General features: G+C 39.2%; 6 protein-coding genes across 9 annotated transcripts in view; 4 read left to right on the forward strand and 2 right to left on the reverse strand.

The window, feature by feature from the left end:
• LOC306772661 (AT-rich interactive domain-containing protein 1B-like) overlaps window positions 1–9594 on the forward strand; it is a gene marked incomplete at both ends in the record, with an annotated part of 174903 nt that extends 165309 nt beyond the window's left edge. Inside the window, 8 exons of the mRNA XM_079262259.1 lie at window positions 2799–2940; window positions 4508–4677; window positions 5475–5607; window positions 5718–5837; window positions 5961–6036; window positions 6409–7147; window positions 7469–7599; window positions 7783–9594. Coding sequence (XP_079118385.1) covers window positions 2799–2940; window positions 4508–4677; window positions 5475–5607; window positions 5718–5837; window positions 5961–6036; window positions 6409–7147; window positions 7469–7599; window positions 7783–9594 — 3323 coding nt within the window. The remainder of the gene's footprint in view (window positions 1–2798; window positions 2941–4507; window positions 4678–5474; window positions 5608–5717; window positions 5838–5960; window positions 6037–6408; window positions 7148–7468; window positions 7600–7782) is intronic.
• A 5798-nt stretch (window positions 9595–15392) lies between these two features.
• On the forward strand, window positions 15393–69219 carry LOC306772482 (palmitoyltransferase ZDHHC14-like). 3 transcript variants are annotated; one of them, XM_079261970.1, is made up of 10 exons: window positions 15393–15659; window positions 16240–16529; window positions 37947–38107; window positions 53661–53813; window positions 58314–58451; window positions 59704–59752; window positions 61122–61224; window positions 62124–62233; window positions 64146–64251; window positions 68494–69219. In XM_079261970.1, exons 2-10 carry the CDS (start codon window positions 16294–16296, stop codon window positions 68959–68961), a joined length of 1524 nt encoding a protein of 507 aa, XP_079118096.1. In that variant the 5' UTR covers window positions 15393–15659; window positions 16240–16293; the 3' UTR covers window positions 68962–69219. The 3 variants fall into 3 exon arrangements, with proteins under 3 accessions (XP_079118096.1, XP_079118098.1, XP_079118097.1); XM_079261972.1 differs by having other exon boundaries at window positions 68539–69219; XM_079261971.1 differs by lacking the exon at window positions 15393–15659 and having other exon boundaries at window positions 16226–16529.
• Window positions 69220–70012: 793 nt separating this feature from the next.
• On the reverse strand, window positions 70013–90508 carry lgals8b (galectin 8b). The gene is made up of 8 exons (XM_079262293.1): window positions 90343–90508; window positions 90019–90107; window positions 73177–73387; window positions 72733–72852; window positions 72615–72641; window positions 72216–72304; window positions 71078–71243; window positions 70013–70980 (listed from the first exon to the last, which is right to left on the reverse strand). The coding sequence occupies exons 1-8, from the start codon at window positions 90379–90381 to the stop codon at window positions 70831–70833; spliced, it is 891 nt and encodes a 296-aa protein (XP_079118419.1). The 5' UTR covers window positions 90382–90508; the 3' UTR covers window positions 70013–70830.
• A 769-nt stretch (window positions 90509–91277) lies between these two features.
• Window positions 91278–100601, forward strand: LOC306772309 (interferon alpha-inducible protein 27-like protein 1). Its single transcript, XM_079261732.1, has 4 exons — window positions 91278–91370; window positions 99272–99301; window positions 99943–100122; window positions 100319–100601. Exons 1-4 carry the CDS (start codon window positions 91361–91363, stop codon window positions 100420–100422), a joined length of 324 nt encoding a protein of 107 aa, XP_079117858.1. The 5' UTR covers window positions 91278–91360; the 3' UTR covers window positions 100423–100601.
• An 8900-nt stretch (window positions 100602–109501) lies between these two features.
• Window positions 109502–110341, forward strand: LOC306772383 (interferon alpha-inducible protein 27, mitochondrial-like). Its single transcript, XM_079261831.1, has 4 exons — window positions 109502–109638; window positions 109745–109774; window positions 109897–110058; window positions 110236–110341. The coding sequence occupies exons 1-4, from the start codon at window positions 109629–109631 to the stop codon at window positions 110316–110318; spliced, it is 285 nt and encodes a 94-aa protein (XP_079117957.1). The 5' UTR covers window positions 109502–109628; the 3' UTR covers window positions 110319–110341.
• A 4202-nt stretch (window positions 110342–114543) lies between these two features.
• Window positions 114544–131380, reverse strand: LOC306772323 (cytosolic 5'-nucleotidase 1A-like). Of its 2 annotated transcripts, none has more exons than XM_079261750.1 (7): window positions 131225–131380; window positions 123001–123250; window positions 121744–121911; window positions 121465–121594; window positions 118739–118861; window positions 118461–118645; window positions 114544–117284 (listed from the first exon to the last, which is right to left on the reverse strand). In XM_079261750.1, exons 2-7 carry the CDS (start codon window positions 123133–123135, stop codon window positions 116913–116915), a joined length of 1113 nt encoding a protein of 370 aa, XP_079117876.1. In that variant the 5' UTR covers window positions 123136–123250; window positions 131225–131380; the 3' UTR covers window positions 114544–116912. The 2 variants fall into 2 exon arrangements, with proteins under 2 accessions (XP_079117876.1, XP_079117875.1); XM_079261749.1 differs by lacking the exon at window positions 131225–131380 and adding an exon at window positions 123396–124618.
• Window positions 131381–136108: the final 4728 nt, after the last annotated feature.

Raw genomic sequence — 136108 nt, forward strand, 5'->3', positions numbered from 1 at the left:
TTTTTGTAGCTTCATACAGTTTGTGGTCTTTGGCCAATGCGCTGTGGTTTTAATTTTGGTCAACTTTAGACGTAGGTCACACACCGTTCAGGTGTCAGTAGTCGTGCTTAGCTTTCACTTTGAATAGGATGACCGCTTGCATTGCCAAATTATATTCTGTGTCTTGTTTAACTTTGCTGGTGTAGTTTCTAGTGGTTAAGCTATTCCAAGCTGCTTGAATTGCCCGAATGACCGTGTGTCTGATTTTGCTACTGATTGTTGCAACAACAGCGATTGCAAAGTTGAAGTTTTCTTACAAGCCATATTGTATTCTCTCTTGCTCCCTTATGTTGCTATGGACAGACAGACAGACAAACCAACACATAACTTCCATTGTTACCTAACTATGCAACGACAGTCCCAAACAAAGGACACGAGAGAGCGCTCCTTATAGCTTGCAACATGGCATGACGCACATTCGCATTCTCTATCCCAAGCATCAGGACCACCCACTGTCAAGTGTTAAATGTCACGTCTGTCTGAATCCTGCATGACTCGTGCTACTGAATATCCCCAAGTCACATGACATTAAAACCTCACAAGAGGCCTCAAGGCAGATGCACTCAGACAGGTCAGGTGCTGAGGTGGCTCTCCTTTGGTTGCATGGATCAGCAGCGCAGCTTCACTCTGATTGGCTGAAAACTTCTCTGATAGTTGACAGAATTGTAAATCCACTATCTCCAACATGCAACATCTATGCAATATTAATAACAACATACATAATTATTTTTTAAGAACACTTTTGGAAGGTTTTACTTAGTTGCTGTACCCACACATCCCAACTCTGAAACCTTTGGAGAAAATGTAGTTATGAAAAGAAAAAGTTCACAAGCGTGATAAAAAGATCTGCTCCGTTTGCTTTGTGTACCTCTCTGTTGATCTCCACAAGCTGCCCTCCTGACACCCTGCCAGCCTATATATAGACTGACAGCCCAGTGATGTCGCTGAGGGAGCCTGTCCAGCGGGGCTGGTTGGGGGGGTGGGGTGAGGAGAGGGGAGTGTGTTTGTGCGGTGCTGGTGGTGGGGAGTGCAGAGTGATTAATGAGGACTGGAATGTAGAACGTAAACAAACTCGACCTCGCCATCACCTTTCATTCACAAAACCAGCCTAGCTGACTGGCTTTTTTTTTCTTTTTTTTTTTTCTCCCTCCTTTAACAACTACCCACCCCTCCGGATTATGTCACCCGCTGACACACATGCAGGCTCTCGTGCGCACACACATCAAACGTCAGCTCGCACACACTTTTTCCCTTCCTCAGTATTTTTTTTCTCCTTCTAAAAGTGGAGCAGAGGGCACTTAAGTTCACACTCCTCTCCTGCTCCCCTCCACCTCCATACCCCCCATTCCTCTGGATTACAGACCTGTCTGACTGCCCGCCTGCTCTTGAAGGAAAGCAAACCTCTTAACCTTGGCTAACCCCTTCATTGTTTGTACTTCTCTGTGTGTATGTGTGTGCATATTCATTTGGTTTGACGCTGGGAGATACCAGGAAGAGAAAAATCCCCAATGCTCACTGACCCGTCTTCACCCTCTCTCCTACCTCGGCTCATCATCATGGGACATCGTCTACTCCTGTCTGTCTGTCTGTCTGTCTCTCTCTCTCTCTCTCTCTCTCTCTCTCTCTCTCTCTCTCTCTCTCTCTCTCTCTCTCTGTGTCTGCTGTGATGTAAAGGCAGGGGCTATCATTGAATAATTCAGAATTAGCATGAATTTTTAAAAGCTTAAGTCTTACGGGGGCTTTTTTCTGAGGAAATGTGTGGTGTAAGGAGAGGCCACTGAGGCTCTTCCAGAAAGAAAGGCTTCTTAGCTAAATGCTCATTAGGATACTTTCATATTCCCTTTCTGTCTTTGTCATCTTTTAGCTGGAACAGTCCACATTTTCCATTCATTCTGGGAATTCGTATCCCTTGGCTTTATCTGGCTGGGGGTTCTTTGTGTGCGGGGCTCTCGTAGCTCAGCACTCTTATAATTCCCTAGTCATCTGAACGGAGAAATTCACAGAAATGTGGTGTCATAACAAAAGAGCACACTAACCCGGTTTTAACCCCGGTTTGAATCTCAGTGTGAAGGGATTTATTCTTTTTTTTTTTTTTTTTTTCCTTTTCCAGAAGGCTTTTCACAGCACAAGCTTCTCGAGCTTTTCTCTCACTTCCAGGAGATGTTTTCTGAAGTATTGGCTCGTGCATATTTTGATTTTGTGGATACACACATTACATTTTCTTATATCTGTGCCCCCAAGCTTAGCCCTCTACATGAACTCCTCATCAAGTCCATGGCACACCAAGAAAAGAAAAAAAAAAAAAAGAAGAAGAAGCCGGCTTAATCATCTTCAAACAGATTCCAAATTAAGCACTGTTCTGCCGCTAAAGCCTGAGTGGGCAATTTCCTCTGAGAAAAATCCTTCCCCACTCCCTACTGTGTCCTCTTCTTGTGCCTTCTCTTCCTCCGCTGGCCCATCTTCAACAGTCCCTCCGTTTCCATCTTCTCTACCCTTGTGTGTCGTGTTTGCTTGGGCTCAGTTTCCATGTCAGGCATCACTGTGAGTGCTTTGGACTTAAGCCCAAAGTTATCTCCCTAATACAGCACCTTGCTGCGGCAAAATCCCTCTTTGGCCGCCCTAACTCAAACCAGCTTCAACATCACAGCAGAGGACATGGGGGAGCCCCACGGTCTGAGTGTGTTACGTTTTTAGCAAAAAAAAAAAAGTCAGTGAATCATCCAGATTTAGCAGGAAAACACTTCTTTTCTCTGTCCCAGCTAATTCAGGCGGCTCCCTGCAAGGCCCACAGACGCCCCAGTCGTCTGGCAGCAGCTCTACAGCGGAGGCACCAGGCGACCTGAAGCCTCCCACACCTGCCACCACCCCGCTGGGTCAGGTCACACCACTACCTCCCAACAGGTACCCCACAGACCCCACTGATTCTGAATGCATTCCTGTTAGATGTCTTTTTGCATGATATTATCTAACATCATCTATTAATAAACATACATAATCATCATTGCATCTAAACAATACAACTTAAGTTTAGTTTAGCAGAACTTAACAGAGTCTAAAATCTTTGTGTTTGGACCTCTGCGTTTAGGTGGTTCAGAAATGTGAGATTTTCTGTTCGTTTCGAGTCTCCCGCCTTCATCTTTGCTAATTTTAATTATAAACCATGGCAGCTGTGTTTGCAGAGCCTGGCAGGGGGAGTCAAAGCCCTTTGTTTGCTTTCTCTGTCATAAAATGTGAGAAGTAATATTCATGTCTAACAAGTGTTGTTTAACAACAGAAATGCCATATTTGGAGTGAAACACTGTTGTTTGTTTATTGAAGCTCAGTTCGGCATTGGAAGTATTTATACATTATTCTGCTTTGTTCTTTTAGTTCACACAATTTAAAGATACATTTTTTTAAAAGAAAAAATGTTCAAAAGCGTGTGAAAAATGAATAAATATGTAAGTACAATGACATTGGAATTTGCAGATATAAGACAACTTGTTTATTTACAAATATATACATATATACATATATATATATATATATATATATATATATATATATATATATATATATATATATATATTCCACACACACACTGACTAAAATAAAATCACACTCATATTTTACTGGCCCTGATTTATCTTTGATTAAGGCATTCAGTTGCTAACATGCTAACATACAAACGTGTATCTTGAGTTGCATTTTTTTCTCAGCGAGAGCTTGTATTGTATAGACAACAGTAGTTTTGAACAATTTAAACTTGGTCCAGGTTTTTGTCGTACTGTTAGAGGATCCATGTGTAAAAATATGTCTCGTGCTTCCCAAACCACTTTCTCACAATTAGATTGTCATCAGTGAAAATGTTCAAACTATCAAAGGAATGTAATATCTATTGATGAAAAAACTTGATTATTTCATTCATTCAGGTATTCATCTAGTTTAGGAGTTACGAACGAAATTATGACCCTGTCCTCACAGGTTTTGGACATCTCTTCTCCCTTCTGATTCTTGCATAAGAGTAAAGTTGCACTCGTCAGACAACATGAGCTTCTTTATTTGCTTTAAAGTCCAGTTTTTATGCTCTCTTGCAAATAGAAGTAGCTCTATTTATTTTTTCAATAAGCCTCTCTGATAAGTGGTTTACTGAAGGCTACACACCTACTTAGTCACAGTACCTGTCATTTACCTTCTCTTTGTTGTTTAAGGAATGACAAGTTAAGGTTAAACTTCTGTTGCCAGCTGAAATATTTAAATTAATATTTTTCCAATACAAGGCTCTTACAATGTTGCTGCTTTGAGAGAATCTGCAATAGAAGAGAGCGCTACAGAAAACAGCTGTTTCTCTTTTATTATTACAAAATTAAACTGAATATTTTTCAAAATATGCCAGTTTTGTATTTAAAAAATAAATCCCTTCAGTCTTATGGGGTGTTCAGTCCATGATGTGCACATTACCCTCCTCCTCTTTCCTCCTTTTGTCCAGGAGCAGCGTGAGCATACAGGACCCCTTCTCGGAGGTGAGCGACCCGGCCTTTCAGAAGCGGGCTACCCCCCTGCCCCCCTCAGCTCCCTACCAGCAGGGCCTTAGCATGCCTGACATGATGATGAGGATGCAGTACGACACCAAGGACCCATTTGCCGGGATGAGGAAGAGTGAGTGAGGCGCATGCTGTCGCATTCTCTCATAAAAACATTTGAGGCGAAAACATTTTTGTGTTTTCAGGATATTTTTGTTTGTTTTTGGGCACAGAAATAAGAAAGTCTGTTTGAATCATCTGTTGCATTGTAGTCAAACTTACACAAAACGATGTTTAAATCTTTACACTTCATCCTTAAACTTTGTGAAACTTGGATGGCTCCTTCTCAAAAACAACTCATGTCCCTAAGCCATTGTTCTGTCATCTGTCTCATTGGTCTAACTCATCGTCGGGTCACCAAGTCGCCTCAGTTCAAAACAGACTTCCAGAAGTATGAAAGGCTATGAGAACTGTTTGTTACACCACGCATTCCTTTATGGAAAACACACCAGCTCATCTCATCTTCTCGTAGCTTAGCCTTTGTCTCATCCTTACTTCACTCATGCTTTTCATCCTCCTTGTTTTCAGTCTTTCATCATTTCCACCCCCGCTGAGACGCACGCACCTGTTTGGACCCAGTCGTGTGGTTTAGTTTTCAGAACAAACAGTGGTTTTAGAAAGAACGGCGGTTCCTCTGAAGGCTTAAAGGAATGGAGTCTGAATGAATAATATGGTGGATGGTTGCTGCATAACAACACTTGCAGCCTCAGAACAATAGGTCGAATCGCAGTGTGCTGAATATTCGCAGAGGAATGCTGCCACCTGCTGGTCGTCAGAGATGCAGTTCATGCAATGAAATCAGCTTTTTTTTCATTTCTTCCTTACTGTTTTACCAGGTAATTCTTTCAGCTTCTTTACTTTGTTTTTCCACAGTGGCAGGTGCTGATCCCTATATCCCAAGTCAGATGCCCAGTGGTAGCATGCAGGACGTGTATGGTCGACCCCCGTCAGCCCTGAGCATGGGTCAAAGGTCACAGTACCCATACGGGCCAGGTTATGATCGGAGGTGAGACAACACCCAGAAAGGAGATTAACCTGGAGTAATCTATTACTCCTAAATACTGACCCATGCTTGTATTGAGTAAGTCATGTGAGTAAATATAGTTTAATCTTTAGACCGGATCATATGATGGGGATGGAGGGGACCGTGGGTCCACCTGGGAGTCAGAACAATATGGCACCTTCCAACAGTGAAGGCAGCATGTACTCTACCAGCAGATATCCTTCGCAGCAGAGGTCAGTGCTCTCATGTATGCATGTCTGTGTTTGCAGAAAATGATTAGTCTTGGTGAGGATCTGCTGACTGTTTATCAGATAATGATAATGATTTTTTTTCCCGCTGTTTTTGTGCTACTTCAGACATGATGGCTACAGTCAGCAATATCCCAGCATGCCGTATGGGATGCATCCATCAGGGATGTACCCACAGCAACAGGTGAGAACAACCTTTCTCTTTATAAGAGGTGCTGTTAACCTCGATTTAAAGATGGAAATAATTAAAGTGCTTTTGGAAATTTAATATTTGACTTGTAGGAACATGTTATAATAATTTGTAGCAAGATGTACTTTTTGGAAATGTCAAGTTTAGCCCAAAGATAATTTATTATTCATTTTTAATCTGTGAAAAACTGAGTATTATATATGATGCTTATATGTTTTGTTGTCACTTTAACAGTTCTGCATCAATAAAATCTAAAGTCTAGTCTGTAAATGTCCTGTTTATTATTAATTTAACTGCTGGGCAGGTGTTGTGTGGATTAAGTTATTTCCTGATCAGTATAATGGTAATGACAATGTTTTGCTTCAGCAGGGCTATAAACGGCCAATGGATGGGATGTATGGCCCCCCACCCAAAAGGCATGAGAATGATATGTATGGCATGCAGTACCCCAACCAGCAGCCAGACATGTATAACCACTATGGAGGTGGGTACTCTGGCCCTGAACACAGACCAATCCAGGGACAGTTTCCCTACTCCTACCACCGTGACCGCATGGCCCCTTCTGGTCAAAGCCATCACAATATGATGGGTGGGGGTCCCACTCCTAATCACACTGCTGATGGGCCCAACATGTGGCCTTCAAGAACAGATCTCGGCTACTCCTACCCCAACAGACAGGGACCACCGTCACAAATGCCGCCATATGGCTCCATTTGTAGAGACGACATGGACGGTCGGCCCGGGCAGGACCAGTGGCACCGCCAGTCTCCCTATATGTCATCAACAGGTGGAATGACCCCTTTGTCTTCACGCCAACCATCATCGTATTCCAACTCCCCATCAATGGCCAACCATCTGCCCCGAGCACCCAGCCCAGGGGCCTTCCAGCGCTCCATGGACTCTCGAATGTCACCCAGCAAAGCACCATTCATGTCACCAATGAAGATGCCTAAGCCTGGGTTAGCTATGATGGGCTCACATGGCACTGGACCTATTGGACAGTTTCCTCCTAACCTGAGGAGAGACCTCAATTACCCACCAGGGTCGGTGGAGGCCACCATGCCAGTTCTAAAGCCTCGGCGCAAGCTCACATCCAAGGACAGCGGTAAGACAGAACTGACTGTGTCATTAGTTATGTGTAAAAACAAATTAAGAAACGAGGCAATGCACTAAAAAACAGCTCATTTCTAGTGGTGTGTTTTGCTTTGAAGGTTATCTTTTAAAAAAATCGTTATTCAGAAATCAAACATTGAGTTCTGTTAAATATCCTAATATCTTTGTAGAACAAGCTAAATGTGAGCAAAACATTTTCAGCTATGTGAGATTAATTTTATTAAAGGATGATCTGTAAAGTCAGTGTTCCTTTGAGGGTTTTATCTGATCATCCTTTCTTTTCTCACTGAACATTCCACTGTTTTATCCCCAGGAATGCCTGAGGCCTGGCGTGTGATGATGTCTCTGAAGTCTGGCCTGTTGGCAGAGAGCACATGGGCTTTAGACACCATCAACATCCTGCTGTATGACGACAGCACTGTGGCCTCCTTCAACCTCTCCCAGGTAAATACTAATCTGAGAGCTTTATTCAATAGATTCCATTAAACCACACAAAACCTACCTCTAAAGACAGCTATGCCATTGGTATTTTTTACACTGCTATATTCAACATTTCAGAGTCCTTGACAACAAATGTTTTTTTCTTGATATGTTGATGCTGATGATATTTTTACCTTATTTCTCCAGTTGCCTGGATTCCTTGAGCTCATTGTGGAGTATTTTCGCCGCTGCCTGATTGAAATCTTTGGCATCCTGGAAGAATTTGAGGTTGGCACTATAGCTCAGAAAAGCCTTCCAAATCCTGATTCTGCTGAGAAAGAAGGGCCTACCGTTGAGCTGGAAACGCACTCTACTGCCCTACCTGGACCCGAGTCTGCTCCTGCAGCACAGATGCAGATGGAGCAAACAGGAGGCACTGAGGAGGAAGCTCCACCTGTCACTGCAGACTCAGGTGAGAAGCATGGCAAGATGGAGGATTCAGGGAAGAACATAAAGAAGGAGGAGAAAAATGAAGAAGAAAAAGCTGGAAATGAAGAAGAGAAAGAGACGGAAATAAGTAAAAAGGAAAATATAGATCAGCCTCGTGCAGAGTTGGAACCGAAACCAAAACAAGCCAGCAAATACGATAGACTCCCCATCAAGATTGTGCACAAGGAAGACCTCATCGAAGACATGACTGAGCACTTAGGTTACCTCACTGAGTTTACCAGCGGGCTGCTGCACTGGCAGGCAGGTGGAGGTGACTCCACTGCACACATTCAGACGCACTTTGAACCACGGAGCGAACCACCTGCCGGGGCAAATGAAAAGAAAATCAATGAGTACAAACAGGAAAAGACAACAGACAATGAAAATAAACAACCTCTGAAACATATCACTGCTACTATTGATGATGTTTTGTGTGCGAGGGTTGACGCCCTCTCTTATGCACACCCTGCACGCTCCCTGCCGTCTTACCCCTTCAGAGTGCATCCAGACGGAGAGAAGGATCATATCACCCTGCTGGAGGACGAGCCCCGCTGCCTGGATGAGGCTCCGCTGTGCACCAACTCAGCCTGGCAGGAGTCACTGTCCAAGCGATGCCTTTGTGTCTCCAACATCGTCCGCAGTCTGTCATTTATCCCCGGGAATGACTTGGATATGTCACGCCACCCTGCTCTGGTTCTTTTACTGAGCCGGCTGCTCCTGTTGCACCACATGCACCCAGAGCGGGACAGGTCGGCTCGGAGCTACCAGAGAGATGAAAAGCAAGAGAGGGGTCTGTCGAATAGTAAAGAAGAATGGTGGTGGGAGTGTCTGAGTCTGCTTAGGGAGAATGCCATGGTTACGCTGGCTAACATTGCAGGCCAGTTGGATCTCTCCACCTACCCAGACACTATCTGCCTCCCCATCTTGGATGGCCTTCTCCACTGGATGGTTTGCCCAGCAGCTGAGGCCCAGGACCCCTTCCCGTCAGCAGCACCGTACTCCCAACTCTCTCCCCAGAGGTTGGTGCTGGAGTGCCTTTGCAAGCTGAGCATCCATGATGGCAATGTAGACCTCCTGCTGGCCACACCGCCTTTCAGCAGGCAAGAGAAACTCTTCTCGGTCTTGGTACGGTACGTAGGTCAGAGGAAGGCGCAGGTGTACAGAGAGATGGCAGTGGCTGTTCTCTCCCACTTGGCCCAGGGAGACCCAACAGCAGCACGAGCCATCGCAATGCAGAAGGGCAGCGTTGCTAATTTGGTAGGCTTCTTAGAAGATGGCGTCACCATGGCACAGTACCAGCAGAACCCTCACAGCTTGCTGCATATGGGACACCCTCCTATGGACCCACCAAGTATAAATATGATGTGCAGAGCAGCTAAAGCCCTTCTGGCAATGGCTAAAGTGGAGGAGAACAAGAGAGAATTTGTACTGTATGAAAGCAGATTGTTAGACATCTCCATATCCTCGGTGCTCAACGCAGGAGTTGTTGCCATTATTTGCCAAGTTCTGTTTCACTTAGGGAAATTATGACAGGAGGAGAGGCAGGACTGACACAGCACACACTGAGATATCTCTGTGCTTTTTTTCTATTTTTATTTATCAAAATGGCAGAAAATGTTTTTTTTAAAAGGAATATCAACGTAAACAAAAATATCTATATATGTATAGCGTCCAGACCCTGTAAGAAAAAAAAGTGGGTTTTGGATTTGAGAGCTCATTTTATTATAACTATTTAATACCTGCTGGTGTTGGTTTGTTTTGTTTGATATTTTGTTCATTTTCGTTCTTGTTTGTTTACGTTTTCAGCCAAAGCTGCCACCGGATTTTGGTGCTGAATTACACGGTTTCTTTAGAGTCGATGAGATGTTTTTTCAGTTTTATAAATGCCGATATGGTCATCAACATTTTGTTAATGGAGAGTATTTATTTAAAAATGTGACACTGTACAGAACTTTGAACTTTTTTCCCCCAACAGTTGTGGGTAACAAACAACAAAAGAAAAAAAGAAAGAAACACTGACTTTTAAATTTAAATGTATATGTCTCCATCGTTGGAAGATAAATTGTGCAATAGGACCAGAGCAAGTTGTCCCTTTTGAAACGGGAGGTGAAGCTTCAGACACCTGCAGTGTATGCTTCAGGCCATGGGGAGGCAGCATTGCACCAGCCAATCAACAAAAGAGAAGAGCATCAAAAGAAGTGTCTAATTTATCAATCATAGCCTCAGTAACTCTCACAGATGAACTTCGTGTTCCCAGAACATTTGTGTTATGTCTGTATTTTTTCATCACTGTGTAAATAAACCTTTGTGCAATGGACGCACTCGATTCTTTCAGTCTCTATCAAGCATAGCAGGAGATGGGACTTTCTGATTATTATAACAAATGCTTTTATTGTTGGTAAAATTTGGTATTGTTATTATACATATTTTGTTAATGGGGTCAGATATTTGAACATGGCAGATGTACCTGATGTTTCAATGTAAAAATTCCTGTATGCATTGTATTATAGCTGAGAAAACAATCGCTTTGGTAATCAAATGTGGAAGTGCCAGGGTGAGAGGAGAAATAAGCTTACATGAGAAAACTGAACATATTTCTGTTTATTACTGTCCTTTATTCATGTCAATTGATGCATTTTTAAAATCTGCATAACATACAAAAAGAAACGTGAAAAGAACCTTCAAAACATCCTGAAAGCTCATTGTAAAATTTGCCTTTTTTCGTATGACTCTGTGTCTTTTATTCCGTATACACATTTATACTCTGTGCTGCACATGTCACAAATAAATGTATGATGAACATTGTTAAGCACTGGAGATGTTGCATTATGTCCAGACAATCTTAGGCCAATAAAACAAACATCAACTGCTTATTTTGACTGGTTTTTGTTGATTTTGTTAGTGGCAGTGATACCAGTGGAATGACTGGCTTCTCTGGTCACTAAATTCCCATGCCCCTGGAATTAAGGGCCATGTGGTGCTTGGATCAATATACACATATTACACATCGATATATCTAGTAGAATGTCATTTAAAAGCTCAACCAAACCAAGTTTAGAAAAGCGGAGGAGAGTTTAAACAACATGCACTAAAACAAGCCAACATAAGTTTGCATAGTCATCACATTTTTTTCCTTTTGTGGTTAAAAGCATATTTTTCATTTGATTTTATTTGGTAGTTTTATGAATTATACATCCTCTTCATAAAACATTAGCAAAATGGACAATGATGGTATATAAATGTAAATGAGATAGTGTTGATGTTGAACATGAGGTACATTACATGCGACATTCACTTACACTTTGGCGTCTGAGGTTTAGTCTGGTTAAGCTCAGTTTTATGCTAAATTATTGTCAGTCACATTTAAGGGGGGGCTCTGGCTCAGTCTCACTCAAAGGTCTATCATGCCCAATACAAATTATACTTTTTTTTGCATCATAAGAGCTTTTTTGGTGCTAAAAATTTGTTTCTTTGCACAGTTGACACAACAATAATTGCTTTTAATCACAATAAACTATCACTCAATCTTATTAGACACTTAACAAAAATATTTTTTTTAAAAAACAAATAGTGTTGTGTGGAAACTTTATCTTGTTTCATCACCAAATAATCAGACATAAATTCAAATGTGGCTTTTCTCTCTGTATGATGTTATCTTCGTGTTATGTGAGTTCTAAAACTCTTATAAGTCTCATCAAACATGGCAAACTAGCAACATCAAACAAATTATAATTCTGTCATTAACAGCCAGACAGTTTCCCTATCTAACTGAGAACATTTTATTATTGTTAAATATAAAAAATTAATGTTTGTGATTGTTATGTTTTAACTAAACTCAAATGACTGGTTCCAACTGAAAAGAAATGCTAGTTGAGAATAAAAACACACATCTGACATTTTCTTTCAAAAGTGTTTTTTTCTATAAGTCTGTCCTACATTCACCCATTTATTTTGATCTCTATCTGCTTTTCTCTTTTTTTGTAAAGAATCAGATGTAGATATCAGTTTATTGTGCTCCAGTGTCGGACAGCAAGAGCTACTTTCAATGCTTTTATTGAACAGAATTATTTTCGCCTGTTTTCCTAGACATGTCACTTCCTCTACTTGGAATATGACGTCTGTCTCTTCCCCCTCCCTTTGCCAGGGGAAATGCAGACATCCTTTTCAGCTCTATTTTAAGCTGCCTTTAATAAAGCATTCCTAAATTTGACAACACAAGCAATAAACTGTCTGATCGCAGGCTGAGCTTCAAACCCTGGCTGCTGACTGGCTGCTCGCCGACAAAGAATAACTTCTACTCATCTTCATCTCATTAAAATCTTACTGATACCTTTAAATAAATCACAGCATGTCGTAGAGGTGGTTAACAGTTTGACTGATTTCTAACTAAAGCCAGCTTTGTGGAGTAAAGAATGATGGATGTGCTTTTGAATCTCACTTGGCACCTAAGCTGTTACAAGTGTGCACCATCACGTTATCAACAATTTTTGTCATTTAGAGTTTACAGGGAAAGTGGGCTGCTCAACTTTTTAGATGATGGAGGATGAGTTTCATGTAGGCAGCCAACCGCAGGAGAAAAACCTCCCACACTCCTGTGCCTCTGAATAGCTGAGTCATCGAGCTCTGACAGGACGGCTGTGGTGGCAGCGGGAAGACGGGTCCGTCATTGGCTACTGCTGGCCTTGGGAACCCTGCTGAGCTGCCTCTCACAGCTAACGTAGGTAGATGAATGAGGATGGTGAAAATAAAAGAGACTGAGCTAACCTTTCCAGCATGGTAGGAGTAATGAGAACAGCATATTCGCTTAACTTTGCCACATTCAATATGTTTTTAGGTATAAAATGCATATTTATTTCTTGGAAAAGCTTTGATTACAATATGTTTTGTCATTTGGGTTTCTAAAGGAACAACACTGCCTGGATTAGGCATAAATAGGATGTGACTGTTATTGTTGGATTCAGACTCAAAGGATTTCTCATGTTTGAATATTTCCCTCCACAAATATGGCTTCCAACATATGTCGTCATACTGCTAGATGAACCCCTCTCAGGAACCAGCCGGAGAGATCATTAACAATTAAACACACACATCATCCAATGGACTAAGTGTTACATGCAGTACTTATTGCTTCACATGTCCAGTGTCAGGCTTTTCCTATGAACACATAAAACAACCTTCAGTGGAAACTGTAAGACAGCTATGTGAAGTCATGTTATTTTTGTATTTCTGTAATGCATGTCGTTTGATTCTCAACAATTAAGCCTTCTCACATAAAATAAAAATAAATAAAAAAATCAGCCAGACTTCTTTTCAGAAAAAGGTATAATTACATAGCAGTGGAAGGGAAATAGCTGAACTGCCTGGGTGACTCCACAGCAATGAGGAGGTAGGCATGTGTGTCTTTGCATGTGTAGGTGTTAAGAAGAGGACAGATGACAGAGGAAATGTAGGCCGATGATGCAATCATCAGCACTGGTGGAGCTGAGCAGGAAATTTAATCGTTGGTGAACTGTAGTTGGCAGGCGAGCGAGACATGAGCTGTGGTGTAGCATTGCTGCATATCTGCTTTCAGCAGAAACACAGTAAATTGAACAGACAGTACTACTTCCATTTATTGAACAATTCATTGTCAGTAAATGTTTGTTTTGTTTGCCTTCAGTCGTTCTATCACTCAGAATCATGTTGATTCATCTAATAACTGACCTTCCTGTTGAACTTCTGCATGAGAGGACATGACTGAGGATGTGAAACAGAATAGTTAGGCACTTTCATATATTTAAAGGGTTCCTGGTGAACACCTACATGCAGACTCACTTAACATCACATTATTTTATGTGAACATTTTGAAGCTGGTGGCATTTTAACGGGCTGTTAAAGGTGACACAGATCATAAATGTATCAATGCTTATATTAAGTTGAACATCGTATCTTCTGTTATGCACACATGCATAAAGGTGTTTATCTTAAAGGTGGAGTGTGTAAGATTTTCAATATTTTTTTTTAAAAATTACTAAAAAATAACTACAATCATAGTTAGATAGTTTTTTTTTAAAACATGTAGGTTCCAGTCTGTCCATATTTGATGTGTTATTAAATTACAAGTTTAATTAATGACAAAGACCCTTCTTAAATGTTTGCCTACCAGTAAAAAAAAAAAAAAAAAAAAAGTGCTTTTTGTCATTTGTCATTAATTAAACTTGTAATTTTAAAAATGCATCAAATATGAACAGACTGGAACCTACATGTTTTTTTGTTTTTTTTTTTAAAAACTATCTAATTATGATTGTAGTTATTTTTTAGTTAATTTTTTTTTTTTTTAATATTGAAAATCTTACATACTCCACCTTTAAGATGTTGGTGTAACTGTTTTACTGATGGGATGTTAACAGAAGTACATGTTATTGAATTATATGTCATTTTTACTTCAAGTAACAGGTTTGAATGTGGTTTTTGTGGGTACTTTTTTTTGGTCTGAATTGCTTTTGTCAATGTCAACATCTCTATTCAAGATGTTCAATACATAAAAGGTTTGTTGTGCAAACTCACATAGCTCCAACTTCATATGACATTTACTACGTAGACCCAAGTGTTACGTTTCTATCCATTTTGTGCCTACCCCTACCAGGAGCAAAAAAATATGCAGTCCTTTATCCCAGGGACTGAAACCATTACATTTAAAAGTCAGGTGTTAGTAATGAAATTTCTGACCTATGTAAAAGGGGGCCACTGAATGCTTGTTATTGATCACACAATTTGAATATCATTGAAAAATCTTTATCAAGTTCGTTTAACCCCAACACCCCACCTTTTGCCATACTAAGGTGAAATAGAGTTTCAGAGCTTAACTAACACTGAATTTTTGTAATTTACAAAATTGTACACATATTATGGAGGAAACTTCACTGGGGTCACCGCAAATCCCCGTTTGGATGCACTCCTGCTGCATCCCTTCCTTCAATGGACGCCTAAAAGTCCCTGGAGCCGACTTAGGGAACCCCTTTATGAGCTTTCTCTCCCTTTGCAACTCCATGACTTCAGCCCCAGCCTCGGTTGAAGGGGGAGGAGCAGGCAGAGGCTCCGCTCTGCTCCCATGTTGATGTTTGTTGTTATGCGAGGGTGGCAGCACTGTGTGTGGACGGGGGGAACCGAGGACTAACGAGTGGCCTACCTGGACGCTGTATTGTGAAGGAGCTGCTACTTTTTTTTTTTTTTTTTTTTTTTAATATGAATGCGAGGCTGAACAGGGAAGGGTTTTCTACCATGACTCACCGATGAAAGCCAAGAAAGACTTGGCCGTATGGCTGGAAGGTCCTACTTGGCTCGTGTTGTGTGCGAAGACACGTCTTTCTGATCATCGGTCAGTCAGGATGCTGAAGTTCGCTTGAGAACCCCCTCTTGACGTGTGCTCTTTTTTCTGGATTTCCCCTTTTTTTAAACCAAGTTCGTCCTCGGCGACGAGGCTATTTCAAACTCATTTGTTCATCTTTAAACTTCTAAACATGGTTTGCTTTGCTTTGGCTCGAAACAAACCTGGATAACGACAGGAGCTGCGACGTGACAACACCCCTACAAGACACCAGCGTTACTTTGCTTCGGTAAGGCAGCGCTTCAACTCGCCTCAGCGGGCAGAGCAGGCAAACGCACGCCGGGATGTGACGCCTTGCTGCCCGCAGTGATACATGGTTGACAGCGCAGCCGAGGACTACCCCGAAACCTCCTTCTTAGGTCCACTTGAGTGGGAAATTTTAGAGTAAAATGACCAAAACGAGGCTTTTAGTTATGTGAATGAAAGAAGCGGACAGAGGGCTAACCTTTAAGTGTACAAGTTGCCCAGCGTGCAAACATAACTCACATTTTATCTCGCCAACTCGCTAGCTTTGTTAGCCCATTAGCACTTTTACTTTATATAGTTATATCGTGCTAGCCAGGTTGCTAGCTAACAAATGCGCTTCCAACTATAGTGTATGACGTGCTAGTTGGCTAACATTAAACGTGCTAACCTCGTAGTTACTCACACTTTTAGTTCGCAATTGTTGCTATACAGTACGTAAAAACAACTTAGACTTATATATTGTGAGTGTTAGCTGAAGTATTATCATTAACAGGAAGTGGTGCTGCACTTGAAAAACTTTTTTTCCCCCTGACTGCTAAAACTGGACCCCGTTTCTTCCACAGAGGCTCACCTGCCCCTGGATTTATTCAGCATCTGGGAACTGTAATCAACAATTAATGCATCTAGGGGAGTCCATGAGAGATTGCGAGTACAGTCAAATAAGCACTCGCAGCTCCACACCAATGGAGACCCCTTACAAGAAAAGGACCCCAAAGAAGAGGAAGTGGGAGGCCTTCCCAGGTCGGAATAAATTTTACTGTGATGGGAGGATTATGATGGCCAAGCAGACGGGGGTTTTCTACCTCACCCTTGTCCTCATTCTTGTGACCTGTGGACTTTTCTTCACCTTTGAGTAAGTATGATTGAGAGATTGATTAACCTCTATGTAAATGTGCTGTTAACTTGTTCAAAATGACTCTGTGGATCAGAGATTTCCTCTCAAAAACTCAGATCATTTGAAGAAGAGTGTGGATACAGATCACTTATGACACACACATGACTCTGAAGTGGATGTATTTTTGATTGATCTCATCAGAGACCGAGGGATTAGCAACCATACTAAAAGAAATATCCCTCTTGTAAATGTTGTGTATTTCAATGGTTGTTAGCTGAAGCAATTATGTGGTTCATGTGTAAAGGTATGGGCTTCCTGTGCTTCAACCCCTGGCAAAATACATGAGCCTGTCTCTCTTTGAGAACATTCATACACCAGATTTTTATCAAAAGATCAAGTACAGGAAAAATGGACTCATTCAGTCATGAGGGAAAAGAAACTGGGAATCACCTGGTGGTTTGGATCTAAAAACACATATTAACAGACACACATGTCAAAATATGTTAATTAGTTGGCATGTGAAAGACAAAGCGTGCATACCTTTAAGTTGATTGACAAGAAATACTGCTCCAACAAGTGAGCTGTCTGTTAAAACATTTAAAAAGGTTATTATGCTCTTTAATCAGGAAATTAAACATGAAAATTAGTAAAAGATGTTTGTTGTTCCAACATGTGTGTCCAAAATGTCTGACAAGTAAACAAATTAAAACAAAGAGATTGAAAGTGAATGGACAGAAATTGGTCAGTTTTTGACTAAACTGAAAGAAAAAAGTAGAAGAAAAGGTTATTTCTATTCAGAGAATATTATGCCATAAACAGAAGAAAACAAGTAACTGTGAAAAAGAAAAAGTCCCAGGCTATTGGGATAAAAAGGGATATTTAGTGATGAATTATGAATCTGCTTTGGGCAAAAAGATTGTACTGGAAATTTTCAGCTTAATGCAGGTCAGTGAAACGCACACGCAAAAGGAAAATAAGCCAATTTACCAGTTATTAAAGATATCATGATTATGTTAAGCAAAGGACCAAGTTAAATGGCAGAAATTTTACATCTGTGCATTAAGATTTTAAACACTTTTCTCCTTTTGTCAACAGAAGCCAGAGATATCAGCAGACCAGACTTGCTGGTCATGCAGAATATTTATGTGCAGTAGGTTAGTTTTAACTGAACTCACAATACTGAAGCTAGGCACACTTCATGATTTTATTGTCTTTTGCAGATAAACATCTCAATAAGAAGTTCAGGCAAACATTTCCTTTTTTTGTACTGGTTCAAACCATGTCTGTCTTAGTATCAGTATCTTAAAGCAACTGATCGAATAAGCTGAAATACACAAAGTGTATTCTACTCCTCATTCTGCCTTCATCTCCCACTTTATCCAAGATGGCCATAAATTGTCCATTGTAATTGAACTGCTTGATGCAGCATGTGGACACTGATCTGAGTGCTTACATCAGTACCAAAAAATATTGTACATGCTGTCTTTGGTCATTAGTCCATCGCTGTGTCATCTATTGTTCCAGAAACCCCCATCTATAACAGATAAGACTCCTGCTCTGTCAGGAGATTTGATGTTCCATTTGACAGTCTTTATCAGAGTAAAGTGCCTTACAGCTAGACAATGCTTAGGAGGCAAATTATATGCAGTGGTTGGTGTGTGCTGCACAGTATCTGAACTGTTAAGATAGTTCCTGCTTGCTGATGTACCCTCACATGCCACTTATTCAGGTACCATGTCAACCAAGAGGGTTAAACTCCAGGGGCCAAACTTTTAGGGACTAAGGACTAGAACTGCACAATTAATCAGATTTTGATCATGATCACGATTTTTGTGGCCATAATTAAACAAGCCTGATCGTCAACAATATTTACATTCAAAACGCGAGCTGTGCTGCAATCGTCTCTGATCACTCAGGTTCTCAACCAGTAGTCTGCCAACCACCAGGGGCGCTAATGCGTGGTTAAGGCTTCATTAAGCTGCCTAAATACCAAGTCCACACACCTTTTACCAACAGCCAGTTAAGTATCGTCTGATTGGGAGGACATTTGCGATGGGCGTGATTAACACAGAAAAGCATGAAGCGGTAAGATGCCGCTTCCACATTTTTTCTGTTGCAGGTAAAACAGATTGTTTTAATTAAACAGCTGATTGAGCTGGTAAAAAATACAAACATTTTTACATGTGGCATTAAAATACACGAACACAGCTTGTTGAGCGTTTTAGTTGGTGGCAATATTGTACTGATCTGCACTATATTTCAGTGTTTCACTGATATCTTGCCAGTCCTGGTGTATGGGGGTCTGTGTCACAGACCCCAGCTTTGCCACTAACTTAAAAAAGAAAAAAAAAAAGTCAAAACATAATAATAGGGTAAGAAAAAGGTAACTGCATGTCTGCACTACATTGTTTATTTTTTATGCATTGGTGCATTTAGGACACACAAAAGACTTGTTGCTGGTATGTTTTATGCTGGTGTTTTTTAGTTGGACAGTTAGTTACCCATTTAAGTGGTATATACCTCCGTCCAGAATTTTATTAGCTACTTCCTGGCTAGCCCTTATCAAGCTCATTTACAGCTTGTTCAATATATACACAGCAGAAGAAGAGCTTGAACTTTCTTGGAGTGCTTGTTTGTTGTAGCTGACTGAAATAATTTTTTTTTTTTTTTTTTAAATTTTCTTGTGGGCTAAAAGAATGCTTCAACTAAATTGTTGGATGGTCTTTTAGTTATCTTTATTTTGATTTTTTTTTTTTTAGGTTTAGATTGTACAATCTTTGGTCAGTATATTGTGTTTGTAATATCAATGTTTTGCATCAATCAAAACACAATGTGTTGCATGTGTTCACAGCATTACGTACAGAGCAAAGTTGTGAAACTACTGTCAAATTTTCAACTGGTTACATTCATGCCACAGCTGTTCCATGACATTTAATGGTATCATTATCCTCTCAATGTTGATGTTCAAGCCAGTTTTATTGATATAAATGCCTAAAAACTGCTTTAGGTGAGTACACTTTATCATTTTTCCTGTAAGTCTTATCCCATTACACTGCTATTTCTCTGTTTCGCATGCCTGTTGTGTGAAGTTCTTCAGAAACAACTCTACACATCCATTTTTAGTGACCTCTGGACCATTTTGTCTGTCAGTGCATTGTCACTTTAGTATAGATACAGACATAACACATGACCAAAGGGCTGCCTGTTTTAGCGAGGACGCTGCAGCCTCAAATATCCAACTCCCTTTAATATAAAGCAGTTGATAAAAATGGGGGGACTGACTTAGTGAAGCCTCTATTTGAGGCTGGATCTTCCTCAGCACCCACAAGTAGGATGCCAGATGCTTCCTGATGATACCTCAGCCCCCCCCCAGTAACTTCATTTCCTACACTGCGACCAGTCAATAGAGCTTGGCTCTGTGCACTGTCTTCTGTTTGTTGTGACTACAAGGGGACATTTTTTTCAGGAACACCATGCAACCACAAAGCCACTTTTCAACAAAGCATTGTCCGCCCTATCAAATGTCCATGCCTCCAGGGTGGTTAAGTCCTCCTGACTTTCCTCTCTGTCTCCCCCACCCTCCTCCCATCAGCTGAAAGGAGACATTTATTGGACAGGATGGTAGTCAGCAGACCTGCACATTGGCTTCTGTTGTCATTAACTGTAATGTGTTTCGATTAGTTGTGTTTTACTGACCTTATAGACTGGTTGTCAGCATAGTGCATTGCATCCTTGTTCAGTTTGAAGAAGCTTCTAATGTCTCTTACATAATACTCTAAATCAGACTGTGGCATTTTGAATCTGTTAAAACTTGTTCTGTAGTGGTGTCCAGGAAGGAAGAGCAGATGGTGAGTGTTTACACATGGAGATGTACAGTAAATTTAGCACAGATCTTGTAATATCTTCATGTTTCTTTTTGCTTGTTTTATTCATGTAGGTCTAAGATTTGCTCTGCCATGCACAATAAACCCTCTTAGTGACCAGCAGATTTTAGTCTGTTTATTATTCTGTTGGAGGCTCCCCCCAGACACCCATGTCAGTTGCTGTTGCACATGTTGTTTTCTCTCCCTTATGTCTCATAAAAGTTCACAGAGACAGATGTTTAAAGGAATGTTCCGAAGTGCAGTTTTGGGTTGAGAGAAAACAAAACACTTTTCTGTCAGAAAATTTCTGGTGTATAAAGCCTGAAACAGTCTCATTGTTCATGCTTTTTTTTAATATCATCATGATAGGCTTTGCCTAATCGTTATGTGATATAATAAGTACACCTTAATAAGCATAACAGCTTTTCAAAGGCAATGATGACTTCAGTGTGATTAAAAATTATTCCTTTTTTTCTTTATGCTTTCTTAGTAAATGTGACAGATACTATATAATTCAATTTTGTCCAAATCCCTCCAAAAATTATCCTTTGTTTTGTTGTGCAAGTTCCAAATGACATTTTGTGTGATTATGTGTGTTATTTCCTGGTAATTCTTTTGCTGAATTTCTTTAAATGTTGGTTTTTCAATCAAATTGAACTGCTGCATTTCTTGGGCTATATTCTGTGAGCCAAAGTGTGGCATTGGATACTGTTGTTTTTAACAAGTCACTTGTTTAAAAGCTTTGACATTAGCCAGTTTTTGTGAGGGACGTTAGATGTGGCTCTAATTCTAAGTTTGACTAATTGTGTAAAGTGGTGGAGGCAAAGTTATTTTTCAGATTACTTATAGTGGCACTTTAGCCATACCTTTTCCACTCCAAATCTGTCACATTGAAGCTTTCTGGTTAATGGGCTTTCCATTTTCATTTGGCTTAAAACGTTCCCACATCAGTGCTGGGGTTTTGATTTTGGTATATAAATTTCATTGTTGGATGGACTTGCACAACACAGAACAAGTTGAAATTTCATTGACTTTAAATTAATGGAGAATTGTTTTTAACTGTCCGTCTTTTGGCAACTGGGGCGCCTAACCTGTATTTTTCCACAGGCCACACAACACTTTTGCAAAATTGAAATTAAATTAAATAACTTAAATTAAACATTCTCCATCTGTGTTTTAACGAAATGTTTAGGGAGTCATGTTAGCTTTGGTCTGTAGCCGATTAGCTTCAACTAGCCACATTTAGTTTCTACTAAACGGCAAAATGAAGACACAGACATGTACAACAATGCTATGCAGTTCATCAGATACTCACTGCCCTTGTTTTGAATAAAGCTGCCTGAAATATGTCAAAAAGTACATCACATTTTGTTGCAATTGCTCAACAGGCAAAGAGCTAATATACCAGTTTACTAATACTGAGGCGAGTGGTTATGCATCCACACTGTTCTTTAAACAGACTCCAACGAGTGAATTTTATGCCACGGTCAGCTCGTATCTTTCCTCTGAAGCGATCTCTTTCCTGCTTTCTCTTTCTGGCCACCTCAGACACCATTTTCACCTTCTTACTTCTTTCAGCCATGAAAAAACTTTGTTTGAAGAGGAGGGAAAAAGTAGCACAAAGCAGAGCCCTCTGTGTTAATAGAGGTGGAACCATCGAGCAAAGAGCTCCAGATCACAAAGACGGATCCGCTTCTGCAAAGTTACAATGTCTGTTTTCTGAAAAAAGCTGCTCCCTGGAATCACCAACAATTATCAAGCACTGTATTTTGACCCCAGAAATCATACATTATTACTCACATCAGGCTTATGTTTGGATCACAGTCTATACAATATCCCTTTAACCTAGGGGTTACTGGGATTTTAACTTGAAAATATTTTAGTGCTAAACTGAATATTTGGATATCTGTCAGTTTGTGATATATAAAAGTCATTTGCATGTGACAGTACATGCAAATGAGGTGGTTAGGGCATCTGGTCAGGATGCCTCCTGGACGCCTCCCTGGTGGGGTGTTCTGGGGACGTCCCTGCAGGAAGAGACCCTGGGGAAGACCCAGGACACGCTGGAGGGATTGTATCTCTTGGCTGGCCTGGGAACGTCTTGGGACCCCCTCTGCAGAGTTGGCAAATGTGGTTGGGGAGAGGGAAGTCTGGGCTTCCCTGCTTAGGCTGCTGCCCCATGACCCGACCCCAGATAAAGCGGTAGAAAATGGACGGATGTAACAGTACAGTCCAAGCTCAGTCTGTGAACTGACATGACAGAAGATGTATGGCAAAACTGTATATAGATCACTATTGTCAGTTTGTATAGCTAATTATAGCTAGCTTGGTTTGATAGCAGAGGAGAGAGCTGTACAATTTTTACTGTTAACTCAGGCATGTTATTCCAAGCTCAGACTTCTGGCTGAAGAGACAAATGAGAAGAGAACCCTGCATTTATCAAGTCTAAGTGCAGCCATATTGTTGATGTTGAGGCCTTGAGGTAGTTTGACCATGAAGAGTCCTTCTTGTGGTAACTAGCTATTGCATCTGACCTAGTCAAAGGCTTGCTTTGGCAGACAGGGATAATGATGACAGGCCCAGTTGGACATGGACAGTGGTGAAATCTGAGCCAATAGGCTAAGGACGGTCCTCTCCAGCATACACCAGTTGTTGCCGAATAGGTGGGTGAGATTTTTCTGCATATCTGCAGGTCCAGCAAAGAATTTTTGCAGTTTAATGTCAGAAGTGAGTGCTGACTGTCAAAAAAAATCTGGAAAATTCATAATGGTAACTGTAGTTGCTGCAGTTGCTTAAAATTCACTTTTATTGGTTTATCAATACTGTAAGGTTATAGATTTAAGGTTATTGCTGCAGCCTTTACTCACATGTCTGAGAGCAAGCCCATAGTATTCATTTTCTAAATGTGCTGAACCCAAATGGTGTTGTAACATGATAAAGCTTATCGGGCCTGCTATGGTTCAAGACTGTAAACATTACCTGGTAATGAACAGGCCATTGCCAATTCATGATATTTTTCCATTTACAACTCTTCATTTTCTAAACTGGCTTAATCTAATTCAAGGTTGTGGGGGAAAGACAAATGAACTGGCTGCCAGCCTTTTATTATAGCAGAGAGCCCCACACTGCCAGCGTTTAGGAGTGTTTTGGCTCATCTTTCAGGACACACAGAATATTGAGTTCTGCGACTACAGATATGGAGGCCAATTTGGCCTTGTGCGTGCAATGGGGTGTCTTTGAGGTGTGCACTCGGAGCACATTCATAAGGCATTTGGTGGACGTTCTCAGTGTGTATTTTGAGGATGCACTTGACCAAATCAGCGTTCCATATATAGAACAAGCAAAAGCAAAAACTACATCTTTGTTGTATTTGGCAGTGCACAACTTAACGTAATTTACATGGTTTTTCACCCTGGGAGAAATTTGGAGGACCAGGACAGAGCACAGGGGAAGAAAATATCTTTTTCACAGGGACCCAAGTTGATGCTTCAAACCAGGAATCTTCTTGCTGTGAGGGAATACTGCTAACCATTTTATGCTATTTCTTAATCTTAATTCTTATCAGTGTTTAAAGTTGTAATATGAAAGCATATTGGTAGGTAATAAATGACTGGTTTCAGATAAAACCAGTGATCTATGATCAATATTGGTCAATCATGCACTTTCCAGTTTATAATCATTTTATGTGGTTCCAGTTGTAGCAAAAGTTTACCCTTCTCAATCACTTTGATTAAGCTGGAAAGCAGAGTAGGGCGTTCCAGCTAAACAAAACAGTTTAACTTGCAATCTGATTGTCTGGGCAAAAAGTCCATTTCTGACCTAGTCCAGCTCCATCAGAAATGTTAATAATTTATTGAAAATAAATTTTCTATATATTAACTGAGAACACACACAGCTGGCCTACTAATATTTGCACATACCTTAACTTTCTGTCCCACCCATGTTTGTCTTGTCAGTGGCTGAATTTTTTTTTTTTTTTTTTTTAAACTATTTTTCATAGGACAGGAACTGTGCTTTTTGACATTTTGATGGCTTGTTAGATGTTTTAATGCAGCTTATGCAGTATGTGTGTGTATGTATGTATGTATATACTGCATATTTTTATCGAAGGTATGCAGCCTTTTCTGTACGTGGAAAAGTTATCTTTGAAATATGCAATGCAACTGCATCTGTGAGCTCTTTTTGCCAGAATCCTTTCTCATCAGACAGGATTCGCCGTGGAAATAATTCCTCTGATGTTATTTGTCTATTAACAGGAGTTGATGGCTGAAGCTGCCTTGTGCTTCTTGTAAATAGTGGCATTTTTCACTGCAGTTTTGTGTGCAGCTAAATTCCAGCACTAAGTGATGGCTCATTTAACTGTATATCTGTTGGTGACGGACATCCTCTGATTCTAGTTACATTCTTGAATCCCAGAACATCAGCGCTTTCTGACGAAACCAGCCCGCAGTTACACCACTTTGTCCATCAAAAAACAAGAGGACTTCAGTATACTAAATTAAATATACAAATTTGTGTTTTTAGCATGGAAGTTGATGCTTGATTCGTCACTATATTTAGATGACAGAGAGAATTGTAATGTGTCGGCTCAGTTGAATGCAGGTTTTTTCTCCCACTTGGTTGCCAGTTTACTAAGGTGTAGAAATAAGTTGTTCTTTTGTCTTTTATATAAACAACCTTTATATGAATTCTTCAATAAGTTATTACTTGTTCAGATTCTGTGAAAAAAAAAAACCTGAATTATAGCATTGTACCTTTTTAGAAATGAAGTCGTCATTGCTAGCTGCTGTGTTTACTTTTGCTTTGGGTGTGTACTCGTTTGCGTGTGTGTACCTCTGGGAGATGGGAATGGAGAGGGCTCAGTCCGCTGCAAAGTATGGAAGCCCAAGGACAGCGTTTGCTGTAAATATTAAAGATGGCCAAAAAAAAAAAAAATCCAGATTTTGGTAAAAGTAAATCGGCATTAACAAAAAAATTCAAATTAAATGATTAAATCTATTAATTCCCCTGCCCTGCTTGAAACCTCATAAAACAAAACTCATTTAATGAATACCCCACACTCTGTCACTGTATGACACAGTAGTTCTAAAGAGCCTTTAGCAAGTATAAAATGAAATGGTGGCTATTTTTGTCTTGTACATTGTTAGTTCTGAGAAACACTCCAGAAGATTTGTAGATGTTTGCTGCATGCCGAATCAAAACAATAAAACCAGCTTTTGGAGTGTGGTAAGGCAAATGTTGCGAAACAGTCTTTGTCCACATAATTCGAAGAGTCACACCCATGTTAGACATGGTTTAGTAAAGCAAGAAAGAATTCCTCTTGAGCCAACTGAGTACAGTGTAAATCTAGATTTACTCTTGCTGGCTTAAACTCAGTTAAATAGTGGAAAAGGAGGGTTTTTCAAAGATTGAGCAAAACAACCTATTGTTCTATATAATTATTTGACAAAAAATAACCCAAAATGCAGAAGTAGTAGGTAGAAAACTAAGTACACTAATTGACTCAGAGCTACGTAGAACAACCTTTTTCCTTTTACATGGCTGTATAGTACTTTGGCTGTACTCAGTATTTTTTTTTTTTTTTTACACTACTCACAAAAAGTTAGGGATATTTTGCTTTCAGGTGAAATTTATGGAAAATGCAATATGTTCATGCTACAGTGATATAATATCATAAAAGTAAGACATTTAAGTAGAAGGATGCACTACTGATTTCCTCATCTCAAAAAATTCATTCAACACAAAAGGTAACAACAATGGTAGTTACACCACAACAAAAAATTTGAACGTCTCAATATCTCGTCATGTGCCCTTGAGCATCAATTACAGCTTGACAACGACGTCTCATGCTGTTCACAAGGCAACTTATTGCCTGCTGAGGCATGGCATCCCACTCTTCTTGAAGGGCAGCCCTCAGGTCATTGAGGTTCTGGGGTGCAGGGTCTCGAGCCTCTACACGACGGCTCAGCTGATCCCACAGGTTTTCAATGGGATTCAGGTCTGGAGAGAGTGCAGGCCATTCCATTTGAGGTACACCAGTCTCCAACAGCCGTTCCCTGATGATGCGGCCTCGATGAGCAGGAGCATTGTCGTCCATGAAGATGAAATTAGGCCTGTGCTGTTCATGTAGGGGCACAATCACTGGATTAATGATGTTATTCAGGTAGTATGGGCTTGTCACTGTACCATTCACAAAGTGTAGGGCAGTTCTGTACCAAGTGGACACCCCTGCCCACACTGTAACACCGCCACCACCAAAAGCTGGCCTGGTGACAACAGTGGCTGATGCATAGCGCTCTCCCTGACGTCTCCAACATCGTTGCCGGCCATCATTTCTGCTCAGTGTGAATCGACTTTCATCAGAGAACAGCACTGAGGCCCACTGGTTCCTCGTCCAGCGTAAATGCTCCTTGGCCCATGCAAGACGATGATGCCTGTGCCTGGTGGTGTGGTCAGGTACCCGTGCAGGTCGTCTAGCACGCAGACCACGCTGATGTAAACGGTTTCGAATGGTCTGACGTGACACTTGGGTGCCTCTCACCTCTCTTAAACGTGCCTGGAGTTGAGTGGCATTCATCATCCGGTTTCTCAGGGCAGTGTTCACAATGTAGCGGTCATCAGCACGGGATGTGGCCAAAGGACGTCCACTTCTAGGCCTTTCTGTGACTCTTCCAGTCTCTCCATATCTCTGTTGCAACCTGCTGATGACACTCTGTGACACTCCAAGCTCAGTGGCCACTTCTGTCTGAGAACGTCCTGTTTGAAGCATCGCAATGGCAAGGGACTGTTGTTCCATTGTTAGGTGTCGTCTTGGTCTCATGATGTCAAAATGTGAACAGCATGATGAGGACAACTGTTTAAACACCAGCTCTAATTGAACCAGGACATTTATTGGTCAATTCAAGGATCACACACCTGCCGTGATTTTTGCCGTTAAGCTCCTTGTTAGAGAACAGCAACTTGTGCAAAATTTATTGAAACATGTAACAGCTGGACATGTGCATTTAAAAGCTTAGAGAAGATCACATTAAATTCACCTGTACAGGTTTGAATGCATTTTAGGCTTGTTGTGAAATTTCACCCAAAAGCTGAATATCCCTAACTTTTTGTGAATAGTGTATACTAAGAGCCCCCTTTTCAGATAGTTAATAAGAACAACGTACTCTGATCATTGAAGAGGGGACTAGATTTTATGATTTGGGCTATTAATTGAAACAAAATCAAAACAAAGATTCAGGTCCAGTCATTGACAAAATCTTGCTCATGTCAATTTAAGTGATTTCTTTTGAATATATTAAAGAATATTTATTGAATAAACATATAGTTAAAGTGTGTAATCAATATCTCTTATGAATGTATTTGCAAGAGAGACTTTCTGTTAGCTACAAGGACTAAAAATGAAGCTAGAAGATAAAATAATACTAAAGTAATTGCTAGCTATTCCAATTAAGGTAACATGTTAATTACAATACTGATCTGAGGTGATACAGCTCAGCCTTACTATATTTTTGTATGAAAGTTTCAAACTTCACTGCATCTGTCTGACACCTCAGCTTCTTGTAATGGAAGTTTTGTCCAACTTTTTTTTCTTCTTATGTTTTCTCTTGTGATTCCTTTTTCCGGTCGGCTCAAAGCCTTTAATCAACCATCCCCCCTTTTGTTTGTCACAGCTTTTTTTCTACATCCATTTCCAGTAATTGGGGTAAATGAGTGCATAGTACAAGTTGAAAGGTTATGCTTTCAGATTTGGAGGTTTTTCAAAAGAATGAGAAAACCATGTTGCACTATGCACTGTTGATAAATGCCTGAAATGTGGCACTTATTATTACATGAAGCGTAATAAGTGCCTAAAAGTGTAACTGTTTGAAAAACAATGGCAATTGTTTTATTGACAAATGACTTGAAAGGTGAAACTATTAAAGCCTTTTTCTATTTACCTAGATAAGTAACACAACTGTATATTGAAAGATCTAGTAAACCAAGTACTTAAAATACAGTTCTAATCCAGCATTAGGGCATTTTAAATGTACTAACATACTTGGTACCATATAAACCCTTTTATGTATGAATCAATAAAAAACAAAGCAGCATTTTTTTAAATACAATATTTTACCTCCACAGACATATTCAATTATACTTCTGTTGTTTATAAAATAATATTTAATCATAATTAATTATGTAAATCTTGTATAAAATATAGCGGCATTGTTCTCTTTTCCTATTTATCGCAAAGGCAAACTTGCAAAATTACATTATGTTCAATTATGTCATATATTTATTTATTCTCCAGTGAGTGGAAACATATTGGATGACTTACTAACATCCACTGAAGTGATTTATTTACAAAAATACTATCCTCATTCATGATTATACAAGAAAACAAATCTTGTAAATAGGTGTCCACTATATGGCCACTATGCATGAAAGGGTTAATATTGATAATACCACTAATAATCGAATCGGAGAAAAAAACTGCAGGTCCACATGATGTCTATGATTCTCTGTGTTTGATTATTACATTTTTCTGCATACACAATATTGATGTATCATGTAGTTGAAGAACAATGTAAGGGTGTATTTCAGGCGATGCTGAAAGGACAACTAGTAAATAGGACTGATTTACCCAAAGTCTTGTTTGGTTGCATCAAGCAAAGCTGAAAGTCCACCAAGCCTCACTCCCAGCTGACTTTTGAAAAACTGATTGGCATTGTAATTAGAAGACTTAATGGGAAATGTGATAACACTAATCTGGATTGGCTTATTGTTGCGATTAGTCCTCCGTTTTAAGAGGGAAATGAGTGTAACAGCCTCCAGAGACCACTCTGATGTGGAAGTATTACGTTACTTTATTGTGGACATGGTGAACATGGGCCACAAGAGAGTGACTGCTAGATACTCATTTCCAATTACATTTTAATCTCTGGGGTCATTAAAATAGGGTTTTTTTTTTTGTTTGTTTGTTGTTGTTATGGATGTTTTATTAACTGAGTGTAATAACACCGACTCCCAAATCGCTAAAGAAAATAAGCTTCTTTTATTGTTTCATTAAGCCGTGGATGCACCGCACCATCTTTCATGAAAAGAATAGAGATTATGCTGGACATCAAACATTAATGCTTGCTACATTAGTTTATCTTCAATCAGAAGTTGATTTAGAGTACAATTCATGGCTGCAATGAAGCATATTCTCTGGGTTGTATATAGAGTAACATGGTAAGGATCAGCAGACACAGAAAGTTGATAAATCAAATATCTTTGTTGTAATTCTTTGTACACATTGCTCCGATTTGACGTTATTGTTTAGTAATGACATTTCATGGAAAGTGAGGACCTTGTTGAATCTTTGCTTAATTAAATATGGCCTATAACCCTGCTATTAGGGCTGGGCGAGTAATCGATTTAATCGATTAATTCGAATTTGCTGTTTATGACAATTTATTTTTATGAAAATCGGGATTTTTTTTTTTTTTTTTTTTGGCCCGCCAGCACCTTTTGGGCTTCCATACCTTATAGTGACGTCAGCGTGCTCCCACTGGTTTCCCACAGAAACCCATAAAACACAACAACATGGCTGCTAGAAACGTACAAGAAGTGCCCCCTCTGCGTTTTCATTACATTTTGTTGCAGAATAACGATATTTGTACGTTTTGACAAACAACAATTGTGATTTGCGGGTGTTTCCGTTGAACAATGTTTAGCACATTAGCATCACGTTTCGTAATTGCGGTTAATGCAAAGTGGGCATGTAGCGTTATTTTATGCTTTTCTACTTGCTGCGGAGAATTTGCTTCGGATTTTCGAAGCTGTTCTCCCTCATTTTCTTTTCTAAAACTCTGAAATTCGGTGTTTATTCCATACCGCGCCATCTTTACCAGGAATTAACTGGTCACTACCCCCACGTCATGTCTGCGGACATGTAAACGCAAAAAAAGTGTTTCCATTACACTTTTGCATTATAGTTCTGTATTGAAATGTCTAAAAAACCACCTCTTGAGATCGTAAAAACTTTTATAGCAGCGATTTTTATGGCGATATTTAGTTTTTGCAAAGTTTCTAGGTGTGATGGAAACGCAGGGTTTTCAGTGTGGGAGGGAGCATTGTCACAAGCCACAGGTGTATGAAGCCAGATGCAGTTGACAGGCTCATCTCTCTTGCCAAAAATGTGTAAATTAAACAAAAAACAGCAAGAATGTAATAATACATGTATGTTAGAAATATAGCTTTAATAACATTCAGGGATTTTAAAAAAATGGTATTTTGTATCAAAGAGGTCAATTTTCTCGAAACACATGTTAAGTGTAAAGACACATTCATTTTTATGACTTCATTGCCGATGTGGGAAATTGTTTTGGTTATTTAATGTCAAAATACTCTACTCTAAAAGGAATCACTATTTTTCTTCCAAGAGGAGGCATTTTTATTTATTTATCAGTTGTTTTTTTTTAGAATAAAATTACACAAGTGAAGTGAGGCCTATTCTTAAATGCATGATCAAAACTTAAAAACTATCTCACAGTGGAAACGCACTAAGTACAAACATGTTATTACTTATAATGTTTACAGTGGCAGCGCCTGCCATCTCTTTTTACAATCTTGTTTAACAGCTTGTTTAGTTGCACTTTAAATGTAGGTAAACTTTTAGGCTGATCGCAATAAAAGCATTTTTTAACATTTGTAATTTTTTTTCTTTTTCTTTACAGTAAAGGGAAAAAAAATCAATTAAAATCGGAAATCGGATTTGGTTTAAAAAATCTGAGAAATTTAATTTTTGGCCATATCGCCCAGCCTTACCTCCCATTAATTGTAACTTAAATTAAGTATATGTGACATTCTTCGTTTTAGTTTCACATTGATGTTGTGTTTGGATAGTTTGATAGTTTTTTCCTCATAGTATTGCTATTAAGTCTACGCAAAGGTGTTTAAATAAATTTCATGGCGAGCTTTATTTTTTTCTAACATTTCCAGTACTTCCGTTTCCTGTTTGAGGAGTGCCATTCTTCCTGGGAAAATTATGCTCAATGTGCTACTTTTGACTGAAAAGTACACAAAATTAACTTACTGAAACCAGATCAAACAAGTCAGTGTGTGAAATTTGTTTTCTTGACAAAATGACTTACTTCAGATGGTGGGATTGCTCGGGAATGTGCGATGCTGAGGGATGCAACTCATTTTTTGGTTGAAATGAGTTCTAAGTTTTCAGATTGAAAGGTGTTTAAATATAAGCTTGATGGAAACTATTCTCTCACATTATTGTTGTTAAATTGTGATAATTTATCGGCCTTTATGTAACAGTGGAAGCTTTACACTCAGGCATAAACGTCCTTGCACTAATGAGACAATAATGGTGCTTTCTTATCATTATTATTATTGTTTGCTGGAGTATGTAAAGTTACCAATTAAATTGCATTGGATTCCCTGTGCAGTGGAGGTTGAATAATTTTGCTGGCAACTGTTCATGCCCATGTTGTCAACCTCACATGCCCCCTGTTTTTTTTTTTTTTAAATAAAAATCCAGTTAATCCCAGCTGGTAACTGTCCTCATTTCTAGACAATAACATCATTTGTGTCTGTTTTTACAATGAAAAATGGGCACTGCACCAATCTAAAAGAGTTTTAAATTGTGATTTCTTTATTTTCCCACTGGATTTTTAATTTTCATCTTTGAATTTCAGAGTTCTCTGAGTTTAATTATTGATTGTTAAATGTGTTCCCACTTTGTTTTTAGATTCAAAGAAATGACCTTCTTCTGCCTTTGACAACACAGAACTTAAACTTAAACTCTGTTTAATGTCTGGAAGATGAGGTACAAAATAATAAAGAATGACACCAGCAACCTTCGTTGTGATGGTTCATAATGGATTGAAATCTTTATGATTCTGACATTGTAAAAGTATTCTGAAGTGAACTTGACCCAGTGTTATTCAAAGATGCACAGATACACAGATACACATATTGTTTATTTATATAATATATATATATATATATATATATATATATATATATATATATATATATATATATATATATATATATATATATATATATATATTAAATAAATCACAGTTCTTGTCAAGTTTTGTGTGATGCAATTTTAAGTGGTTTTTTTTTTTGTCATCACTTATTTAAACTGTATTTTATTTCACAGATCTGTAGCTCTAGTTTTTGTTTCATCCAAAGAACAAAGTGCAGACAGGGAACTCTAAAATCTGATGTAAAATAAATATCAGCGATGTGAAAATTATTACATACAGAATTGAAGTCTGGACTGTAAGGTGAATGAAAGACGTCACAACCAGACGACTTATATATACAAAAGACCTTCAGACCATTAAAAAGTCATTTTAGGGATTCCCTGAACAAAAACAGATTTCTACCGTCTGGATATCACCAACCGATTTCTCTTTTTTTTACTTCTTTTTTTTTTGTCAAACGTAAAGTCTAATAGTTCCCATAATACATACATGTCTTAGCAAAATTCACAAGAGCCCTTAAAGGTAAAGATGGTTTGTTAAACTTAATTAAATTCCACAGCAGCGTTTTCATCTCCTTTTGTCAGTTTTGTCTGTGTCAATAACATGAACTCACTCATAATTCATTCAGTCTTCAATTTATCATCAGTTCATCTGGGAGTTTTAGTCCTTATCTCAGCTTTTCTCTGGTCAGCATCAGTTTTGGAACTATTTTTTATGTCTTTTAGAAGTCTTTTACTCATTTTCACGATCCAACTATTTTTATTGAAATGAACTGAATGCCATTGTGCCATCTCTATCATTTTGAAGGCCTGTTTCTTTCTTCTTGTTTATCCCTTTCCTTAGAGGCTCAGTGATGTGGCTGTTTCCAGGGTAACCACATTCCCTTTTGAAATTTAATATGGCTGACATTGGAAATTGTCCATCTCCATGGTAATATAACCTCTAAAGTCCCAGTAAATAATAAGATTAGGTATGAAGCAAGTTAAATTGAAATATAACTTTATGGGTTTTTTTCTTTTTTACACATCTGCTCTTTGAAGCACTTAAAGGGGGTCAGGGGTACCTGAAATTGCTTGTAGTCTTTACTGCTGATGTTCACTGACTGATTAGGATTGATTTTGGGGTCATTTTCATCTGGACTAACTATAAGTAGGCAAGTTGTCACTCACGTGCAACACATGCCAGCATGACCATTGATCCATGTCAATGGGAGACAGCCTTGTTGCCTCGGTCCTCCTTACCTGGCTTTGGTGTTTAATCTCTGTCAGATTTTACTGACATGACACTTTACATCACACATGACTGCCTTTTCATTATGTTTCCGATGTCTGGCACATTGGTACATGGCTTCTAGAAGACTGAGGCAATGTTTTCTGTGGTTCCGAGCAGTCTGGCAATTTATGTCACATTTGGCCAGATGACGGGTTTTGAAACACGGTACTTTCACTGGAAAGTACAAATGCATGTGTTATGGTTCTTTCTACAGAGAAAGAAAAATGCAAGGTGTTCATATTGCCTCTCTGTTTCTTAATAGTAATGTGAATCTTAGATTTAAGTTCATCCTCACATATGTAGCATCCTCAAAAGTAATATATGAGATTTTATTAAAGGTCTTTTCAAAAAGCTGTAAACTCCTTCAGGAGGCTTGGTTAGATGTATTTATAATGCAAAGTCACTGAGCTCTTTTGCTGCATAATTTAACCACTGATTTTTTTTGTGTATATGTTTCCTAATAGTTGTTCTCTGAGAACAGTTTTAATGGCCAGAAATCTTCTGGCATCTTGTTTGTTTCCACTCCAGCAGCAGAAAATCAAAGCAGCTATTTTAAATTTTTCTTCTTATCTAGCTTTCCTAAAACACATCTCGATTGTAACGGTTGCATTTTACGGTTCACAAGAAGACCATATTGACATTATAAACGTAATGTGATTGGCTATGTTTGTTAGGCCAATTATGATGTGATAAATGCGCAACATGATGCACACTGCTGTTTGGGTGAATACTGTTTGGTAATTTGAAAAGGACTTTAGTTATGACAGAACCTTTCAGTATTCAGGCAGAGGAGGATTCTAACAGTGAGCAAAGATTTTATGAAAAAATGCTAATCTTTGTGCAGAAACTCAGTAAATTAACTGAAGAGCTGATAAATAAATTAGTTGAAAAACTTTATTATAATAATTTAACTAGTGTTGCTTTTGCAACTGTAGCGATCTTGGCCTCCCAGGATTAAAAACATTCAACTGGATTAAACAATAGTTGTTATTTCTTTCTCTGACTCCGGATTCAGCATTCAAAGTAGGATCTGATAGCGCTCTGACATTTGTGATGTACCAAACCAGTACATCCAATTCTAATTAAATAATTAAATTCGAATTCTTATCCAAATTTAGAATTATTGAACACGTTCTTGTCAAAGATTTAAGTAAGATAATCATCCCGATTTATTTGCTTAATTCCAACCAGTTTCTTCCTGCTCCATCTCATTTAATTAATCTCAGCGTTCTTTATTAATGTTATAAATGAAATTCCATGTTGACAAATTCATCATACCATCTCACCAATAACATCTCTCCATCATTGTTCATTTTCACTGCTGTATGTTTACCATCATTGTAAATAAATATGTATAATCAATTCATCCATTATTGTCATAATTTCTGAATGCACGATTTGTGGTTCATTCGTTCTTAGGATTTACTCCTTTGAAGTGAGACTGTTTATTGAATTGAGTTTATTTCAGGTGTCTCATCCGCCTGAATTTTAAGTTAATTAAAGGTGATGAGTGGTGCTCCGAGGTAATTAATAAATTCATAATTTGTAGAGGCTATTCCGCTACACAACAGTGGTATACCAAATAGTATTGCATTATTTACTGTTCAGATTTTGTGTCAAAGAAGGGTCTATGAAGTCATGCAGCTAAACATTTTTGAAGTCATTGTTCCTTTCTCTAGATTTAGGAGATAAGTAGCAGAAAGATGTGCTGCAGTGCTGCCCTGTTCAGAGATGGGGATTAGGCTTTTGTGTCCACCTGCCCTGTCAAAAAGCTGATGACTGATAGAAAGCGCAGAGGGGTGTAAAATGGGAGTTCGTGTAGCGAATGTCTAACATAACTTATAATTAAGACAAGAGTCACTGTGCTGATCCTCTGACCTTGGCTTTTACCTGGATATTGGAGTGTAATAAAAAGTGTCATTTAGCTTGAAGCTCCCTAGTGAATTCTAAGTCAGTCCAGTCCTTTTTTGTTCCCCCAGTATCTTGTATGTCTGTTTTTTAACCTCTTCTTATACATCATAGAAGATCCATTTGACATACGGAACTGGCTTCTTTTAATTGACGGAAAAGTTTAATGTTGAAGTCTCTTTCTGTGTTGGCTGACCTTTACCTAAGATTGAGAGATGGTCATTTCCAATAAATAGTAAGGATAACTTTTTTCAAAGTTGTGTTTAAAGTTCTTGGTTAAGAATTGCATTAGCTTCAGCTACTATCCCTGACAGACCCCAACATGGTAAGTCTAAAAATAGTTTGGCTTGTTTCATCAGATTAACTGTTGTTGGCACAGAGCTGCGGATGTAACTGACCTCCTAAAGTGTTACCATCTGAAGGCCGGTGAGATGCTGCGATAGTGATGTGGTTCATCAGCGACCCATAAAACGTGTTTTAAGGAAAAAAGTAAAATAGGATTTACGGAGGAGATAGACAATTATGGAAGTTTTCCAAGCTTTCAGTGTCAAAGCATTTGACATAGAAATGCAGTTTATTCAGCCCTAAAGAAAAAATTGCAATGGATAAATTCTATGAACCAGAATCAGCGCATATAGCTTTTCTCTTTGATTAAACATTGGCTCTGTGTTAATGTTATAATGCATTCCTTCACAGCATCTATCCAAGCATATGGTTTCCACATGTTCATTTAGTTGTCCTTATGTGGCATCGCTTTTTTTGCTGACCACAAATCCAATCCAAAAGCTACAAACTCACAAATAAAATGGGATTCAACAGCTCGCTTTCCATCCCATCAGAGCTAAATGTGATTTCTGTAATAACTGTATTTTACTTTAGTTTGAGTTTATTTTACATAACATAATAATGAAAAGAGAGTAAAAAGAGAAGAAAAGAAGAACAAAAATATAAGTTTACACTTGATAACAAATCCACAAAACAAAAAATTAAAATTTTCAGACATTACCCTTAAATATTCTGGTCTGAAAAAAGGCGTAGATAGAAAAAAAGAAATTTTTGAGGTCTGCCATCTTTTAATCAATGGTGTCCTTTGTAAATGTATATTCAGTAAACACGAGTTTATGTAAATATAGAACTAAATAGATCGTACCTGCACCCATACAGTAACAGTTCATGGTAAAACATTCATGTTCCTCCAATAACAGAACAACAGAAACAGAAGACAGTACAGATGGAACATTATGTTTCTGTCCTCTATTTGTTCAGTGTATTATTACGAAATACCTTTTTAAATTTGATCATTGTTATACATTATTTTATTTCATTGCTCAAGTTATTTTATAAATCAACTCCATGGATTATAAGGCTGTGCAGCTTTGTGTTTATTTTTACTGGTTGTTCTTTAAACATACGTAATCCTTGTTGACAAAAACTGCAATCCTTCACCTGAAACAAGCGTTAGACACTGCACACTGCCTTCTTATAAGTTATTGTATATAAATCATGTTTTGTTCAGTTTAATAAAGAATTGGATGATTGGTTGACTGAAATCTGATTGCATACAATTGTACTTATTATTTTTCTTTTTATTAATAATAATATATTGGATATTTGCTAATTTTTTTGTTTGTCTTATGGGAGTACATAGGAGCAGTACAAGGAAAATAATGAAGGGTGATCGAGGAAGTTTTTTGAGGTAGCGGCTTAGGGCTGTGACGATATGCTTTTGTCCCGATTTGATTCTATCCAATTAAATTTTTTTGTTGTAGTTGCCGATTCTATTTCAATTGCGATTCTCACGATTCTTCGATATTACTGATTTTTGTAGACTTAAAAACACACAAAAAAAAAATGTACAAAACTTTTTTTGCTTGTGATTTTTCTTGATTTCAATTAGGGGAAAAAACTACACAGTAGCCAGACCATCATTCTGCTGCGATAATAGCAAGAAGACAAGTAAAAAGATTAATAAAAACAATAAAAAAATGACCAAAAAATTATAATGGATTATTTATATTTATTTTTAAAAAAAAAAAAAAAAAAGATTTTTTTTAATTAAAAAATTGATTTTAAAATTGTGAAGCAAAAAATCCTGTAGATCAATTTTTTCAATTCGATCTCCCACCCCTATTGCCGCTGTTGTCTCCTGGTGGTGGATACTGCTGTTTTAATCTGCCACCACTGGTGGTTGAGACTCCCAGTAGACGCTGCAGCCACCTGTGTGGCCTGGTGAAGGTCGCACTTGCTGGGATCTGCTGCCTTTCCAATTTGATATTTAATGCTAAGTGGTCCGAGAACAGACAGAAGACTGACCATTATGTGCCATTTTTGCCACTTGTTTCCCATTATACCAAACATTTATTGACTAATTGTTCTTTTTTTCTTCTTTCCTCATTACCTCTTTTTTTTTTTTCTACCAGTTGTCCATACCTGGCAGAGCAGCTGACCCCGGTCATCCCTGTCATAGGAGGTGTGCTGTTTTTGTTTGTATTGGGAACCCTTCTGAGAACTAGCTTCAGTGACCCTGGAGTTCTGCCCAGGGCCACTGCGGATGAGGCAGCAGACCTGGAGAGACAAATAGGTAAGAAAAATTTTTTTTTTATTATTTATGACTGTTCTTATCATATCCCTTTGACTGTACAATCTATTTGTGCCAGCATATTTCTTTTTATCTCATACTATTTTAGTAATACAAAAGTGAGAGACAATGCTTTACTTTGTGTGACAGCGTGCTACTTTTTTCCTCATCCTGTTAAATTCCCTCTCATCCACCTCTTCCTTTTCAAGGAAGTAGTTGCTACTTTGTGCCTGAGTTTATGTATGAAGTCACAAGAAAAGGGGATATAACATCCATCCACCTTTAAAGATACTGTCATGTGTGTCGGCTGAAATGCATGCTGGGTTGAAGTGTTCCTGTTGCTTTGACCAAATAGCTTTTGATTCAGTGATTTTTCTACAGCCTCTCCAAGATTCACCCATTTGATGTATGACTTGGTCATCAATACATGAGCATTAAATCTAATTTATTATGTGAAAGGTTAAACTGTTGGTGCATTAGGAGCCACTTCATATGGACTAACTGAATCAGCAGTGGTCCAGCTCAGACAAAAGCTTGCCATGAGCGAGAAACAGAAAAAAATGTGGGGTGCAGATCTGTTCTTGAAGCTTGAAGCCACTTTACTTATAACATTTTTCTACGTGGTACTATTTCACAGGCACGTTAGAAAGCCTCATGCTGCGGTTGATGTGGTTTGCTAGCAATTTTATGTCCCACTGCTGCAACAAAAATATAACATTTGGAAAAAAAAATGCTGAAGACAAGCAGATAACTTTGGTATCACATCTGAAAGGGCTGTTGTAGTTTCCCTATAATTATTTGAATGTAGTATTCTTCTGGAAGTATTTTGACAGATGTTTGCTGGGTGATGTTTAATAGAGTAATTGTGTGATTGTGTAGCTACAGAAACATTCCTTCACAGTACAGGAACCAGAATGTCACCAGAGGCAATTCATCTGCTCCATGCTTCTCCACTGTTGGATTTATCATGGTTTGCTGACATAGTCTGAATCTGTTGATGACAACAGTAGGATCCAAATGAATTCCTGTAGACATCTATCTGTAAAACATTATAGTACACACATACCACAGACCCTTATTAGTCCATCATTCAACACTATCTCCATGTCAGTGATAATAAATCTAACATTTCCTCTTCTCCGACCAACCTTTTTTCCCATCCTTTTTTCTCCTCTGCATCCTCTACCCTGTATCTAACAGGATTTTCTTCCATTTGCTTAAAAGTTTTGCCTTTGAAACCTTATTTTTAAAGTGTGCTTTAAGTTTTTTTTTTTCTCGTCTTTCCTTTTATTTTTTTTGTTTGGAATGTGAAGCTCCGGATTCCCTACCGTAGTCCTTTTCCATGCTTCAGGCCATTAGTGCCTCATTAAACAACTCTGGACTGGTATAATTAATCTCATTAGGAGACTTAAAAGCCTTTAGAGGGAAGGTAGAGAGAGCGTTGAGCAGTGGACTAAGTGCATGGTGGAAAAACCCCATGTTATATTGGCATGCTTTTTTTCAGAGGATAAACAAATTTAGGGATCAAAATATATTGTTGACCCAAATACCCACCCCAGCTCCCAAACTGGCTTTGGTTCTTTGAATTTCAAGCATCAAAGTTGGCTGTTTCTAAACTGTAATCTCCTGTTCACAGATGATTATTTTCATCTTTTGGTTGGTTGATCTGTATCTGAATCTGTATAAGTTCAGGTTTCAAAATGATACACTGATTTATAGATCTATTGTGAAGTAAAATCCTCTGCTTTTAACATGGTACTTATTTTGGTCCTTTCGAATGTCATTTCCATTCGTTTTTGGAGATTTTCCTCTCCAAGGTTAGTCACTAGTAAGAAGATTGGGACTTAACTTTACAGCTGAGTCTGCAAGAGGTAGACATAAAGGACCAGAAGTAATGCATTTTTAGGCATAATGTTAATATATTAAAGATATCTGAGTATTTTTCTCTCCTTCCCAGCTGTGTGTATATAACACCATCAAACTACATTACTTGTGTCATGTAGCTTGATGTGTTGTGTCTGATATTGGACATAGCAATGCCAATGTTCTGGATCATTTCAAATTCAGGTTTATAGATATGTTGTTGTTTTTTTACACCTAACTGCTTTTCAAATCTTGAATAGTAGACTAGATCTACGACTATATGCACACTATTCTAATGCCCTACTGAGACATGTAGACATACATAGCTTTAAAAATGCACATGTACTTCAAGAGACATGTAAAATATGCCATCTCTATTGTTAAACTGTAAACGTAATCCTACTTACAGACCTACGTAATTGCCTCTCATGACACAATCCAGACAATATTTGTAGTCAGGGTACATTTGACTTAATCCGTCCGTCAATGTCTGCTTGACAGGATAAGAGGAGGAAACATTCAGGGAAACAAATTTATGATGCTTGCAAATGGTTGTGGAAAAAAAAAACATTCCACACCATTTACTAAAAAATCTGCGCACAGATCAAAGTGTTTCCCTCATTGGGAAGTCAAACTAGGACAGCACTGCTGGACAAAAATGAGATATCTATGTCTCTTCTGGGAAGGTTGCATACCTCAAAAAGTTGATAACTGGACAGAAACTTTACGGAGAGCATTCATTTTGAGTCTCCATTATATGTCCTTATGGTTTTGGGGGTTATTTAAGATAGCTTATTTTAGGTGTACTAGAGAGTAATTGCCATGTTACAGTTACATGTTACTGTAGGACTGTTTGTTGTTTATTTCTTAAAACACCCATATGCATCCTCATGCCTGCCATTAAGCCAGCTTTGCTGCTTTAGCGTTGCTGCCATTATCTTCCATGTGAAAGAACCTGGTCTGTAATAGCAGCAGGAACATACGCTCACACAGACAGACACAAAAGAACAAATAAAGAGACACATAAATATTTAACAGCTGCAAATGTTCAATTTAAGACACTGGAAGGCAAAGCTCACTGATTTTTCCCACATTAAATAGAAAACTAGAAAGGCTTTGCATTCTGCTGCTTTTTCTTCTAAACGTCTTTCTGTCAGTACTGCAGGAATCCCTTACTTCTCATCAGTGTGTAGGCTGCACTTTTCAGTCAGGTGAAAATTGGTCGAATTTACCTAAATATGCCTCAGATATAGTGATGAGACTGCCAGAGAGCCACAGTGTGTTAGTAATAGTTGCTGTTTATGTGGAATTGAACACAAAATCAGGAGATGTATAACAGTAAAATCCTTATAGTTTTATTATTAGAAGTACTGCTTTGGTGATTTGCAAATGCATGAAAGGAAAATCCTGTAATTAAAATTCTAACAGCATTACTCATTTAGTTATTAATTATTTGGTTTTTTTTCTGTTTATATGAATGTTTCATGTTCAGACTTATGTTCTATATTAGAAGTGTTGAATAAAAATTACCAGGTCCAACTTTCTGAGATCGGTGCCACAACAGAAGCACCTTTCAGACATGATGCAGTAGTGTTGTCTTCATTAAGACACTGCCGTCTGCGCCTTGTTTCTCTGGGTGCTCAATCCAGATGCATGCAGTGCTGCTTATCAGTATGATGTGCAAGAAACTAATAACACATCTGCTAGCTGTTTACTTGATCATCCCAACCCAAGTCCCAACTCACCAAGCAGTCCTGTTTCTGTTTTCTGGCTCCCTCCGCTCCTCAACTTGTCTTGGCTGCATTTTTTATCACTGCTCTGTCAGTTGTGAAAGTCCTTTCAATTTCTGCTAATTTAATAATGTTTATATTTAGTTTATATGCATACACATGCTTGTTCTGTGGCCCCAAATTTCTCTCCACTTCTTCTCTGCTGAGGTATAAGATGAGTCATTCCTAGTTTTTATCCTCAGACTGAGGCTGCTCTATCCCATTTTTATTCATAATTTCTTTATTGAACTAATATGTCTTTATGTAACTGTGCAGACAGTCCTAATGACAAAGCAGCTGACAGGTTTTGTGAGTAACTGGAGTTGTAGTTATTGGAGTACCTGATATGTCAGCACTGCCACTATGTCTTTTCAGTTTGTTGGTTTCAGAGTAGTCAGTTGCAGATTTTTCAATTCACAGCATTTGCTTGATGGAATAGAGTAAATGAACGTGCATCTGTTCACAATCACAGTATTCATTGTCATACACAGAGGCACAACAAAATTTAGGTGCACAGTCAGCATATGGGCCATAAACAGTTTTTTTTTTGTTTTTGTTTTTTTAAAAAGCGCGAATAAATAACTTAAATATTTTTTTTTTAAAAAAGAAAAAAAAAAAAAAAAGGCTATAGCATTTCATGTAGGGACCTGCGTCCAACTGGACAGTCCACTAGCACCTTCCTATGATGTCCTCTACTGTTTGATTTCCTGCTTGTGTTGTTCTCACTCATATGTAAGTCGCTTTGGATAAAAGCGTCTGATAAATGACTGAAAATAGAAAATAAATTACTGTAGACTGTTGTACATCACTCAGACAACAACATCTAATCATCGATTTTACACAACATTCTTAAGCATCGTATACTCAGGGCTGCGTCAAATAACACAGTCCATACAAAAGATAAATCAGGTAGAAGCAAAACTTATGACTGCTCAGTTGGAACATGTGATGTGTCTGTTTATGAAATGCATTACATGAATGCACTGAACAGTCCAGCCTTTAGTGACCCGGCACCCTCATTAATAGTTAACGGTATTTCCTCTGCAAGGCTCAGTTTCAGCACAAATACTCATTGATCTGTTGACAAAACTGTGGAGGATCTAATATCTGTGCAGTCTGACACAGTAAGATGTTTCACATTCCTGCATCTCAGAGGGGAAAGCTGATAGCTTGAGCATGAGCAGATATCCCTGCCAAAGGCTTTCTGCTTCAGGTTTGAATGGGGGGCTTGAACAAAATTAAACAGCATGTTTGCAAATGTTAAATAAACATATGAGATATGATGCTATGTGAGATGTAACCATCTTCTCACCATCTTGTCCCATGACTTTTACACAGCCCAGAAACCATGAACAGCTATTAAAGAAAGAGTGATGTCAGGAAAGGTAGCGCAGCATGCTGCTTATCTCTGCTTGAAATCAAAATGAGAGCTGGTTTTTCATTATTTTGCTGCATCTGATGTCTATGCGTGTCTGCCTGCTCACCCAGTATGTCAGGACTAGACAGGCTGGCATCATTTCAGCTAGCACTTGCCAAATCCAAAAGACTCTCTGAAGCAGTAATCAGAGTGAAAGATGACAAGAACTGCTGGTGTTCCTCTTTTCACCTAATATGATCCAAGCTAGCTGGTGATTGTCTGGACAGCCTCGCTGTTTTTTCTGAAGCTGCAAGCCAGACTCCAGCGCTGTAGGAAATATTAGGTTTAGAGGTTGAAGTGATGCAAGCGTGACTGGTACATCAGCAGTGGATGATATAACATTTACAGTTTTCTGCTTCTGGGTTATTTAACATGAGACTTTAATCCAAATATAGCAACACTAAGTCAAGACTCACCGCATGTCTCCAAACAAAATTATTTTAATGGCCTTTTCTTTTTTTTTTTAAGAGGGGGGAAGTTACTTATAGATTAATCATATTTTTCCCCAAATTACAGCACAATATAGTGTACAAAAAGTGAAGTATTTTTGGGTGTTTTCCCAGTAAAATGAAATTTATTTTAGATGCCAAACTCAAGTACAGAGCTCATTACTAGAGAAACCGAGCCACTCTAAAAGGAGAGCAAATTTAATCAAATTAGATACAGCTTCCTTTCCTTGCTTGTTGAATTTTAACTAGCTGTAGGTCAGCATATAGTTTGAATTTGCTTTGACTGAATACTTGCCATTAAAACATGAGTCAAGAACAGGGCTTTTGATTAGATTTCTTTAACATCACAAGATGTTAGAGGTTCCAACGTCTTTTTCAGTTTTGGCACTTGTATCCCTTGAAAGTGCTCAGTTAAATACCAGTAAATATAATAAGCCTGTACCAATTTAATCATCATAGATAGTACTGCTGACAGAACTCTATTTATTGTGACCGCCAAGTCTAGATATGAAATTAGAGAAATAAATCAGTTGGACTATATCAGTGACTCTGTGATGTGATCTAGAGATTCCCTCACAGTGACCGTGCACATCAGAGACACAGTTTGAGTGATGGGATACTGGGTTTCTGTTTGTCTCAGTACTGAACTGTCTATTCTGTTGCATGACCGTACAATCAAAGTTCATGCTGTTATTTGCACCACTGCATTGACCTCTCGCCTCTCAGCTCAGTGCAGCCCGTCACGCTAGCTCCCATTCATGATTGACCTCATTGTTATTGGCTGACAAATAATTATTAGCTAGTAGAAAAAGGCTTTATTAAAACTTGGTATTTTAACTTTTCTACATCTCATTTTTAAATGACAAAGACAGCTTGGCAGAAAGGGTTTAGTTCACCATGAGACAGAGACTGAGAGAAACTCCTTGGAAGTCACATTAGATGATACGAAGTTTGGAGACTGCTGAAATGAAAAGACCACAATTATAAGCCTGGATGGAGGAACTTGACCTTAACCAGCAATGTTTTATTCAAATTTGTCAGGTGCTGCTTGTAATCTATCAGTGTGAATCACAACTTGAAGCCTTACATGCAGTATCTGTTGAAAAGCCTAAATCATTGGGTGGTATTTAACTTAGACACAGATATACTCATACATCCTACAACTTAAAACAATTATTACAATTATAGTTATTTTATATTGCCTGAGGACAAAAATACTTGCTTTTTAGTTTTCTCTTTCCTCCTTAGTTTTAGAAGTACAGCGACAGAAACATGAAGTATGACAAAGATAAGAAAAAAAAAATGATAACGGAGGAGAGAGCTGCTGGGGACGGTGACATAGGAAGGCACAAGAATAGACCTGTCACTCCAGAGCTGTTGTACTGGAGTGCATCAGAGAAAACGGGAGGAAAAAAATCTTTAGAGAAGTTTTACTGGCCTTTGTGCTGATCGTTCTGTCCCTAATGCAAACTTTCACTCTTAAATCAAGAATATAGTTGTGTTTGATGTCCTCTGTCAATGATGACTTTTCTACCTGCATTTGTTTGGAGTATATATATTCAGCATCTTTGATTTCAGGCCCTTTAATACCCTAAAACATAAAGGAACATAAAATGTACCTTTTATGCTTGTCTATCGAATTCTCGTCTTTTTTACTTCCTATTCTGCAAATCTGAATGATTTATGCAATCTGGGTTACCTCATGTTTCCTTAAACATGTGTAGTACACAGACAGTATGTGATACATTTTTCCAATGCTAAAGCTAGTTACCTACGGTATGAAGGCATATTGCTAAAAACCAAATGAAAGTTATAAAGGTATTGAGGTACAATCATAAGACCAATCTTTGATTTATTACTAACACTTCTCTGGCATGCCTTCTTGTCTTCCTGTGACCTCATTCTGCTTTATTATCCAGTTAGATGTTCACTGTGAGGCAGCTGCAGAGCTCTCTTATAGCCCTGTCCAGTTCATGACTGTGCCTTCTTCTGCACTGTCATCCTTCTTTCAGACAGATGCCTCTTCTCTGTAGCCAAATTACTGAGCAGAGTCTCCCTGTTCATGTTTGTTCTCCATGGAGACAAAGTACAAATCGTGAAGCATCGGACTACATTGTTCCGGACAGATTACAGCCACTGACTGATGTTGAGTGTTTTCATTTAATTTACTCACATCTGCTCCTCTAGTTTCATAATTTACTTTAAAACTTAAATACACAATGTTATGTGTATCACTGGGGCACATATTGGATATTAAGTGAGATTTAGTGTAAAATGTGAAAAATATTTAGTAGCATGTTATTCAGACCTGGATTGTTTGCCATTAATGAAGTACATTTGTTTGTTCACCTAACAGTCACTTTTGTATTTTGTGGTTAATTTAGAACTTTTGTGTAATTTAATTAACAACTGAAGAATAAACGTTAATAAACGTTAAGTGCTGTCAAACAATTTACCGGACAGAGAGAGGGATGCACCTATTCTGATAGCACTCTGTAGCCAGTAACACTATTTGGGAACACCACTAAGTAAATAGAGAAAAAGGGTCTTAAACCACCTCTAAATAGGATCTGAACAGTTGGAAATGATTAAAATCTGTACCGACTGTATTCATACCTGTTTGTAGCACTGTCCACTTATGAATGGATCTTGTAAAATGCATATTAGCACCAGGTTCAGTTATTTCGGGTTCATGTCAAATGTGACTTTACTTTTATGAAAGCAGGGTCAAAAAGTAAAAATCTGTTGGACAAGATGAATGTTATTCTGATTCAGAAAGATTTAATTGAATTACAAAAAAAGTGTTTTTTTCCAGCTGGATGCAAAAAGAAACCCTTCGCAATAAAGCAATGATTTTTTTATTTTGTAAATGTAAAGAAAACACTAACTAACATTACCTTTCTGCATCTAAAAAAAATTATTCTTGTTTAATGCCTAATTTCTGGTCTGACTTTCAGAAACGACTCGCTGTCGTTTACGAATAAGTCTAAACATTACACGCAAACAGACCCACATTTGCCACCTTCATTGCAGCATTCTGAATGTCATCATTTTTCCAGTTGAATTTTTCATTGGTAAAAGTAGGCTATTGTTCTCTCCTCCACAAACACAACAGGATAGTAATTAGTCTCCTTTTATACCTCACAAGGCAGAACTGTGCACAGTATGGCTGACATTGAACCCTCATTTAACTTTGTGTGTGTGTGTTCGTGTGTGTGTTTGTGCGGTTACCCTGTGTGTGTGTGTGTGTGTGTGTGTGTGTGTGTGTGTGTGTGTGTGTGTGTGTGTGTTTGTTTGTGTGTGTGTGCGCGCGCACTGTTACATCACTCTCCAGTCAACCTGGCCTTGTTTTATAGCTTCAAGCTCTTAGACCTGACCTATCTCTCTGGGGGATCTCCCTGTAGACACTGATGTAAGGCTAAAGCTTCGGCTGACAGGATAGCTAAGTGTACAAATGGCTTTGTTGAGCAGAAAAGCTACTTTGACACCCCCGCTTTCACACTAATTTACTGCAGGCATCTGTGATCCAGTGGAGTGAATGTGGATGGTCTGTTCAACGTGCACTTGCAGTGTCATCACAGCAGATTAATAGAAATGGTGATGTTTAGAGATTTAAAGCAGAAGTAACAGTGTTGTTGTTTTTGCAATATGCACAGAAGCAGATTATCCTTTTAAATTACATCCAGTAGTTTCAGAAAATCTGCCAATTTACTTTCATGTTTAATTTAATTGTTTTTTTTTAATTTAATATGTTAGATTTGAGGTCTAGATGTGAATTCTGTGGACTAAAGTCACAGTGCAACAAGAAATTGTTTGCAAATAATTTTAGTTTGTTGCTAAAGTTTAGTCATCCTGCAAAAACAATTTGACAGAAAAATTCAGGTTTGTGAGTGTGCAGAAAAGGATGGTTGTAAAAATGGTTCTTTTGAAACATCCTCTCCACCGACGCAAATCACAAAACTACGTGCATGACAAGCTTTGTCTGTATCTTTACAGTTCTAACTGATTGACTAATCATACTGTCCAATCAGAGAGCAGACGGCTTCCTGTCCTGCACCACTGCAGCCTCTTAAATGGAAGAATATCAATTTTACAGATGTTTTGTTCCCACAAATGCACATCTTTTTCTACAACCATGCAGATCCTTGTCTGCATAGTTATAAACTTAATTTTTTCAGGTTGATTTCTTTTGCAGGAATTTTTTTGCAGGCATTCATTTACAACTGCAAAATCTTTCAGGACTTTAAATTTCGCCCATAACATTCAGGCTTTTATTCAAAGTAGTGAAACATTTCTATTTACAAGGATTTTCACTTTTAAAATAATACAGTTTGTACTACATATACATGTTTTTCTACGGTATTGAATTTTTACCCTTTCTAAGAAAAGTTTTTCTAATTATTATCTGCCATATATATGAAAATACCAGACATTTATTATGTTGGAAATGTGTGAACATCTTATTTCCTGACCTGGTTGCATGAATTGTTTTATGATTCTTTATGCTGGTCTTGAAGGCACATACACAGAAATTATGTAAAGTTTTACATTTCTATTCTTTCATATTAATTGCACATGATATGATGAATCAGCTATGCGCAAATCTAAATATGTGATTTGTGATCGAGCTGTTGTGATTGGTTGCATTGGATTTCTGTTACTGTTTTTGCCTAAAATTGGAAATTCTTACTATAAAAATGCAGATTATCTCCAAATAAAAAAAATTAAGGTAGGAGGCTTACGTTTACCTTTTTTTTTTCTAGTTAATTTCTGTATGATATAACCTATTCATAACTTATATTATTTTGTGAGGTTTTGGATGACATCTAAGCATGTATTCATCTAATGCAGGGGTGTCCAAAGTCGGTCCTTGGGGGCCGCTGTCCTGCAGGTTTCCCATGTATTCCTGTTCCAACACATCTAGCTTCCACTAAATGGATCAAACAGCCAATGACGTGCACAACTGATTAAGCTCTACTACTAATTAATTTGAACCAGGTGTGTCTGAGCAGGGATACATAGAAAACCTGCAGGATTCTGGCCCTCGAGGACCGGAGCTGGACACCTCTGATCTAATGCTTCTGAAGCACTGTAGACCTGACTTTCACAGCTCTTTGTCACTCAAGACATTTTACTGTGGCTGGGTCATGATGACCTCACACTGCCTCGTGTTGGTTTAATACTTTAAAAGCTGAGCGGTCCTCCAAATTACTCTCAACTCCCCTCATTAGTTCCTTCTTCATTGCTGTGCATTAAGTGTGCAAACAGACAGAAAGAGTACAGAGAAAGAACGTTCTGTGTGGGGATTGATCACAATGGGGACAAATTCCATAGATGAGAGCTCACTGGCTGCTTTTCCTCTTCTCTTCTTTAGAAATGTCAAACACCCACACAGGCCTCTCAGTTCTTAATACACGTACCACTCTGTTGGCAATGCTACAGGCTTCAACATGATCTTAAAATGATCTTCCTACACACACCATCTCCTACTCTCGGCATGTGCAAGTGTTTTAAAGCAAGCTGAGCAATGAAAAGAGAGAGGCTCTACCTTAATGGCTTGAAATCACTGTTATTTTCATTCTTGCCACACAGTCTGTCATTACTATCTTCTTACTCAACCAAATGTCATTCAGAGCAGCTTGCTTCTATTTTTCTTTTCTTTCTGCATTGTAATCTGGGGATTGTGATATTTAATGCATATTGTATTCCATCCATCCATCCATCTTCTGCCGCTTATCCGGGGTCGGGTCGCGGGGGCAGCAGCCTAAGCAGGGAAGCCCAGACTTCCCTCTCCCCAGCCACATTTGCCAACTCTGCGGGGGGGATCCCGAGGCGTTCCCAGGCCAGCCGAGAGATGTAATCCCTCCAGCGTGTCCTGGGTCTTCCCCGGGGTCTCCTCCCCGAGGGACGTGCCTGGAACACCTCACCAGGGAGGCGTCCAGGAGGCATCCTGACCAGATGGCCGAGCCACCTCAACTGGTTCCTCTCGATGCGAAGGAGCAGCGGCTCTACTCTGAGCCCCTCCCGGATGACTGAGCTCCTCACCCTATCTCTAAGGGAGAGCCCGGCCACCCTGCGGAGGAAACTCATTTCAGCCGCCTGTATACGAGATCTCGTTCTTTCGGTCACGACCCACAGCTCATGACCATAGGTGAGGGTAGGAACGTAGATCGACTGATAAATCGAGAGCTTCGCCTTCTGGCTCAGCTCCTTCTTCACCACGACAGACCAGCGCAGAGCCCGCATTACTGCAGACGCCGCACCGATCCGTCTGTCGATCTCACGCTCCATCCTTCCCTCACTCATGAACAAGACCCCGAGATATTTAAACTCCTCCACTTGAGGCAGGACCTGACTCCCGACCCGGAGAGGGCAATCCACCCTATTCCGGCTGAGGACCATGGTCTCAGATTTTGAGGTGCTGATTCTCATCCCAGCCGCTTCACACTCTGCCGCGAATCGCTCAAGCGAGAGCTGGAGATCACGACCAGATGAAGCCAACAGGACCACGTCATCCGCAAAAAGCAGGGACCCAATCCTGAGGCCACCAAGTCGGATCCCCTCAACCCCTCGGCTGCGCCTAGAAATTCTGTCCATATAAGTTATGAACAGAATCGGTGATAAAGGGCAGCCTTGGCGGAGTCCAACCCTCACCGGAAACGAATCCGACTTACTACCGGCAATGCGGTCCAAGCTCTGACACCTGTCGTACAGGGACCGGACAGCTCGTACAAGGGGGTCCGGTACCCCATACTCCCGGAGTACCCCCCACAGGAGCCCCCGGGGGACACGGTCGAATGCCTTCTCCAGGTCCACAAAGCACATGTAGACTGGTTGGGCAAACTCCCATGCCCCCCCCGAAGATCCTAGCAGCTATGTTGTCGGGGGCTTTATGCCCCTGGTAGGGTCACCCATGGCAAACAGGTGTCTAGGGGAGGGACCAGACCAAGCACGGCTCATAGACCCCTATGATGACGACCAACCTGGGCATGAATGTTCCCTTGCCCGGACGCGGGTTACCGGGACCCCCCTCTGGAGCCAGGCCTGGTGGCGGGGTACGAGAGCGAGCGTCTGGTGGCCGGGCCTTCGCCCATGGGGCCCGGTCAGGCTCAGCCCGAAAGGGTTACATGGGCCCCGCCTCCCGTGGGCTCACCATCTGCGGGAGGAGCCATAGGGGTCGGGTGCAATGTGAGCTGGGCGGCAGCAAGGGGCGGGGACCCTGGCGGTCCGATCCCCGGCTGCAGAAGCTGGCTCTAGGGACGTGGAACGTCACCTCTCTGGTGGGGAAGGAGCCTGAGCTTGTGCGCGAGGTTGAGCGGTTCCGACTAGATATAGTTGGACTCACCTCGACGCATGGCTTGGGCTCTGGAACCAGTACCCTCGGGAGGGGCTGGACCTTCTTCCACTCTGGAGTTGCTCATGGTGAGAGGCGCAGAGCAGGTGTGGGCATTCTCATCAGCCCCCAGCTTGGTGCCTGTACATTGGGGTTTACCCCGGTGGATGAAAGGGTAGTTTCCCTCCGCCTCCGGGTGGGGGGACGGGTCCTGACTGTTGTCTGTGCTTATGCACCGAACAGCAGTTCAGAGTACCCACCCTTTCTGGGGTCCTTGGAGGGAGTGCTGGAGGGTGCTCCTTCTGGGGACTCCATTGTTCTTGCTGGGGGACTTCAATGCTCACGTGGGCAATGACAGTGAGACCTGGAGGGGAGTGATTGGGAGGCATGGTCCCCCCCCTCTGAACCCAAATGGTGTTTTGTTATTGGACTTCTGTGCTCGTCATGGATTGTCTATAACGAACACCATGTTCCAGCATAAGAGTGTCCATATGTACACCTGGCATCAGGATTCCCTGGGCCGCAGTTCAATGATCGACTTTGTAGTCGTATCATCGGACCTGCGGCCACATGCCTTGGACACTCGGGTGAAGAGGGGGGCGGAGCTGTCAACTGATCACCACCTGGTGGTGAGTTGGCTCAGATGGTGGGGGAGGAAGCCGGTCAGAGCTGGCAGGCCCAAACGTGTTGTGAGGGTCTGCTGGGAACGTCTGGCTGAGTCCCCTGTCAGAGCGAGCTTCAACTCCCACCTTCAGCAGAGCTTCGGACATGTCCCGGGTGAGGCGGGGGACATTGAGTCCGAATGGGCTGTGTTCCGTGCCTCTATTGCTGAGGCGGCTAGCCGGAGCTGTGGCTGCAAGGTCGTTGGTGCCTGTCGTGGCGGTAATCCCAGGACTCGTTGGTGGACACCAGCAGTGAGGGATGCCGTCAAGCTGAAGAAGGAGTCCTATCGGGCCTTCTTGGCCTGTGGGACTCTGGAGGCAGCTGATGGGTACCGGCGGGCTAAGCGGCATGCGGCTTCGGCCGTTGCCGAGGCAAAAACTCGGGCATGGGAGGAGTTCGGCGAGGCCATGGAGAAAGACTTCCGGACGGCTTCGAGGAGATTCTGGTCCACCATCCGGCGGCTCAGGGGGGGGAAGCAGTGCTCCATCAATACTGTGTACAGTGGAGATGGGGTGCTGCTGACCTCAACTCGGGACGTTGTGGGTCGGTGGAGGGAATACTTCGAAGACCTCCTCAATCCTACCAACACGTCTTCCCATGAGGGAGCAGAGCTGGTGGACTCAGGGGTGGACTCTCTTATCTCTGGGGCTGAAGTCGCTGAGGTGGTCAAAAAGCTCCTTGGCGGCAAGGCCCCGGGGGTGGATGAGATCCGCCCGGAGTTCCTTAAGGCTCTGGATGCTATGGGGCTGTCCTGGCTGACACGCCTCTGCAGCATCACGTGGACATCGGGGGCAGTACCGCTGGATTGGCAGACTGGGGTGGTGGTCCCCCTTTTTAAGAAGGGGGACCGGAGGGTGTGTTCCAATTACAGGGGAATCACACTCCTCAGCCTCCCTGGTAAGGTCTATTCAGGGGTCCTGGAGAGGAGGGTCCGCCGGATAGTCGAATCCCGGATTGAGGAGGAGCAGTGTGGTTTTCGTCCTGGTCGCGGAACAGTGGACCAGCTCTATACCCTCTCTGGGCTCCTGGGGTGGGGGCATGGGAGTTTGCCCAACCAGTCTACATATTGTATTCCAGATGTTAATAATATCTGAACTAGATGGGAGACGGTGGAACAGCAGACTTGGTTTTACTATTGAAATTTGGGCTGATCACACAGACGTTTGGTTCTGTTTGGGAAGTTTTGGGAAAATTTGGGACAAATTTGTTGTCAATGTTTATACAAAGAAGGTAAAATGAATGCACAATGACCATATTGCTTCGTGGCTAAGATGTTTTTTTTTTTTTTGCTTATTCCAAGTCTGATTTAGCTTCTTCTCACACAGAGCTTTGAAACAGAGGTCTCCCCTTACTCTACTTCCCCAGCTTTACCCAGTTTCTTGATGCCTGGGTTCATAGTTATGTTATTTGATCTCATAAGTACACAGCAGGTAACTCGTATATAGGCCAATTTGACTATATAGCAAATTCAGAAGATCAATAGAAAGTAAAAAGTGTAGTTTAGAAAGGCTTAGAGTGGATAGTATCTAGTGAACAGCAGGAGTATATTTCTGGTTGCTGCTTTAAGATATTCTGAAATGTTTTGAAATTGAAAGTGTCGTGGTATTCATTGTAGTGCATCACCAATGTGCTATCCACTAGTAACCTGTATACTTAAAACAACAGACCATCCGCTGCTGTTTGACCTGCTTTCGTTTCCTAATGTACATAAGAGATTTGCATAGTAACAGAGTACTTCATTGGAAGTGATGTGGGAAACATTTAATGTGATTTTTATAACTCCAAACCAATGTCTTTTTGCAAAGAATATAGAAATGACATTAATGTCCTGAGATTTTATTATTAATCTGTCTTTTTTTTTTTATAGAATACATGCAAATAAGTTGAAGCTTTTATCCCATTATTCTGTTAGTGTGTATGTTATACATTCCCCATGGTGAAAACTCTTCTTGCATCCTTGAAATATTGGCATCGGTTATATGTCCTGCACTCTGTAGCATGGGAGCTCTGCAGTTCTGTCACTGACTCTTATGCTTCTCTTTTGTTTCCCCTCTGTTTAAAGATGTTGCCAATGGCAGCACAGGCTACAGGCCTCCTCCCAGGACCAAGGAGGTGGTCATCAATGGCCAGACAGTCAAGCTGAAGTATTGCTTCACGTGCAAAATCTTCAGGCCACCACGTGCCTCCCACTGCAGCCTCTGTGACAACTGTGTGGGTGAGTTGCATTATATTCCAGAGATTAGTTTATAGCAGTGTGGTATTTTGAGGCATTAGCAAAATGAACTGAGTCAAGATTATCTTCACGCCATCTACTCTGCCTCTCTCTTAAGTTCAGGGTTCACATGTATTCACTCACGCAGGTTTTATAAGGATCTGGTTTCTGTTTGTTTGTGAGAACACAAGCCATCTAAATATTTAGATTAAATACAGACATAAAAGGAATATTCAGTACACAGCGTATGTGTACAGGATTTAGCATTCATACAAATCTCAAGGAGGGAATGATTACAGATAGTGTGACAGAAACGATGGGTCTAGTTTTATGTTCTTCAAACCGCGTTCCTCAAGTCAAGAGCACAGCAAGGCAGTTACTGAAAGTCAGATAGGAAAACACATATCTGAAGTTTTTGGGCTCATATGCAGCTCTACTTCTGAATATCTGTTTCTCTGTCAGAAGTAAAGCTGTCTGACAACCTTTGAGACAAAGATGAGGAAGTAGTAAACACTGGGAAAAAAAAGAGAGGCTGTAATCAGACACAGCAGATGCACACCAGCAGGATGGGAGACAGAAGCTATCAGTAAGATGGAAGAGCATTCGTTTCGACAAACCGGCAATGCATGCCATTACGTAAAGGTGGATTTTATTCGCATTTTAAGTGAATAATCAAATTCTGGAACGGGTGAAGCTCAGAAATATCCTGCCTCAAAGATGGGATAAAGAAACAAAGTGGCAGATTTACACCAGTGCACGTCCATGATATATTTTTACGACTCTTTCCAGACCTAACATGGACAAAAAAAAAAAAAAAAAAAAAAAAGCAACACATTCGTAAAAATCCAGATGATTTTTTTTTGGGCTTAAACATCATGTTTATATGATATTTGATAAAGCAACCCACAGATGGGAGGGAAATGAAAAAGGAGGAACTGACACATAGTTGGAGTCCTCATCGTGCAGGTGGCTGGGAGTGATTAACTGCTGATGAATGTAAGTTGTTACTGCTGTCTCCTTCTTTAAGATCATTCCCAGGCTCTTCTCATAGCTATTGGTCTCTGAATAACATTGATGGAGCCTAAAACCCAGTTGCCAAAAGAAAACATTTGGATACTGTGGGGAATGTGAAAATATAAAAATCATTTCAACTATACATTTGATAATAGAGGTGGAAGAAAACACACTTAAGAACTGAGATTATTTTTCCCTTTTTATTATGAAAAACAGGATGGAGCAACAAAATACTGGAAAGGTTGTGTAACGCTAACATGTCATAACTATGGAAGTTTATTTCTGGCAGGTCAATGCATCACTTTGGTTTATAAAAAACAGTCTGGGAGCCAGAGTCCCTCAAATGTAAATGTATTAAATAATGAATTATGAAAAGACTTTAACTGAGAACTTTGGTTTTTAACTTTAAGAAATGACAGTTTCATCATCTGCAGCCTAAAATATAATTAATCTTAATATAATCTTAATATAAATAAGATTAATAGCATCCAGAGATGATGCCATTACTTTAGACACATAATTAGTTGCATAGTGTAAGGAACAATGCAAACCAGTAAACACAGCTCAATACTGTCTCTACAAATGTCACTTAAATCTCTGCTACTCAGAGACATAGCACATGTAAACGAAATCTAGAAACACAGATGCCTTTTCTGGAGCTGAGCTTATTTTAGGTGAACTGAGTGGAAGACTATTCTGCAGTCTGGTAAATGAAATACTTTTCATTCATTTTAGAAAAGCATGCAGCATCAATTTATTTTGACATGCGGATTAGCATGGGTTGCCAGTAAAGAACAACGGCATAAGGAGGAGCTGAAAATGTGTGAATACACCTTTAATTCTGAGCAGCATTGCAGAGGGAAGCCTTGTTTATCTCAAGAAAATATTGCCAAACAACATTCTGAGTGTTTTACATCAGCGTTTTCCAGAAAGTGAAATTGCCTACTTACTGTGCAAACCTGTCCCGATCATTTGGAGCTGTATGAAACAAATATGACAAAATACTCCCCAAAACTTTTATTAAAATGAGAAAAACATGTCACTTGCAAAACAACATCAACCGGTTTCCTCAGTTCTTCACCTCTAAAGACAATAACCGTCACTTTTGTTTTATTTCCTACAGATGATCTCAACCCAACTCAAGTTTTTTTCCATTTTTAATGGTCAGAATTAACTTTAACTGGGTGACATTTGGAGATCACACTGACAGTGAAAAAATGTTTCACTGTTTCTTCCTGCCTGTGGTGCTTTAAAAGCCAGGGGGATAACATGCTCTTAAATAAGTTAGAAGCCTGAATGGATAGGCCTTCCCTGGTGGCTGTGAAGCTTAGGAATATGGTATAGTCACTTCCTTTTTATTAAGACTGTTATCCCCTCAGGAGTGATGGAAGAAGCTTAGGAGAGCACAGAATTATGACACACACACCACTTCACTTCTCTTGCAGTCATACTCTGTTATTTTCTTTGTGGGTTATTCATTAGAATAAGATGGTCTGACGGTCTGTGTTTTAAGTCTGACTGTAAATAATCATGAATACTGGAGCTTGTTTGTGTGAGCAGAGAGTTGGAAAGCAGTGATTGATTTGGAGCGTCATTTTAATGCTCTTTACTTTTCTCTGATGAGCTTGGTTTCAGGACATCAGATGAAGCTTTAATAATCCCTTTGGGGGAATTGTGATGTTATGCAAGCAGAAATGAAATGCATCTAAAGAATATTGACACATAAATAAGAATATATCAGATTGTGAAATTGTATGCAGTTGCTTTAAACTTTGTCTCTGATGTCACTGCTTTTATTTCTTACAACTTCTAACTTTTTTTTGTTTTTTCATCTATAAAACTACATTCTTTCTCTCATCATTACATATCTTAAAAAAAAAACAGTCTGTTTTCCTCCTCTTGGGTTTTCAGTCACTTCATTTTGGTGGATTTCTGTGGTAATCAGGTTTCCTTTGTAGTGGTTATCACCTCCCTCTGGCTCTAGTTCCCAGACATATTTCAGTCCAGCATTGATCAGTGCAGACAAAAGCAGGTCATTTCACCTCACTAAGCTAATAATGGCTCTGATTAATTCATTAGGTAGAAACCACTGTGCACAGCGAGTCAGAGATTAGACTGATGCTGATGAAATCCTGACACCAAGCAGTGGAAGCTTATTCATTTAGACTGGTGATTACTTCAAATTATATTTTGCAGAGTTGAGAAGAAGCAGCTTCACCATGACCCACAGTTCAGTGACATGTATTCCACTACAGTTGTCGACTCGCTTTTTGTCTGTTTCTCAGTCTGTCTCAGTTCTTTGGAAACTGTAGAAGTACTTTCTTTTCTCAAACTTAACTAAACATTCTTAAATTGAGGCCCAAATGGCACCATTTTATGTGCTGACCCATCAAAGTGCTTGTTTGACCTTGTCATGCTTCACAGAATGGTTTTCCAGCCATGCCAGTCTGTAGTTTGCTCGTTCTTATAAATAGCCAGTTTGCACCGTGTGAAAAAAATTCTATATTGTTGTGACAAGATCCAGAGGGACACTTCCCTTTTCCCCTAATTTCCCACCAGTCCCAGTTTGTGTTTTTTGCACAAAAATAACCTTGTCATGTTTTTAAGCATCTCATGCTTTGTTCATCTCAAAATCAATGAAACCTGGTTTTATTGGTCAAAACGACACTTTGGCAAAATAAAAAAGACTCTCAGTCAGTGTGACTGAACTGTGTATTCACAGCAGTGCGATGGCACGTTGCATTATTTTTTAAGCTGCATGTCTCTTTTTCTCTTTGTTTTGTTTTCTCAGCAGACAATAAATATGAGATTTACTTTACTGTAAATGTTTAATGAGAATGAATAGAAGTCCTGTAAAGCCTCACCAATAATATCAGACATATCCAGAATCCATCTAATGTTTGAAAGAGACAGAGACTTTATATATTTGTTTATTGTGAGTGTCAGAAGATCCAACACCTCTGGAAAGAAGCTGATGTCAGGAATGCTTAACGTCAAAGTCCCTCTAGATGCCTTGTTCATCGTGTTGATTTTTTATAGTGACACAAAACCAGACAAAGCTCTTGAACTTGGGACTCGCCCAGGCTAGGAGACCTTTGAGTTGTTTCAGGAGGGAGTGGAGGCTTCATCATTGAAGAAGTGCACAAAAGAGCTGTTGGAAAGTTTGGTCTGGGGGCAGATGGAGGGGCTTAAAACAGCATCGGGAATCATTCATAAAATAATGGGAAGAATAGTTGTTAAATTAACTAAAACAGATGTGAATTTAAAAACATTGGTTGCGTATAAATATTAATAAAAATGCTGAAGCAAGCTTTTAAAATGGTGTTTCTGTCCTGTTACTTTTTTTTTTTTTTTTTTACAATGTCCTATAATTCCTAAAGTTTAAAACACCAGTAGAGATAATAAAAGTAATAATGGTGGCATTAAAGTAACCACTTTTAGGTGTGTTGTAGGATCCAAACTAACTCCTCCGTCTTTCTCTTCATGCAGAGCGTTTTGACCACCACTGTCCATGGGTGGGGAACTGCGTGGGAAGGAGAAACTACCGTTTCTTCTACATGTTCATCCTCTCCCTTTCCTTCCTCACCATCTTCATCTTCGCCTTTGTCATCACACACATCATTTTACGTAAGTGGTGGAGAGAAAGAGGCCTTGTGCTCTCATGCATGGTACAGATACACAGTCCTTGTGGCTGTGTTCTTGGTGGGTCTCGAGCCAGCAGGTTGTAAGTAGGCGGTGTGAAAAGCTGCAGCGTTCAGGCCTGTTGCCATGTTTCCAGCTGGGAGCAGGCAGCGGGCCACTCAACTCCCTGTTCTTGCATGTGTGCAAGTTGAAATTATAGTCAGTGGGTCAGGACAGAAATATTGTTGGAGCTTGATGATCAATGTGTTGTCCTTTCTCTAGATCGCAGCAGTAGCTTTGCTTCTTTGTCCACTTTTAATCAGATTTGAATAAAAACGCCTCTTATCAGATCAGACTGGTCAAATCTGAATAAATCAGAATGAATTATTAATCAGATTAAGAAGCCGGGTGGAAACCCTTTTCATTGTCTGATTAATAGTAAAATGTAACCGTGCCAGTCTGATTCTTTTCTTTTCTTTTAATTCCTCAATTCCTTTTGGGAATTTATCTTGGTACAGTAAAAGTGTTCGAAAAAAATAGTTAGAGAAAGACAGTTGTATTTTTTTTAAATTCATTTTTAGTTAATTATTTTCTGTTGTAAATGACATGTACATGCAGTACAGAGTATCGCCCCATTTGTCCAGAAACTGGCTAACCATCAGTGACATCCACCTCTAGACTTCCATAATTTACACTTGAAAGTTGTCAAATGAAGTGGGGAGAATCAGCTTAACTCAGGTCATCTTGTTGACACTAATGGAGCTTTCTGGCCAAGCAGTAAAGAAGCTTTGCTGAGGGGAATTTGGGCTGGGGAGTTGTCCAACGACAACATATGTTCAAGGTTGCATTCACACCACAAATGGGAATGTTGAGGTAAACCAGCAGTTAGCCATTGTAAGATGAGTCAGAATCATGTTGTAATACATCAGTGATTTACAGGCTCCATAATCATTGGACTTCACTGTTAGTTTGTTTTGTTTGTGTTACAATGGCTGCTTCTGGTTTTGTGTTCATATGAACATAATTATAAGTTATAATTCTATCAGTGTCCAAAAGAAGGAGGTACTTTAAGAAATACCTGCAAGATCTATGAAAGCACCCAAGTGGTTCAAAGGCACCTTTAAGCTGCTGTTGACACTGGATGATAGTGAATGTGCAATGTAGTCAGATACAACTTGCAACATTAAATGAGAGAGTGTGCAAGTTATACTAAAGAGAACTCAGTTGAGATATAATGACACTATTTCTCTTTTCACAGGCTCACATCAACATGGCTTCCTTAGTGCACTTAAAGACAGTCCTGCCAGATATCCTTTACCAAACTCTGACTGCCTTCTATAGTTAAATGTGTGATTTGTAAGAGTGCTCATCAAGGTTCACACATTTCTGTCTATTTTGTTGTCATTCATTGTGATGTCTTGACTGCCATGTTTGTTGTTAAAACGGATATTTAGCAGATTACATTGTTTCAGCATCATAACCTGCTCTGCTGCTGTCAGTTGATGCCACTCTTTGATTTCATCTGGTTGTAACTTTGCTCTGCCCTTCTGGAGCTGTCAGATGAGAGATTTGATATGATCACAGGCAGGTCAGTGAGATAGATGGCGTGTATTTGGGAAGATTATAAGCTTTAGTCATTACAAAAACCCCATAGAACAGCTTATTGTCTCGACAGAAAACCACAGATAATCACTCGGAATGTGTTAAATCCTCTCAACTCAAATGTTTTGTCTTGTTATTGCAGAAAAGTTGAGTTTCTAAACCATTGGAGCTCAGCTTTTAGGTGTAAGTTGTATACATCAGGATTGAAATTGTACCTACTGCAGGCTGTTTCATGGCCGGCTTGGTAGAGAAAGCTGAGCCTGACTTTTGTTTTATCATTTAATCAAAAAGAACCATAAAGCACACTCGGAGTATTTATGGCAGCCTATAAAGTAAGGTGCTTCAAAATATTTTGATGTCTTCTCTCTTTTAAATACTGCAAGCATCTGATCCAGGTTGTTGAGCTGATTCAGAATTAAAATGAATTGTCTCAGGTTTATAGCCACAGAATGAGCTCAGACTCTTTGTCCAACTTTGGTCCCTTGTGTCTCTTAGTAAGATCAATTTTTCTGACAGAGAAACTGGTAACATCCCATGTCCTACAGGACTTTAATAAAGAAATATTGCTGTCAATAGTAACATTAATGTCTGAAACTGGAAGAGTGGTGACTGGTTTCCTACTTGCTTTGGAAGGAAAGTGCAGTTTGCGACCTACGGTCTTTGACTCTTAAGTATTTTGAAGAAATAATTACTGCGTATCGGTTGAGTATTCATGACATTTTTTAGAAACTGTACTTTGCTAATTAGTGAAAATCTCAGTGATTTATCTTTAAGATAGTTTGTTTTGTGCTTCATGTGGAGTAGAGAAAATGAAGTGCTTTGCAGTCCTGCCAAATGAACCAATAACTAGGAAGTATTGGCAAGAGGAGGACAGCCCTCAGGCTGTGGGTCAATATGCTAGCTGCTACAACTGCATTTTTTCAGTCCACACTGACCCCATGCCGGTCTGTTGTCTCTCTGACTCTAGATAGCATGCAGTCAATATGACATTATTTTTACTGTTGCTCTAAATGTAAACATAAATCAAAATGAAAACTTGAACAGAAAAGTCGATCCTTAACATGATGGTGTCACTGTGCTGGAGGTGGTGGTGTGTTTTTTCTCCGTCTGGTCCATAGTGGGTCTCTCAGGCTTCCATACTTACCTGATCAGCTCCAACCAGACCACCAATGAAGATGTGAGTATGAATGTAGATCACAAGCATTCCTTCTTTCCTTTAAGCCAGATTCAGACTACATGATTTCCAGTTGTGCTGTTCACACTGCATCATGTTTCTTTTGTATTTGAGACATTTCAAGTCAAAGTGTGTTCACACTTTAAAACTCATCTGCAACAGGAACTCACTCTGAAAAATTGTTTTAGACTGAAACCTCAACCCATCTGGCTGACTCGTGTCAAGCAGCTCCAGCTGCTGATGGGAAATCTCTCTTTGTTCTCTGATAGAAGTAGATCTAGGTTTTATTCAACTTGTTCAAGTTTGTTCTTAAAGAGCTGCAGTCCTGCAAGTTTGAGATATTTCCATGTTCAAACACACCTCATGTTATGTTCTTTAATATATGCTCTGTTTCCATGATTTCATCTCTTGTGCTCTCATTGGGCCAAATTGTCCCCATCACCTATGTGAATATATTGAGCATGACATGTGTCCAGCTGGGGACGGGGACAGACTTAAATCTTGTGATGTAAAGCCTGGTTCATGCTGTTATCTTTATAATCATATGAAGTGACGTTTCTTTCACACTTAATGCAACTTTGATTGCTTTACAGCTTTCACATAAAAAGGAAAAAAAAACCATAATTAATCTTACAAAGAGACTCATGTTGATGTTTTCTCTTGAACACATTTCTTCGCTCCACATTTTTTCCTTTTTGTCATCCTTAATATGTTAAAGTGTCCTAAACTCTGCTCATTTGGTTAGCATTGCTGCTAATATCACCTGGCATGTGGGATTGGTCCGTACATGGGCCTGTAGGAGTTTTGTAACTAGGACTTCTTGACAGCGACTTTGTTTTTTTTGTTTTTTTTAACAGATGTGACACCAAAGATGATTCATAACGTTGTGCCTTTTCCTCCAGATAAAAGGTTCATGGTCTTCTAAAAGAGGGAAAGACAACTATAACCCATACAGCTATGGCAATATATTCACCAACTGCTGTGCAGCGCTGTGTGGACCTCTGCCACCGAGGTAAGATGTGTGTTAATGTGCATTTGTGTTTTTATGAGGTTGTTTACTCATTCCTAGATGTCCAGATGATGGCATATAATCCCTTTTTATTCACTGTGCTGAGAAAAACCTCTCAGTCTGTCAGCTGTCTCCTGTTTTTTAATCTTGTCGTAATTTCCAGTTTTGTCCGAAGGCGAAAATAGAACTTAGTCAAGACTTTGTTTGATGTGAAGCTCTCTTTGAAATAAGCCCGCCTGCAGCCTTTTTCCAAACATAGCTAAGACACTGCCAGAGTGTAAAGAATTTCAAACTCATTTTAACCAAATCCAAGAACAAAGATGGCTCGATATATTAGATTTCATTCTTTTTCTGCTCAATTACAGGCCAGCTGTCACAGCTCCATTATATAGCGTCCATGTGACTGTAAACGTCAGTAAACATTGCAAATTCCCTCCTAGCTTGTCCCACTTGATCTAGATCTTGACTTTTCCCCGTCTATATTAGCTAGAGACAGGTCCCTTTTGGACAGATAGCTAGTATATACTGTTATCTTTTCTGGCCACCATACAAGACTTTAAGATACAGCACTTTGGATGACGTCAGGACATCATATATATCTTTGTTCTTTAAACTCACAGCATGTACTTTTGCCTGTGCGTTGGCACATGTTGATAATTAAGGTAAGAAATTAGAAATGCTATTCAGTTTTACTACATGCAGTCAGTTTCTTCTCAGTTTCCTTAATCCATAGCCATAGATGTGCTTACATTTCTGTAAAGAAAGAAGAGCCACTGTGAAAGGTTTTAGCAACTGTCTTATTCTGCTTTATTTGGCTGTACTGTGCTCTGGCCGTCACAATCCATAAATCTGCAGTAATGATACCGGTGGGTGGTGAGGAGAGTCCTCAGTGCACAGGTGGCTGCCATCTGGGTGTGTGTGTGTGTGTGTGTGTGTGTGTGTGTGTGTGTGTGTGGGTGGGGGGGGGGGGGGGGGCACAGGCACTGCACAGCTGGATCCACCAGTAATAAAGGAATGTTTCACTTCACCCACCGTCCAAACAAGCACAGTCTCTCACATTCACATGCGTACACAGACAAAAGCTTTCTGCATTTCATTCCCTGCTGAGATCTTGACTCATATTTCAAATGCATTGAATGCATGTGTTCACATTTTTTCCTGAGTTTATCTCCAGACTCTCAAAACAAAAGCAGAAACTGTTTGCTGCTGGAAACTTCTTCACTTCTCTCATCCTAGTAAAACATTTTTTTAAACCTGACTTCAGCTCAGTCCTGTTTGAGTTCACGTTCAATACTCTGTTTGTTAAATGATTACCCTGTTAATGCTATTTAACGCACCTCAGCTGGTTCTTTGCGTGTGTGGTAGAGGTTGCTCAGTATCTGATCAACCCCTATCAGGCTGATAAATAGCAGCCCATGAGCTCTCACATGTGCATATGCATACTGGAGTTCAGCAGGTTGTTGTCTAACCAGCTGCGTCAGGGCTCTGCAGCATTTAAGATGGGACAGAAACAATGATTCACTCTGCTGCTCCACTGCGGGGCCGCAGTGATTTATTACCAAGTTGTGATTTTATGGGTTTGTGTGAGTGGAAATATGAGTGTCTGCACTCCCTATATCTCCTTCCTGGTGAAGACTTGAATAATGGGGTTTGTGCACAAAACACTGCACCAAAGTATTTACTGTGTGGTAACACTGAAACACAAGGGCATTGAGGCTATTGTAATGCTGTCTCCTTACACTAAACCTGACCTCACATGGAAGTGCATCTTACCTTATTGTTGGTTGTCACAATCTAAACTGTGGAACCGATTTGCTTTTTTATTATTATTCTGTTGTATTTTTAACATTTGCTGTGTAATTTTTGTGAATGCATCCTAACAAACAATTCCTTTGTCCATTCTTTGCACTATTAGTCTCATCGATAGACGGGGCTTTGTCCAATCAGACGCACCACAGCTGGCACCACCGACCAATGGCATCACTATGTATGGTGCCACCCAGTCGCAACAAAGCCACATGGTAAGATACCAAAGTGATGTTTTAATGGACATAATAATGGTCAGCTTGTTTAAGGACCACGATTATTTACTTCTTTCTAGAAACTGTTGCTTTAATTGAAGAAGTCATACTTTCTTGTTGTCAGGAATATGATGCCATGATTACTTGATGTCACAATTAATTGTGGTATTAAACACTTTGACATGTAGATTCCTGGCTTTCCAGAAAACATTAGGTCTGAACTGTAGATCAGCACAGCTCGCAGTATAAAGACAAAAAGAATGACATCCATCTGTTGTCGCTTATGCTGCTTTTGATCTTTGTTGGTGAGAAAATACGCAGTTATTCCCCCCCAAACAAACAGATTAAGTCATCCTTGTCGGATGTCTTTGCTTACGGAAAAAAAATGACCAAGGTGTCATTGTGGAGGACGTCTCACCAGTCTGGAAAGTATGACATAAAACAGGAAAAACAATAAGTACTGTATGTTCCAGCTCCATCATGATCCCCACCAGCGTAACATGCTAATGTAAAGCTAAATGCACAGCAGTGTATATCTGATAGATAATTTTGATGCCGATTGACATTTTGTCTCTGTGCAGTGGTTGGTAGAAGAAACGGCATTTAATTTTAGTTATATGGTTTAATTTATTCATTTTCACTGCTTTGGTATTTATGTGTCTTAACAGCAGTTTTTCTGCTATTACTGTTTACCGTTTTTATTTTCTCTTCTCCTGCTGAAAAGCGAGAAGTCTCCAAGGTGAAGGTCCTCTGGCCTGTACCATGTTTTCTCTGCGAGGAATCCAGAGTTATGATGGACTATCTATTTATTTATTGCCAACTAAACCAGAAAGGATTTAGTTGGAATTTGTTTGTTTTTGTAGTTACTTCACTTTGTGGTATTGACTTTATTTTGGAAGGCTGGTATGAAAAGATAGAAATAAGTCAAACTATAAAATAAAATAAGCCCCATAAGGAGTGGTAATAATTTTACACACTGATTGATAGTGTTGTGGAAATAATTAATGCATTATTTTGATAACTGTAAGAGCGTAATTATAGTTGCAACATTAGACACAGATGGCTGAAATGATCGGACTGAGTAGTTTTCAACAAATTACAGATAATGAATAAAAACAGAGCAGAGCAGAGACTGTGGAAATGTTTTGGATTTCATAAAAGACCCAGAGGTCATGTTGTAGGTTCACTCGTACTTTGTGGCCTTGCTGCCGTGCTGTTTGACCGAGTGTCATCCCAGGCCATACTGGAACTCCAGCAGGGTCGCACAGTGACAAAGCATCTTTCACAGCAGTCTGTCGAACAGCCACTCTCCAGATGTTTGCTTTTGTTCATCCAACAAAAACTCAGCTTGCACAAAGTGAATCAGATCTCATCAGTTTGAGGAGTTTAATCTATAAATGTTGTGTAGATGTTCAGGCTGCCGTGGTACACATGAACTTCATTAGTATTTTTATTTTTTACTGAATCTTGGTAACTCGGCCTTGGATCTGAGAGTAAAACCCAGAGGAGGCCAGACTTCCAATCAGCAAGTTCACTTGTAATTTCTCTATCATCCTGCAGAGTCACATGCATCACATATTTGTACAGTTTCTAGATCTGAGAAGATAAATCATGTCAGTTTTATCACTTCTCAAATAGATGACATTGATCTGGATTGGAGTGAGCAAGTCAGCAACGTCGTCTGTTGTGCATGTGTCACTCCATTTTGCCTTGAAATTAGATTCTTCTATGCACGCTGGTGCTGAGGTTGCAGCTGATATGTTTGTAGTTGTTATGCTTTGTTTTTCTGAAGGATGTGTACAACACATGTTTTTGTCTCACATTGCAATTAACCCAAAAAAGAAAAAGCATACAATGAATGCAGAATGCTTATTAATATTCAGTTTCACAATCTGAAAGTGCTCTAACGAAACATTTTCTGTAGTGTGACGCTGCGTCTCAGTCCATGAGAGAAAAGTTGGTGACGCCACTGACGGCAGAGTCTCTCTGGTGTGTGAACTGCAGCAACCAGTCCTCTGTTGTTCAGGGTTTACCTCACACATTACATGTTAGATTTAAACCCTTCTCACACAGACACTACACATCAGTCACTGTTAGCCTGCCTGTGTGTCCGTGATCTCACTCAGCCTCATCCTGCTTGCTCTCACTGAGATGTCAAAAATGAATGTCATCTGTCTTGATGTCCTGAGCAAACCAGCTGTATCAGGCTAAGAGCCACAGTAACATTCCCCTACGTTAACACCTTCAGGAATAACCACCATCTGTGTGCTACGGTTGTCACGATTAGCAGCTAGAGTTGTCCTCTTGTACCAATGGCAGGCCGGTTATCTGCATACGTGTTCAGCTGTACATGCTGGACCATGTAAACAAATCACATTTGTATCTTTTGCCCTCTGAGCTTGTTTTGAGCTCACCGCTGGCATTGACATGTTTCCACTGATGGTTGGACGATAAAAGCTCCTGCTTTCTTGTGATGTGTTTTGTCTGTGATAAGGCTTAAATCGACAGCCTGGTATGCAGAATCCTTTTAAGCTGTTGCCATGGTAACATGTTACACCTTGATAACAAAGCCTTGGATTTGACTCTGAGGGGGGTTGGGGGGGATATGGATGTCTTTGTCTGACAGTCGTCATCACTTTTCCTCTCAGTTAAAGGATCAGTTCATGAGGACGGTTATTGAGTGTTCAAGTTTTCAGCGTTTTTCATTTGTAGCATCAGTTTTTACTTTCTGATGTTGGACTGAAAGCGTGATGATGTGCATTTTCATTGTTTTTGTGTTGGGTGTTGCATTAAGATATGAGTCAGTTAATCAAAAAGAATACCTAAATGTCAGATGAATCAGTAGTTTCATCATCTTGATTGTTGTTGGTTGCAGCCTGGTTGAATTCCATTCATCTCGTGTTTGGTGTGCAGAACAAACGGAGAAACAGTCATTTGTCTTTTAATAACACAAAAAAATCGTCTTCTAGGAAAAACATAACACTAATCTGGTTCAAAGCAAAATAAATTAACATTTTGTATGCCGTAATACACAGAATTCCACTTAGTAAATATTTCAGTTTTATTATTAGTCTTCCCGCTTCATCTGTTTCTTCCGCTTCCTGTCACACACAGTGCGGTGTGATCATCCGCCCTTTCCTCGCTGATCATGGCGAAGTGAGTGATGGGAGCCTGATAGCCTTGTTTTCAGTTTCACCGCCCACTCGGCACTTCCCCCAGCTACACGACTGTTGGTTTCTGTCTCCTGTGATGCCCACCTTGGTTTTCCTTCTCTAGCGCTGGTTTTACTGATTAGAGTTCTGGTTTAGTTGTTTTATTCCAATGAAACGTATCTTTTCTAATTACTTTTCATATTTGTTGATCAGACTAGATCAACAGTCTTTCACCTGCTGACTCTTGACTGGTGACAGGGGTAATGGTGTGGGGAGTAACACTGACCACAGTTATGTCCCAGCTTTTAACTGGACTCACCTTGGACACAAAATAAGGTTGCAGTAGTTTGGATCACAAGTGATACGTTGAAAGTAGGACTGCAGGCAGCCTTTATTGTTTCTCATGTGACATGACAACAGTTACTCACTGCTGTCACCTTGTCAAATTGTACAGTTAAGTTGTAATGCTAAAATGTGTATAAAATGTAAATAGAAGCTTAATTTTGTAAACATGTGCTTCATTTCAGTCGCTTTGGGTGGAAGGGGTCATCTCAGTACTTCTGCTTAATTCCTGTCACTTTCATAGAACTTGTGCTCTGTAATCTGTAAGCAATCTTTTTAAACATGACTTCTCTGGTGACGACAGGCTAAAGGGGATCCAGGCTAATATCCCTCCTGTTAGCAGATGTATGGTACAACAACTCACTATGTCCTAACCCAGTTTGAGACGTGTGATTTCCACTCTAAAGCAATGCAACAGAGATCAATAGGGCATGAAACGGTGATGTAATAGCTTTGTGTTTTTTAGCTTTGCCAAGTGACTACAATGCTGTTTCTACTGGTGTTAGTTAAATGGGCTGATGCTTGTTCTTTGTGTCTGTGTTCTAACAAGGGTACTAACATCTATTTCTCTTTTTCTCCCTCTGATCCAATCACTTACCCCTTCTTTCATTTTATTTTATCATGTCTAATTCTCATCGCTCGCTCACCCCAATTTCCCTCCTTCCTCTCTGCCATCTTATCTCCTTCGTTTTGCCTTCTCTCCTCCTGTGTCGTCCTCTTTCTCCTGCTTCCTGCTGCTTTCTCTCAGTGTGACCAAGACCAGTGCATTCAGAGCACCAAATTCGTTTTACAGGCCGCTGCCACGCCCCTCCTCCAGCAGCAGAGCAGTGAGCCCGTCATCCTAACGGCCTCCCCCGAAAATGGAGCGTCTCTACCCGGCCGTGCCTCGCTCACCCTGGGCGGGCCATGCACGTCGCTCCCACTCAGCCAGCCAACACCTCCGACATCCACCCCCAGCCTCAGCTGCCACGAAGCCACCGACATGCTGCCAATCCACGGACACAGCCACACACACAACCATACCCATCCCCTCCAGGAGCAAGTAGCTCACCACTTTCTCACACCAGAGGAAGTGCCGTCGCCACCTGGTATGCTTCACTGCGGCAGCCCCGTGGGCCACAGCCACACCATACAGGCCGGTTTCTACAACCCAGTCAGCCAAGACTCGCTACACGAGGACTCTGTCAGGGGACTGGTGAAGCTCAGCTCTGTCTGATTATGAGATATATACCCTTTCCTACCTACACACCCCTTCTGAAGACATAAAATTCTCTTGTGCCACTGTTGGATCAGCTGACTCCCACTTGAGTTACAGGCTGCAGCTGCTAAAAACCACATGGAAATGAACAGAACTGAAACCAGTTGTCCTCAGCCATTGTGTTGCCAAAACCTGTCTGCTGGAACTGGTGATGGTTCCAGTTGTATGTATGACAAGCTTAGACATCAACTTTTTCTTAAACTTCAAGGGAAAATAATCAGGTCGTTTTTGAAAACTAAAAGGAAAAAAAATGGGGGGGGGGGGGGGGGCGTGTGCCTTTTCAAAGTGGCATGTGTGTCTGTAAGTCATTTTGAGTCCACAACATCCACAGAAGGACGTTTGAGTGACTGTTCAAATAGTCTGACTGGGTCTGGTTTGGCTCTTACTGATTGGATCGTATCTTCCGTTTGTTTTTGTCTTGGACGTTCTCAGCAGTGCAATGGTTGATGTCTCCATGTTGCATATCATCCTGCTTTTTCTATGTAAAAAAAAAAATAAAGGAGAGACTGTTGTCTGATGGTTATTACAACTCGTAGAAATTATATTTCCTGTGGATATTAATAAAACACCAACTTTTTAAATCAGACTCCTGTGTATCCATATTGAAGGAATAATGTGTGTGAGAGTCATGTGGTGATATATTTGCTTTAAAGCTAATCTTATGACTACTGCCTGTGGTCACTGAATTGAACAGGAACATATTTAAAAAAACAAAAGAACAAGCCTGTCTGCAAATATTTTTGAACATGCAAACAAGGTTAAGTCTTCTCCAAGCAGTTTAGTGTCCCATTCATCCTGACAGAAGTCCTGTTAACCCCTAAGCCTCTGAACAAAGATGTACTAAAAGAAGCAATTTCCATTGAACGTAGTGGTGGAGCCTCTGTAAGGAAAGAGGCTGGTGAAACCAGATCAGCTCAATTCTACCACCGTGTGGCAGAGTAGAAGTACTGCACTTTACTGTGAATGTTTAAAGCCACAATATTAAAAAGAAAACAAAATTAAATCAACAGCACATTCATTTATTATTAAATTATGTTACATGAAAGATCTTTTCCATCCATTTTCTTTACAGAAGAAAAAGCTGATTTCTTTCATCTTTGTATTTTAAACTGCACTGATTTATGTATGTATGAAGTGGTTCATGATAGAGGACTGTTTCCCATAAAGATTTCATCGAGATAGTAAAATACAACTTGTTATTGATACACACACGGGACTAAAATGTTTGGATTCTGCTGCTCTGCTTCATAATTTCTTAGGTTGAGTGCATGAGACATGTAAAGGAATGAAAATGTAAACTGGAGAGAAAATCTGAGTAGTTTTGTTCAAATTATAGTGTAAAAAATGAGAAATGCTTTGAATCTTAACTGTACAGTACATTGTTGATTACTCAGCATCAGTTCATTGAGTTTACTGACTACACACCAAGCCAGTATTTCAGAGATAAACATTTATATATATGTATGTATATCTATATATATTCTGTTTTACATGTACAGGCTGAACCACAGCAGAAATGTACTAAAGACTTGATCAAAACTGACAGCTTGTAGCTGTAAACAGTCATGGAGGCTCCCAGTCTGATGCTTTTTGTCATGCATCAACCCCCTCAAGTCAGGACTGAAAAGATAACCCATTTCATCCATGATAGCATCTGTCCACGTCCTTTGGTCTGGGACAGTGCTAGGCTAGCTTAAAATGTAGTGCAATACTGACCGGCACGGATTCTTCCATGTTCAGCATCCATCATCTGGGTCACTGTCGCTAAGCTAAATTAGCACTGATAACCACAATCCAACAGTATTGGCACCACCGGTAACTCCCAAGTTACCACAGCTTGACATCGGTGAGCTCCAGGTCTCCCATGATCTCTAGCTGGTCTATGCTGCTCAGGTCCTGCACTCGATGCCTGAAGTCAAACAAGTGGGAACCGTTCACTGCCAGCTTGAACTGATGGGGCTGACAGAGAAGGAGAATCTGAAAGGAAAAAAAAACAAAACAACAAAACTGACGACTGGTGAAGCATCGCCCAAGTGGAAGGCTTGAGAACTGGAAAGTTTGAGATGGTTCTAACCTCAAAGTATTCTCCTGGTGAGAAGGGAAAACAGGGCAGCTCCCGCTCCTCCTGACCCCAGGATTCACTCAGGTACGAGTTCCTGATGAACACGCTGGACTTCATGCGGGGGTTTAGGTGAAGAGCGATGTTCTCTGACTTGCTGTTGCAGAGGTTCACTGTAAAACTGGATTTAAGGTAAAAAAAAAAAAAGTGTCTAGAGTTGACAGTGAATGATATTAGTGTAAAACAAAAACCATAAATGGGTATAATGATGCAACATGCTGTCAAACACAGCCTCTCATGTTTGAGCTGGATGTGTAAACACGGTGACACGGTGAGGGGGGACAGTTAATTTCCTTTGGAACTTGTGTGATCAGGTGAAAATCGCTGCCTTCCTCCAGCCAAGTGACACGCAACATTTGTGCATGCAAGATTTCCCCCTTGTGTATGTAGACGTGAACACGGGGCATTCCAACACGATGCAGCTTGAAAACCGTTTAACTTTCCTCGCTGTCACATGACACCACAACCAATCAGTGAGGGTCTTGTTCACCCTGAATTTTTCTGGATCAGCTTTGAGGTCTGGCATCAAATAAGGATATTCACCAGACTGTTTCCTTGTGTTTACGTTAGGACAAACACAGGGTTGTCTTTTTCTTTTGTAAAGGAGAGTTAACACCAAGATTTGTGTCAGTTCTCGACTCTCCATCCATGATGCTTTATCCGTCACATACTGCTTTGGAAATGGCAAAATCCCGCATAAATATCATAACCAATCAAATTTCTTAGAGCGTGTGATGGGGGACACTGCCACTGTCGCTGCTGTTTGTCCCCCTCTCCGTGTGTTGAGCCCATTCGTGAAAAATCTCAGATGTGTTTCCATTCTCCAACTTTTCAGTTCCTTTTCTGTCCTGTAGAGGGAGGCAGTGTCACCCTGGAAGACACCGCTCCCATCAGGACAGAAATACTTCATCGTAGGATAAAGGCGATCACTGGGAACTGGGAGTGTCTCTTCCCCTTTTGCCCCTTATAGTTTAATAGCACAACCAGGCACCACAAGTCTACGGTAACACCATCCAGGATTCTTCCACTAATTAGTCACACATCTGTGGTTGCTTTTATTAGATAAGGATCCATTTAATTAGCATCACTTTACCTGTGAGGATACAAGCTGACCTGTCCTTTTATCGTGATGTGCTGTCCTGGGCTCAGTCCTTTAAGTATGCTGCCTTTGTAAGGGAGGCTCTGAAATTACAAAAGGCTCTAAATATAGATTTGTTTCATCGTAGTGTGGTATTTAAGCAGTGCATTACATGTAAACAAAACACTATACTCGTTTATTTTACAGATCTTAGCCGTTTTTTTAAGTGACAACTAAGTAACCAAAATAAAAGCTGACAAGTGGTAAAAACTGTACTCAGGTAGTCTGAGTGCAGCTTGATGAATAACCAAAGTCCAAAAGTCAAACCAATTAAAAAAAATGCTTTAGGACATGTTTTAATGGGAACATTAGACACTAAAAACCTGAGAGGATGATGCACATGGAAAAACTCACCAGATCACCTGATTCTGAATATATTGCCTAAGAGAGAGAGAGATAAGAGAACACACACATTCAGATGATTCAAAGAGAAATGAACAATCCAGGAATTAAGAGATGAGAAGGCACTTACTGAGTTTGGGATATAGCCAATAGCGTGGACCCTGACTTTCCCAGAAATAGAAAAAGTGTCGATCTTGTTCGGGGGGATTCTGTGCTTGTATTCCAGTAGGTGAGCACCGTTTACCGCCACCTACAGGCAAAGGTGGGTTACTTAACATTCGCCATATTTTCAGTCAATTTATCACAGGTACCCAAGTCCAGTCCTCGAGAGCAACTCTCTTGAAACGTTTAAATGCGTCCGTTTTCCAACACATTCATATGAATGGCTCCTTACCAGACTTCTGCAGAGCTGAATGGCACGCAGATGATGGAATTCAGTTGATTCAGGTGTGTTGGAGAAGGGATGGACTAAAAGTTGCAGGAGAGTAGCTGTTGAGGATCGTACCTGGGCATCCCTGCACATAACCTTCAGATGCTCCACAAGCTTTCTAATGTTGATGATCGGTTCAGTTACCTTGAAGACATCTTCATTCACCAAGATGATGGTCTCAAAGGGAGCTCCTTGTTTGTAGGGCAGCTGGTGGAGGGTCTCCTCTTTGCCCCAGTTCTCCTGCAGCAGGGAGTTACACACCACACAGGGCGAGCCTTTGAAGCGAGGGCTGAAATGGAGGGCAACATCGGAGCGCGGTTTGGTGCTGCAGCCACTCGACAAGTCGACTTGAAACCTGCAGAGAGAGAGGGCGCACGTGGAAACCAGATGGCTGCACTGGAATTTGGAACAACTGTGAACTGGACAGATCCAGGTTCGTTCGTGTTTTACAGGGTCTTAGAAATCTCTTAAACCACAGATTAGTGAAAGCATCCTGGCACAGAGGGAGCAGGGCGTTATTAGCAGTGACAAGTTTCATTATTTCAGTTCAACCATGGTGGGTCAAACTTCTACGAGATTGATGTTCTGAAGGGTTCAAGTCCACCTACAGCTGCAGGTGTAGGTGGACTTGACTGCAAATATAAGAAAAAAAAAACATCAAAATGTAAAACAAAATTGCCAATATGTGAAACACATTGACCCCACAGTTGGAATGGTAACAAAATAAAAGATAAAGTCCCCAAAAGGCAACCCAAAGCATAAAATAGTTTCAATTTAATGTAAATTACACAAAACAGCCCTGAAGAAATGCAAAATGACCATAAAGAGACAGAGACAGAAAACAACCACATCTGCATATGGCATGTGATACAAAAGCAGCAAATGTGTTAAAAAAAAAAAAAAAGAGAGAAGATAAAAAAAAATCTAGTAAATATGGAAATTTGCCATTTTGTTGTACAATAGAATATTATACACAAATAAAGAAGGGACCCACTTTATGTCAAATTATACCAAAGAGTGATTTATGACCCCTGTCATCCAATGAGAAGCTGCCACGTCACAAGTGGGCGTGGCTCGATGAACCGGAAGTCCCTCCCCCTCTGTGACCCAATCAGCGTGTGCCACGTCATAAGTGGGCGTAACTTGGGTGAGAGGCGGTCCCTGGACCACGTGATGTCCGGAAATGACGTATGTCCGTACGTCATACCTGGGCGGCATGGGTTGCCTTTTACGACCCTCTGTTGGTGTGTTTTCAGTGACTTTCGCGTTGATAAACTGTTGGAAAAAAGAAGAAGAATTAAACTATTATGATAAATGCAAAAAGAGAAGTAAAAAAATAGAAGTGTTAGCAAAAAAATAAATAAAAAGTGCTAATAAATGGATGGGAAAAGAAAAAAAAAAAAGTTGTTTTTTTTTTTTTGCTCCTGCAGTCTGCAAAATCCTTTTTCCCCTCGGTGGTGGGACATGTGTTCTCTTGTTGGTCTGAAAGAAGAGCAAAAAAAGCTAACTTATTATGATATTTGTAGAGTTTTAACTGATAAAACGAGTACCTTTTTTCTACACATGTCTATCTGCTGCTCATGCGTTTTGAGTCGGTTTTTTACTGAAGGAAGAGAAAAAAAGTTCCTTTAACTGTCCCTGTTTAAATCCTCTAACACCTGGGTTAACTTGCAGAGAAGTGGCAACAAGTTGTTAGCTGAGATAATTCAAACAGAACATTCTTTCTGTCTCAAAGTAAGCTTTTATTGCTTAATGACCCCCCCGTAGCCGGGAAAAAAGTTTTAAAAATCAGACACCTGGTCCATGTTTAAGAGAAAGGGTTTTTTAACCTATGGATGCTCATATTTTTAACAGAAACGTGTGGTAAACATACATAACTTACAGAGAAGTGTCAGCAAGCTGTTAGCTGAGATAATACAAACAAAACATTCTCTCTCTCGCCAAGTAAGCTTTTATTGCTTAATGACCCCCCCGTAGCCGGAAGAAAAAATGTGATGTTTAAGAGAAAGGGTTTTTTAACCTATGGATGCTCATATATTTAACAGAAAATGTCTGGTAAATGTCGGTTAACTTACAGAGAAGTGGCAGGAAGCTGTTAGTTGAGATAATACAAACAAAACATTCTCTGTGTCAAAAATGAGTTTTTATTGCTTAATGACCCCGTAACGGTCAAGAAACCTGTCAACAACGGTTGCTTCTTATCTGAAAGTTAAGTTAACCACACGTACTTTGGTTCAGTTGACAATGTTGGGTCAGTTTTGTCCTGCAGGTTTTGCTCTGGCCTTATTCTCAAGTACTTTTTGCCTTTGTCCGAAAGCCAACTTCAGTACATCAACTTTCCCGCCGATCTGAACGAGCTGAAGATAGTTCGCATTCCTCTAGTTGGGATAGGTGTCATCGCAGGTACTTCTCACATGGTTTCATAAAGTTATCAATGTTATACAAAGTTTGTGAGGTGTTTAGTTTACCTGATTCCATATTTTCTACTCGCAAGTCTTCTCAGCACAATGTGTGTACCTTTTAAATGTAACCTGTGGTCCTGTTCACAGAACAATGCTGACGGCCGACACGCTGCATAACAGTAGCATAGAATGACGTTAGCAGACTGATGTCGTAACATTTTAACAGAGAAGTTTTTATATTAGCTAATATTAGTCACTGTGAGGCGCTTCATTCTGTTCACACAGAATTAAGGAATTAAAAAAAGAACTGTTTATGTTGTTCCAGAGAATTTGCTTCGTCAGTTGGACTTTTTAGGACAATTAACGTCTTTATCAGGCTGGGGAAGAGTCTTTCTTGTATTTTAAAAACAGATAAGAAGAAAATTAAAGAAATTTCTCAATTATCTTCTCCACTTATACCGTCTCCATTTTTGATTGTTGTTATTGGAACAAGCAAATCTTTCTGTCTCACACTGATTGAACAGCCATCAGTGATGAAACTATTAGCCTTTGGTTTACAGGTTATAACACCTGGGTTGTGGTTTGATTTCATCAGGTGTTAAGTGTGGAGCCCTCCAGGAACATTGCAATACAAACACTTTTGTACGTAATGGTATCCGCTCTCCTGTCCCTGGCTGTTGGTAAGACTTGGTTTTATCACAAAACCTGTAAATAGACACGTTATTAAGGCAGCTATCAATCATATTTAGTTTGCTGTTTGCTTCATGTTGTAGGACTAGTTTTAGTGGCTGTCTTGTAGGTAACTATGATCAAATCAAAGATACTTTAATTAAAACCGTGTCAGTCTTATGATCCGTTCTTCTGCTGAAACATTTTAAACCTGGAATCTTTGCAAACTACTTCAGGTGAGAGGAGTTTTCCATGCTTTAGTAAAACAGCTTTGCTATATATGATAGTTGGATAGAAAGTAACCTGCAGGCTTTTCTTTGTGTCGAGGATGAAAAGTACCCAAGCGGTGGTGGTGCAACTTGTTTGGCTTCAAAATATTAGATAACATTTAGGTACATGCAAAAGACTGTGGACTCATTGTTACCCACCATTAATTATTACCATTACTGGTCAAGCAGGGACAGATATGCTCCATCATAGTTCAGTTTTTTCTTTAAATTACTTGAAGTTTCTCTTGTTGTTTTATCATCATCTCCTATCAGTACTTTTACTAATTTGTCAAAAAACTGCCAAGTTTTATGTAGCCGCGCCGCGCTGTGATAACTCTGGCCTCTGAGATGAGAGGTGTTCCAGCACCAGGAGATGGAGAAACTCCCGGGATGACAACGGTAAATATAGTCTCTTCCTCTCTGTATCGAGTTTGCTAATATTATTTGTGAAGTGTAGAAGTGTGATGAAAATACGACAGTCACTGTGTATCTCGGAAAAAAGAAGCCGGTGGACGGTTATGTTCAAGGATCCAACGTTCTGGACCTGCATCTTGCTTGCTCCTTAATACTGAAGTAAAAAAAATATATATATATCCTTTTACTCCACATTGTGAAAGTTTAGAAAAAGCAGACGATTTTATTTGGTAACTATTTTTACTCAAATAATTAAAAAAAGAGTTAATATTTTATCCCTGTAAATTTCTGGGGTTTTTCAAAGGCTACCGAGCTGCACCTGAATTCTTACTGGGAACGACACTTTCTCAGCAGTTGCATGAGCTTTGATAAACTCTATATGCACGTACTTTCTATTCCAGCTACCTTCCAGTCGGAGCGGTGTTCCTGATTGCAGCCACGTGCTGGAGGTCAGCGACTGGGATTCCGTCAGAAAACTGGGACACTTTGCAGGAGCTGTGTTGCTCAGGTAGGTTTTACCACCAGGACCAGAATCCCACTCCTCCTGCAGCAGGACATACTATGCACACGCACCCTGGTTAAAGTTACAAGACAAGAACTCAGACATGCTCACACATTGGCTCCAATTACAATCATTTGTCAATCTAACAAGCTTTTTTTTCTTTGCGCTGTGGAAGCCGGACTATCAGAAGAAAACCTTTCATCATGTAGCAAAACAGAAATCATTTTCATGAGAGAAACATGATTCATTATGATTCATATCTATATCTGCTTTTTTTTTTTTTTGTTTTTATTCCTGGACTTCCGGATTGCTTACGACAGCTAGGGCCTGAAAAAAGTGCATTGTAGCACAAATATATCTCCATCCGCCGTGCCAAGAAGCTTGGAATGGAAAATAGTGAAGAAAAGCTGAAAGAAAGCAAGAAATTACTTCAGAAGAAAATTATCATTCCAACTCAATAAAAGTTGTTTTCACAAAGAAAATTATATTTTCACAGTGTTAAAATTTTTTGATTAATGTAAATTAGATAAACTACAAATTAGATGTATTAATTACATCTAGTAAAGTGATATAACATAAACCCCTTTTTAGCTGCACGGACAAAAGAATCCTTCATTCAATCAAGTTATGAAACGGAAATGAAGCCATATCTGTAATGCATTTTGGAGAAGATGCACTGGACTTAGACACACATTTTCCCATTTACCACAAAAAAAAAGAACCTCATATCTAAATATTACAAATGTCGAGATCACAAAAAACTATTTACAAAACCAGCCAATGTGTAAACATAAGATATGAAAACATGATAAAAACAAGTGCTACTGAGTTGCATGGCGGTGGTGATGGGTGTTCCAACGCGGTGTGGTGAGAGTCAGACCCCTGGCTGGTGGTGTGGAGCCGGATCTCCTCCGGGGAAAGGCCCAGGTCACTTTCAGACATGCTTATTGGACAAAGAGAACAACATAGTTTGAATGATCCCAGACAAACTGTTAAAAAAGAAGCGTGTTTCATTTCTCAGTGACAAACAGGTAAGTACAAGTTTCCTCATTCTGGATTTTACAATATTGATATCAGATCTGCATTTACAAACCTTAATCCGATTATAAATCTTATACTTGAAACCTAAAAATGCCGCATTTAGAATTAGTTTAGCATTTCCTCTTAGTATATTTTTGTAGCTCAGAGAAAATCCAAAACGGCTTCATGTATTTTTCATCCAGGTGACCGCTCTACTCCGCCCAACCCGACAGTTACTATCATCACAAGTAAACTGCAACAAGCAGAACCTCGCTATGCTAACTGAAACCAGACAAAAGAAAAAAATTATAACTGGTGTGTCATCTTATTGTGTAAACAATTGAAAAAATATAAAAATAAGTACACATACTTATTGGGCAGTAGACTTTGCTGAAAACATGAATTAAAAAGTAGGTTATGTTGATGAGAAGGACGTGAGACAGTATTCTTGTTGGATCAATGCAGCTGTTATTTGTAGCATGACTGAGATAAAGCGCTGCGTTTTGTAGAGAAAAATTGATGTGTTTATTGTTATTTAACACTTGATCCAGATGACGACACAGCTGTTTAAAGCGTGGCTGATTTTGTTTCGCTCCATTTTCTTAAAATGGACATAATGCAACATCTTTATTTAGTCACATAATTAAATCACGTAACATACAACACATTTATTTGATACAAACATAACATTGTTGCGTAGTGACTGAAAGGTACTTTTTCCCTAAAAAGGATATTATTCATCAGTTTGGGCAACAATTTCGGCTTTGTTTCTAAATCAGTCTTAGTTGCATTATATCAACATGTATGTGCCTGAATTGCTCAACATCTTACTGGGTTTTTGCAACACAAATTGCTGCTTTACAACATTTGCACTGCTGCTCAGAAATGGGAAATTAGAAGTTGAAATTGCAATATAAAAAGATGGATAAAACATTTCTCATAAACAAATTGTAATCATCAGCATTTATCTATTTAGCTTCACTGGTAACACCTCAAAGATTCAAGACAGTTTTGATGCTTCGCTCCACTGAGGGGCAACATCCACCAAAGGGCAGGAAGAAGCAACCGCTTCTCTAAAATGAATGAATAACTTCTTAAACGATATTACTGATCATCTTACTGTATTTGGAATATTAATTTTCAGCCAGGAAAAGTGAGCCAATTTACAAACTGGTGAGAATAGGAACTCCCAAAAAAATGTAAGTTTTAAAAGTGGATCTTGCAAAGTGTACTTGGGAAGACGGGGATGTTGAGGTTGGGAATTTGGTCTTTGATGCATTTTTGTTCACATTCACCGAGCTATATAAGAAGCATTGCCCTGTTAGAAAAAACTGTCAGACTGAGGAAAAATATAAGAGGGGAACCTTGGATGACCAAGAATCTACAAAAGGCCGGCAAAAAGAAAAAAAAATGTTACACAAGAAATATTTACAAATGCAAACCAATGAAAGTGAAAATATATAAGCAGTATTACAATGTTCTGACTTCTGTTATGAGAAGTAAAATGAAGGAGCACTAGAATGCATTATTTAAGAAACTTGGACTTTTATCAGTGATTTTATTCAGAAGAAGAGCAGCAACAAAGAATTTCCTATTTTTTAAACAAGTCTGGTGACACAGTGCACAATAGTGCTAAAGAGTTCAACTATTATTCTGTAGGTGTTAATCACGATATGGCCAAAACAATTCCAACATGTGATACTAATTTGAATAAGTTTACTTATCCAATCAGGGATAATAAAACTTCAATCTTCCTTTGAGGGAATAATGAGAAAGATATAATAGTCTCAAAATTTAAAAATAATACCTCAACAGACATTAACTTAATTGATATGCTTATAATCAAGAAGTTATTAATGTTACTATAAAACCTCTTACTCATAATTTCAACCTGTCCTTTCAAAAGGGTATCTTTCCAAATAATATGAAAACGACAATGGTAATACCGATATTTAAAAATGGAGACAAATATTGTCATGACAATTATAGGCCAGAACTATAGACCAGACCAAAAATACTGGAAAGTTTATTTGTTAAACAACTGGCTCTTTGCAGCACGGGTTCAGGAGAAACAGAACAAGCACTTATGTGGTTATGGAGATAGAAGAAGAAAATAACAAAAGCAAATGTAAATGATAAGCATGCTGCTGATATTTTTATTGATATGCAGAAGTCGTTTGATACCATTGATCATCGTATTGACCTAATGATTTTTTTTTTTTGGTTGAGGAGATACTTGGAAAGCAGACAATGTGTAGACTTGTGGCGAACTTCAGGGTTCTGTAATCGGTCCAAATCTTTTCTTACTTGATAATATTGATATTTGTAATGTTACAAGTCTGTTGAACTTCATTATATTTGCAGATGATACAAACATGTACAGTTCTGGAAATAATTTACAAATTCATGGTTTTTGGAAATGGAAATTAAATGAATAAGGAGATTAAATTTAAAATATGTAACATTGAAAGTGTAAATTAGAATAAATTTTTGAGGGTAGTTACTGATTTTAAATGAATAGGTAAACTACATGTTTATTATATCAAAGGAAAGATTTCTAAGATGATAGCAATCTTGTACAAATCAAGAAATAAATGAAGCTGTAAAGCTTTATATAATATTTATTGTTCACTCAGTCTTCCTGATATATCTTACTGTGTGGAAGTCTGGACATATAAAACAACTTTAAATGCAATAATTCTTTTTACAAAAATGAGTTATAGGGATTAACAAGGCAGATGCACATAGTCATCCACTGTTTATGAAATTACATGTTTTAAAATTCAATTATTTGGTGTATTTCAAAAGAATAAAAATTTCGTGTAAAGCTAAGACAAAGTCACTCCCAACAACAGATATACAGCTCTTTTTCATTTATTTTTTGGCCTTTGTTACCGTGAATTTGCAAGTGTCTCAATTCATATTTAGTCTCAGAATTGAAAAATCTTTGTATACTTGCTGGGAGTGACTCTTAGCTTTACACGAAATTTTTATTCTTTTGAAATACACCAAATAATTGAATTTTAAAACATGTAATTTCATAAACAGTGGATGACTATGTGCATCTGCCTTGTTAATCCCTATAACTCATTTTTGTAAAAAGAATTATTGCATTTAAAGTTGTTTTATATGTCCAGACTTCCACACAGTAAGATATATCAGGAAGACTGAGTGAACAATAAATATTATATAAAGCTTTACAGCTTCATTTATTTCTTGATTTGTACAAGATTGCTATCATCTTAGAAATCTTTCCTTTGATATAATAAACATGTAGTTTACCTATTCATTTAAAATCAGTAACTACCCTCAAAAATTTATTCTAATTTACACTTTCAATGTTACATATTTTAAATTTAATCTCCTTATTCATTTAATTTCCATTTCCAAAAACCATGAATTTGTAAATTATTTCCAGAACTGTACATGTTTGTATCATCTGCAAATATAATGAAGTTCAACAGACTTGTAACATTACAAATATCAATATTATCAAGTAAGAAAAGATTTGGACCGATTACAGAACCCTGAAGTTCGCCACAAGTCTACACATTGTCTGCTTTCCAAGTATCTCCTCAACCAAAAAAAAAAAATCATTAGGTCAATACGATGATCAATGGTATCAAACGACTTCTGCATATCAATAAAAATATCAGCAGCATGCTTATCATTTACATTTGCTTTTGTTATTTTCTTCTTCTATCTCCATAACCACATAAGTGCTTGTTCTGTTTCTCCTGAACCCGTGCTGCAAAGAGCCAGTTGTTTAACAAATAAACTTTCCAGTATTTTTGGTCTGGTCTATAGTTCTGGCCTATAATTGTCATGACAATATTTGTCTCCATTTTTAAATATCGGTATTACCATTGTCGTTTTCATATTATTTGGAAAGATACCCTTTTGAAAGGACAGGTTGAAATTATGAGTAAGAGGTTTTATAGTAACATTAATAACTTCTTGATTATAAGCATATCAATTAAGTTAATGTCTGTTGAGGTATTATTTTTAAATTTTGAGACTATTATATCTTTCTCATTATTCCCTCAAAGGAAGATTGAAGTTTTATTATCCCTGATTGGATAAGTAAACTTATTCAAATTAGTATCACATGTTGGAATTGTTTTGGCCATATCGTGATTAACACCTACAGAATAATAGTTGAACTCTTTAGCACTATTGTGCACTGTGTCACCAGACTTGTTTAAAAAATAGGAAATTCTTTGTTGCTGCTCTTCTTCTGAATAAAATCACTGATAAAAGTCCAAGTTTCTTAAATAATGCATTCTAGTGCTCCTTCATTTTACTTCTCATAACAGAAGTCAGAACATTGTAATACTGCTTATATATTTTCACTTTCATTGGTTTGCATTTGTAAATATTTCTTGTGTAACATTTTTTTTTCTTTTTGCCGGCCTTTTGTAGATTCTTGGTCATCCAAGGTTCCCCTCTTATATTTTTCCTCAGTCTGACAGTTTTTTCTAACAGGGCAATGCTTCTTATATAGCTCGGTGAATGTGAACAAAAATGCATCAAAGACCAAATTCCCAACCTCAACATCCCCGTCTTCCCAAGTACACTTTGCAAGATCCACTTTTAAAACTTACATTTTTTTGGGAGTTCCTATTCTCACCAGTTTGTAAATTGGCTCACTTTTCCTGGCTGAAAATTAATATTCCAAATACAGTAAGATGATCAGTAATATCGTTTAAGAAGTTATTCATTCATTTTAGAGAAGCGGTTGCTTCTTCCTGCCCTTTGGTGGATGTTGCCCCTCAGTGGAGCGAAGCATCAAAACTGTCTTGAATCTTTGAGGTGTTACCAGTGAAGCTAAATAGATAAATGCTGATGATTACAATTTGTTTATGAGAAATGTTTTATCCATCTTTTTATATTGCAATTTCAACTTCTAATTTCCCATTTCTGAGCAGCAGTGCAAATGTTGTAAAGCAGCAATTTGTGTTGCAAAAACCCAGTAAGATGTTGAGCAATTCAGGCACATACATGTTGATATAATGCAACTAAGACTGATTTAGAAACAAAGCCGAAATTGTTGCCCAAACTGATGAATAATATCCTTTTTAGGGAAAAAGTACCTTTCAGTCACTACGCAACAATGTTATGTTTGTATCAAATAAATGTGTTGTATGTTATGTGATTTAATTATGTGACTAAATAAAGATGTTGCATTATGTCCATTTTAAGAAAATGGAGCGAAACAAAATCAGCCACGCTTTAAACAGCTGTGTCGTCATCTGGATCAAGTGTTAAATAACAATAAACACATCAATTTTTCTCTACAAAACGCAGCGCTTTATCTCAGTCATGCTACAAATAACAGCTGCATTGATCCAACAAGAATACTGTCTCACGTCCTTCTCATCAACATAACCTACTTTTTAATTCATGTTTTCAGCAAAGTCTACTGCCCAATAAGTATGTGTACTTATTTTTATATTTTTTCAATTGTTTACACAATAAGATGACACACCAGTTATAATTTTTTTCTTTTGTCTAGTTTCAGTTAGCATAGCGAGGTTCTGCTTATTGCAGTTTACTTGTGATGATAGTAACTGTCGGGTTGGGCAGAGTAGAGCGGTCACCTGGATGAAAAATACATGAAGCCGTTTTGGATTTTCTCTGAGCTACAAAAATATACTAAGAGGAAATGCTAAACTAATTCTAAATGCGGCATTTTTAGGTTTCAAGTATAAGATTTATAATCGGATTAAGGTTTGTAAATGCAGATCTGATATCAATATTGTAAAATCCAGAATGAGGAAACTTGTACTTACCTGTTTGTCACTGAGAAATGAAACACGCTTCTTTTTTAACAGTTTGTCTGGGATCATTCAAACTATGTTGTTCTCTTTGTCCAATAAGCATGTCTGAAAGTGACCTGGGCCTTTCCCCGGAGGAGATCCGGCTCCACACCACCAGCCAGGGGTCTGACTCTCACCACACCGCGTTGGAACACCCATCACCACCGCCATGCAACTCAGTAGCACTTGTTTTTATCATGTTTTCATATCTTATGTTTACACATTGGCTGGTTTTGTAAATAGTTTTTTGTGATCTCGACATTTGTAATATTTAGATATGAGGTTCTTTTTTTTTGTGGTAAATGGGAAAATGTGTGTCTAAGTCCAGTGCATCTTCTCCAAAATGCATTACAGATATGGCTTCATTTCCGTTTCATAACTTGATTGAATGAAGGATTCTTTTGTCCGTGCAGCTAAAAAGGGGTTTATGTTATATCACTTTACTAGATGTAATTAATACATCTAATTTGTAGTTTATCTAATTTACATTAATCAAAAAATTTTAACACTGTGAAAATATAATTTTCTTTGTGAAAACAACTTTTATTGAGTTGGAATGATAATTTTCTTCTGAAGTAATTTCTTGCTTTCTTTCAGCTTTTCTTCACTATTTTCCATTCCAAGCTTCTTGGCACGGCGGATGGAGATATATTTGTGCTACAATGCACTTTTTTCAGGCCCTAGCTGTCGTAAGCAATCCGGAAGTCCAGGAATAAAAACAAAAAAAAAAAAAAGCAGATATAGATATGAATCATAATGAATCATGTTTCTCTCATGAAAATGATTTCTGTTTTGCTACATGATGAAAGGTTTTCTTCTGATAGTCCGGCTTCCACAGCGCAAAGAAAAAAAAGCTTGTTAGATTGACAAATGATTGTAATTGGAGCCAATGTGTGAGCATGTCTGAGTTCTTGTCTTGTAACTTTAACCAGGGTGCGTGTGCATAGTATGTCCTGCTGCAGGAGGAGTGGGATTCTGGTCCTGGTGGTAAAACCTACCTGAGCAACACAGCTCCTGCAAAGTGTCCCAGTTTTCTGACGGAATCCCAGTCGCTGACCTCCAGCACGTGGCTGCAATCAGGAACACCGCTCCGACTGGAAGGTAGCTGGAATAGAAAGTACGTGCATATAGAGTTTATCAAAGCTCATGCAACTGCTGAGAAAGTGTCGTTCCCAGTAAGAATTCAGGTGCAGCTCGGTAGCCTTTGAAAAACCCCAGAAATTTACAGGGATAAAATATTAACTCTTTTTTTAATTATTTGAGTAAAAATAGTTACCAAATAAAATCGTCTGCTTTTTCTAAACTTTCACAATGTGGAGTAAAAGGATATATATTTTTTTTTTTTACTTCAGTATTAAGGAGCAAGCAAGATGCAGGTCCAGAACGTTGGATCCTTGAACATAACCGTCCACCGGCTTCTTTTTTCCGAGATACACAGTGACTGTCGTATTTTCATCACACTTCTACACTTCACAAATAATATTAGCAAACTCGATACAGAGAGGAAGAGACTATATTTACCGTTGTCATCCCGGGAGTTTCTCCATCTCCTGGTGCTGGAACACCTCTCATCTCAGAGGCCAGAGTTATCACAGCGCGGCGCGGCTACATAAAACTTGGCAGTTTTTTGACAAATTAGTAAAAGTACTGATAGGAGATGATGATAAAACAACAAGAGAAACTTCAAGTAATTTAAAGAAAAAACTGAACTATGATGGAGCATATCTGTCCCTGCTTGACCAGTAATGGTAATAATTAATGGTGGGTAACAATGAGTCCACAGTCTTTTGCATGTACCTAAATGTTATCTAATATTTTGAAGCCAAACAAGTTGCACCACCACCGCTTGGGTACTTTTCATCCTCGACACAAAGAAAAGCCTGCAGGTTACTTTCTATCCAACTATCATATATAGCAAAGCTGTTTTACTAAAGCATGGAAAACTCCTCTCACCTGAAGTAGTTTGCAAAGATTCCAGGTTTAAAATGTTTCAGCAGAAGAACGGATCATAAGACTGACACGGTTTTAATTAAAGTATCTTTGATTTGATCATAGTTACCTACAAGACAGCCACTAAAACTAGTCCTACAACATGAAGCAAACAGCAAACTAAATATGATTGATAGCTGCCTTAATAACGTGTCTATTTACAGGTTTTGTGATAAAACCAAGTCTTACCAACAGCCAGGGACAGGAGAGCGGATACCATTACGTACAAAAGTGTTTGTATTGCAATGTTCCTGGAGGGCTCCACACTTAACACCTGATGAAATCAAACCACAACCCAGGTGTTATAACCTGTAAACCAAAGGCTAATAGTTTCATCACTGATAGCTGTTCAATCAGTGTGAGACAGAAAGATTTGCTTGTTCCAATAACAACAATCAAAAATGGAGACGGTATAAGTGGAGAAGATAATTGAGAAATTTCTTTAATTTTCTTCTTATCTGTTTTTAAAATACAAGAAAGACTCTTCCCCAGCCTGATAAAGACGTTAATTGTCCTAAAAAGTCCAACTGACGAAGCAAATTCTCTGGAACAACATAAACAGTTCTTTTTTTAATTCCTTAATTCTGTGTGAACAGAATGAAGCGCCTCACAGTGACTAATATTAGCTAATATAAAAACTTCTCTGTTAAAATGTTACGACATCAGTCTGCTAACAACGTCATTCTATGCTACTGTTATGCAGCGTGTCGGCCGTCAGCATTGTTCTGTGAACAGGACCACAGGTTACATTTAAAAGGTACACACATTGTGCTGAGAAGACTTGCGAGTAGAAAATATGGAATCAGGTAAACTAAACACCTCACAAACTTTGTATAACATTGATAACTTTATGAAACCATGTGAGAAGTACCTGCGATGACACCTGTCCCAACTAGAGGAATGCGAACTATCTTCAGCTCGTTCAGATTGGCGGGAAAGTTGATGTACTGAAGTTGGCTTTCGGACAAAGGCAAAAAGTACTTGAGAATAAGGCCAGAGCAAAACCTGCAGGACAAAACTGACCCAACATTGTCAACTGAACCAAAGTACGTGTGGTTAACTTAACTTTCAGACAAGAAGCAACCGTTGTTGACAGGTTTCTTGACCGTTACGGGGTCATTAAGCAATAAAAACTCATTTTTGACACAGAGAATGTTTTGTTTGTATTATCTCAACTAACAGCTTCCTGCCACTTCTCTGTAAGTTAACCGACATTTACCAGACATTTTCTGTTAAATATATGAGCATCCATAGGTTAAAAAACCCTTTCTCTTAAACATCACATTTTTTCTTCCGGCTACGGGGGGGTCATTAAGCAATAAAAGCTTACTTGGCGAGAGAGAGAATGTTTTGTTTGTATTATCTCAGCTAACAGCTTGCTGACACTTCTCTGTAAGTTATGTATGTTTACCACACGTTTCTGTTAAATATATGAGCATCCATAGGTTAAAAAACCCTTTCTCTTAAACATGGACCAGGTGTCTGATTTTTAAAACTTTTTTCCCGGCTACGGGGGGGTCATTAAGCAATAAAAGCTTACTTTGAGACAGAAAGAATGTTCTGTTTGTATTATCTCAGCTAACAACTTGTTGCCACTTCTCTGCAAGTTAACCCAGGTGTTAGAGGATTTAAACAGGGACAGTTAAAGGAACTTTTTTTCTCTTCCTTCAGTAAAAAACCGACTCAAAACGCATGAGCAGCAGATAGACATGTGTAGAAAAAAGGTACTCGTTTTATCAGTTAAAACTCTACAAATATCATAATAAGTTAGCTTTTTTTGCTCTTCTTTCAGACCAACAAGAGAACACATGTCCCACCACCGAGGGGAAAAAGGATTTTGCAGACTGCAGGAGCAAAAAAAAAAAAACAACTTTTTTTTTTTCTTTTCCCATCCATTTATTAGCACTTTTTATTTATTTTTTTGCTAACACTTCTATTTTTTTACTTCTCTTTTTGCATTTATCATAATAGTTTAATTCTTCTTCTTTTTTCCAACAGTTTATCAACGCGAAAGTCACTGAAAACACACCAACAGAGGGTCGTAAAAAGCCTGCTGCAGACAAGAGGGGGTGCTTGTCACACGGGCCAGTAGAAGGGCGGGGGTGTAAATACAAACAGACTCAGAGAGGATTTTTGCAGCCAGCAAAAAAACTTTTTTCACTCTTCCCACCCAGTAAACTCTGTTTATACTACTTTTTGCATTTCCCATGATAAGTTTGCTCTTTTCCAGTAGACCCAAAAGACTCAAAGGCGAAAAACCACGTCTCATCGCTGAAGAAATACTGATTGCATCAGAGTGACACGCATATGGAGAAGGTAAGGGATTTTTTTTTTTTTTCCCAAAACTTTCTTTACCTTATTTTATTACTCTTTCTCTTAGACGTTTTTTAATTTTCTTTTTTTTCCCCCCGGACCCCTCTTTATACCTCTAGACTCGTTCGGACATGCCCCTAACATGTCCAGGCACACCGCCCAGGCATGCCGTACGTCCAGAAGACATGTCCGGGCATGTCCAGGCACACCGTCCAGGCATGCCGTACGTCCAGAAGACATGTCCGGGCATGCCGCCCAGGTATGACGTACGGACATACGTCATTTCCGGACATCACGTGGTCCAGGGACCGCCAGACTTCCGGTTCATTAAGCCACGCCCACATGTGACGTGGCAGCTTCTCATTGGATGACAGGGGTCATAAATCACTCTTTGGTATAATTTGACATAAAGTGGGTACCTTCTTTATTTACACAGATAGACAGATGTGACCAGGATTAGAAAACAATGCCTCAAAGGTCACATAAAGATATGCATATGACAAATATGACAAGCTAAAAGGGAAAAAAGAGAGATGCAAAACAAAAAGTACATAAAACCACAATGACTGGGTGCAAAGTGTCCCCAAAAAAATGAGCAGAGGCACATAAAACAAGACATGGGTAATCACAAATAGACAAAAATAAAATAGAATAAAATAAAGGAATGCAGAAGAATGCAAAATACGACAGTTTCTTGACAGAATCCAACCATAAATTGTCAACTTCCTCTTCAGCAGCATCTCTTTCAGTCTGACTATCCTACTGCTTTGTGGGCCAAATAGGCAACCTTTAACACATCTTTGTAATATATGAGCCTTTGTGTAGATGCACCCTGAGGATATCGTTTCCTTATCTGGTACACATCTGGTACAAATGTACCTGGCCATTTGTCTTCTTTTAACTGTTATAGGGGCTAATAGGACATGGGTCAGGGTAGGGGTGGGAAAATCGAATCGAAAATCTGGACTTCTTTTCTTCACAATTTTAAAATAGATTTTTCTGAAAATTTTTTTTTTTTTTTTTAAAATAAATAAAATGAATGCACTATAGATTTTTTTTTGTCATTTTTATTGTTTTTTTTTATTGATCTTTTTACTTGTCTTCTTGGGTATATTAGCAGCAGAATGATGGTCTGGCTATATTGTTTTTCTCATTGAAATGAAGAAAAATAACAAGCAAAAAAGAAGTTTTATACAGTTTTTTTTTTGTTTTGTTTTTAATCTACAAAAATTGCAATATTGAAGAATTTGGAGAATCGCAATTTAAATCGAATCGGCACCCAAAAAATCGGAATCAAATCGAAACAAAAGCATATCGTCACACCCCTCTGTGAGGGTGGTTGTGGGTGGGTGAAAGGGGACTATGGGTGTATGTGTGAGTGTGTCTTATCTATTTTGATGAAAATTGTTTTATTATGTTTTGTATTGTTTTTAAGCACAAAAAGTGCTATACAAATAAAGTTTGATTTGATGAGCCTAAATCACCTCCAATCAAATCTTCTAGTTATGTTTCCTTTTTTATTATCACATCAGATCAAACAAATGCATCCAGTGGGCTCTCCTCTGTTTGTTTCCCTCATTTCAGCTTACCTGTCAGCATCTGGGGGTACAGTACCCTGGATGATGATGATCTCCCCCGGGTTCAGGCCTCCAGCGATGGGTCCCGTGTATGGGATCACCTGAGATGGAGAGGTGATGTTAAAAACACTGAGTGCACACAGAACTGCTGCTTAAAGTCTGAACCTCCCTGCTGGCTCTGTCTCATTGCCCAGAGAGAAAATAAACCAATACAGACGACACAGCGGCTGCATGGGCGCGAGGTTAAGCTGTACTGGAAGCTACATGGGATTACATGGAGCAGTGCATCATACCAACACAGAGGGCTGATGTAGACTCCGTTATTTAGCCTCTTACCGGATTCAGAACGGTGTGTTTCGCGTTTGCCACAGACATTTGGCTCCTCGTACCAGACTGCGACGTGCAGCTGCAGGTGAAAGATAACGCAGTCTGCGGTTTCTGCAGCAAACAGAACCGGTCTGTAGCTCTACTGCGCTACACCGACATCATGGCAGTGGGCATTTTCGCTCACCAGCTGTCAACATGTCGCGCATGCGCTAAAACATACCACGTGACCAGCTCTGCTGAACAACAACAACAACAAGCTGGTGGTCCTGTCACTTTAAGACGATAAATGTATCATCACTTATAATTTATATTTTGCTTACATAGGCCTATAATTTACATTTTGTTAAAATAATTCCGCTGTAAAAGTAAAACAGTTATTTAAGTTGAAGGTTTATTTTGTTAATAACTGAATTATTAAACATCTGCAAACGATTTGAGCTAGAAGAAAGTGAGTTTTATTGGAAGCAGCTACTCTTAGATAAACATTAAAATTAGATAAATACAATTGAATGTGAAAATCCACATGTTCCAGTTTGAATGGAGATAATGGTATTCGGGTGCTGCATTCAAATACAATTGTCACCTCGGAATTTAAAAAACAAAATCTCAATTTTTTTTTTACAAACCTGTGAAAAAATGCAAAAAGATGACTTGTAATTCAGCAATTCAAATAAAGGTTAGATACTTATTTATTTTTATTTTTTAGACACTTGCTTATTTTTAACTGACATTTAAAAGACAGCTTAAACAGTAAACTGACATAACAAAATATAAGACAAAGTTTCTTTGGGGTATTGTATCGTATGCTGTTTATTACTTTGAGAAATCTGCTTAACTGTTGGAGGTCTGGTGTTTCAAAGCAACATTTACAAAAGAGAGAATTACCTTTATTTCCCCACGTTGTGTGTCCACAAAAGCCTTTCGAGCTGAGTATTTCTATGTCCTATGAGCTTGAACGCAGCATCAGTAAGTATCGTTTCTGTGTAAACTACGTCATCTCATCCTCTCAGTGAACAAGACGGAAACAATGAGGTCTGGTCAGTACCATGGAAATTCTTTATTTGAACATACTTATTAGGCCCGAGCACCTTGGCGGTGCGAAGGCCTATTGTAATTGCAGTGTTTATTATTATTATTATTATTATTATTATTATTATTAGGCCCGAGCACCTTGGCGGTGCGAAGGCCTATTGTAATTGCAGTGTTTATTATTATTAGGCCCGAGCACCTTGGCGGTGCGAAGGCCTATTGTAATTGCAGTGTTTATTATTAGGCCCGAGCACCTTGGCGGTGCGAAGGCCTATTGTATTTGCAGTGTTTATTATTATTTTTATTCGGACACTTCGCGTGCTTTTTTGGAGGCCTGAATGTGCTCGAAAACTCACCAAATTTGGCGTACCCCCCCAAGGGAATACGAAAAATTTGATATTTTGAGGTGCTCCAGAATGTTTGGGCGAAAGTGAACGAGAGCGCCACCTATTTTAGGTGCCCCGCCACCGCATGTCGTTAATCTTTATGAAAATTCATACACATGATCTACATGCTAGGGCGAACAAAAAATCCTCTTAATGTCATGGTGAAATGTCGACAGGAAGACGGCCATTTTAGGTCAAAGTCAATATTTTGGCGTTTTAGCACCTCGCATTTTAACGAACTCGTCCTAGAGCTTTTATCCCACTGAGCCACAAATTGCTCAGGATGTTCAGGAGGCATGTGTGATTAAATGTTGTGTTATTTCTTCTAATAGGAGACTTAGTTTACGAGGGGCGGGGCCTCAAAGTTTGATGTCTCGCCATGAAAAATTAAACGGATATAACTCCCACATAAAGCAACATTTCTGCACCAAATTTGCTAGATATGATGGCAGTCCCCTCCTACAGAGTTCTATATGTCAATATTTTGATTATGAAATAGCCACGCCCCCTGGAGGTCGAAAGTGTTGTTTTTTGCTCACACACCCATAACTCTGGCTTGGTGGACACCACATGGCCCAAATTCACTCAGGCATCGCAAAACATGTTGGTGAAAAGATCTGATAAAGGACGTTGCTCTACGCTGCACGGCGTGCCCGTGACGCCATGGCGAAGTTCCATGCAGCGACGTGACATCATAAATCACTGTAAAATTCTCAATTTTGATCTGATCACCCTAAAACTTATAGGGATTAATAAGGGATCAGTCCTGAACAGATTAATGTGACCATTGCTGGTGTAGACCTAAGCCCCGCCCACTTACAACAGGAAGTGGTTTTTTCCACGTTTGAGGGTCATGCTTCTAAGCAAATGGTCCCAAACACTTGAGACTCCTCCAAAACATGTCAAACCCTTTCATGATGCCACAATAAAAACCTCAAGTTGCTACGCTAAACGGGACATGGCGAATGGCGGTCCAACGCCATGAAACAGGAAGTACCTGTGACCAAGCCATGGAACCTTGGACCGCCACCATACTTGCCATGACTGATGACAGTAAGGCCCTGAACTAAGCCCCATTGAAACATTATGGAATAAATGGAGCATGTCTCCATAGCGCCCCCTACAAAATTTCAATCAATCAGCCCCGCCCACTACATGGACCGACATGAATAAAATTCAGCACAGTTGTAGAAGCTTCCAGTACCTTCAAAAAAGTCTCTTGGACATATGGGCTAAATTCAACAGGAAGTCGGGCATTTAGAAAAAGGTGCCATTTTTGGGGTCATTTCTTTGCCATGCATTTTAAACAACTCCTCCTAGGGATATTGTCCAACTGACACCCAACTTGCACAGGATGCTCAGGAGACATGTGTGATTTAAAGTTGTGTTATTTCTTCTAATAGAAGATTTAGTTTAGGAGGGGCGGGCCCTCAAAGTTTTATGTCTCATTAACAAAGACTTATTGCTAAAACTCCCACATAAAACAACATATCAGCACAGGAATCGACCCATTTGATGCCAGTCCTATGATGAACAAAATCTACAATGCAATAATATGACTATGAATTAGCCCCACCCCTTGGCAACAACAAGTGTCTGATATCATGAACCAGGAAGTACCTGTAACAAAGCCGTGAAATTGTTGATCTTCACCATACTTGCCATGAGTCATGACAGTTATGTCCTTAATAGAGTAAAATTACAATATAGTGGAGAAGATCGTAAATGGCTCCATAGCGCCCCCTACAATATTTCAATCAATCAGCCCCACCCACTACATTGACTGACATGGATATGATTCGGCACAGTTTTAGAACCTTCCAGTACCTTCAAAAAAGTCTCTTGGAAATATGGGCTAAATCAAACAGGAAGTCAGCCATTTTGAAAAGGGTGCCATTTTCGGGGTCATTTCTGTCATTTGCTTTGCCATGCATTTTGAGGAAGTTCTCCTAAGAATTTTGTCCAACTTTAACCCAAATGTGTCAGGATGCTCAAGAGGCATGTGTGATTAAAAGTTGTGCTATTTCTTTTAATAGGGGATATCGTTTAGGAGAGGCGGGGCAGCAAAGCAGATGTGATGCAATGAAAAGGAAAACTGACATAACTCCCACAAAAAACAACCAACCTGCACCAAATTTGCTACAGATGATGCCAGTCATATCCTTCACATTTCTGTATGTCAATAATTAGATTATAAATTAGCCCCGCCCCTTGGTGACAGGAAGTGACCCTTCATAAGGTCTAAATGGCCTGAAGTGCAGTCTGGCTGCACTTTAGATTGAGAGAGGCATGGGAAGGATGTTGCCAGGGGAGGCGGTGGCATTATGCCGAGCGGCGCCATGGTGCGAGGGCCTATATCACCGCTTGCGGTTTTAATTATTATTATTTTTATTCGGACACTTCGCGTGCTTTTTTGGAGGCCTGAACGTGCTCGAAAACTCACCAAATTTTGCGTACCCCCCCAAGGGAATACGAAAAATTTGATATTTTGAGGTGCTCCAGAATGTTTGGGCGAAACTGAATGAGAGCGCCACCTATTTTAGGTGCCCCGCCACTGCATGTCGTTAATCTTTATGAAAATTCATACACATGATCTACATGCTACGGCAAACAAAAAATCCTCTTAATGTCATGGTGAAATGCCGACAGGAAGGCGGCCATTTTAGGTCAAAGTCAATATTTTGGCGTTTTAGCACCTCGCATTTTAACGAACTCGTCCTAGAGCTTTTATCTCACTGAGCCACAAATTGCTCAGGATGTTCAGGAGACATGTGTGATTAAATGTTGTGTTATTTCTTCTAATAGGAGACTTAGTTTACGAGGGGCGGGGCCTCAAAGTTTGATGTCTCGCCATGAAAAATTAAACGGATATAACTCCCACATAAAGCAACTTTTCTGCACCAAATTTGCTAGATATGATGGCAGTCCCCTCCTACAGAGTTCTATATGTCAATATTTTGATTATGAAATAGCCACGCCCCCTGGAGATCAAAAGTGTTGTTTTTTGCTCACACACCCATAACTCTGGCTTGGTGGACACCACATGGCCCAAATTCACTCAGGCATCACAAAACATGTTGGTGAAAAGATCTGGTAAAGGACGTTGCTCTACGCTGCACGGCGTGCCCGTGACGCCATGGTGAAGTTCCATGCGGCGGCGTGACATCATAAATCACTATAAAATTCTCAATTTTGATCTGATCACCCTAAAACTTATAGGGATTAATAAGGGATCAGTCCTGAACAGATTAATGTGACCATTGCTGGTGTAGACCTAAGCCCCGCCCACTTACAACAGGAAGTGGTTTTTTCCACGTTTGAGGGTCATGCTTCTAAGCAAATGGTCCCAAACACTTGAGACTCCTCCAAAACATGTCAAACCCTTTCATGAGGCCACAATAAAAACCTCAAGTCGCTACGCTAAACGGGACATGGCGAATGGCGGTCCAACGCCATGAAACAGGAAGTACCTGTGACCAAGCCATGGAACCTTGGACCGCCACCATACTTGCCATGACTGATGGCAGTAAGGCCCTGAACTAAGCCCCATTGAAACATTATGGAATAAATGGAGCATGTCTCCATAGTGCCCCCTACAAAATTTCAATCAATCAGCCCCGCCCACTACATGGACCGACATGAATAAAATTCAGCACAGTTGGAGAACCTTCCAGTACCTTCAAAAAAGTCTCTTGGACATATGGGCTAAATTCAACAGGAAGTCGGCCATTTTGAAAAAGGTGCCATTTTTGGGGTCATTTCCTTTCCATGCATTTTAAACAACTCCTCCTAGGGATATTGTCCAACTGACACCCAACTTGCACAGGATGCTCAGGAGGCATGTGTGATTTAAAGTTGTGTTATTTCTTCTAATAGAAGATTTAGTTTAGGAGGGGCGGGCCCTCAAAGTTTTATGTCTTATTAACAAAGACTTATTGCTAAAACTCCCACATAAAACAACATATCAGCACAGGAATCGACACATTTGATGCCAGTCCCATGATGAACAAAATATACAATGCAATAATATGACTATGAACTAGCCCCACCCCTTGGCAACAACAAGTGTCTGATATCATGAACCAGGAAGTACCTGTAACAAAGCCGTGAAATTGTTGATCTTCACCATACTTGCCATGAGTCATGACAGTTATGTCCTTAATAGAGTAAAATTACAATATAGTGGAGAAGATCGTAAATGGCTCCATAGCGCCCCCTCCAATATTTCAATCAATCAGCCCCGCCCACTACATTGACTTACATGGATAAAATTCAGCACACTTGTAGACCATTCCAGTACCTTCAAAAAAGTCTCTTGGACATATGGGCTAAATCCAACAGGAAGTCAGCCATTTTGAAAAGGGTGCCATTTTTGTGGTCATTTCTGTCATTTTCTTTGCCATGCATTTTGAGCAACTCCTCCTGAGAATTTTGTCCAACTTTAACCCAATTGAGTCAGGATGCTCAAGAGACATGTGTGATTAAAAGTTGTGCAATTTCTTTTAATAGGGGATATCATTTAGGAGAGGCGGGGCAGCAAAGCAGATGTGATGCAATGAAAAGGAAAACTGACATAACTCCCACAAAATTTAAACCAACCTGCACCAAATTTGCTACAGATGATGCCAGTCATATCCTTCACATTTCTGTATGTCAATAATTAGATTATAAATTAGCCCCGCCCCTTGGTGACAGGAAGTGACCGTTCATAAGGCCTAAATGGCCTGAAGTGCAGTCTGGCTGTACTTTAGGTTGAGAGAGGCATGGGAAGGATGTTGGCAGGGGAGGCGGTGGCATTATGCCGAGCGGCGCCATGGTGCGAGGGCCTATATCACCGCTTGCGGTTTTAATTATTATTATTATTATTAGGCCCGAGCACCTTGGCGGTGCGAAGGCCTATTGTAATTGCAGCGTTTATTATTATTATTAGGCCCGAGCACCTTGGCGGTGCGAAGGCCTATTGTATTTGCAGTGTTTATTATTTTTATTCGGACACTTCGCGTGCTTTTTTGGAGGCCTGAACGTGCTCGAAAACTCACCAAATTTTGCGTACCCCCCCCAAGGGAATACGAAAAATTTGATATTTTGAGGTGCTCCAGAATGTTTGGGCGAAACTGAATGAGAGCGCCACCTATTTTAGGTGCCCCGCCACTGCATGTCGTTAGGCTTTATGAAAATTCATACACATGATCTACATGCTAGGGCGAACAAAAAAATCCTCTTAATGTCATGGTGAAATGTCCACAGGAAGGCGGCCATTTTAGGTCAAAGTCAATTTTTTTGGCGTTTTAGCACCTCGCATTTTAACGAACTTGTCCTAGAGCTTTTATCCCACTGAGCCAAAAATTGCTGAGGATGTTCAGGAGGCATGTGTGATTAAATGTTGTGTTATTTCTTCTAATAGGAGACTTAGTTTACGAGGGGCGGGGCCTCAAATTTTGATGTCTCGCCATGAAAAATTAAACAGCTATAACTCCCACATAAAGCAACATTTCTGCACCAAATTTGCTAGATATGATGGCAGTCCCCTCCTACAGAGTTCTATATGTCAATATTTTGATTATGAAATAGCCACGCCCCCTGGAGGTCAAAAGTGTTGTTTTTTGCTCACACACCCATAACTCTGGCTTGGTGGACACCACATGGCCCAAATTCACTCAGGCATCACAAAACATGTTGGTGAAGAGATCTGGTAAAGGACGTTGCTCTACGCCGCACGGCGTGCCCGTGACACCATGGCGAAGTTCCATGCGGCGGCGTGACATCATAAATCATTATAAAATTCTCAATTTTGATCTGATCACCCTAAAACTTATAGGGATTAATAAGGGATCAGTCCTGAACAGATTAATGTGACCATTGCTGGTGTAGACCTAAGCCCCGCCCACTTACAACAGGAAGTGGTTTTTTCCACATTTGAGGGTCATGCTTCTAAGCAAATGGTCCCAAACACTTGAGACTCCTCCAAAACATGTCAAACCCTTTCATGATGCCACGATAAAAACCTCAAGTTGCTACGCTAAACGGGACATGGCGAATGGCGGTCCAACGCCATGAAACAGGAAGTACCTGTGACCAAGCCATGGAACCTTGGACCGCCACCACACTTGCCATGACTGATGACAGTAAAGCCCTGAACTAAGTCCCATTGAAACATTATGGAATAAATGGAGCATGTCTCCATAGCGCCCCCTACAAAATTTCAATCAATCAGCCCCGCCCACTACATGGACCGACATGGATAAAATTCAGCACAGTTGGAGAACGTTCCAGTACCTTCAAAAAAGTCTCTTGGACATATGGGCCAAATCCAACAGGAAGTCGGCCATTTTGAAAAAGGTGCCATTTTTGGGGTCATTTCTTTGCCATGCATTTTAAACAACTCCTCCTAGGGATATTGTCCAACTGACACCCAACTTGCTCAGGATGCTCAGGAGGCATGTGTGATTTAAAGTTGTGTTATTTCTTCTAATAGAAGATTTAGTTTAGGAGGGGCGGGCCCTCAAAGTTTTATGTCTTATTAACAAAGACTTATTGCTAAAACTCTCACATAAAACAACATATCAGCACAGGAATCGACCCATTTGATGCCAGTCCTATGATGAACAAAATATACAATGCAATAATATGACTCTGAATTAGCCCCACCCCTTGGCAACAACAAGTGTCTGATATCATGAACCAGGAAGTACCTGTAAGAAAGCCGTGAAATTGTTGATCTTCACCATACTTGCCATGAGTCATGACAGTTATGTCCTTAATAGAGTAAAATTGCAATATAGTGGAGAAGATCGTAAATGGCTCCATAGCGCCCCCTACAATATTTCAATCAATCAGCCCCGCCCACTACATTGACTGACATGTATATGATTCGGCACAGTTTTAGAACCTTCCAGTACCTTCAAAAAAGTCTCTTGGACATATGGGCTAAATCAAACAGGAAGTCAGCCATTTTGAAAAAGGTGACATATTTGGGGTCATTTCTGTCATTTTCTTTGCCATGCATTTTGAGCAACTCCTCCCAAGAATTTTATCCAACTTTAACCCAAATGAGTCAGGATACTCAAGAGGCATGCGTGATTAAAAGTTGTGCTATTTCTTTTAATAGGGGATATCGTTTAGGAGAGGTGGGGCAGCAAAGCAGATGTGATGCAACGAAAAGGAAAACTGACATAACTCCCACAAAAAACAACCAACCTGCACCAAATTTGCTACAGATAATGCCAGTCATATCCTTCACATTTGTGCATGGCAATAAATAGATTATAAGTTAGCCCCGCCCCTTGGTGACAGGAAGTGACCCTTCATAAGGCCTAAATGGCCTGAGGTGTAGTCTGGCTGCACTTCAGGTTCAGAGAGGCATGGGAAGGATGTTGCCAGGGGAGGCGGTGGCATTATGCCGAGCGGCGCCATGGTGCGAGGGCCTATATCACCGCTTGCGGTTTTAATTTACATATGTTCCCACTTGAGTGATTTTGCTTTTAGCAAACTGTTTATGTAGGTCTCTCCATGTTGTATTTCAGGAGCAGTTGCTGCCATCACAGCAGGAGCAGGTAAAAAAAGTTTTGTGTGCATTTTTTTTTCTTGTTCCCGTTTCTACTTTTTTAATTTCATGTTGCGATCAAGACAGAAACGACTTACAATTAGATCTCCTTTAGATATAATAACTGGTACAATGATGCACCAGATTGTGTGGTTTTAGGATAATTTGGGCATTTTGCCTGTTTGCTCCATGTTTATTCCCTCTGCTGAGGTTAATAAACAGCAGGTTTTAAAAAGATTCAACCCCAACATCACAGTGATTTCCCAGTTTTGTTGTTCTTTTCCTGTTTGTGTACATACCAGTGTGCAATACAGCAGTCAGTGTGTGTCCTGAGGAAAACAATAACTATTTAGTCAGACCTCCCTGTATCAGAGGGGCATCACTTGTAGCTGGAGCAAACAATAAACAAGCTGATCAATACAAATAATGGTGTTTTTTGTTTATTTCATTCTTAATTTCAGCCACTTGTGATTTGTTCCTTGCTTTCTGCCGAATACCCTACCAATCAGGGTTGATTTGTCAGCTACTAAGGATGCTAGTTGGAAAACCTCCTGTCAAGTCAGGAGTAAACCTGACTCGAAAGTCACCTGTGCTGAGTCAGATTTTTACCACACACTAATATGAACCATTTCTCATCCTGTACATGTGTAGTAGGAGCAGTGGGAGCAGCAGGGGCCGTGGCCCTGGCCCCAGTTGCTCTCGGGGCCGCGGGTTTTACCTCAGCTGGAATAGCAGCTGGCTCCTATGCAGCGGGCATGATGTCATCTGCAGCCATTGCTAACGGTGGAGGAGTGGCAGCAGGAAGTCTGGTTGCTATTTTGCAGTCTGCAGGTATTTTGAGCTCATTAAGTACCTCATCGAAGTCTGTTCTCTGTTCATTAGAAAGTGCAATTCCTTCTGTATTTTCTGTCTTAAAAATGGCAACAAAAAGTGGAATTAATTAGTCATAACTATGTGAATTCAGCGACATCTCTTCTGTATCTCATGTGTTTAAACCCATTTGCAATGTTTTTGTTTCTCTGTGCAGGAGCTGCTGGTCTGTCAGCCACCACCTCTGCAGTTGTGGCCAGCGTTGGAGGTGTTGCTGGAGCAGCTGTGACATGGCTGACCAGAATTATGCGGAAAAAATGAAGGAAATCAACATTTCATAAATGATCTGCTGGAGTATTCTACAGTATAGTCATGCATGCTAACTTTCAGCATCTGTCTTTACTCTGATATCATATAAATCATTCATTTTATTGTGACATTTAAATCAGACATTAAGCACTACTATGCTGATTGCACTTAATAAATTCTTACCACCTCGACATCTTCATGTCTGTCCTCGGCTCTGTTTGCATCTGTTTTGGAGAGGGACTAAGTCAAGTGCAAACTGGGCAATGAGACAAAGAAGAAAACTTGCATCTCAAATAAAGAATAATTTGTTGTTTCTTTTGGTAATTATTTAATCTTTCGGTCTTCATTGAGTAAAACAATCTAAATATGGCTGAGGCATGTTTAATGTTTTATTAATTTATTTGCTTTGTTTTTGTTTTTCCTATTTTAATTACTAAAATCTGACTGGAAAAATAAATAGTTGATCTAAATACAAATGTAACATTTGTATCAATTCAATTCAACTTTATTTATATAGCGTCAAATCACGGCAATGCCATCTCAAGACGCTTTACAGACAGAGGGGAAAACATAATGAAGGCCAATTCATAACAGCCTATATAAGGAAACCAACAGATTGAGTTGAGTCCAACTCAATCTCCCATCCTGAGCAAGCACACTGGCAACAGTGGGAAGGAAAAAACTCCCTTTTAACAGGAAGGAAACCTCCGGCAGAACCCGGCTCAGGACAGGCAGCCATCTGCCTCTGCTGTGTGGGGGGAAGAGGACAGAAAGACAAATAGACAACAGGAACTGCTACTCCCGGCCAGGGAGACCTGCTGAGACAGGAGACATACATGTTAATGATGCAACACTGTTATGGGGGGGGGGGGGGGGGGTAAAAGAAAGAGATAAAGAGAAAAAGAAAAGCTCAGTGTATCAGGAAATGTCCCTCAGCAGTCTAAACCTATAGCAGCATAACTAAGGGATGCTAACCATCCCTAGCTATAGGACTTATCAAAAAGATAAGTCTTCAGCCTAGTCTTAAAGGTGGGGAGGGTGTCTGCTTCCCTAACACTAACTGGGAGCTTATTCCATAAGAGAGGGGCCTGATAACCAAAGGCTCTGCCTCCTGCTCGGCTCTTTGAGACTCTAGGAACCACAAGTAAGCCTGCAGTCTGCGAACGAAGTACTCTACTTGGTATATAAGGAACAATGAGGTCTTTGATATATAGTGGTGCCTGGTTGTGGAGGGCTTTATATGTAAGGAGAAGGATTTTAAATTCTATTCTAGATTCAACAGGCAGCCAATGAAGAGAGGCTAAAACTGGAGAAATATGATCTCTCATGCTGGTTCTGGTCAGGACTCTGGCTGCAGAATTCTGGATCAGCTGAAGGCTTTTCAGGGCATATTTAGGACAGCCCAGTAATAGAGAGTTACAGTAATCTAGTCTCGAAGTAACAAAAGTGTGAACCAGTTTTTCTGCATCACTCCGAGACAGAATGTCCCTAATTTTGGCTATATTACGTAAATGAAAGAAGGCTGTTTTAGTAACCTGCTTAATATGTGGGCCAAAGGACAGGTCAGGGTCAAATATTACTCCAAGGTTTCTCACTGTAGCACTGGAAGCTAAAGTAATGCCATCCAGGTTCATTACAAAACCGGAAAATTTAGCTCTGAGTTTTTCAGATCCAACGAGAATTACTTCAGTCTTATCTGAGTTTAATAGGAGAAAATTTCTAGACATCCAAGTCTTTATGTCTATGAGACAATTTTGTAGCCTATTGGGCTGATTTGTTTCATCTGGTTTAAAGGATAAGTATAGTTGAGTATCATCTGCATAACAATGAAAGTTTATTCCATGCTGTCTAATAATTTTGCCTAAAGGGAGCATATATAGCGTGAAGAGTATTGGTCCAAGTACAGAACCTTGAGGAACTCCATGACTTACTGTAGTTTGGGAGGAGGACTTGTCATTTACATGAACAAACTGAAATCTATCAGATAAATATGATTTAAACCAGCTTAACGCTGTACCTGTAATTCCAATCACCTGTTCTAGTCTTTGTAACAGAATGTTATGATCGACTGTATCAAATGCAGCACTAAGATCAAGCAAGATAAGTACGGACACAAGTCCTTTGTCTGAGGCCATAAGAAGGTCATTAGTAACTTTCACCAATGCTGTCTCAGTACTATGATGAGCTCTAAATCCTGACTGAAACTCCTCGCATAAATTATTTCTGCTCAGGTGGGCATGTAGCTGAGCTCAAACTATTTTCTCCAGAATTTTGGACATAAACGGGAGATTAGATATAGGTCTATAATTTGCTATCACCTCTGGATCCAGAGATTGCTTTTTAAGTAAAGGCTTGATTACAGCAGTTTTAAATGATTGTGGTACATATCCTGTCACTAAAGACATATTGATAAGATTTAGTAGTGATGTATTAATTAAAGGGAAAATGTCCTTAAAGAGGCTCGTTGGGAGAGGGTCTAAGATACAGGTGGATGGTTTAGATGAAGCTATTATTTTAGTTAATTCAGAGGGTTGGACAGGACAGAAACTATTTAGACACAAGTCAGATCCTGGTTCTAAGGATGCTTCGGAGACCACAACAGGCTCAACATTATAGGTAGAAGGAAGAGTATTGTGAATTTTCTAATAGTGTCAATTTTATTCCTGAAAAAATACATGAAATCATCACAGCTAAGTGAGAAAGGAATACATGGCTCCACAGCGCTCCGGCTCCTAGTAAGCCTAGCTACAGTGCTGAAAAGAAACCGAGGGTTGTTTTTGTTTTCCTCTATCAATGATGAATAATAAGCTGTTCTTGCCGTACATAAGGCTTTTTTGTATACGCTTAAACTTTCTTTCCAGGTTAAGTGAGACTCCTCTAGTCCTGATGAACGCCATCTGTTTTCCAAACGCCTTGATGCCTGTTTTAGAGCTCAAAGCTGGGAATTAAACCAGGGAGCCTTCATAATCTTACCTAATTTCTTCTTCTTTAGGGGAGCAACATTATCCAAGGTTGTACGCATTGAAGCTGTTATAGTATCAGCATGTTGATCAATCTGAGCAGGAGTAAGGCTTAAAGGGGGACTCTCAGTCATGCTAACACATGGTAGATGTGAAAAAATTTATTCAATTGATTGTTTAAATTTTGTAATATTATTGTCTGATAAACATCTACTATAGTAGAATTTATTTTTGGTCAGTGAGTAATCAAATAAAGTGAATTCAAAGGTTAACAAGAAGTGATCGGACAAGACAGGGTTTTGAGGAAATACTTTGAGCTTATCAGTCTCAATACCATATGTTAGAACAAGATCAAGAGTGTGACCATGAGAGTGAGTGGCTCCATTGACATTTTGTGAAAACCCAATTGAGTTTAGAATAGAGCTAAAGGAAATGTTTAAACTATCATTTTCAACGTCAACATGAATATTAAAATCACCTAGTACAATGACCTTATCAGTAGTCAGCACTAACTCCGACAAGAGATCAGAGAATTCGGTCAGAAACTCGGAGTAAGGTCCAGGTGGGCGATACACTAATGCTAAAAGGAGCGGTTTCTCTGAATTCCATTTTGGATTAGATAAATTTAATGTCAGGAATTCAAAGGATTTATAGTTAGTTTTGTGTTTAGGATTAATTAAAAATTCTGACTTAAAAATAGCTGCAACACCTCCTCCTCTGCCTGTAGTTCTAGGAATGTGAAAGTTTAAATAGTTAGCTGGCGTAGCTTCATTAATACTAACATAATCCTCTTGCTGTAACCAGGTTTCCGTAAAACAGAATAAATCAATGTGGTGATCACCTATCAAGTCATTGACTAATAAAGACTTATTTGGGAGGGATCTAATATTCAGTAGGCCACACTTTGTCTTATTTTCAGATTTTATTAGATCCATTGTTTTTATTTTTATGAGGTTTTCACGATTAACCCCAGAAGTGTTTTTGTGTTGTTTAATTCTTACTGCTGGGAAGTTGTATAAGGTCGGAATGGGGTTTTGGGTGGGCGGCGGCAGGTGGGAAGCTGCAGAAAAGTGTGTAGGACTACAATTCTGCCTCCTGGTCCCAACCCTGAGTTGTCAATTTAGCTGACTAATAAAAGAGTCCCGGTGTCGTTACCGCCGACGTGAATTACAATCTTACGGTATTTACGTTTAGCCTTAGCCAGCAGTTTCAAATACGATTCGATGTCGCCCGCTCTGGCCCCAGGAATGCATTTGACTATGGTCCCCGGTGTCTCTAGAGCCACGTTTCTGACTATGGAACTACCTATAATCAGGGTTTCTGCCTCAGCGGGTGTGTCACCGAGCGGGGAAAATCTGTTAGAAACGTGAACAGGTCGGTGGTGGCCAGTGGGTTTTGGTTTGGGGCTACGCTTCCGCCTGACCGTCGTCCAGCCCGCCTCGGCTCCCGGCTGCGCGGGAACTGCTGAGGGACGGCTCGGGATGGCTGCCCTGGCTGGTAGCTCCGCACTGGCTAATGGGGGCTTGCTGACTAACTGGTTCCCTAACTGAGTGCGGAGCTGGGCTTCTAACTCACAGAGCCTCGCCTCCAAGGCTGCCAAGCTGCTACACTTAATACACCTACCGTTATCACTAAAGGAGGCGGAGGAGTAGCTAAACATCAGACACACCGAGCAAGAAAAGGCAGGGGACCGGGGTGTGGGAAGAGAGCTAGCAGCCATGCTAAAACCGAGTGCTTGAGCTGTTTAAGTCAGTAAACAGAAAGCCAAAGATCCCAAAAATAAATGCAATATATAGAACAGTGGTTTGGGAAGATATTGTGCGCTAAAGTGAGTGGTTGGTTAACAATAGATAGAAGTTAGAAAGAAGTTAAAGGAGCCAACGGCTCGTAGCAATCCGCAGTAACACACGCTAGGGAAACAGGAAATGACACAATACGTTACCGCAACGTCAGCGCGTCCAGACAGCGCCAAATGTATTTAGGATACATTTGTATCCTAAATACAAATGTAACATTTGTATTTAGGATAATGTCACTTTTGCCAATGAGAAAAAAAATAGGAGAAAAATGATAAATCAAGTCAATGAAGTAAAGAACTAAAGAAAACAAATTCCACTGAAACCTGAGAAGTATTAATGCAAAATGAATGTTGATAAATAAAAATGTTGACATGTTCACTCGTGTTTTTTTTTTGTTGTCTTTTTTATGTCTGTCTTTGTGTCTGTAAATAAATATTGATTAGTTTGTTTGTTTACTGAGTTAATTTACTGAGTTAACTTTTGAAAACTTGTTATGTGACTCTCTACTCCCCCCTTCTGGACAGACTTGAGTTCAGTTTTGTTTCTCAAGAAACAAAACCAGATTTGGTGGATAAAAAGTAGGGGTGGGAAATTGAATCGAAAAATCAAGTATCGGTATTCTTAGCTCCACAATTTTAAAATCTCTTCTTTTTTTTTTTAGAACATTTTTTTTTAAATTAAATTAAAATAATCCATCATAATTATTTTTGTCATTATTATTGTTTTTATTTATCTGTTTACTTGTCTTCTTGCTATTATCGCAGCAGAATGATGGTCTGGCTACTGTGTTGTTTTTCCTGATTGAAGTTTTAAAAAAATGATGAGCAAAAACTAAAGAAAAGTTTTGTACATTTTTTTTTTTTTTTTTTTTTAGTCTAGAAAAATCAGCAATATGGAAGAATTGTGAGAATCGCAATTTAAATCTAATCCGCACCCAAAAAATCAGAAACCAATCGGACGAAAGCATGTCGTAACAGCCCTAATAAAAAGCTTAGTGGTGGCACCATAAGGAACCATGACCATGTTTTCTTAATTAGCTCACGCTTCTGTGCCCAAGAGTCTACTCTTTTATATAAATTTCACTTTCTTTCAGTTTCTATTTTCGCTTTTCCTTTTGTTTCTCAAATCTTAATCTGATCTAAAAACTTTAAAAGAATCATAACAATTTCTTTCCAGGAAGGTAAGATGAACTTTTAAAATCTGAATCACCCTGAATGTGTAAGAAGTTATTTTTTCCTGCTTCTCTGTAGAATAGTTATTTTAAAAAAAAAAAAAAAACATTGATAACTTGGGTGTGTTATATCATGCAGGTATGGCTGGTCTGTCAGGGGCTGCTACCACAGCTGTAGCCGGTGCTGGAGGAACATTGGGCTTCCTGGATACTCTCATCTGAAACCAAACACTGAACGACTGAAAACAGGCTTCCAGCTGCAATTCCTCCTCCATTTGCAACTGCTAAAGATGACATCAGTTTGGCAGCAAGGGAGCCTGCTGCTATCCCAGTTGAGGTGAAACCCAGGGCAGCCAGCGCAGCAGGAGTCAGAGCCACAGTAGCTGCACCTCCTGTCAACAACAAATCTATTCTCACATCTTTTAAGTTTGTTGCATTTTTATTTATACGTTGAAAATGTCATAATGCCTTACCTGCACCTACAACAATAGCCTTACCTATTAATGAGACACAAAATTTCAAAGATACTTTGGTTAAGAAAAAATGCATGAAATGAATCTGAAAAGGATATTAATGAGTAGAAAAATATTTACTCACATATTTCTTCCATGTTAGCTTAGGAGGATGAGATCAGCTGTTGGTGATGTCCTGTGATGCAAGAATAGAGAAGAAGATCACTCGGAGAGCACAAACCTCCGCTAAGGCCTTTAAAAAGTTCCAAGAGTCCACTCTTTTATATTCTTTCACTTTCTTTCAGTTTCTATTTTCCTTTTGTTTCTTAAATCTCACCGTCTGATCTAATAACTTTAAAAGAATCATAATTTCTTTCCAGGAAGGTGAGATGAATGGATGTGACTGTACAGTATGTTGTCAGGCTGGTATTCTGTCAATGATGTATTCATGAGTGATGATAAAGAAATTCTTCACTTTGTGTGTTTACTGTTTGTTCACGCAAGTCCCTGAGTGAGTTACTTTTTGCCCTCTGCATTTTGTAAATAAGTGCAACTTATTAATAAATACACATTTTAATAGAGGGAAGAGTCAATGTGCTGATATCCATTAAGGTTGTTTAACTAGATCAAGGCTGTAGTTGCCAATACATTAAGAGATATCTAAAACAGGCTGGGGCATGTTTAAGATTTTATTTATTTATTTGCTTTTTTTATTTCCCATTTTAAAGATTAAAATCTGACTGGAAAAATAAATAGTTGATCTAAATACAAATGTCAGCCCAAAACATTGTTCAGACAAGTAACTATTTACTTAAACTGGCCTTTTTTTCCATTGAAAGATGTGCAGTGAGCTTTAGTGGTAAAAGGGAGGTAAATGTCCCAAACAGGCCTTCACGGATGTATCAACTCTCCCATCATCTGTGAGGATTTTCAGAATCTGAAGACGATATGGATCTAATTCTGCAGCAGATCGGACAAACAGCTGTGATCAGAATATTAAAAGTGCAGTTCTGAGATGCTTCCGCTTTATACATATGCTGGTACAAGCAGGTTTAAATGGTGCAGAATGTTGCAGCTTGAATCTGCATCTCTTAAAGTTTCTATATTAAACATTTTCATCCTGTTTTGAAAAACCTTCAACTTTTTTTTCTCATGATCAGTTAATTTCTTATAGTCTGATATTTTTTGGTTTTGTACCTCTTGCTGTGATCTATCATCACAGATTCATAGATGGCTTCTCACTGTTATATTGTAAACCGTCAGAAAACCTCCAGCTTCTGACTCTAAACTCTTCAATTTCTACCTAAAAACTGGGACAGCAAATACAGAAAAACAATAGTTTATTTTTACATGAATTTTTATTTAAGCGTTTTATCACAACAGCACAGAGGATGGAAACAACTTCAACTCGCAAAGGTTTATAACAGAATGTTACATTAAGAAAACAATAAAAATAGTTTTAAACATTATTTTAGATGTATCATGTACTCATACACCACTGGGAAACTGGTCCCAGTCGAGGGAAAGATGGATGGTGCTAAATAGAGAAGTATTCTTGAGCAAAACCTCTATCAATCTGTCTGTGATCTGATACTAGGGCGGAGATTCACCTTCCAGCAGGACAATGACCCCAAGCATACTGCTAAAGCAACACTTGAGTGGCTTAAGGAGAAAAATGTAAATGTGTTGGAATGGCCTACTCAAAGTCCAGACCTTAATCTAATTGAGAATCTGTGGTCAGACTTAAAGATTGCTGTTCATAAGCGCAAACCATCAAACCTGAAGGAGCTGGAGCAGTTTTCCCTTGAAGAATGGGCAAAAATCCCTGTGGCAAGATGTGGTAAACTCATAGAGACTTATCAAAAACGACTTGCAGCTGTGATCATCTCAAAGGGTGGCTCTACAAAGTACTGACATTGATGGGGTGAATACTTATACACAATGATGTTTTCTGGTCTTCTGTCTCATTTGATGTTTGCTTCACAATAAAAAAAACATATAATGTCTTCAAAGTTGTGTGCATGTTCTGTAAATGAAATGATGCAAACCCTTGAATAATCCTTTTTTTATTCCAGGCTGTGAGGTAACGAAACATGAAAAATGTCAAGGGGGGTGAATACTATTGCAAGGCACTTTAAGTGACTGTAAGTCTAAATATGACATCAGTTTGGTAGCAAGGGAGCCTGTTGAGGTGAAACCCAGGGCAGCCAGCGCAGCAGGAGTCAGAGCCACAGTAGCTGCACCTCCTGTCATATCTGTTCTTCTCACATCTTAAAAGTTCATTGCATTTTTATGCTCATGCTAAAAATGTCATAATGCCTTACCTTGCATCTACAACTATAGCCTTACCTATTAATGAGACACAAAATAAAATATTTTTTAAAAAAAACATTTGTTGAGAGGAAAAATGCATTAAATAAATCTGAGGAGGATATTAAAGTGAGGAAAAATATTTTTTCTCACGTATTTCTTCCATGTTAGCTTATGAGGATAAGATCAGCTGTTGGTGATGTCCTGTGATGTTGCAGAAGAGTAATGCTAAAGGGTGGGGTTGTGCTTTAGTTTTCACTTCTTGGGAAATGAAACTGCCTGCGCTCATTGTAGCAGCTGAGGCGGGGCAGTGAGTCATCAACCAACCAGATCAGCTGGAGGAAACAGTCATCCTATATAATGGCCCTTTTTCATTAGTATCAACTTATTTAAACTTAAATCACCTCGACTCAGTTTGTAGGGTTTTCAACTACGCTGTACACGTTTACTGGAACTTTTTTTGTAACTCCTTAGCCGAGGTTCTGATCCCTGGACAGTCGAGACTCATTCGGATTGAAGCGAAATCATGGGACTTTGTGAGTATGGTCTAGCAGCTTTTTTGGCAGCATTGATATAAGTTAAAACTAAACCTAATGGTCTAGATTTAAGTGATGTCAGCTCAGCTTGTCTGTTTGTTTTCAGTGACTTTCGCTGCTGTTGCTTTGGGAGCAGGTAAACTACATGAACCACCTTCTTTCTCACTTGTGAAAAAACAAATCTAAACATGGAGCAGCTATTTCAGTATTTCAGAACCATTTGATGCAGTTAACAGGTTTCCTCTCTGATCATATCAGGAGGAGCAGTAATCTCTGCTCCTATCGTGCTGGGAGCAGTTGGTTTCACCTCAGCTGGGATAGCAGCTGGCTCCTATGCTGCAGGTATGATGTCATCTGCAGCCATTGCTAACGGTGGAGGGGTGGCCGCAGGAAGTCTGGTGGCAGTTCTGCAATCAGCAGGTAAGAACTTTAATCAGTACATGTTCAATAATAACAGCATGCACTTAAATTACTAAAAATTAGACACCTTTTGAAATCTGAATAATCCTGAATGTGTAAGAAGTTATATTTCCTGCTTCTCTGTAGATTAGTTCTTGAAACAAATCATTGAAAGCTTGTGTGTGTTATATCATGCAGGTATGGCTGGTCTGTCAGGGGCTGCTACCGCAGGTGTAGCCAGTGCTGGAGGAGCAGTGGGCCTCCTGACTGCTCTCATCTGAGACCAAACACATCAAGACTGAGACCAAGTTCATGAAGGAAGGATAATGTCACTTTTGCCAATGAGAAAAAAAAAAAATAGGAGAAAAATATTCATCTGGTCAGCAAAATAAACAACTTAAGAAAGCAAATGTCACTGAAACCTGACAAGAAGCATCAATACAAAATAAATGATGATAAATAAAAATGATGACATGTTCACTCGTTACTTTCTCTCTCTGTCTTTGTTTCTGTAAATAATTATTGAGGCAATTTTTTACATAAAAATGTTTTTTTTTTTTAAATTGAAAAAACAAATTAATTAATAGAAATAATAAAACTTGATAAGCACTAACCTCCACTTTTAAAAAGTTCCTGAATCCAAACAGTGATCCTTATCACCACCAAAAATGAATCCGTTTTTCATTTTCTCATTTCCAACAACCCCTGAAAATTTAATGAAAATCTGTTCATAACTTTTTGAGTTATCTTGAACAGACACAGATCAACGCCAGGTAAAACACAACCTTCTTGGCGGAGGTAAAAAACAAGCCCAAATGCAGGCAATATGTTACATCGCGCTGTAATAATGCGCATCAGAAGCACATCAAAAGTCCGCACATAAACAGAACAGATGTCTTTACCAGCTGTCTCTTCAATAACCCTGGGGGTACCTGTTGCACGGTCACATATCTCGGCCACTTGTCATTTATTACTTCCACCAAGGTATGTTTCACCCACTGTTTATCTGTTTGTCTGTTTGTGCTCAACATAACTTAAAAGGTTCTGGATGGATTTTCATTCAATTTTCAGGAGTCGTTGGAAATGTGAAAAGAAAGAACTGATTTCATTTTGGTGGTGATCCGGATCACGGTTTGGATCCAGGAACTTTTAAAAGGTGTTGCGCTGAGCTGCTGGGAACAGCAGTTCATGGCGGAGCGCTGGCTCTGATGGATCGCCTCTAATAAGTTTCTAAAACTAATTCAATTGTCTATTTTCTGATTATCAAGTTCCACTGAGAAGCAGAACAACCACCAGTCAAGCTATAACTAATGTTTTTGGACTTTAAGGAGGAAGCCAGCATATTAAGAGACAACCTACACATGCATGAGGAGAACACACAAACTCCACATAAAGCTGAAAGGGTGAATTAGAGATCCTCTTGTTGCGGGCGTGAAGAACACAAACTCTACCAAATAATCATAATTAAACAGTTTTATGTTTACCCTTTTCCAAAAGTTTATTCTCTGATAGCTGTGTACCTGAGTCTACTCTTACACTCTTTCAGTTTTTGTCAGTTTCTATTTCTCTTTATTTTCTCCCTGATCTAAAAACTCTAAAAGAATGATAATTTTTTTCCAGGAAGGTGAGCTGAATGGATATGTCTGTACAGTATGTTGTCATGCTGGTATCCTGTCAATCACATCACAGTGAGTACTTGCCCTCAACTTTACCATCGTTCAAACAGGAACTCCCTGCTGGTATTTGAGTAACCAGTTCTGAAGAGATATCAGCATTGTTTCTACCTTAAACTCCAAATCCTTGGTTTTGTGTTTTATATGTTTATTGAGTGTGATTGTGGTCTACTGGTATCCAGTCTGACTACAGCAGGAATATAGGACATGCAGTAATGCTCCTTCATGCTTTGGATGCAGCAGTCTGTCAGTTTATTTGTGTCTATTCTGCAGTCTGATTTGTGACTGTATGAGCTAATAATCCGTGTGTAATATATGGTATATTTTTTTCCCAACATTACCAGAATGATCAGTAACACTGAATCCCTAACACTAATAGGTAAAAGTGTTTTGATGTTCTCCCTGTTTTTCAACTTAGTTCCTCAACAGCCATCAAACTTGGACAAAGGAGCAGGTTGAAAAAAGGAGTAGGCTACCTGTCGAACGAATGTGCAGTGAAATTAGTTTGGTTCATCATTCATAAAGTTGGATCAAAATGATTCCATGTTTAGTTTGCTGAAGGATGAGCCTTTTGGGTTTTTTTTTAACAGGAAAACCACATTTGTGAGGTTAAGAGTAAAATCATTTGTGTGTAAAATCTTTAAGTTTGTGCAGTTTGTAATGTGTACATGTGTAAATGTATTCTTTGTGTTCAAATTGCCTGACATTTGTATGTATCTTTCTAAATACCCACAGTTCTGCACAAACTGGTTGACACACATTACAAATGACGTATTACATATTTGTTATCATCATTATTAGGCTGCAAAACATTTTTAACTGACTGCAAACACCACACCAAAAGCAAGACAAGCAGGTTTGTTTGTTCAGCCCATTTCATGTTTAAGATGAGTCAAACTGCCTTAGGGCAAAGTGAAAAAGAAAATTAAAAGTCCTTCAAATAGACCAATTTAAAACAAATTTAAAAAAAGCTGAAAAACAGCAAAAATAGAGACAGAATATATATATATATATATATATATATATATATATATATATATATATATATATATATATATATATATATATATAGTGGGAGTAGATTTTTAAAAAGGACATCAACAGGATATACTATAGTCAACACCATCACATCACTGTCAATGTACAAATTCGAAAAAATACATTCGGAAAGAAAAAGAAAGAGTTTCTACCTCTTTTTGAAGAATTTAAGGTGGATGTTGACATTTGTTTTTTGCCATCTGCATTTAGGTTTTCATTAGTTGTTTTTTTTTTTTTTTCCAAATGCACCATTATGGAATTTCTCCCCAGAGCTCTTTCCTCACTTCCTCACAGACCCGTGTTGGAGCACTGGACACCAATACATCTGTAATTGTCAACGCAAACTCATTTATAAGCTTGTTAATTGTTCCAGACGAGGAGGCAGTCTGAGAGAATAATGGTTGTTACATGTGTATATCACTTAGTGTGTACTTCTGTTGTGCACCAGAGATTTATATGAAACAGGCATGAACAAACAAAGGCACATCATTTACTGTCATCCTAGAAATGTTCAGTTCAATTCAACTGAGCTCTATTTGTATGGCTCCACTTCCCAACAATGTCATCTCAGGGCACTTTGCATACAAATCCATTTGAGCCAATTGTTAAAATTGGTTCAGGAAAACCTACAGATTACAATAAATCTTGAGGTGAGGAAGCATGAGGCGACAGTGGAAAGAAAAAACACTTCCTTTTAACAGTAAAAACAAGTCAAGTATCTGCTCCTTGTTGGCTCTGTTACATGTTTGCTAAACTTATAGTTATCTGGAATATCACATTGGTTTTTTTTTTAGTGCTTTTGGCCTGGGAGAGGTCATCTTTCTTTCAGTTTCTGTGTCTTCCTTTTTCCTTTTTTCTTTCTGTTTTAAAAACTCTTTAAGAATTATAACACTTTGTTTCCAGGAAGGTGAGCTGAATGGATATGTCTGTACAGTATGTTGTCATGCTGGTATCCTGTCAATCATATCACAGTGAATACTTGCCCTTATGCCAGTCATGCATGCATTCATTAGCTGTTTTGCTCATTTTACAGAAGCTTTATTAGACAACACCAGATTGTCTTATTGAAGGGCAGAAAAGATAAACCAAACATACATTTTCTTATTTGTTGTGTTGCTTTCTTTTCTGTTTTATATTCCTGACATGACACATAACAAGAACTCATACCAGCCTGAAGCAAGACATACCTCAACTTGTTTCTACATGGACATGGTTTTAATTCTAATGATCACATAACTCATAACATAACACGTAACTCAGTACAGTTTAAACCTTAGCACGCCCTGTGTTTTATGGAGTTCCCTTTGAAGGGTCAGGGTTCGCAGGTTGCAAACCACAGGCTTAGAAATATGCCGTAAGAGAACACAGTAACTCTGATAGCAATGTATTTAAAGGAAGTACATTCTGAAGCTGGGAGAAGCTACAGTAATACAAGGAGAGCAGCTGTATTAGTATTGCTGTGTAACTGGGTCTTAGTTAAAAAAATAAAATCACATTTATACTTATGCATAAAGAAAGCAGCCTTTTTTTTATGTTTCATGTTTTGTTTTTTTTTGTGTCAGATTCATTGATCCAAAAATATTTCTGGTAAAATTCTGGGCTATGGAATTGTGTTTTAGTGTATCTAAATGTATTGAATATATTTTCAAAAAATAGGAACATAACATATAAGAGAGACCACTGCCAACAATCAACATTTAACAATAGTTTATTAAAGAAACCAACAGCAACCAAAGGAGGAGGGAGCCCCAGCCGAAATAAACAAAAGAAGGGAGCAGTCACAAACCAGCCACGCAGTGGGCCGTAGGATCTGGCTGCTCCCCAAACAAAAAGAAGATCAAACCAAAGAACCAAAACCGAAAACTGGACTACCAGAGACTCCCTGCTCAAAACAACCAACAGGAACCAGTGGAGATGTTGGCAGTGACCTCTGCCTGAGTCTCCCGCTTTATGTCCATCCCAGCCAATCACTGCAGAGGAAATAAAAGCCATAATAACACACACCTGGAAACGATAAGGTGAAACAGCTGACCATGGCACGCACAACAATATATTTTAAGTATTTGTTTTTAAATGCATCATTAATACAGGGAGACAAGTTGATATATTATTCTTACAGTAACCACAGCCACAATATGGATATGCTGTAACTTGATCTTATTTTATCCTAATCTTATGATAATGAAAATTGATAATAATGCAGCAGAGCACATTGTGAAATTATTAGAAGACAATTAATTGAGATTTTTAAAATCCAGTGTTTAAAACAAAATCAAGGTGAATACTGGGAAATTTGTTAACTTCATCAAACAGAAGTTGGAAGAAATCTGGTTCTAAGTCTTACAGCTAAAACAAGCATGTAGGTTAGTTTTGGTCAGCTCACTTTAATGCAACTCATAACGATGTCTTGTAAAGTGTTACCTCTACAAGCAGCAGAAGAAAATTACATTTTATAAAATGTCCTATGTTTTTGGTTTCTGGTTATAATAATAAAAAAAGGATCATTTTATTACCATTACTTCAAAAAACAGAATCACACCTGATGATTTTCATAATGAACAAAACTTGGTCTTTTTCTCTTTTTCACTTTCAGGAATCAAAATTTGCAGCTCATGTTGTCTAATAAAGTCTATAAGTGACCACTTAACCCATTAAATAATTTTTAAATTATATTTATCTTAGTTTGCACAATGTAAAAGTTTGTTTTGTCATTGTATTCTGTAGTTGGTAATCATTATCCCTCTTAGTGATAAAAGAAAGTTTTTATTTTCCAACACTGACAACCCAAACTTTCTTTTCTACCTTTACTAGTGGATGTTTCGGTTTCAGAAGCTTTATGGTGACAGAAGGAAGACAGGAGATGCACTGCACAATATGTGTACACAAAGACAACAATAAGAAAGGGTGCGGATTCGTCATTGCAATTTTAGATGTTTTTGGTATTTGTCACCCCCTGCTGTCAGAAGGAAGGATCATTTTGATTTTTAAATGCATGACATCCATTCTTTTATTTTTATTTCTAAAATTATTTACTTTCCAATTTGTCTTGATATCTGATTGTAAATAAGAAGATTAAGTCTCTTTTAACGCCACAAAAAGAAACATTTTAAGCTTTTCCACTCGGAAGAACATGAACTAAGATGTTTGTTTGTTCATTTTTTATAAATGGTCATTTTTGTTTCGGCTGTGACAGAAAGAAAGTGCTTGATTATTTATTTACCCACTTCACATCTGACATCAACACCAGTTTCCTGCAACACAAAGTTGCTTTGCATAAAACAATAAACTCCATAACATCAGTGACGACATCTACATGACAAAATGAGAGGAGATGCACAAACTGAGAAACAGGAAACATTCAGCGCTTCAGGAACAAGCAGCAAATGTTAAAAGTGCACATGATATTCAAACTTACAGAATATCTTAACAAAAAGAAACGTGAGCAACATTTTCAAGTCTGTCAGTATGCCTTATTAGTCATTTTTTAAAATACATTCATATCCAAGAATAAATCAGTAACATGTATGGTATACTCTTACTAACAACATGCATTGACACAAAGAAACAAGAAAAGACCTAACTGTGGGAAAAGGCACCAATTTAGCTCTTTTTTAGTATAATTGCACAAACCCATTAATCTGCATAAATTTGCAATTTACAAAAATATTAGTTTTATATTTCTTACTGCAATGCCTGAATAAATAATGTTTTTATATATTTGATATTTGTACATGTAAATTTGATTGGTTTTAAACAGTGCATTTTTTTGGGATCATTTGTTTTAAAAGGGATGAAGAACATCTACAGATGTCAGTAAAACCATGTGTCGATACAGAAATGTCCACAAAGCACAAATTCATAAGAACTTTTTCCAACCTGGCAACTTAAATGTTGTTCTGTTAAATGGCTTATAACAGTTGATGAATTTGGTTCATAAAGTTACACATTTATGTAAATGTAAAGATAAAAAATAAATATTTTTTTTATTTAAAGTGCAATGTTTTTGGTCAAAGTAATAACATTTTTTCTATTGCTTAAGCTAATTTTTTTCTTGTTTCTTTTTTCCTTTTTTTTTATCTCTATTTTTTTCTTTAATTTTTACACAGTTCACTTCCCCAGCTTTTATAACATCCCACAGCTGAATATTAAAATTGGACATCCAGGCTATTTCACTGCAGGAGAGGACTCTTTGTCCTTCCCTCCTTTCCGGACAACTCTCTGAGCAATCCCATAGGGCACGTGACACGCCACTGTCCCCATTTCCGCTGCCCCCTCCACATGAAACATCTGGTCATCAAAAAAAATGTGTGGCCTGATCTTCTCCAACATTGGGCCTTTGGGTGCACCTGCAAGAAAAAGAGCTTCATCGATCTCCAGACCCCACGAGCGTAGAGTTTTTAGGGCTCGAGCACCAGAACTGGCTGCACTGCGAGCAGTCACCAGGTAGGTCCGGATGGGGCACTCCATGCGTTGGCCTTTAGCATAAAACTTTTTCTGCAGCTTTCCCAAAACCTCCAGGAAGCCCTTTAGTGGCCCCTGTGGGAGAGATAAAGCAGTAGATAAGTTTCTACATCCAGTTAATATAAGTGTTATGTTATTTGTTAAATGGCAAAAGTTATACAAGTCCTTAAAAGCTGAAGTTTATAACAGTTGTCACCAGAAGGGACCAATGCATAACTATGTGGTTGCCCAGAGAAACAACCGCAGTGACCAACTTGTCTCCATACAGGATAGAGAGGCTGAGGAGATCATTTATCATGGCCACTTAAAGACTCCACAATAAATCTTGTCAACTTCATTACTATTGATAGCAGCTTTTTACTTATCTTAATTACTGTTGTCATGTTGTGGTTTTGTATTGCAGTGAATGTTTGATTGAGTATGGCAAACATTATACAATGTTGGACAACTGATTTTCCACTATTGGGAATGAATCAAGTATCTCTTGTCTTTACATACCTGACTACTAAAAGCAAAGCACAGCGGTGGGAGAGTCAGCGGAAGGGATACCATAGATGCTAGATAAGGTGACTGACAGGTCAACAGAGGAGAAGCGTTACTAACTAACCTTTTAAAAATACTGACGTTTAGCTGAAAATTTTCTAGAAGAGGTTTTTTCCCTCTGCGGGAACAACTATTGTTATGTAAGGTTATTAACCGGACGTTAGCATTAGGCTACATAGCAGTGTTAATCTAGTTACGCGGTAGCACAAGATTACTTCGAGGAATCTATGTCATAGTTTTCAGCGAGTATTTTCAGGGATTACACATCAGCTCAGCTGATCAGGATTCCCATACTAGAGGTGATAGAATAAACTGGAATAAACTATAAAGAATGCTCAGAGTCGCTCAGTATCTACATACAGCCTCATTAAACCTCTCAATGGATCTTTTTGCAAATATTTCCACTTGGGGATCCAGATTATTCATGTAAAGACGTTTCTTTTCTCAAGTGTCCCTCAAATGTGGCCACAGTTATCACAGCAGTGTGTGTGTGTGTGTGTGTGTGTGTGTGAGAGAGAGAGAGAACAAATTAGTTTCCTTTCTTATTACATGGCTCCCTGGATGCAGGCTTGCCCACCCTCTGATAACTCCATGCGTATCTGCAGCTGCTTGTTAATTCGCATCATGTTGCATTTACATGTATTGTAAGTGAAATAAGAGTAAAAACAGTGTAAAGACAATAATAATGTCACTTTGCGTGTACTTTACATGATCCAGAGGCTTGTTCTCATGCGCTTTCTCATGCTCGAAGAACTTGTCCAGTCCATGGGCCTTGTATATCTGCTCAGACTCGTCTGAGAAAAGCACAGCGTCGCCGTCAAAGGCAACACGAAGCTGAGTCTCAGACACTTCTGTCATCTTCTCGGGGGTGAACATGGTGGCTGCTGCTATACCTGGTTCACACACATGTCATAGACACACTGAGTAACTCCTTATGGTGTTGATAGTTTAAAAAAGATGAGCAGGGTGTTTTTCTCTGTACTCACCTTCTTCCAGAGCTTCACGAACTTTGAATGGGTCAGCAGACAAGTAAAGGTTGGTGTGGTAGGCCTTTAAGTAGCCGATGGGACTGTTTCCTCCAGTCATGCAGAAACGCTCGATGAACAGCTCTACAGAGAAGAGCAATGAATTGATGAGGTAATGGTTGATGTCCACAAAAAAACTGGATACACACTGATAAGTGGAGCAAGCTGCTGAGCTACACATCATCACAATTTAATTACCTGTTGTGTGTTGCCAACAGGCATCTGTGTGTGCAGATTTCTTTTTTTTTCTTTTTTTAAATACGTCAGTGGATGCAGACTGTGAGGTGGCAAACTCTAATATAAATTTCCAGCATTTTCCATTTGGGGTCAGATTGTGCTGTGTGGATCATAAGAAGGATGAACTGCAACCACAGTCTGTTCTGGCTCTTCCAGAGAGACGACCCTTCTGCACTGAGTGGGAGTTTGTCAACATGCAAAGCTTCAACAGCTGAAGAGGAAAGCCCCACACTTGAGGAGTTTCCTAAAATACAGCTCCATTTCTGTCTTTATCTTTTTCATTCCACATAGGATAAAGTGATGTCTTGAGTAAACTTCATGTACACACTTTCATGTCTAGGTGGCCTGGAGAGAACCTGGGTCATGAGATCCATCACATTGCGGAAACAGCAGGACTAGCGGAGGAATATTGTCAGTCCTGAATCTGCTTTTAACACCATCAACAGATTAACTTCTACAAACAGCTTTACAACCTATTTTAGAAAAAAAAAACAAAAAACAACAACATAAGAAGGCTGTTGTCTTAAAACCTCACGTCAAAGTGGATTTTTTTTTACACTGTGCTCATTATTTCAGGATGTACTGCATTCAGATTTGCTCTTTGTGTATTTTTACCTAATTTTCTAAAGTCCGACTTTCTTTCTAATCTCAGTCACATATCTGTCTTTACGTCTGACCTAAATCACTGCAGTGACAACACACTTCCAATCTGCATGTTTGGATTTATTATCCACAGAATAAGATGAACTTTCTGGCTTCAGTCTAAAACACCACTGCAGGCTAAACGTCTGCTCATCTGTTTACTGTAGATTAAATCCTCATCCATGGTGGTACATGATGGCAAATTACAAAGCAGGTGGTGTTAATCTCAATAACTCTAGAAATCTAGAAACCACAGCAAAGACCAGATGTTTTATTATTATTATTATTATTATTATTATTATTATTATTATTATTATTATTATTATTATTATTATTATTATTATTATTATTATTGTGTTGCTATTATTATTATAATTATCTATCTATCTATCTATCTATCTATCTATCTATCTATCTATCTATCTATCTATCTATCTATCTATCTATCTATCTATCTATCTAAACCACATTCACTCCGGTGTATAATTCTAATATGTCAGTGCTTATGTGCTTTTTATTAAAAAGAGAAAATGGGTAGAGTGTTGGAAACAGCTGGAAAGTGGACTTCTTTGTAAGTATTTCTCAAACAGTTATTTCTGTGGTTGGCTTTACAGGTAGACTTAATGGTCTTTATGCTCTAATGCACAGATGTCAAACTCCAGTCTTCAAGGGCCAGTATCTTGCAGGTTTTTACTGTTTCTGTGCTCCAACACACCAAAATATATGAATAGGTTGACAACAAGCTGTTGGATCCATTTGATTTCAATCAGGTGTGTTGATGCAGGGAAACAACAAAAACCTGCAATATTGGCCCTCAAGGACTGGAGTTTGACACCCATGTGGGTTAAAATAGAACAAAAGAAATTGTATCATGTTCATTGTAATGACTGAACATTTGACCATCTGCAGTGGGCAAAAATATTGACTTGCTTTAACTGTTTTTGGACAATAAAAAACTACAGCCTGTGAATGTGTTTTTGCCCTTAAGTGATGTACTTAAGGTATGACCTTTAGTTTGATTACATGTCTTTTCAGTGTATTTTATAAATATTGCACATAACTGAACAGTTTTGGTTGATATAAAACTTTCGGACACACCGCCATCCCTTGATGTTATATTGGATGACAATGATTCCCAAAATAACAACAAATCAATCATTCAAACATTTAAACTTTGTATATTGCAGGTATAAAGTGCTCAGATTATGCCAACATAAAAGTTCATGGCTTTATTTTAGGGAATTATGGCAGAGGAAGTTTATCAGCTTTAATGTTCATTCCTCTTGTATACTTCATTGTAGCCCATTTCTTAAAATCATCCATTACAGATATAAAAAAAAAATTTCCCTTCTGATTAGAGAAATATTTAGCTAAAAGTGGTGTAGAACAAGCTGTTGCATCTTCTTTGTTTGAAGCGCAACATTAGAGTCAGTAAACAACAGTTGCACAAGTAAACCAATGGCTGGAATATAGATTCAGACATTTAATGCAGTTTAAGAAGGACTCTTCTGTTGGGATGAGAGGTTTGGGATCCTCAAGGTCCAGTTTATAGATGTGATAAAATGTAAGTTCGGGTGTCCAAAGTTGGTCCTCGAGATCTGCTGTCCAGCAGGTTTTTAATGTTTCCCTGACTCAATGTACATGACTCAAATTAAATTGATTCAACTGCACCAAGTTCTGCTCAGTCACTCATTCAGTTAATTCAGGTGTGTTGGAGCAGGGACACGTCCAAATCTACAGGATTATATCCTTCAAGGACCAGAGCTGAATACCTCTGATGTAAGTTATCATTAGTATTGGTAACTCACGATGATGATTGATGGTACTGATGAGTCTAAGACCAACATATGCGTGGTTGTTGGTAATCAGCACAACATCAAAGAGCTCCTCGCTCTCAGGATAAAGCTCCCTCAGTTGAGTGTTGACAGCTTCCAGAGCCTGGGAACAGAACCAAACACAGATATGCATTAAAATAAAGGATTATTCAGAACAGGAATGAACACGAGCTTGCTTATTCATTCCACCACCTCCACAGACGCAACAAGCAGTTATTCTTTATCCACCTCTTCCTCCTCATAGTCTCAAACCTTGACAAAGGAGAAGGCAGGTCCTGGGCTGAAAGGTTCGGTTTCATGTGCCACCTGATACTTAATGTACTCTTCCATGCCTTGCTGCTCGAAGATCTGTTGCTCCTTTTCCATGTTGAAGAGGACTCGAGACGACACGGCAATGGTGATGGCGTTCTCCGGCTTGGGCTGGAGGAGGACGGGTTGAAGACATTTCATTTTAAACTAGTAGAGCTGATTGTTATCAAATCAGGTTCAGAATTAAAGTAGGACACACTATATTCTGTCTCTGAGCAGAAGTAAAAGAATATTGCATAAATTTAATCCCCCTTGCCTGACCTGCAGCAGTGGGTAAACTGAGAGGTGATGTGACAGGATTGAAGTGACAGAGTGATATGAAATACTTTCCCCTGCAAGACTCTGATAGTGGAGGCGCACATTCCAGATGCGGACACCTGTTAACTCTTTAGAGACTAAAATGTGTGTTTGCAGTCTTTCATCATATTTCTTATAGATTTTGTAAACTGTTTTTTACTTTTTTTTTGTATTTAATTCATTGTGAGCAGCCTGAACTGGAGAAGTTTGCAGGTCATTTTAGTGAATTTAATTCTTCAATTATATTTCTTTCACATCCATTTTTAAAAACTAGTTTCGTCATTGACAGCTTCAAAACAATCTTGAGCTCTATCAACACTACTCAGTAGTAATTTCTTTTAAAATCTTCCATCAAAAGATATGTTCTGTTGACTTTATCAAACTGTATAAGAGAAGAAAAAACACTTAAGACAATAAATAGCTAAAAATTGCATGGCCAAACCCGTTCCAAAACTTCTAAATTGCAGGTTAAATTGCTGGAGAGAAAATGTGAACTAGAGTAAAACAACTCATCCATCCTACGAGTGCCTACAGCTGGGGTTTATGTTTTGGTCTGTGCAGTTTCAGGTCTCTGATGGCCTTTGATTGTCCACCTCATCTGAAATCTGATTCTACACCTTACACAGTTTCCAACTAACAATAAAGCATCATCTCTCGTTTCACGAAACAGCATCTCTGTGTATTTGTGTTGGTAACCCTCACCAGCAAACCTGGATTAACCCTTTTGCTGTTTTCAGTTGTGGATTTTGATAAAGCTTTAAAAGAAAAAAAAAACATGCAAACATGTTTGGGTGATTTAATTCTTCACTTGTAATAGATGCAACAGGGTTTATTGACAACAGTTCTAACATGGAAACTGCAGCTGTAAATACATTTTACATGAAAAAGTCATCAGATACTCACTGGTTTGGGTTTCCTTGTGGGAGTGGAAGGCTTCAAAACTGTCCTTGCATCTTCCCAGGGGGCTCGGCCACTGCTGCCATTCTTGACCAAGTCCTGACTGCTGGCGGTCAGAGTGTGACTGCTGTTTAGACTCATCTTACTTCTACAGCTCACGGTTTTCTCCCAGGATGACACCGAGTCCTGGTGTGTCCCCACTTTTCTATGTCTTCAAGGGAAGAGTTTCCGAGCAAAGCCTCACTCTCCAGTTCTGCTGCACTCAAGAGATGAGAACAATGTGATTGCAGCTGCAGGGGCAGGATGTTGTGGAGTAGAATGAAAATGGAGGCAGAGTCTCGAAAAAAAATTCAGCCTGGGAGTTTGTCCCCTTCCCTCCAGCATCATGCAAATAAAAATACCTTGGTCAGTTCCTCTGTGCTGGTCTGTGGTGCTCTCCTCTTCTGCACACAAGCTCCTGACTTGGAGAAATTTTGCATCCTCCCACTTTTTAACTCTTTCTGGCTCCCTGGATCCAAAGCAGAGCATGTGATATAATCTATATGACAACTGGCTGCTGCACACTATTGGACAGAGCAAGCCAGTCAGCCCTGTGTCGTGACTTTAGAGATGTGTTCATGCTTCACTTCTCCTAACAGTAAACAGAACCTTTTTTTTTTTTTTTATCAATTATTTTACTTTAGCATTTATCATTTTTAGTTCAGAAAATGTTTTAGTTTATTATTTTAGATGCCACTGCAAAGGTACACTGTGTGCTTTTCACTTCCTCCATAAAGTACTCTTTCATAACCATGCTATGCATTGTGGGAACTGTAGTCCACACTACCCCTGAGTGCATTTACAGATAATGCTTCCTTCCATCTCATCTAAACCCCAGCAGGTTGCTGAACAGATTGAATTACAAAGCAGCAGTCTCAGTTGCCAGGCAACAGAGTCAGAGGGACAGGGACTCTCCCACATCTACAATAGATCCGATTGGCTCCATGGTCACCTTCCTCCAACTGCGACATCAGAAACAAGCAGGTGATGCAGAAAACAAAGATGAAAGTGCATGTTGTGCTTTGAGGGGCATAAATGCTGTATTAATAGTATTAACTTTGCTTTAATCTTAACAAACAGACAATGTGCCAGCATCAGGTGATTTCTAGGAGAAGATACTGAACAGGCAACAGTACAAGAGATCAAAAGATCAGAGGCACAACTGCATCCATCATGGTCAGCTTATTTATTTAAAAATGGGGAATTAAAGGGTAGCAGATCACAAACATTGACTTCTATCATCAAATCACACCTTTAGGAAATGTTATAGACTCAAGCTGCCATTCAAATCTAATATAATTTAGACCAATCACACTTATTAGTCCAATAATTGACAGTAAAGATGAAGCCAATTCAGATCATTGTGAAGTTTTCAGACACTAAGAACTTTAATTGATTAACTACAAATAGCTGCTGTTTGTTTGCAAACTAACAAATTCTTGGTAAATTTGTTTTTATCTCATCTTTGTTTGGGCATTTGCACAACGATTTCAAGGACTTCTGTTGTACTCTGTCCTAAAACTTAACAATTTGAAATCAATTCAAAATCATTTTATAAAAAATACAAAATATTGGCAAGAAAGGTGACACTTCTGAATCAAAAGTTTCCGAGGATCATCATCTTTGATTTGTTTATTTTAAATTATTTTATTAAAATGAATGGAAATATTTTATTTGTCATAGAGGAAATTACTGTGTTATTTAAGACATTGTTTTAACAAATATATTTAAATGTTAGTCAAAGTTTGTTCTGAATGGAAAAAAAAGACAAACTACAGAAAAATTGGAATAATATTTTTAAACATATAAAATCACTGTAGTGTTGAAGCTGGATTTAAACTGCTGTTTAATAATCATTTCAATATGATTTATTCGTTCATTAATGTTTTAAAATGAAATTGCAATGATCACTGAGTATATCTAGAAAAGTAAATTTGATATGCTCAATTAAAATTAGCATAAAGATTTGTGATAATTTCCCTCAACCTCAACAAATTAATTCCTATCTTTCATTTACACCAAAGTAAAATTTTTTGCAATGTAATATCTGAAGAGGCCAAATCTGTGTATTTTGAGACAAAAAAAAGTGGTAATATCAACTTTATGTGTAGAGAACATTTAATTACAACACGAGTTAAAACAAAATGACCAGTCAAAATGTGAATAAAACCAAGTAATTAAATGTTTATTAAAACACAAACATGATGAGAAACACCACAGGGAAGAATAAAAATGTACATGAAAATGAAAAAATGGCAAGAGTCAAATTCTTCAGGAATGAGAGGATCTGGAAAGACTTGAAAGTTTAAAAAATTGAACAATAATTCCTGTAAAAAGTTTCTAAATTAGTTATTCTGGTGCTTTCAGCATGTGCAAGAATAATTTAATCATGAATTGTACTATTTCTGATCATTCTCCTGGTCAGAGAGAGAGCAGCTGATGTTGTTTTAAAGAAGTGCTGTTTGTTTTTTCTTAATCTTTCTTTTGCTCCTACTTCACAGTAATCCACAAATAACAACCACTTTGGAAACTTTAGGGTCCTTTCACATCAGCCTTTTTTTATTCAAATCCTGGTCCATTGGCTCAGAAAGTCTGCTTTGTTTAGAGGTAATGTGAATGCGCAAAGGAATTCTGATTTGGATCAAAGAAATGGAGTCAGTCCGCTAGCAAACACAGGTCTCAGTTCTTTTCTGATGAACCAAATGCAGACTATATAACAAAGTGCATTGTTTACACTCTGGATTGGAGGAATAACTCATGGTGGAAACATGGAAGAATTTGGTCAAAGTTCTGATAGAAATTTGATCAACACAGACCACTATCAGATCAAACCATCTGATGCAGCTCCACATTTTCGTGTCCTTCAGTGGAGAATGAAAAACATTTATGTAATGGTCGAATTCGTTTGAGAAGTGTAGCGTGAATGCAATCTTGGTCCAGTCCCCAGTCTGTCAAACTGAGTCTAGAGGACTATCCTGATGTAAATGTACTCTCATTGTGATGGACCTGACAACTAATCCAGCAGATGCAAAATACCACCCACTGGCTGAGTACAGTATTATTTTAACATTCCTATCCAAGGTGCCAAAACAAGCAGTGAAAAGTCCGTCGGACAAATACCTCTAGGTGCTTGAATATATGATTTAACATTTCTCTCCCTAGAGGTCACTCACCAATCAAACACACTACGGTTCAGACCTCAGCTTTTCAGTCTGAATACTGTCCAGAGATGGGACACTAACCTCTGCATTGCCCCACTTGTGCAGATATGACTGAGAAATGCACTCAATTCAGTATCTAGAAAGATAAATGCAGGGTAAATGTATGTGAATAAGTAAATGTCGCTTGTAGTGATTGCTCAAAGTAGCCGCAAATATCTTGCATAAATGCAATCCATTTACTATTAAAGTGGCATGGTAGCACAGAAAAAAAATCAAAAGTCGCTGCATTGAATACATACAGCCACTAGAGTGTAGTAGAGGCTTAGTAAGACCTCCTGCGCCGCTATGCTTTTCAGTTTCATTCATGCCTTGAGGCGTTGGACACAAAGAGGATGTGAAACTCTGCAAGTGTTAAAGAGGAAGTTAGTCTGAAAACTTTGGTGTTTTTGGATCTGTAAATGTTGAAATTCTATTGTTTATTTCTACCATTAGGAAAACAATGAAATGTCACCATTATCCAAAAACTGTCACTTTAGTATAACTGACCTAAATCAAGATTCAACAAAGAAAAAAAAGTTGGTTGGATGATGTCGAGTGAAACCATCTATTAGATCTAAAAGTTCCTCTGGGGTGACAAAAAGCAAAATGTTTACAAAAATGATTTTAGTTTCTGTTTTCAGCGATGAGAGGAAAGTTAAAGCTTCATCTTCAGCGATGTGGGAAACATCAGTTATGCATTACAAAAGCAAAGCCCTGAGCATACACTTCGCCTGCCTTTGTTTTCAGTCTGAAGCTCTGGGGGGGTTAACAGGACATGGAGACAGTTGGGCCGCACCCACTGGGTTGATTTGAATAATACCGGCATTTGGCGCGAGGCTTTGAGGAGGCAGTCTTTCTTGCTAGTCCCCCACATCACTCCACTCCCCATACACCCCTCCTCATGCACCCTGGAGTGGCGGGAAATGCTGGAGGGAAACAAGACAGAAAAAGAAAGAGATGAAGAAAGAGGCTCTGTAGGCTGAGCTCAAGCAGCTTTGGCACACCTAAGTGTACCTGCCGTTACCCTGGAAACGTGTCCGACATAAAACACCTTGGAAGGACGTTAAAGAACAAAATAGGAAGAAGAATGAACATGCCATCCTCCTGCTTTTTGGCGCGAGTCTGCGAGAGAGATAAAGCTCACAGCGGTAGACTGTGGGAGGAGACAAAAGAAGGCATCTGAGTAGAGCAGGCCAGAACAAAGAGGGTAACAGCCTGGACTACCCCCTACCTTGTATCAAGCCCCACCCCCATCACATAGCCTGAAGGCTTGAGGCTAGCCAGATGATTATTATAACCTTAATCAGTCCTTCAAAGGAGCCACTCAGGCATGTTTACCACCACCGGATTCTTTGTTCTTACGAGGATTCTGCTTGGTTTACCATGACTAACACACATTTATTGGTAATCACACATTTGGTAAAGGCCCTTCTTCTTTCTTGCTGACGACAGCCTTCCACCATCGAGGTACAAGATAAGAAGGTCATTTGTGGACTTGGCATCATAGACAACCTGAACTGAACCAGCGCAGTCACATGATTGGATTTGTTGTTATTAGCTCTCCGAGATGCAGCAACCCCGAGTCACCCCAGCTTCTCACTAATGCAAATCCATTGCTTTAGTGCGTGGTATCCACCAGACTGAGCACCATTGGCTAGACAGGCAAAATTGGCCTGTCACAGAGCAAAAGAGCAGCAGTTCCTCTCACTTCCTGCCTCCAGTTGGTTCAATACAAAAACAGGAAGCCTGTGTTGCTTGTGCGTTTCCTAGCTCTTATTACACTGCTTCATTCTTGTGTTTCATACACACAAGCCTTTAACGGGGTGGAGGAAAGCAGAGGCAGTGATTGTTACATAAGCTCCACAGTAGTGGTCTCTTAGGCCCCGAAGACAACAGCAGTCTTATTCAAGACTTGTAACCATGTAAGAATAAACAGGGCTATGCATTCACCATCTGATAACAGACATCCAGATAAGACACATGCTGTGTGATTATGCATGTGTGTGTGAATCTGCATTTAAATGTATATTGGTGCAAATACATCCTCACCCTGCAGTAATTGGTCAATAAATTGACTAGTGTGGTGGTGAGGGCGTGATTAGTGAAGGCCTGACCGAGGCAAAGACAAAAGAGTGGTATCTGTGTGCTGCTGAAGGAGAAAAACTATGTGGCCTGTCAGGGGTTAAAGGGGGTAGGGGGAAGGGTAAAGCCCCTCTCTGAGTAGCTTGGTGATGAGAGGTGGGGGTATGGGTTTGGAGGGAGGCAGACTGGTGGTGACGGCACTGAAAGGGGCTAAATTCAAAAGATGCAGAAGGAGTCCCAAATTCAACTGAAGCAACCTTACACCGCCGGACCAAACAATGGAACATCTGCTGGTGACAAAAGCTCGCCGTTTGCAGTGAGCACAGCAGCGGCTAAGTTTTCAAGTGCTTCTTTGTGGACACAGTCCACAGCAGTGGCAACAGGTTTGAACATATTTCTGGAAGCAGAAATACCTCGCATTTCCTCATTTCATCTCTGAATGACTTTATGTTCAAGGTTCTGTTGAGGAATCCAGAACATGCATCACCACATTTAAAGGACATGACTTGTTTTCAGGCAAGTTTAAAACTAAACTCCACGCCGCAGACGGCCTTTTGGAAGAGTCTAAGAAAAATTCTCCTTCCAAACTTAAGTTATATGGGTATATTAGAAAGGAAGAATGGTAATAGTCAAACCATAGTCTGATGGATGGATCTTGCCTCCGTGACATCATCAGTAGGTTTCTGAGAAGCTGAAGTAAATCTCATTAGGTGGTTCCCACTATCACCATTTTGAGTCACGCATGCCATCACTCCCATCACTACAAAATTAGGCAAAGAGTGGGGGGCTGTTTGCATGGGGATAGATGATTGACCTCTATTAAACTGTGAACTGGTTGTAGCTAAGAGCTAACTGAGCTAACCCGGAGCTAACCAGCTAATGGAGGTAGGCGGGCTAAAGCTAAGTCACACTGTTAACCAGTTAAAAAGCCTGGCTGATACACTGCCTTCTTGCAGCAGGATCGAGTACCTGTTGACACGCATATGGACAAAAGGACATGCATCCAATTAAGCCAAATTTTGATATTAAATTACTTCTAAACAGATGAGTTATAACAAAATTCCCACAATTGTCCTAAAGGTAAACCTGACCTTTTGAACTTAAAATGTTTCCTTGAACCAGGCTGTAAACACGTTTATTTCTGCTGGGAAATTTGGTCTTTTTAAGACGGGACTATTTTAAAGCCCTATTAATGGATGGGGATGAGGAGTGAACTGTAATTTTTGACACTTTCGCATAGGCTTCACTTTTAACCACCGGAGGTCGATGCTTCTATAAAACCCAAAGACAAATATGGAAGTTTGAAAGACATAATACAAATCTCTGTCACGACTGAGAGAGAAAATGCATAGACTTTAAGTCGAATCAGAGCAGGAGGAAGACACAATCAGGAAGCAATTTTTATGGCCAATCAAACTAAAAGTTCATAAGTTGTAATTTGTGTCATTTTTTAAACGGCCTGTTGAAGAGGTTCTGAAATACAGGAGTCATGTTGATGTCACATATAAGTCTTGTACATTTTATGAGAAAAGTGATTACCGGTAGGTGTACCTGGTGGCTTTGAAAAGTGGTGCTTATAGAAATTTAAAGCTGGGTGTGTAAACACCATGTAAGCGCAGCCCTCAGTTTGAGATGTGAGGATGATCCATTCAGAATCTTCCCACTTAAATTTGATCATCACATTGTGTTAATGTACATACATTGTATTCCTACAGATGTTTTAATGATCTTTGTGATTTTTTTCTAGTTTGGTTCATAGTTTGCATCACCTCTTCCCTTAAATAATCTGTGCATAGATTCTCCATGTTGACACCACCCCGAAACAGTATTTCAAAGCAAAATCTCCTCTGTGGTACCAGCACTCATTTCCCCAGCTGTATGCAAACATTGCACACCGAAAGCCTGAGAAGCATAATTATCAAACTCGAATTTGATTTAATGTCCAGCAGCAGAATGCAAGTAAAATGCTCCCCATAAGCCTCAGAGATTACTACTTTTTAGATGATAACAGATGTGTTTAAGTCAGTTGCTAAATGTGTCAATCACTTTATGGTTAGTGTGTAAATTATTGGGTGTTTTAGCTGAAAATAGAGGCCGTGGCATTTGGAAACTGTTCATATCAATTGACAGCGAACAGCTGGAAAGTGAAGCATTGAATATCAACAAATCCTACTGTGTCAATGATCAGGTTTCATGTTTTATTCTGTTTGAATGCTAAAAAAGTACATATAAACATCGTCATTTGGACCCAAAAAGAACAAAGGGAACTAGAAATAGTAGCCCATCTCACCGCCTGTGAGATTTTTTTGTGCATATTGGAAGTAGTTGAGTTGATGAGCAGTTTCCATGATGAAAGTGGTGATGCAGTTGTTGCTATTGAGTCCCATTCCCCCCATCTCTACTTCAGATTATCCATTAACCAGCATCATGGTTACATCACCCCACTTACAGTTGCTCCCTGGAGCCCTGCAACACCTTGGAAACAAATAACTCGCATGTCCAAGCACAAAATATTTGCATTAAATTCATGCTAGTTACCTTTTTAACATCAGCTGCGCGGTGCCTTGTTTTTTTGTCGTTAGGTGTTGGATAGTTTACCCACCCTCAACCTGGTTTTGTTGTAAGCATCCCAGAGCTGAACGTGAGCCATTCACTGTACATCAAGTGAGATGGTTTGAAGACCTTTTGATGGGTTCCTGATGATCAGAGCTTTGGTGTGTCTGGGCCCAGATGGCACAAGCGTTATCATTAACAGGATTAGGATTAGCTCCAGATTAGATTATTGCCTTCTTGAGTTTATCTCTGAAAGAACTAACTCTACAGTAAGTGAGACAGCCATTTGTTGAGGGAGGTTAAAAATGTCCCCGTTTAGCTGAGCAAAAACACAAAAGAGCCAAATTAAATCTTACCATAGCTTGGCTTTGTTGCATATGAAGTTGTGTCGCTGTGAGGGTTTATTCAGTTTCATGGCTTGTCAGGTGGAAGTTGAGAGAAAAACACTGGTTTGACACCAGTCAGCTGGGGCCAGATGTATCCAGAGAGAAAAACATATAAAGCTTGCTCAAACTGAATCATCACTGTTATGTAACACTGTCCTTAGCAAGGGGAGGGCGAGCAGCACAGAGGGGGAAAGACCAAAAGCAGAAGACTGACCTAGATCAGTATTGTCGGATGTAATTACCTGAGGGGAGGGAAAAGGCCGGCAGAGAGATGGGGGCCGACAGGTGAAAGGGGGCTATAAGGAAGCAAGATGACAGTCGGGAAGAGTGAAGCATTTTCTCACATGCTAACATATCCATGTGGTTTCTCAGTGGGTTCACAGCTTCGTCGGAACACAGTGACCGCCTGGTTTAGAGTTCCAGTGACACAACCAGACTGGAATGTGGGTCAGTAGGCAGCGAGTTGGACAACTGCAGTCAGGGAAAGTTTTGGATTGTGTGTGTGTGTGTGTGTGTGTGTGTGTGTGTGTGTGTGTGTGTGTGTGTGTATACTTGTGCATGTGCCACCACAACCAGATGAGTACATTTGCGTCCTTTCCCGCTTGTGTTTTCCACATCTTCCTTGACCGTCAACCACTTTACAATAGAATAAGGGGAAGGGTGTTGAGTGTTGAGAAAGAAACCCATGACACAGAGTCCACTTCTCCTCAGAAAGCAAATAATAAATCCCACTGAGTATCTAACCTCCACAAATAATATCTGTTCAACCTAAATCCAGGTCTGATATCATTCAAGTCCACCATATCTCATTCTCTCCAAGAGATCAGAAGGAAATCTTTTAGTCTGGTTCTTCTTCACCTGCTTTAAAAGCTACATGCCCTCCAACAAGTGGGTCAGAGATAAGCAGCCAATTGCAGGTCTTAAGATCACAAACCAGTGCAGAGTTTATGGTCTAGTTCTTCCTCTGTGTAAACACACAATGCATACACGTTACACAAACCAGTCCAAAAGGAACACACCCTGTCAAAGAGAGAGGAAATATTGCTTAATATGTCTGAGTTTTGTTTTGTTTCTTTTTTTCTGTAAAATTGCAGAGGTAGGAGATTATTCACAGCAGCATCTGGGGGATGTGAGAAGTTGCATAAGTTGATCATCTCACTTTCCAGGAACACTTGCACATTTTACACTTAGTTTAAAGGCTGCTCTAAAGGTTTCACGTGGTTTATCTTTAACGTGGTTTATCTACAAGAAATGCTGGAGCAGCAAGTAGGACTGGTAGTGTTGCTTGTCAGGAAAACAAGTCAAAGATAAGACATGTGCATCTGTTTCTGGTGGGTTTTTTTCAGCTAATTTAACAGGTTGAGTAATTTGGTCCACAGCCATATGTGCTCAAGGTTACACCTACACAAAGTCAACGGGCATCTACATTTTTGGGCCACTATTAAGTATGATTAGTGATATATGATTGTTTAATCTGTTATTTCTAAAGAAATTAGTTGTTTCAGACTTTCATACATTCTGTCCTTATCAGTAACAGATCTTTGACTTGCTCTTTTAAACAAAGACATCCCAGTTTACATCTTTACATAATGTTTGCCAGTAAGCATCTAACAAAAAGTCAGCTGTTAGGTCTTATTCTAACAGGTATAACCCCTGGTGTCACAGCAAAGATGTGCATTGACTCCAAAAGAAAAAGAGAGATCTGTGAAACTGGGTTGATTTATAAATCAGACGGGGGTTGTTTTCCATTCAGACAAATAATCAATTATCCACAGTCTCACCCTGATTGCGCTCTTCACACACTTCCATTTGACCACCAGTAAAGCAGTGACATTAGGCTTTTAAAAGTGATCTTGCATGCACTTCATAAGCTGTTAAGTGTGGCTGAAATGTAGCAGAAAACCTGGTCTGGCAAGTTAACCGACGGATCAGCACAAAGCATCCCATCTGACAAACATGCCCTCTTACCTCATTGTTTCCTCTGGAGATGAAGTCAGTTCAAAACAAGAGCGGCAAGTGCAGTGTTTATGGTCGGCAAGAACACACATGCAGCTGGTGTGGTTTATCATTTCACCAGTATATCTTTAAACGAGTCACTGAGTGGACTTTGAACCATTCAAGGTTCAAATAAGCTGGTTTATTTTATTTATTCAAAAATAAGAAAAAGTAACATTTAAGGCTAGATCTTTCACACAACAGCAACATTTTTTTTTTTTATTTCACGCATGTAACGCAAACTTGAGTAATACTTTGCATATTGCTGTTGCAGGTCAAAAATGAGGTCAAGTTAAAAAGTTCTTCCATCTGAGAGGTTCTGTTAAGTTTAACTATATTGGTGTTTATCTCCTCCTCTGTTGCTTTAATATTTCAAGTGAATTTTGTGGTCATGAGTTAACAGGAAACGTGTAAGACAGGTTAGTTTTATCTGGTCCAAAACCTGACAACTTATATTTTCTTTCACTTCTTGATGAAATATGAAGTGCAAGTAACACAGCAGTGGTTGATGACAATCTAAGGACTTATCCGTGTGCTTACTGTGACTGGTTTTATCAGGTCAGTGTTATTCTGATATTCTGTTTAGTTTTTTTTTGTTTTTGTTTTTTCATTTTACCAAGATGAGAATGACACAGATGTCTAGGAAAACCACAGAGTAGACCGTTTTTATTGATTCTCTGCTGTCTATTGTGTCTTTTAACTCATGCAACTGAATATCCTGAGACCAGATGTTCACTGGTTACAGGAAATAAAGTGTTATCCTATGGATCAGAAAACACTGCCCTGAGGCAGACTGAACACGTGAAACACCAAACAGTCAAAACAGGAACAAAAGCAAGAAAGGTGGAAGACGGTTGGAGATCAGGGTACGCTCGCCTGGTTTATCAGGCTGGACTACCTGCTTGAACCGTTTGTCTGTTTGAGTCTATTAAGGAAATGGCTAGAGATAAAACCTGAGGTGTCCAGACTTGCAGAAACTTGTAGCTGGTTATGTCATCTATAGGGTAGCTAAATGACATAGAAACTCAAATATAAGAAATCTACTTATATTTCACAGTTCCATCAGGTGTATCATGAATAACTCTACAACAAGAACTGCAGTGGGAATTATTTGGGGAACTGGTTGACAGAAAGCAATGGGAAAAAAATGGTGTTATTTCTGTAAAATCACATGATAATAAGCATTGTGCTTATGTTGAACAATTCATACCCTCTGAAACAGAATTCGACTTGTTGCAAAGTTTGGTTTTAATATTAGGACAGAGAAGGCACATCAAAGTTCATATTTACATCACTTCAAGGCTCTCACTGTACTAATGTGAAGAGCCAGCTCTAACAAGGATGCCCAATGCTGGCAAAGTCAATTCTGAAATGCCACTGTCCTGCAGGACACACCTGGATCAAATGAATGGGTCAGTTTGCTTCGGCAGAAGTGGACAAATGAGGTTGGTTGGAGCAAGAATATGTCTAAAACTAGCAGGACTGCAGCCATCAAGTAGCAGAATAGCTCATCCCTGATTTAAACCAATAAAACAGAACCTGAATACACCATATATATATATATATATATATATATATATATATATATATATATATATATATATATATATATATATATATATATAAACACTGAAAATATTTGGTTTATTAGTTCCTCTGGCTGAGCATATACTTACTTTCACTAAATGTACGCGTGTTCGTGGCTTCTTTGCATGATTGTGCAACCGCCTGAAGTGTTGTTTGTGCATGTCCTCTGAAATACATTCACAAGCTGCAATATGCAGTACAGGAAACCAGTATGACCAGGTAGAAGGTCACAGGGTCACTAACAGTAAAAGTGATGGAACATTTTAAAGACAAGACACAGCACGCTTGGTTTAGAAGCTTGCATACTTACAATGATTCAGCTGCTTTTGCCTTTTTATGCCATGAACTTAAAGCTCTTTAACACAGCGGTTCTCAAACTGATGAGCCACCACCCCTTTGATAACTTATATTGGTGTTTGTGACTCCCCCCCTCCAGGCAACGATTGAGTTGTTAATTATGTGATATATCAAAAGGGTCATCTTCCAGTAATCCTCTAAATGTAAGGCTGGAAAACTGTCAGAATCTATAAATAAAGGAGGATAAAGTGGTTTTTGGTAGATTCAATTCACGGTTGTGACAAGGCAATAATATGCCCAAAATCAGTGTCTCTCATGGAGATATTGCCAACTTCAGATTTTTATTATGGTGTGTGAACTAATTCTGATGTTTATGTGTTAATGTAACAGATTTATATCTGTATCTACCCAGTGGTTTATTTAAACAGCCCTAACTCCCAATTTTATTTGATAAATACAAGTAATAAAATAATTATCTGGTGACCCCCTGAAATGATCTCCCAGCCCTCATAGGGGCCCTGACCCCTAGTTTGAGAACCACTAATCTAATATATCTCATCATGGGTAATGTAGCACATAAGCCGGTATGTGAACAATCATGTTTAAAGGCAAGTTTATTCTCAGCCTTAGTTCACGCTTTTGGATCAGGCTCATTCAGTTAAAAACTTGCAACTTTGCCATAAAAATGTTCACGCTGATCTTTTGACTTTATCTCAAATAAATTACATTAAAAAGGGAAGCCTGTTTTCTCTGGTGGTAGAAACTACATGTGCATTAGAAAAAGACCTCAACAATCAGAGAAGAGTTGGTTTGAAAATACGAGCATATTATTGTATTGCTGTCTTTTATTTCTGTATTATTATCATTATCAATTTAATGATCAACATGACTGCTATTTTTTTGTCATTATCCCCTAAAACACCCTTGGTGTCACTTATAGTGGGTAATAATAATGCAGCTTTTAACTGCATCACT

This window comes from Telmatherina bonti, assembly GCF_933228915.1.
Source record: "Telmatherina bonti genome assembly, chromosome: 22".
In the NCBI taxonomy this organism is placed as follows: domain Eukaryota; kingdom Metazoa; phylum Chordata; class Actinopteri; order Atheriniformes; family Telmatherinidae; genus Telmatherina; species Telmatherina bonti.

What these genes read in the sequence shown, in the direction of transcription:
- LOC306772482 (XM_079261970.1), top strand. Translation starts at nt 16,294, where the DNA reads ATGCATCTAGGGGAGTCCATGAGAGATTGCGAGTACAGTCAAATAAGC. An exon ending in CTTAAAGACAGTCCTGCCAG is followed by an intron (nt 59,753 to 61,121) that starts ATATCCTTTACC and finishes TGATGGTGTCAC; the next exon opens with TGTGCTGGAGGTGGTGGTGT. An exon ending in TGTGGACCTCTGCCACCGAG is followed by an intron (nt 62,234 to 64,145) that starts GTAAGATGTGTG and finishes TTGCACTATTAG; the next exon opens with TCTCATCGATAGACGGGGCT.
- lgals8b (XM_079262293.1), bottom strand. Translation starts at nt 90,381, where the DNA reads ATGTCTGTGGCAAACGCGAAACACACCGTTCTGAATCCG. An exon ending in ATTCAGAATCAGGTGATCTG is followed by an intron (nt 72,305 to 72,614) that starts GTGAGTTTTTCC and finishes TTGTAATTTCAG; the next exon opens with AGCCTCCCTTACAAAGGCAG. An exon ending in CACCAGGAGAATACTTTGAG is followed by an intron (nt 70,981 to 71,077) that starts GTTAGAACCATC and finishes TTTTCCTTTCAG; the next exon opens with ATTCTCCTTCTCTGTCAGCC.
- LOC306772309 (XM_079261732.1), top strand. An exon ending in TGCCATCACAGCAGGAGCAG is followed by an intron (nt 99,302 to 99,942) that starts GTAAAAAAAGTT and finishes GTACATGTGTAG; the next exon opens with TAGGAGCAGTGGGAGCAGCA. An exon ending in TGCTATTTTGCAGTCTGCAG is followed by an intron (nt 100,123 to 100,318) that starts GTATTTTGAGCT and finishes TTCTCTGTGCAG; the next exon opens with GAGCTGCTGGTCTGTCAGCC.
- LOC306772383 (XM_079261831.1), top strand. An exon ending in TGCTGTTGCTTTGGGAGCAG is followed by an intron (nt 109,775 to 109,896) that starts GTAAACTACATG and finishes TGATCATATCAG; the next exon opens with GAGGAGCAGTAATCTCTGCT. An exon ending in GGCAGTTCTGCAATCAGCAG is followed by an intron (nt 110,059 to 110,235) that starts GTAAGAACTTTA and finishes TATATCATGCAG; the next exon opens with GTATGGCTGGTCTGTCAGGG.
- LOC306772323 (XM_079261750.1), bottom strand. Translation starts at nt 123,135, where the DNA reads ATGAGTCTAAACAGCAGTCACACTCTGACCGCCAGCAGTCAGGACTTG. An exon ending in CAGTACCATCAATCATCATC is followed by an intron (nt 118,862 to 121,464) that starts GTGAGTTACCAA and finishes TCTTCTCTGTAG; the next exon opens with AGCTGTTCATCGAGCGTTTC. An exon ending in TCGTGAAGCTCTGGAAGAAG is followed by an intron (nt 118,646 to 118,738) that starts GTGAGTACAGAG and finishes TGTGTGAACCAG; the next exon opens with GTATAGCAGCAGCCACCATG.